Source organism: Phyllobates terribilis, unplaced genomic scaffold, assembly GCF_046119375.1.
Source record: "Phyllobates terribilis strain yellow unplaced genomic scaffold, ASM4611937v1 Scaffold_1__5_contigs__length_1240528914, whole genome shotgun sequence".
Taxonomy (NCBI): domain Eukaryota; kingdom Metazoa; phylum Chordata; class Amphibia; order Anura; family Dendrobatidae; genus Phyllobates; species Phyllobates terribilis.
In genome coordinates this window covers 247,251,672-247,395,850 of record NW_027362761.1, presented here as the reverse complement: position 1 = coordinate 247,395,850, position 144,179 = coordinate 247,251,672, and the positions used below count along the sequence as shown (strand labels likewise).

The 144,179-nt window shown below is 44.9% G+C and overlaps 3 protein-coding genes across 6 annotated transcripts; 1 reads left to right on the top strand and 2 right to left on the bottom strand.

The window, feature by feature from the left end:
- Positions 1-46,861: 46,861 nt before the first annotated feature.
- On the bottom strand, positions 46,862-65,111 carry RAB2B (RAB2B, member RAS oncogene family). The gene is made up of 8 exons (XM_073671133.1): positions 64,921-65,111; positions 55,225-55,296; positions 54,757-54,824; positions 53,331-53,413; positions 52,894-52,986; positions 50,147-50,258; positions 49,992-50,060; positions 46,862-49,902 (listed from the first exon to the last, which is right to left on the bottom strand). The coding sequence occupies exons 1-8, from the start codon at positions 64,964-64,966 to the stop codon at positions 49,801-49,803; spliced, it is 645 nt and encodes a 214-aa protein (XP_073527234.1). The 5' UTR covers positions 64,967-65,111; the 3' UTR covers positions 46,862-49,800.
- Positions 65,112-65,175: 64 nt separating this feature from the next.
- Positions 65,176-91,775, top strand: TOX4 (TOX high mobility group box family member 4). Of its 3 annotated transcripts, XM_073671130.1 has the most exons (10): positions 65,180-65,328; positions 73,414-73,604; positions 81,942-82,010; positions 83,442-83,684; positions 83,818-84,078; positions 84,638-84,865; positions 84,981-85,061; positions 86,108-86,809; positions 91,340-91,506; positions 91,638-91,775. In XM_073671130.1, the coding sequence occupies exons 2-10, from the start codon at positions 73,437-73,439 to the stop codon at positions 91,696-91,698; spliced, it is 1,980 nt and encodes a 659-aa protein (XP_073527231.1). In that variant the 5' UTR covers positions 65,180-65,328; positions 73,414-73,436; the 3' UTR covers positions 91,699-91,775. The 3 variants fall into 3 exon arrangements, with proteins under 3 accessions (XP_073527232.1, XP_073527231.1, XP_073527233.1); XM_073671131.1 differs by lacking the exon at positions 73,414-73,604 and having other exon boundaries at positions 65,176-65,328; XM_073671132.1 differs by lacking the exons at positions 73,414-73,604; positions 81,942-82,010 and having other exon boundaries at positions 65,245-65,328.
- A 9,301-nt stretch (positions 91,776-101,076) lies between these two features.
- Positions 101,077-123,008, bottom strand: METTL3 (methyltransferase 3, N6-adenosine-methyltransferase complex catalytic subunit). Of its 2 annotated transcripts, none has more exons than XM_073671128.1 (11): positions 122,774-123,008; positions 122,495-122,700; positions 120,472-120,855; positions 120,215-120,390; positions 119,631-119,847; positions 118,278-118,465; positions 117,493-117,531; positions 116,181-116,289; positions 116,024-116,089; positions 113,468-113,580; positions 101,077-101,395 (listed from the first exon to the last, which is right to left on the bottom strand). In XM_073671128.1, the coding sequence occupies exons 1-11, from the start codon at positions 122,877-122,879 to the stop codon at positions 101,092-101,094; spliced, it is 1,908 nt and encodes a 635-aa protein (XP_073527229.1). In that variant the 5' UTR covers positions 122,880-123,008; the 3' UTR covers positions 101,077-101,091. The 2 variants fall into 2 exon arrangements, with proteins under 2 accessions (XP_073527229.1, XP_073527230.1); XM_073671129.1 differs by lacking the exon at positions 101,077-101,395 and adding an exon at positions 111,951-112,228 and having other exon boundaries at positions 122,774-123,007.
- Between the last annotated feature and the right edge of the window lie 21,171 nt (positions 123,009-144,179).

The window sequence follows — 144,179 nt, the reverse complement described above, 5'->3', positions numbered from 1 at the left end:
TCATAGTTTTGATGCCTTCAGTGTGAATGTACAATTTTCATAGTCATGAAAATACAGAAAAATCTTTAAATGAGAAGGTGTGTCCAAACTTTTGGTCTGTACTGTACATTGGGCTCTTTGCTCGGGTCGAGCACTCGAGCATTCCAATTTGCTCGACCCGAGCATCGAGCACCCGAGCATTTTAGTGCTCGACCATCACTAGTTAGCATCACTGCAGGATTTTTACTCTTCTCTCAAAGAGGAGAACATTCCAAACATGAGACAGCTCAAAAGATGTTCGTTCTCTTTGGATCTACCTACATATGTGAACAAACATTCTCAGTAATGAAGTTTAACAAATCTAAATACAGAGCCTCTCTCACTGATGATCACCTGTCAGCTGTCCTTCGTATATTCACCTCAGACATTCAACCGACTTCAGCGCACTTGTTCAAGCCCAAGGCAAACTTTCTCACTGAAGGTAGATCCAAAACCCAATCATGACATCACTAATTTTCTTTATAACATACTTTTAACAGTACTGAAAATGTGCCTGCTTTGCTGTATGGGTAACATATGTTTACTAGCTTCTAATACATTTAACATTAAAGCTTATTGTAAAATGTACTCTTAACAGTATAAACATTTAACCAAAACCTTATAATTTACCATTTTTTTTAAAAACAATGAAATTGTGAGGAGCAGGCCTTGTTCTAAAGACTATTGGACCAATGCATGTAGAACGCAATCCACGGCTCTAAGGGATGCAGACTTTTTTTTCCAGCACGGAGCACTGGTTACGCCGATCTTATTGTGTTTTAGTAGAGATTTGCTTGCTGTGTTTTACTAGAGATTTGTTTCCTGTGTTTTATTAGAGATTTGCTTGCTCATCTGTTCAGCCTCTGTAATCAATGTTTCCATTCAGTGACAGTAAGCAGAGAAAGACGTGTGGGCTCGATCTTATGCATACCTTAGGCCAGACACAAGATTGGAAATCAGGTAAAGCTATCATTCCATTACTCTCGTTAGTGTCTCAGGGGCCACAAGCCATTGCTCTCCCGGTCACTAGTCCTATTATGTGGATGCGGGTAGTAGACCCAGTGGAGCCGTCACCACAGAGGGTCTCACATGCAATCCCAGGTGATGGGGCTCGGCCTGATATAAATAGCTCCACCAATGTACAGATAGCTTTGAGGGGGTGGGGGTGTTTCCCGAGGGTCTGGCTCAATTCCAGTGGAGGCCTAGGGTATTTAGGACACTGACAAGAAAATGGAGGGGTTGTTGCTGGCTGGAGCTGAATACACGTCCTTTGGACATGGGATCCATTATGTGGAGTAGCATGGACTGTGACTGCAGACTATAATGGCGTGAGATACAAAAGCTGTCTGCCAACCCAAAGTTGGGAGACAGTGTGTATCACTTTGTACCGGGGCAGTGGAACTACTGATCCCGGGTTGGGAACCTGTGGACTGAGAGCATTGTATTGTATACCTGGAGTTGCTGTATGATCGTGGATGGAAGTAATTAAACTAATTGCATCGTTAACCTGCCTAGGTGATTATTACAACCCACAACCACAGATCTTCACATTAATATTGAACTGAATTAATTTCAGCCCCCACACTTGTTTTCACCTTCATGACCAGGCCACATTTTACAAATATGACCAGTGTCACTTTATGTGGTAATAACTCTGGAACGCTTCAACAGATCCCACTGATTCTGAGACAGTTTTTTTCGTGACATATTGTACTTCACGTTAATGGCAAAATTTGTTTGATATGACTTGCATTTATTTGAGAAAAAAATTGAAATTTGGCTAAAGTTTGGAAAATTTCACAGTTTTCAAGCTTAATTTTCACACAAAATAGTTAATAAATACAATTTACCACATGTCTACTTTACATCAGCACAATTTTTGAAACATCATTTTTTTTGTTAGCATGGTTAAAAGTTGATCAGCAATTTCTAATTTCTCCAACAAAATTTACAAAACCGTTTTTATTAGTGACCACATCACATTTGAAGTGACTTTGATGGGCCTATATGACAGAAAATACCCAAAATTGACACCATTCTAAAAATTTCACCCCTTAAAGTACACAAAACCACTTTGAAGAAGTTCAACCCTTCAGGTCCTTCACAGTAATTAATGGAATATGGAAGGAAAAAATTAACATTTAAAATTTTTCACAAAAATGTTACTTTAGTCCCAATTTTTTTTTTATTTTCACAAGGGTAACAAGAGAAAATGCACCCGAAAATTTGTTGTGCAATTTCTCCTGAGTACGCTGCTATCCCATATGTGGGGAAAACTACTGTTTAGGCGCGTGGCAGGGCTCAGAAGGGAAGGAGCACCGTTTGACTTTTTGAGCGCAAAAGGGCTGGAATCGAGAGCGGATGCCATGTCGCGTTTGGAGACCACTGATGTGCCTAAACAGGGGAAACTCCCCATAAGTGACCCCATTTTGGAAACTAGATCCCTCAAGGAATTTATCAAGATATGTGGTTAGCACCTTGAACCCACATGTGCTTCACAGAAATGTACAGTTATATGAAAAAGTTTGGGCACCCCTATTAATCTTAAGCTTAATGTTTAATAAAAATTGGTGTTTTTGCAATAGCTATTTCAGTTTGATATATGTAATAACTGTTGGACACAACGTTTCTGCCTTGAAATGAGGTTTATTGTACTAACAGAAAATGAGCAATCTGCATTCAAACAAAATTTGACAGGTGCATAAGTATGGGCACCTCACCAGAAAAGTGTCATTAATATTTAGTAGATCCTCCTTTTGCAAAAATAACAGCCTCTAGTCGCTTCCTGTAGCTTTTAATGAGTTCCTGGATCCTGGATGAAGGTATTTTTGACCATTCCTCTTTACAAAACAATTACAGTTCAGTTAAGTTTGATGGTCGCCGAGCATGGACAGCCCTCTTCAAATGATCCCACAGATGTTCAATTATATTCAGGTCTGGGGACTGGGATGGCCATTCCAGAACATTGTAATTGTTCCTCTGCATGAATGCCTGAGTAGATTTGGAGCGGTATTTTGGATCATTGTCTTGCTGAAAGATCCATCCCCTGCGTAACTTCAACTTTATCACTGATTCTTGAATATTATTGTCAAGAATCTGCTGATACTGAGTGGAATCCATGCGTCCCTCAACTTTAACAAGATTCCCGGTGCCGGCATTGGCCACACAGCCCCAAAGCATGATGGAACCTCCACCAAATTTTACTGTGTTTTTTTAGTGTTTTTCTTGGAATGCTGTGTTTTTTTGCCGCCATGCATAACGCCTTTTTGTATGACCAAACAACTCAATCTTGGTTTCATCAGTCCACAGGACCTTCTTCCAAAAAGAAATTGGCTTCTCCAAATGTGCTTTTGCATACCTCAGCCGACTCTGTTTGTGGCGTGCTTGCAGAAACGGCTTCTTTCGCATCACTCTCCCATACAGCTTCTCCTTGTACAAAGTGCGTTGTATAGTTGACCGATGCACAGTGACACCATCTGCAGCAAGTTGATGCTGCAGCTCTCTGGAGGTGGTCTGAGGATTGTCCTTGACTGATCTCACCATTCTTCTTCTCTGCCTTTCTGATGTTTTTCTTGGCCTGCCACTTCTGGCCTTAACAATAACTGTCCCTGTGTTCTTCCATTTCCTTACTATGTTCCTCACAGTGGAAACTGACAGGTTAAATCTCTGAGACAGCTTTTTGTATCCTTCCCCTGAACAACTATGTTGAATAATCTTTGTTTTCAGATCATTTGACAGTTGTTTTGAGGCGCCCATGATGCCACTCTTCAGAGGAGATTCAAACAGGAGAACAACTTGCAAGTGGCCACTATAAGTAGCTTTTCTCATGATTGCATACACCTGGCTATGAAGTTCAAAGCTCAATGAGGTTACAAAACCAAAAAAAGTGCTTTAGTAAGTCAGTAAAAAGTAGGTAGGTGTATTTAAAACAAGAAAATGATAAGGGTGCCCATACTTATGCACCTGTCAAATTTTGTTTGAATGCAGATTGCACATTTTCTGTTAGTACAATAAACCTCATTTCAAGGCAGAAACATTACTGTGTCCAACAGTTATTACATATATCAAACTGAAATAGCTGTTGCAAAAACACCAATTTTTATAAAACGTTAAGCTTAAGATTAATAGGGGTGCCCAAACTTTTTCATATAACTGTATAACGTTGAGCTATAAAAATAAAAAAATCACATTTCTCCCACAAAAATGTTCTTTTAGCCCCAATTTTTTTATTTTCACAAGGGTAACAGGAGAAAATGGTCCCCAAAATTAATTGTGCAATATCTCCTGAGTACACCGATACCCCATATGTGGCCATGTTCAAAAACGACTGTTGAGGCACAGTGCTAAGCTTAGAAGCACCATATTGGAGTTAAGATTTTGCTGGAATGGTTTGAGGGTGCCATATCACATTGGCAGAGCCCCTGACGTGCCAGAACAGCTGAATCCCCCCATAATTGACCTCATTTTACTAACTACACCCCTCAATGAAATCATATAGGGGTGCCGCGATCATATTGTGCCTTACACAATTTTATACGATTGGGCGGTGAAAAAAAGAATAATTACATTTTTACCTCTAAAATGGCGTTTTAGCCCCAAGTCATTAATTTCTCTAAGGGCTAACAGGGAAAAATGAAACCTCAGTTTGTTGTAAAAAAATTTCCAGAGTGCGCCAATACCCTACATGTAATCGGGAAATATTTTTCAGGCACAGTGCAAAGCTGAGAAGGGAAGGAGCGCCATATTATAGTGCAGATTTTACTGATATGGTTTGCGGGTGTCGTGACTCACTGGGAGAGCCCCTGAGGTGCCAGAACAGAAGAACCCCCCATAAGTGACCCCATTTTACAAACTACACCTCTCAATGAATTCATCTAGAAGTGCATTGATCATACTGACACTACTAGTGTGTCACAGAATTTTATAACATTGGACAGTGAAATAATTGCATGTTTACCACCAAAATTTTGCTTTAGTCACACATTTTACATTTTTCCATGGGCAAATGGGTAATAATGACACTTAAATTTGTCCCACAATTTCTGCTGAATGTAGAAATACCCCATATGTGGCTGTGCAGTACTGCTTAGCCATACGGCGAGACCCGGGAAGGACCCAGCACTATTTGCCTCCTGACAGTGCAGATTTTCCTAGAATAGTTTGCAGACTCCATATACAGAGCCCCTAAGTGCTAGATGAACAGAATCCCCCTCAAGTGACCCCATTTTGGAAATTATACCTCTTTGGGAATTTATGTACAGATGTAGTGACGATTTTGACTCCATGGGTGTTTTCCCAGAAACAAGCAGCAGTGGATGTTGCTGAGTGAAAATTGCAAACTGTAACATACCTGGCGGCGTCCTTGCATAGTGGTCCATCTCCCACTGTGCAGGAGCGCGCACTTGATCTCCTGTCCAGAATGTCTCTCTGGCTTCCCTCCATGCTGTCTTGTTTGTGTCTGTGTCTGTTTCTGCTGCTTAAGGGCGGCGCCCGATCACTTCCTGCCTTTTGTACCTGCTGTGGGTCACACCCCTTGTGCGTCCTCAGCCTATCGCTGTCTGTCTCTTGGTATATAGCTCAGCAGCTCCCTTCTATCCCTGCCTGAGCATAAGTGTTTTCCTTCAGTGTGTGCTTGCATTCTGAAGGTGCCAGGTCCCGTCTTTGTTTCCCTGTCCGCCTTTCCTGGAGGCTTGTTTCCAGGCCTGTCTGAACTAAGTCCTGTATGTTTCCTGCCTTGCGGTGTCAGCTCCCGTGTCTGAACTGTGTCCTGTATGTCTCCTGCTTTTCGGTATTAGTTCCCGTGTCTGAACTAAGTCCTGTATGTCTCCTGCCTGGCGGTGTCAGCTCCCGTGTCTGAACTGTGTCCTGTATGTCTCCTGCTTTACGGTATTAGTTCCCGTGTCTGAACTAAGTCCTGTATGTCTCCTGCCTTGCGGTGTCAGCTCCCGTGTCTGAACTGTGTCCTGTATCTTGTCTGTCCTGTCTGAACACGCTCCTTGCCTGTTCGTCCCGCCTCTCTGGGGGCAGTATTCCCAGACCCGCTCCTGTATCCCGCTGCAGTGTCGGTCTCCTCCGTACACTCAGTTCCAGTCTGAACTCTCTCCTATCCTTTACCTGTTTTGTCTATGTCCATTCCCTTCCTTTTCCTGCAGAGTCTGTACTCGTACCTAACTCCTGCTTGTTGTCTCTGTACTCCCGTTTGTGAGTTTTTGGTCCACTCGCTACTTCACTGCAAGTACCCTGTGGGTGTCTGGCTCTGTCTTTCCCTTCCTGTCTGTTCCGTGTGAACAGAGTCCTGTCCTGCCCTGCTTCTGCCCGCTGCTCCTGCAGTCCTGTCCTGCCCTGCTTCTGCCCGCTGCTCCGGCAGTCCTGTCCTGCCCTGCTTCTGCCCGCTGCTCCTGCAGTCCTGTCCTGCCCTGCTTCTGCCCGCTGCTCCGGCAGTCCTGTCCTGCCCTGCCTGTACCCTATCCTGCCTGTATTGTTCCTGAGTCCCAGTGTGTACTGGGCCCTATCCTGCCTGTATTGTTCCTGAGTCCCGGTGTGTACTGGGCTCTATCCCGCCTGTGTTCCTACCTGCTAGTGCCTCCCCGTCTGCACTCTAGCTGTGCTTGCCTTTACCCGCCTGCCTGCATACCCGCCTGCCTGCATACCCGCCTGCCTGCATACCCGCCTGCCTGCATACCAGTCTGTTCCTGTATTTCCCTGTGTGGGTCAACAGCCGTGTCCGGGGTCTGTCCTGGAGTAGCACCTGGTCCCTCTGCTCGGTTCCTCCTTGGTGCACTGGCGTCGTATGCCGTCGTGCCACCTTGGTCGGATCGGGTAGATACTTAGTTACGCCCCTCCAGGCATACACTCTCCGGCACGGTCCAGTGGAATCACTACCAATCACATGCACACGCCGCTCTAGCCCGGGCGTGTGCATAACAGCATGCACAGGCCATGGTTCCCGTTGAGCCCCACGGCCTTCGCTCTCTGAGAAGTTTCCAGCGAAGACTTGCATTAAAATAAATAAATAAATTTTTTTTCCCTTAGCTGAGTTCCAGGCGAATTACGCACCGTCCAGATGGATCTATCAGCTCTCGTTCCTGCGGATCCGCCACGTTACTATGGGGATCCAAGACAGTGTCGTGCATTTGTGGAGCAATGCATGCTACACTTTAAGGCCTACCCTCTTTATTTTCCTTCCGATTGGGCTAAAGTGGCCTTTATTATGTCTTACCTGGCGGGGGATGCCTTGGAATGGATCAACCCCCTATATGAGACACAGGATCCGATCCTCCGGGACCTAATGGCCTTCCTGGTGGCCTTTCTAATGGTCTTCGATGATCCTAACCCGGAGGCTCCTGCTGAAGCTTCACTTCCCAATATCCCGGAGCAGCCCCAATGGGTAATGTGTGTGGGTAGCGTAATAGTTCTCCAGCCCAATGAGACTACTGCCCACCCAGAATCCTCACAGGGTGACTACGCTTTCCGGAATACTTCTTCCAACCTCAAGAGGCAGTCCAGACGTGCTAGACTTAGAGGCAAGCAGTCACGCCTGGGTCTGTCCTCCCTGAGACCTCCTGAACCCTTCGGGGTGCTACCTGGTAACGAAAGGACAGAGACTCTCCTATACTCTGTACCTGATACCTCGCTCGCTTCGTCCAGTGAGTCCAACCTGGTGTACTCCGAAGCAGAGGTTACTCCCGAGTCTCTACACCCCTCCGACCAGGCGGAGGACCTCCAGTTGTGTTTAGAACCCTTCGGGGTGCCACCTGGTGGTGAATGGACAGAGACTTTCCTATACTCGGTACCCGATACCTCGCCTGCTTCCTCCAGTGAGTCCGACCTAGTGTTCTCCGAAGCAGAAGTTACTCCCGAGTCTCTACACCCCTCCGACCAGGCGGAGGACCTCCAGTTGTGTTTAGAACCCTTCGGGGTGCCACCTGGTGGTGAATGGACAGAGACTTTCCTATACTCGGTACCCGATACCTCGCCTGCTTCCTCCAGTGAGTCCGACCTAGTGTTCTCCGAAGCAGAAGTTACTCCCGAGTCTCTACACCCCTCCGACCAGGCGGAGGACCTCCAGTTGTGTTTAGAACCCTTCGGGGTGCCACCTGGTGGTGAATGGACAGAGACTTTCCTATTTCCTGTACCTGATACCTCGCCTGCTTCCTCCAGTGAGTCCGACCTAGTGTTCTCCGAAGCAGAAGTTACTCCCGAGTCTCTACACCCCTCCGACCAGGCGGAGGACCTCCAGTTGTGTTTAGAACCCTTCGGGGTGCCACCTGGTGGTGAATGGACAGAGACTTTCCTATTTCCTGTACCTGATACCTCGCCTGCTTCCTCCAGTGAGTCCGACCTAGTGTACTCTGAAGCAGATGTTTTCTCTGAGCCTCAGTACTCTTCTGACCCGGCGGAGGACCTCCAGTTGTTTCCTGAATCCTCCGGGGTACCACGAGATAACAAAGAGACAGTGACTTTTCCTCATTATGTACCTGATAACCCGTCTATTTCTTCCTGTGAGCTTGACAAGATGTACCTCGAAGCAGAGATTACCCTCAAGTCTCTGTCCCCCTCCAACCCAGTGAACGACTGGTCCTCGAATTCCCTGCGGAAGATTCTGGCAGGCCTGAAGAAGAGGGGGCGTAAGGGGGGAGGTACTGTAACATACCTGGCGGCGTCCTTGCATAGTGGTCCATCTCCCACTGTGCAGGAGCGCGCACTTGATCTCCTGTCCAGAATGTCTCTCTGGCTTCCCTCCATGCTGTCTTGTTTGTGTCTGTGTCTGTTTCTGCTGCTTAAGGGCGGCGCCCGATCACTTCCTGCCTTTTGTACCTGCTGTGGGTCACACCCCTTGTGCGTCCTCAGCCTATCGCTGTCTGTCTCTTGGTATATAGCTCAGCAGCTCCCTTCTATCCCTGCCTGAGCATAAGTGTTTTCCTTCAGTGTGTGCTTGCATTCTGAAGGTGCCAGGTCCCGTCTTTGTTTCCCTGTCCGCCTTTCCTGGAGGCTTGTTTCCAGGCCTGTCTGAACTAAGTCCTGTATGTTTCCTGCCTTGCGGTGTCAGCTCCCGTGTCTGAACTGTGTCCTGTATGTCTCCTGCTTTTCGGTATTAGTTCCCGTGTCTGAACTAAGTCCTGTATGTCTCCTGCCTGGCGGTGTCAGCTCCCGTGTCTGAACTGTGTCCTGTATGTCTCCTGCTTTACGGTATTAGTTCCCGTGTCTGAACTAAGTCCTGTATGTCTCCTGCCTTGCGGTGTCAGCTCCCGTGTCTGAACTGTGTCCTGTATCTTGTCTGTCCTGTCTGAACACGCTCCTTGCCTGTTCGTCCCGCCTCTCTGGGGGCAGTATTCCCAGACCCGCTCCTGTATCCCGCTGCAGTGTCGGTCTCCTCCGTACACTCAGTTCCAGTCTGAACTCTCTCCTATCCTTTACCTGTTTTGTCTATGTCCATTCCCTTCCTTTTCCTGCAGAGTCTGTACTCGTACCTAACTCCTGCTTGTTGTCTCTGTACTCCCGTTTGTGAGTTTTTGGTCCACTCGCTACTTCACTGCAAGTACCCTGTGGGTGTCTGGCTCTGTCTTTCCCTTCCTGTCTGTTCCGTGTGAACAGAGTCCTGTCCTGCCCTGCTTCTGCCCGCTGCTCCTGCAGTCCTGTCCTGCCCTGCTTCTGCCCGCTGCTCCGGCAGTCCTGTCCTGCCCTGCTTCTGCCCGCTGCTCCTGCAGTCCTGTCCTGCCCTGCTTCTGCCCGCTGCTCCGGCAGTCCTGTCCTGCCCTGCCTGTACCCTATCCTGCCTGTATTGTTCCTGAGTCCCAGTGTGTACTGGGCCCTATCCTGCCTGTATTGTTCCTGAGTCCCGGTGTGTACTGGGCTCTATCCCGCCTGTGTTCCTACCTGCTAGTGCCTCCCCGTCTGCACTCTAGCTGTGCTTGCCTTTACCCGCCTGCCTGCATACCCGCCTGCCTGCATACCCGCCTGCCTGCATACCCGCCTGCCTGCATACCAGTCTGTTCCTGTATTTCCCTGTGTGGGTCAACAGCCGTGTCCGGGGTCTGTCCTGGAGTAGCACCTGGTCCCTCTGCTCGGTTCCTCCTTGGTGCACTGGCGTCGTATGCCGTCGTGCCACCTTGGTCGGATCGGGTAGATACTTAGTTACGCCCCTCCAGGCATACACTCTCCGGCACGGTCCAGTGGAATCACTACCAATCACATGCACACGCCGCTCTAGCCCGGGCGTGTGCATAACACAAACTGCCATTGTAGTCACCAGTACATTATAGTGCCCATACATTATAGTGTCCAGTACATTATTCCCAGCTTGTGCTTCTGGTGACAAACAGCCGTAAATTAGTCGGGCTCTCATCGCTACAGAAATGGCAAACATGTGGACGCTAAATGTGGTTTAGGCACACTGGGGCTCAGAAGAGAGAGGGGCATTTGGATTTGGGAGCGCAGAAATTCCTAGATTTCTTTTGTGGGGCGAGAAGCCAGAGCGCTTTTCCAGAGCCTTTGTGCTACCAGAAACGTAGAAGCCCCCTATATTTCCGTTAACAGATGACAGACCTGAGTGGGGACTTGCTATGTTTGTGGATTGAATTGAAGCTTTTATTGGGAACATTTTACATAACATTATGGATCACATTTATCCTCTATGCTGAGCACTTACTTTGGGGTTTCCATCTAAGTCTCCGAGTGACGTGATTCAGATGAAACCCTCGAGGGATCCATTCACTATAGTGAGGCAGCAGAGTTACTCTGGACTCCATCTGGCCACTGTTCAGCGGTGTCCTTCTTTTCAGAGGTGCACAAAACTGTGGTTGACCGCACTTTTATGCACGCCTAAAAATATGAACACGGCTGGATCAAAAGGCTAGAGTCCACAGTGCTTACATCTTCCTCATCATAGGGAATCTTTTGCCGGGGGTTCCATCTGAATCATGTATTTCAGAGATTTACATGGAAACCTCGGTGTAAGCGGTCAGCACAGGATAAATGTGCACTGAGCCTTACTGCGATCTTTGGAAGGCAGAATGAACTAATCAACAGCAGGTGAAGAATTGGTTTTATTTATTTTTTATGCCATTCCTCATGCGGTATAAGTGATTAGATTACTTTATTCTTTGGGTCGGTGCGATTAGAGCGATACTAAATTTACAGTGGGTAAGGAAAGTATTCAGACTCCTTTAAATTTTTCACTCTTTGTTTCATTGCAGCCATTTGGTAAATTCTAAAAAGTTCATTTTTTTTTCTCATTAAAATACACTCTGCACCCCATCTTGACTGAAAAAAACAGAAATGTAGAAATTTTTGCAATTTTTTAAAAAAAAGAAAAACTGAAATATCACATGGTCATAAGTATTCAGATCCTTTGCTCAGCATTGAGTTGAAGCACTCTTTTGAGCTAGTACAGCCATGAGTCTTCTTGGGAATGATGCAACAAGTTTTTCACACCTGGATTTGGGTATCCTCTTGCAGATTCTCTCCAGTTCCATCAGGTTGGATAGTGAACGTTGGTGGACAGCCATTTTCCAGTCTCTCCAGAGATGCTCAATTGGGTTTAGGTCAGGGCTCTGGCTGGGCCAGTCAAGAATGGTCACAAAATTGTTCTGAAGCCACTCCTTTATTATTTTAGCTGTGTGCTTAGGGTCATTGTCTTGTTGGAAGGAGAACATTCGGCCAAGTCTGAGGTCCAGAGCACTCTGGAAAAGGTTTTCATCCAGGATATCTCTGTACTTGGCTGCATTCATGTTTCCTTCAATTGCAACCAGCCGTCCTGTTCCTGGAGCTGAAAAAAAACCCTATAGCATGATGCTGTCGCCACCATGTTTCACTGTTGGGATTGTATTGGGCAGGTGATGTGTAGTGCCTGGTTTTCTCCATACATACCGCTTAGAATTATCACCAAAAAGTTCTATCTTCGTCTCATCAGTCCAGAGAATCTTATTTTTCATAGTCTGGGAGTCCTTCATGTGTTTTTGAGCAAACTCTATGCGGGCTTTCATATGTCTTGCACTGAGGAGAGGCTTCCGTCTGGCCACTCTGCCATAAAGGCCTGGCTGGTGGAGAGCTGCAGTGATAGTTGACTTTGTGGAACTTTCTCCCATCTCCCTACTGCATCTCTGGAGCTCAGCCACAGTGATCTTGGGGTTCTTCTTTACCTCTTTCACCAAGGTTCTTCTCCCACGATTGCTCAGTTTGGCTGGATGGCAAGGTCTAGGAAAACTTCTTGTGGTCCCAAACTTCTTCCATTTAAGGATTATGGAGGCCACAGTGCTCTTGGGAACCTTGAGTAAAGCAGAAATTCTTTTGTAACCTTGGCCAGATCTGTGCCTTGCCACAATTCTGTCTCTGAGCTCCTTGGGCAGTTCCTTTGAGCTCATGATTCCCATTTGGTCTGACATGCACTGTGAGCTGTGAGGTCTTATATAGACAGGTGTGTGCCTTTCCAAATCAAGTCCTATCAGTTTAAGTAAACACAGCTGGACTCCAATGAAGGAGTAGAACTATCTCAAGGATGATCTCAAGGAAATGGATAGCATGTGACTTAAATATGAGTGTCTGAGCAAAGGGTCGGAATACTTATGACCATGTGATATTTCAGTTTTTCTTTTTTTTTAAATTTGCAAAAATTTATACATTTCTGTTTTTTTTTCAGTCAACATGGGGTGCAGAGTGTACTTTAATGAGAAAAAAAATTAACTTTTTAGAATTTACCAAATGACTGCAATGAAACAAAGAATGAAAAACTTAAAGGGGTCTGAATTCTTTCGGTACCCACTGTATATCTTTTTTTTTTATGTTTGGCTGCTGTCACACACTAAAAGACTCTTTTTATTGCAAAAACTCGCATCACTATATTTTGAGAGCTATAATTTTTCCATATTTCGGCTGACAGTCATGTAAGGGCTGTTTTTTTGCGGGTTGAGTTAACGTTTTTATTGGTGCTATTTTCAGGCAAAAAGTGTTTTGGTCGCTTTCTATTCCAATTTTTGGGAGGAAAAATGAACAAAAACCAACAATTCAGAAATTTTTTTTTTGGGTTATCTTTATGCCATTCCCCGTATGGTAAAATTTATAAGGAAGCTTTATTTTTCAGGTCAGTACAATTACAGCAATACCACATTTATATATTTTTTTCTATGTTTTGGCGCTTTTACACAATAAAAACTATTTCATAGAAAAAATAATTATTTTTGCATTGCTGTATTCAGAGCTGTAACTTTTATTTTTCCACTGATGGAGTTGTATTGCAGCTTCTTTTTTGGGGTACAAGGTTTTCAGTGATACTTTTACTTACATTCGTCTTTTTTTATCGCATTTTACTCCACTTGTTGTTCGGCAGGTAAGATGAAAAATATTGTTTTTTGTCCCGTTTTTTTTTTTAATTTATTACGGTGTTCACTGAAGGGGTTAACTAGTTTGACAGTTTTATGTGGCAGGTTGAACCGGATGCAGTGATACCAAATGTTTTTTTTTTTTACATAAATATACAAATTTATTGGTATATATAAATTGTGACAGAGTCACTGGTGTTATATACGAGGGGAGGTATGTGTCACTCCGGCTGCTATCCTGTGTGAACTGAAACCTACAAACTTTCTTCCAGAATGTTATATGCTGGGGGTTAACTCACTTAAAGGGTGTTTTTTTTTTGTGAATGGCAAAGAAGGTGGGAAGCCATTTATGCTACCTCCCCTCAGGGTGTGGCTGAGCAAGTTTAAATGCTCAGTCCTGTTTTTTTTTTCTGTTGTTGGTGAGTCTGGACAGTGAAGTCTCCAGGCTGTGAAGTCTCAGCTCAGGAGGAGCTGAAGTTTGCTGCAAAGTGGTGCAGGCGAACCTGTACACACATGGACTGTGTTATCCTTTGTCTATTTGTTTTACCTTTATGACAGCAAAGCTGAGTTTATTTATGCTGAAGTCTTCAGTGCTTTATGCTGTTAAAATAAACCTGCAGCCGAAACCGTTCCTGTGTCTATTTCCGACTGTAGCCGAGTGAGTCGTCTTGCCACAGTTGGTGTGAGAGTGTGAGCAAGATTCCAGGAACACGTGTGCCTACCACAAAGATCGGTGGATGTCCTGGGTAAAGGCCGCCAGCCAGCCAGAGATGTCCGGGAACATGGAGAAGCTCGTCAAGCACCTGCTTCAGAGCCAAGAAGGTTCTCAGGTAGTGCAGTTCATCCAAGATGGCACATCAGTGCGAGCTGTGGCAAGAAGGGTAGCTGTGTCTGTCAGCACAGTATCTAGAGCATGGAGAAGATACCAGGAGATGTGGAGGGAGCCATAGGAGGGCAACAACCCAGCAGCAGGACTGTTAGCTCCTCCTTTGTGCAAGGAGGAACAGGAGGAGCACTGCCAGAGCCCTGCAAAATGACCTCCAGCAGGCCACAAATGTGCATGTGTCTGCACAAACGGTTAGAAACCGACTCCATGAGGGTGGTATGAGGGCCCGAAGTCCACAGATGGGGTTGTGCTCACAGCCCAACACTGTGCAGGATGCTTGGCATTTTCCACAGAACACCAGGATTGGCAAAGTCGCCACTGGCGCCCTGTGCTCTTCACAGATGAAAGCAGGTTCACACTGAGCACATGTGACAGACGTGACAGAGTCTGGAGACACTATGGAGAGCGATCTGCTGCCTGCAACATCCTTCAGCATGACTGGTTTGGCAGTGGGTCAGTAATGGTATGGGGTGGCATTTCTTTGGAGGGCCGCACAGCCCACCATGTGCTCGCCAGAGGTAGCCTGACTGCCATTAGGTACTGAGATGAGATCCTCAGACCCCTTGTGAGGCCATATGCTGGTGCATTGGCTTTGGGTTCCTCCTAATGCAGGACAATGCCAGACCTCATGTGGCTAGAGTGTGTCAGCAGTTCCTGCAAGATGAAGGCATTGAAGCTATGGACTGGCCCGCCCGTTCCCCAGACCTGAATCCGATTGAGCACATCTGAGACATCATGTCCAGGAGTTGGCGGATGCTTTAGTCCAGGTCTGGGAGGAGATCCCACAGGAGACCATCCACAACCTCATCAGGAACATGCCCAGGCGTTGTAGGGAGGTCATACAGGCACGTGGAGGCCACACATAATACTGAGCCTCATTTTGACTTGTTTTAAGGACATTACATCAAAGTTGGATCAGCCTGTAGTGTGTTTTTCCACTTTAATTTTGGGGGTGATTCCAAATCCAGACCTCCATTGGTTAATAAATTTGATTTCCATTGATGATTTTTGTGTGATTTTGTTGTCAGCACATTCAACTTTGTTCAGAACAAAGTATTCAATGAGAATATTTCATTCATTCAGATCTACGATGTGTTATTTGAGTGTTCCCTTTATTTTTTTGAGCAGTGTATATATATATATATATATATATATATATATATATATATATATATATATATATATATATATACAGTACAGACCAAAAGTTTGGACACACCTTCTCATTTAAAGATTTTTCTGTATTTTCATGACTATGAACAACAGCAGCAGCAACAGCACTTGCAGAGCCAACAGAACATGCAGCAGCACCGGGAGCTTTTACACCAGCAACGAGACTAGTAGTTGCAGAGCCAGCAAGCACAGCAAGAGACCAATAAACTCCTCAATGGCAGATGGACCTCCTAGCAGGGGAGATCCGCAGCAGGGAAACCACCCTTCCCCCAAGTCCAGGTGATGTGTCATACGTCTGGAAGGCGGTAAGGCATGAGTTGCAAAAGATGACATGACCCCAGGGGATGATGTTGAGGCATTTCTTATTGTGTTCGAAAGGGTAGCAGAGCGGAAAAAACTGCCGCGGGAGCTGTGGGCAGAGGTACTGGTCCCCTATTTAACGGGTGAACCCCAAAAGGCCTACTATGACCTGGCCCTACATGATGCACGGGAGTATGCCAAATTAAAGACAGAGATACTGGCACGCTCAGAAGTGACTATGTCAGAGCACAAAGGGTCCACCACTGGGCGTATGCTGGTGACAAACCCCCTCACTCGCAGATGTTTGACTTGCTACATCCAGTCCAGAAATGGCTGCAGCCAGAGTCTTCCTCTTCTGCCCAGATGGCTGAATGTGTGGTGATGGACAGGTTCATCCATTCCCTACCCAGACTGGTGCAGACCTGGGTTGCCCGGGGCGACCCTTGGAACGCAGACCACCTGGTGGGCCTGGTAGAGAGGTACTAAGTGGTTGAAAAATCCCTTGGGAAATCGGACATAGTCAATTCCCCGTACTGGAGTACCCAAAGATGGGCGGGCTCACCACGGTAGGTGTTTAGAGTCACAAACGGGGGTTGTCCCAATCACACTGAGGGCCCTGCAAAGACTGCTGTGAGGGATGTGGTATGTTGGCGGTATCATAATCCTGGACACATAGCCGCCTGGTGCCATATGTCCCCTGAACCAATGGACTGCAGCCTAGGCCGGCCTTGTTTCTATTATGCCTATCCAGCTTATAGCGTGGATGGTCAACCTGGTGAGGGCCCACAGGCATGGGCTGTGTCCATTAATGGGGTGATGGTACTTGGACTATTGGACTCAGGGAGCCTGGTGACCCTGATCAGCGCCACCCTTCCCTACCAGCTGATCCCTGCCAAAACTGTGGCGTTCGCTGCATACATGGAGTCGCCAAGGACTACCCCGTGGCCAGAGTGTCAGTGGTAACAGACTGTGGTGCCCAATCCCACGAGGTTGGGTGGTCAAGGAACTGATACATCCCATCATATTGGGGCGCGATTTTCCTTTGTTCTGGGACTTGTGGGGGAAAGAAACCGGACTGAGTTGCGTGGACAAAATCCAGGTTCCTAGGGAAATACCCCCATCGACATCTGAAGGGGATGAGTTCCCATTGTGTGTCCTTGCCGGCGACGAGGATGAGACTGTGTTCGAGGAGGCCGACCTCTCTGAGTTAGAGTTAGAGTCTGCTCAAGTTTGGGACTTGACCTTTAAGGGGGCATGGGACAATGTTACTGTCTGTCATGGGGTTGCTCAAGAGCCGGGGGCAGACACCAGGTACTCACACTTTGCAGTTCAGGGGGAGTTATTGTATCGGGTGACCAAACCAAGGGGTGATGAGATAGTGGAGCAGCTGTTTGTTCCAGGGCCATACCGACGGAGGGTATTAGATATGACCCATTCACATGTTCTGGGGGGAAACCTGGGGGTCGAGAAGACTCAGGAGAGGATATTGAGGAGGTTTCATTGGCCAGGGTGTTACCGGGAAATCCTAAACTATTGTAGGTCCTGCCACACCTGCCAGATAACCTCCTCCTTTTATTCCCCTACCCATGATAGAAATCCCCTTTGAGAGGATTGCCATGGACCTAGTAGGGCCCTTAGTTAAATCGTCACGGGGCCACCAATACATGCTGGTGGTCATTAACTATGCGATTCGGTACCCGGAAGCGGTACCACTGAGGAACTGGTCGAGTAGGAGCATAGCCTGTAGTGCCGGCGTCCCTGCCCTCTGCTAGGCAGGGACGCTGCTCCCCTCACCGCTCTGCCCCGTGCCCGGCGTCCCTCTCCCGCTCTGCTGTCAGCGCGCGCTCCTTCCCGGCGTCCTCCTCCCGCTCTGCTCTCAGCGCGCGCTCCTTCCCGGCCCCTGTGCTTAGGGCGCGCGCGCGCTCCCCTCCTCTTAAAGGGGCCGCGCGCGCCGTCCTAAGGAGTCCCCGGCCAATGGCCGGAGGACTTCATCATATATAAGGCACCTCCTCCAAAATGGAGGTGCCCGAGCAATGTTGTTTGCACCTGTGTCTCACCTGTGCTTCAGCCCTCAGGTCCCGTTGCCAGTTACCTGCCAGTTACCTGTCAGATTCCTGCCTGATTACTTGCTACCTGTCTGCTAGTCTGAGGTCCGACGGTCTGCCTTACTACTCCTGTCAGTCTGTCTAAGGACCAGCCTGCCCGCTCACCTGGGAGCGCACCTCAGCTACCTGCCTGCTTGCCTGAGGTCCGACGGTCTGCCTTACAACTCCGGTCAGTCTGTCTATGGACCAGCTTGCCCGCTCACCTGGGAGCGCTTCTCCGTTACCTGCCTGCTTGCCAGCCCGGAGGCTCCGCTGTCACGTGCTGTGACCATCAGCTACTCCAGACTCTTGCCCGCTCACCTGGGAGCGCTTCTCCGCTACCTGCCTGCTTGCCTGCCCGGAGGCTCCGCTGTCACGTGCTGTGACCACCAGCTATTCCTGAGACTCTTGCCCGCTCACCTGGGAGCGCTTCTCCGTTACCTGCCTGCTTGCCTACCTGGAGGCTCCGCCGTCACGTGCTGTGACCACCTGCTATTCCAGAGACTCTCGCTTGCTCACCTGGGAGCACACATTCTCCATCTGCCTCGCGAGCCTACCTGGAGGTTCAGCCATCACAGGTCGTACCTACCCTTTATCCAGAGACTGCCCCGATCACTTGCCGTGTCCTCCTGCCCGTACACCCAGAGACTGTCCTGGTCACCTCCTGTGACTACCTGCCTGGTCGCCACCCGCTCCCTTACAAGGACCGCCCCCTTGTATTGTAGCCCAGAGGTTCCGCCTCCCAGACCCGTTACAGTTTGCTCGGGCCATGGAACCCGGTGGCACCCAAGCTCCCTCGCTCTCGGACCTCTGTCTTGAACTGTCCCGTCAGAGGTCCCAACAGGAGTCCATCCTGGGTCACCTGCGGAATGTCAATACTCGCCTGAACACTCTGTCTGATCCACCAACAACCTCCGCCAGTGCCATATCTTGCAATCCGGCAGCTCCGCTGCCCACTAACACCATGGTATCCTACCCCGGACCCCGGCTTTCTGCACCTCCTCGCTTCGGAGGCGACTCCGTCCAGGCTCGGGGCTTCTTAAATCAGTGCACCCTGCACTTTGAACTTTTGTCCCACCAGTTTAACTCCGACCGGGCCAAAATTGCCTTCATCATGTCCCATCTCACCGGGGATGCCCTGGCCTGGCTAAATCCTCTATGGGAGAGAGGAGACCCCCTGGTGTCCAACTTGCCTGCTTTTCTCACGGCTTTCCGGAAAGTCTTCGACGAACCCGGACGGAAGACCTCATCTGCATCATCGTTGCTACGCCTCCGTCAGGAGAGTCTCACCGTGGGCCAATATGCCATACGGTTCCGTACCCTTGCCTCGGAGCTGGCCTGGGATAACGACGCTCTGGTTTCCGTCTTCTGGGAGGGTCTGTCCGGCCGTATTAAAGATGAATTAGCCGGTCGGGACATTCCTACCACTCTCGATGACTTAATAACTCTTGCCACCCGGATTGACCTACGGTTCCAGGAGCGTGCCAGAGAGGTCACCCGTGAGAGGAGGTTACCACGTCTAGCTCCTACTTTTCAGAAACCCGTCACTCCTACTGTCTCTAACCAGGTACACCCTCCTGAGCCTATGCAGGTCGACCAGACCAAGATGGTCAAGACCCGTCAGGACTTACGCCGTGCCGAGAGGACCTGCTTCTACTGTGGCAGTAAGGAGCACCGGATCCGTGCCTGCCCGGAGAGGTCGGGAAACGCCTGTGTCTAGGTTCGCTCAGAGAGGTCCACCTAGACAAGAATAAATCCTCTCCATCCCTGCTGTTGTCAGTTTCAATCGTCTACGAGGAGAACCGTTATTTTGAACTAGCCCAACTGGACTCTGGAGCAGCCGGGAATCTTATTTCACAGTCCCTGGTAGAGAAATACCGCATCCCCACCAAACCTCTGGCTGTACCCTTGTCTGTGGCTGCCGTGGATGGGGGGCTCTTACCACGCCCCATCCAACTCATCACCGAATCCATTACTCTGCAGGTGGGAATGCTGCATTCTGAAAGTATCTCCTTTCATGTTCTGCCTGGACTCTCTCACGCCCTCTTGCTAGGTCTGCCTTGGCTCCAGAAACATGCACCCGTGCTTGACTGGCAAACCGGAGAAGTCCTTCGCTGGGGACAAGACTGTCATAAGACCTGCCTGGTTCCCGTCCATCCCGTCCGTCCCTCTCCTACCCCAGCTAATCTACCTGGACTTCCAATTCCTTATTGGTCTTATGCTGATGTCTTTAATAAAAAGGAGGCAGAGACATTACCCCCTCATAGACCATACGACTGTCCCATCGACCTGTTACCCGGTACTACTCCTCCCCGTGGGCGTATTTATCCTTTATCCGCTGCTGAGACCCGGTCGATGTCCGAATATATTGAGGAGAATCTGGCCAGGGGATTCATCCGGAAATCTACCTCCCCGGCGGGAGCAGGCTTCTTTTTCGTCAAAAAGAAGGACGGCTCTCTCCGTCCCTGTATAGACTATAGAGGCCTAAACCAGATCACGGTGAAGAATAAGTACCCCCTTCCGCTCATTCCAGAATTATTTGATCGTCTGAGGGGGGCTAGAATCTTCACCAAACTAGACCTCCGTGGGGCGTACAACCTGGTTCGTATCCGTCAAGGGGATGAATGGAAGACGGCATTCAACACCCGGGACGGCCACTATGAATACCTGGTAATGCCCTTTGGTCTCTGTAACGCTCCTGCCGTCTTTCAAGAGTTGGTCAATGACATCTTCCGGGACCTTCTCTACTCCTGCGTAGTGGTGTACCTGGACGACATCTTGGTCTTCTCTCCGGATCTCCAGACTCACCGGAGGGACGTTCGTCAGGTCCTGCTCAGGCTCAGGCAGAATCACCTCTTCGCTAAATACGAGAAGTGCCTCTTTGAGCAGACCTCGCTTCCGTTTTTGGGCTACATTATTTCTCAGACCGGCCTACGAATGGATCCAGAGAAACTGTCTGCCATCGAGAAATGGCCCCGACCGGAGGGGTTGAAGGCCATTCAGCGGTTCCTGGGCTTCGCCAACTACTGCCGCCTCTTCATACCACACTTCTCTTCCCGGACTGCCCCAATTTCCGCGCTCACCCGTAAGGGTATTAATCCCAAAGAGTGGCCGCCCGAAGCAGAAGAAGCCTTTCTTTCCTTAAAACAGGCCTTCTCTTCCGCCCCGGTGCTGCATCGCCCGGACGGCAACAAGCAGTTCTTCCTGGAAGTGGACGCCTCCTCCTCTGGAGCTGGAGCGGTACTTACTCAAAAATCTTCTTCCGGGAGGATGGTAACTTGCGGCTTCTTCTCTAAACTCTTCTCCTCCTCTGAGCGCAATTATTCCATAGGAGATCGAGAGTTATTGGCCATCAAACTGGCATTGGAGGAGTGGCGTTACCTGCTTAAGGGGGCTCTTCACCCGGTAATAATTTACACTGACCACAAGAACTTGGCTTACCTCCAGCATGCCCAGAGACTTAACCCGCGCCAAGCCCGGTGGTCCTTGTTTTTTGCTCGTTTTGATTTTGTCCTTCATTTTCGCCCGGCTGACAAAAACGTCAAGGCGGACGCCTTGTCTCGATCCTTTCTGGTATCTGATCTCGAGGAAGATCCGAAACACATCATCGATCCCGCCAGAGTAATGCAGGTGGCTCCCGTGAGTCTAAATCGTCTCCCTCCCGGAAAGACGTTCGTATCAGTACCTGATCGGGAGAAGATCCTTCACTGGGGTCACTCGTCTAAACTGGCTGGCCACGCTGGTCAGAAGAAGACCCTCCAGCTTATTTCCCGGCACTACTGGTGGCCTACCCTGCACAAGGATGTAATAGACTTTGTTTCTGCCTGTGTGTCCTGCGCCCGCAACAAGGTTCCGAGACATCTGCCAGCCGGTCGCCTCCTTCCGCTCCCAGTACCTGCTGCCCCCTGGCAGCATATTGCAATGGACTTCATAACTGACCTCCCACTCTCTGCCGGTTGTACGGTCATTTGGGTGGTCGCTGACCGCTTCTCCAAGATGGCTCATTTCGTTCCCCTGCCAGGCCTCCCGTCTGCACCCGAGCTAGCTAGAGACTTTATTCGTCACATCTTCCGTCTTCATGGCCTGCCCCTCCACATCGTGTCGGATCGTGGGGTACAGTTCACCTCACGCTTCTGGAGAGCCACTTGTAAACTACTAGACGTCACCCTGGACTTCTCTTCCGCTTACCACCCACAGTCCAATGGTCAAGTGGAGCGGATCAATCAGAACCTGACCAGTTACCTCCGGCACTTCGTTAATGCCCACCATTCTGACTGGGTGGATCTCCTACCATGGGCCGAGTTCTCTTACAATAATCACGAGAGCGAATCCTCCTCCAAATCCCCGTTTTTTGTAGTCTTTGGTCAGCATCCTCGGATTCCTTTTCCTGTCTCCACCTCGGTGGACAACCCGGCTGCGGAATCTCTCGTTAGCAAATTTTCCTCCATTTGGGAGAGTACCCGATCCGCACTCCTTCAGTCGTCCGAGCGGATGAAAAGACACGCTGACAAAAAACGCCTGGATCCTCCTCAATTTCGTCCAGGAGATAAGGTCTGGCTCTCATCTAAATATGTTCGACTCAAGATACCCTCTTACAAGTTAGGGCCTCGGTTCATCGGACCTCTGGAGGTCACCAGTCAGATCAACCCGGTGGCCTATAAATTGAAACTCCCGGCCAACTTACGGATCCCTAACTCCTTCCATGTATCTCTCCTCAAACCTGTGGTACTCTTTTTCCAAGTCTACAGGTACGCCTCCTGCTCCGGTTTCTGCTGAGGACGAGTTTGAGGTAGAGAACATTCTTGCCACCAAAAGGGTAAGAGGAAAGACCTTTTTTCTGGTAGATTGGAAGGGGTTTGGTCCTGAGGAGAGAACGTGGGAGCCCCGGGAGAACATCCATGCCCCTCTCATCCTAGCTAAATTTCTGTCTGGCCTAAAAAAGGGGGGGCCTAAAGGGGGGGGTACTGTAGTGCCGGCGTCCCTGCCCTCTGCTAGGCAGGGACGCTGCTCCCCTCACCGCTCTGCCCCGTGCCCGGCGTCCCTCTCCCGCTCTGCTGTCAGCGCGCGCTCCTTCCCGGCGTCCTCCTCCCGCTCTGCTCTCAGCGCGCGCTCCTTCCCGGCCCCTGTGCTTAGGGCGCGCGCGCGCTCCCCTCCTCTTAAAGGGGCCGCGCGCGCCGTCCTAAGGAGTCCCCGGCCAATGGCCGGAGGACTTCATCATATATAAGGCACCTCCTCCAAAATGGAGGTGCCCGAGCAATGTTGTTTGCACCTGTGTCTCACCTGTGCTTCAGCCCTCAGGTCCCGTTGCCAGTTACCTGCCAGTTACCTGTCAGATTCCTGCCTGATTACTTGCTACCTGTCTGCTAGTTTGAGGTCCGACGGTCTGCCTTACTACTCCTGTCAGTCTGTCTAAGGACCAGCCTGCCCGCTCACCTGGGAGTGCACCTCAGCTACCTGCCTGCTTGCCTGAGGTCCGACGGTCTGCCTTACAACTCCGGTCAGTCTGTCTATGGACCAGCTTGCCCGCTCACCTGGGAGCGCTTCTCCGTTACCTGCCTGCTTGCCAGCCCGGAGGCTCCGCTGTCACGTGCTGTGACCATCAGCTACTCCAGACTCTTGCCCGCTCACCTGGGAGCGCTTCTCCGCTACCTGCCTGCTTGCCTGCCCGGAGGCTCCGCTGTCACGTGCTGTGACCACCAGCTATTCCTGAGACTCTTGCCCGCTCACCTGGGAGCGCTTCTCCGTTACCTGCCTGCTTGCCTACCTGGAGGCTCCGCCGTCACGTGCTGTGACCACCTGCTATTCCAGAGACTCTCGCTTGCTCACCTGGGAGCACACATTCTCCATCTGCCTCGCGAGCCTACCTGGAGGTTCAGCCATCACAGGTCGTACCTACCCTTTATCCAGAGACTGCCCCGATCACTTGCCGTGTCCTCCTGCCCGTACACCCAGAGACTGTCCTGGTCACCTCCTGTGACTACCTGCCTGGTCGCCACCCGCTCCCTTACAAGGACCGCCCCCTTGTATTGTAGCCCAGAGGTTCCGCCTCCCAGACCCGTTACATAGCCCAGGAACTTGTCCATATATTTTCCAGTACCGGACTTCCGAAGGAGATACTAACGGACCAAAGAACCTCGTTCATGAGCAAGGTAATGAAGGAGCTATGTAAAGTCCTTCAGATTACCCAGCTATGAACCTCCGTTTACCATCCACAGACAGACGGCCTGGTAGAGCGCTTTAATAAAACCTTAAAAGCAATGCTCAAAAAGGTCTTAGAGAAGGATGTTTGTGACTGGGACTACCTGCTACCGTTCCTGCTCTTCTCGGTAAGAGAGGTCCCACAAGCCTCTATGGGTTTCTCCCCATTTGAGCCACTGTATGGACGACATCCTCGAGGGCTCCTGGATATTGCCAAGGAAACCTGAGAAGCCAAGGTTGCGACCCTCCAGAGCATCATAGAACATGTCGCCCAGATGCAGGAGAGAATGGCAAAAGTAATGCCTATCATGAAGGCGAATCTCCTCTAAGAGGCCCAGGCAAGGGTCTATAACCGATCAGCGAGGCTGAGGCAGCTCCAGCCTGGGGATCATGTTCTGGTGCTTATTCCCACCGTCGAGAGCAAGTTCCTGGCCAAGTGGCAAGGCCTGTATGAGGTGGTGGGGAAACTCAGTGAAATGAACTACAAAGTTCACCAGCCTGGCCGAAGAAAGCCGCACCAAGTGAACCATGTGAACTTGCTCAAGCCATGGCGAAATCGGGAAACATTGGGGGCTCCTTGTTTGGGAGCTAGTCCCAAAGCCAAAGTCGAGGATGTCACGATAGCAGAGACTCTATCGCCGGCACAGAAACAACAATGTAGAGAGCTGCTGCAACTGAACCATGACCTGTTCTCGGAGTTGCCGGGGCATACGCAGGTGATCGAGCATGACGTGCTGATGGAAGAGCATAATTGTAACAGGGCCGGGTGGTGGAACCTCTGTGCCTTGGAACAAGGAGGGACCCCGAGGGGCAGGTGTTAGTCTGGGGACGACCTTGTAATTGAGCAGGTGGCTCCCACGGGTCGGATAGCGGGGACTGACCGGTGTAGCAGGTGGACACAACAGGAGGGTAGCAGTCTCTGGGTGAGGAGGCGGATGGTCACGGCAAGTGACGGCAGAACGGGTAAGAGTCTCTTGGCAGGCAGGCAGGTGGTCACGGCAAGTGACGGCAGAGCAGGTAAGAGTCTCTTGGCTGGCAGGCAGGTGGTCACGGCAAGTGACAGCAGAGCCTCCAGGTAGGCTAGCAGGCGGGTAGCAGGTGAGCGCTCCCAGGTGAGCGGGCTAGCAAGTACGGCAGGTAACAGGCAGGTAACTGGCAGGTGCTTCCTGGTCCGTAGGTGGACTTGCCCATAGACAGACTGGTGGATGCTTGAGACCGAATGTCGGGCTGAAGAGCAGACAAGCAGGCAGACTGGACTGATAGTCAGGCTGGCAACGGGACCTGAGGGCTGAAGCAGAGGTGAGTATGCTTTGCAACAACTTTGCTCGGGCACCTCCATTTTGGAGGAGGTGCCTTATATATGGGAGGTCCTCCGGCTATTGGCCGGGGACTCCTTAGAATGGCGCGCGCGGTCCCTTTAAGAGAGGGGGAGCGCGCGCCCTAAGCACAGTGCCTGGGAAGGAGCGCCCGCCGGCAGCAGCGAGGGAAGGAGCGCTGGAGGACGCCGCGCCCGGAACAGGAAGGTGAGAGGGACGGCGTCTCTGCCTAGCAGGGGGCAGAGACGCCGATGCTACAATAATAGAGTAAACCTTAAACCCTATAGGATTCCTGAAGCCCGCCATGAGGTAATCTCAGCTGAGTTGAAGAGGATGCTGGACCTCGGGGTGATAGAGGAATCAAAGAGCGGATGGTCGAGTCCCATCGTTCTCATGCCGAAGCACGACAGGGAGTGGAGATTTTGTAACGTCTACCGCAAGCTATATGAGGTATCCAAATGGGACGCATACCTGATGCCCCGCGTCGATGAACTCATCGAGATGCTTGGACCTGTGAGGTATATTACCACCCTCGACTTGACGAAGGGCTACTGGCAGATCCGCATGTCCCAGAGGGCAAAAGGAAAAAACAGCTTTCTCAACAGCTGATGGGTGCTTCCAGTACAACCGAATGCCTTTCAGACTGCAGGGGGCCCCAGCCACCTTCCAGAGGGCCATGGATCGGATCCTTGGCCCACATAAGAAGTATGCTGCAAGCCTACCTTGATGACATTGTCGTCTTTAGCCCAGACTGGGCTAGTCATCTGCCAAAGATACAGGCAATTCTGGATGCTCTGAGGACGGCAGGATTTACTATAAATCCGAAAAAATGTGCTATTGGAAAGGAGGAGGCCAAGTACTTAGGCTATATCATCAGGAGAGGTGAAATTAAGCCACAGGTCAATAAAATCGAGACAATTCAGAACTGGCCTTAACCGCTCTCCAAGAAGCAGGTGAGAGCGTTTCTTGGAATCGTGGGATATTACCAACAGTTTATCCCAAATTTTGCCATGATTGCCTCAACACTGATGGACCTTCTAAAAGGAACCAAATCAACGATAGTGAAATGGTCAGTTGAAACTGAGATGGCATTCCAGCAGTTGAAGCTGGCGCTGTGTAAGCAGCCGGTCCTGGTCGCACCAGACTTTACTAAAGAATTTGTGCTCCAGACAGATGCCTCAAAAGTTGATCTAGGAGTTGTGCTGTCGCAGGAGATGAATGGGGAAGAGCATTCCATCCGGTATATGAGCCGGAAGCTCTCGTCCTGCGAGAAAAATTATGCCATTGTGGAGAAAGAATGCTTAGCAATAAAATGGGCCATAGACACGCTAAAATATTACCTACCTGGCCGAAAGTTTAAATTGGTGTCAGGTAACTAGGTGGTTCTTAGGTCTCCAAGACTTTAATTTTCACGTGGAGCATAGACCCGGGAAGTTACACGCTAATGCTGATGCCCTCTCCAGAATTCCCTGCTTGATGTCTGAAGGTGCCCAAACTCCCGGCTTTGGGCAGAGGTGGGGAATATGTGACAGAGTCACTAGTGTTATATACGTGTCACTCCGGCTGCTAGCCTGTGTGAACTGAAACCTACAAACTTTCTGCTAGAATGTTATATGCTGGGGGTTAACTCACTTAAAGGGTGTATTTTTTTGGGAATGGCAAAGAGGGAGGGAAGCCATTCACGCTACCTCCCCTCAGGGTGTGGCTGAGCAAGTTTAAATGCTCAGTCCTGTTTTTTTTTCTGTTGTTGGCAAGTCTGGAGAGTGAAATCTCCAGGCTGTGGAGTCTCAGCTCAGGAGGAGCTGAAGTTTGCTGCAAAGTGGTGCAGGCGAACCTGTACACACATGGACTGTGTTATCCTTTGTATTTTTTGTTTTACCTTTATGCCAGCAGGGCTGAGTTTATTTTTGCTGAAGTCTGCAGTGCTTTATGCTGTTAAAATAAACCTGCAGTTGAAACCGTTTCTGTGTCTACTTCCGATTGCAGCCGAGTGAGTCGTCTTGCCACAAAATACAGTACAGACCAAAAGTTTGGACACACCTTCTCATTTAAAGATTTTTATGTATTTTCTTGACTATGGAAATTGTACATTCACACTGAAGGCATCAAAACTATGAATTAACACATGTGGAATTACATACTTAACAAAAAAGTGTGAAACAACTGAAAATATGTCTTATATTCTAGGCTCTTCAAAGTAGCCACCTTTTGCTTTGATGACTGCTTTGCACACTCTTGGCATTCTCTTGATGAGCTTCAAGAGGTAGTCACCGGAAATGGTCTTCCAACAATCTTGAAGGAGTTCCCAGAGATGCTTAGCACTTGTTGGCCCTTTTGCCTTCACTCTGCGGTCCAGCTCACCCCAAACCATCTCGATTGGGTTCAGGTCTGGTGACTGTGGAGGTCAGGTCATCTGGCATAGCACCCCATCACTCTCCTTCTTGGTCAAATAGCCCTTACACAGCCAGGAGGTGTGTTTGGGGTCATTGTCCTGTTGAAAAATAAATGATGGTCCAACTAAACGCAAACCGGATGGAATAGCATGCCGCTGCAAGATGGTGTGGTAGCCATGCTGGTTCAGTATACCTTCAATTTTGAATAAATCCCCAACAGTCTCACCATGCTTCACGGTGGGAACCAGGCATGTAGAGTCCATCCGTTCACCTTTTCTGCATCGCAAACCAAAGATCTCAAATTTGGACAAATCAGACAAAAGCACAGATTTCCACTGGTCTAATGTCCATTCCTTGTGTTCTTTAGCCCAAACAAGTCTCTTCTGCTTGTTGCCTGTCCTTAGCAGTGGTTTCCTAGCAGCTATTTTACCATGAAGGCCTGCTGCACAAAGTCTCCTCTTAACAGTTGTTGAAGAGATGTGTCTGCTGCTAGAACACTGTGTGGCATTGACCTGGTCTCTAATCTGAGCTGCTGTTAACCTACGATTTCTGAGGCTGGTGACTCGGATAAACTTATCCTCAGAAGCAGTGGTGACTCTTGTTCTTCCTTTCCTGGGGCGGTCCTCATGTGAGCCAGTTTCTTTGTAGCGCTTGATGGTTTTTGCAACTGCACTTGGGGACGCTTTCAAAGTTTTCCCAATTTTTCGGACTGACTGACCTTCATTTCTTAAAGTAATGATGGCCACTCATTTTTCTTTACTTAGCTGCTTTTTTCTTGCCATAATACAAATTCTAACAGTCTATTCAGTAGGGCTATCTGCTGTGTGTCCACCAGACTTCTGCACAACACAACTGATGGTCCCAACCCCATTTATGAGGCAAGAAATCCCACTTATTAAACCTGACAGGGCACAGGGTGACAGTGTAGGAAGCCATAGTGTGTGTGGTACTAGTCCCCACTGGCTTGTCTCTCTAGTCTTGTATTCCTGTTTTTAAAGAAACAGAAGATGGGTAGTAATCTGTTCAATAAGGGGCAGATTGAACATGGTAGAGTTGCTGTATAGACAGGGGCTGGCAAACTTTGGTCTGGGGGGCAAACACGCAACACTGGCCCATTCTTAGTTTATTTACAAGTGACATTAAGGCCTGGGCTACACTAACTTTTCTGTAGCACTAGTGATTGATTTTAACTATTAAGAGGCAGCTGCAGTGCACCCAATTCCATACAACTCAATGTATTGTTTTGGACTGCAGCTGTAGCTACCTAGTTAAAATCAATCAGTAGTGCTACAAAAAGTCGCCATGTAGCTGAGGCTTTAATGACAGTGACAGGTGATGCTGTTGAACGCTCGTGTGGAGCTGAAACGTTCATACAGGTTCTGAATAAAAGAATCAAGATTCCACATGCAACACATGGAGTGGAGTGCCGATGACTATTTGGATTTTCTAATATGACTGTTCAAACCAAGCACATGCGCTCATGCACCCTTGGCATTGCCAAACAGTTCAGTGCACCTTCTTACCTGCTTGTTTTTCGTCCATCTTTTCTGGCCCTATTAAAGGGAACCTGTCAGGCCCCCCATGCCCTCCAACCTAGCAGCATTCACTTTTTTATGAGTAAATTCTCTGCCTAACCAGCCCTGCATAATGTTTTTTTTGGTAAAAATTAGGTTTAAAAAAATCATTTATATTGTCCCCGTTTGCTATGCTAATTAGGACTTTGTGACTAGTTGATGGGGCGTTAGTTCCCCAGACTAGTCAACCCTCTTTCAATGTTATCACGCCCCAGTGGGAGTGATAACATAATTTGCAGGAGCTATCCTCATTGCCAGCTCATGGAAATCTCGCGCATGCGTGCTGCACATTTCAGCAGCGTCACTGCGTCTCTGAAGCCAGATGTACGCTTTCCGGATTCAGAGGCGCGAACTGCGCATGACCGGAAGCCGTCTTCTGAATTTCCGGTCATGCGCAGTATGACTCTGAAGCGGGGAAGCGTACACCTGGCTTCAGAGACGCAGTGACGCTGCTGAAATGTGCAGCATGCGTGCGGGAGATTTGCAGGAGCTGGTGATAATGCCTGATCCTGCAAATTATGTTATCACTCCCACAGGGGCGTGATAACATGGAAACATGGCCCTTAGAAAAAGCCGGTATACCGGCGAAACGCACGTCAGGGACTTTACTCTGGTTTAATGGGAATGTTAGGAAGGAATATAAAAAAGCCCCAAGACAGTATAGGCAGTCACGGTGTGTCTGACTAAGTAAAACCGCTAGAGTGTTATAGAGATTAGACATGCGAAATGCATGCTCAATTGGGTTGAGATCAGGTGACTGACTTGGCCATTCAAGAATATTCCACTTCTTTGCTTTAATAAACTCCTGGGTTGCTTCGGCTTTATGTTTTGGGTCATTGTCCATCTGTAGTATGAAACGACGACCAATCAGTTTGGCTGCATTTGGCTGGATCTGAGCACACAGTATGGCTCTGAATACATCAGAATTCATTCGGCTGCTTCTGTCCTGTGTCACATCATCAATAAACACTAGTGACCCAGTGCCACTGGCAGCCATGCATGCCCAAGCCATCACACTGCCTCCGCCGTGTTTCACAGATGATGTGGTATGCTTTGGATCATGAGCTGTACCACGCCTTCGCCATACTTTTCTCTTTCCATCATTCTGGTAGAGGTTAAACTTGGTTTCATCTGTCCAAAGAATGTTCTTCCAGAACTGCGCTGGCTTTTTTAGATGTTTTTTTAGCAAAGTCCAATCTAGCCTTTTTATTCTTGATGCTTATGAGTGGCTTACACCGTGCAGTGAACCCTCTTGTATTTACTTTCATGCAGTCTTCTCTTTATGGTAGATTTGGATATTGATACGCCTACCTCCTGGAGAGTGTTGTTCACTTGGTTGGCTGTTGTGAAGGGGTTTCTCTTCACCATGGAGATGATTCTGCGATCATCCACCACTGTTATCTTCCGTGGGCGCCCAGGTCTTTTTGCATTGATGAGTTCACCAGTGCTTTCTTTCTTTCTCAAGATGTACCAAATAGAGTTGAGCGAGCATGCTCGACACTGCTCGGTACTCGCCCGAGCATCTCACTACTCGGGATGTTCGGCGAGCACCGAGCATTTCCGGGTTACTCAGGCAGGAGCTCTGGTCTCCGCCCTGCATGTTTGGCGCTTTTTACAGAGCCAATGTACATGCAGGGATTGCCAGCCAGTCACTGTAATGCCGCAGCCATGTTGTTTGTGGGCATTACAGTGATTGGCTGGCCGCACAGCGTCACCTCGAGTATTTACAACCGGGTGCCGCCATCTTGGACACAGTCGCTCCGGATCAGGCAGTGTAGGGAGAGTGCTGCTGAGCTAGGGAGAGATTTATACTGCGAAATAGGTAGTGTAGGGTCTCTAAAGCCTGCAAAATCAAACAAACAGTCCTTCTCAGGATTAATATCCATCCCAGATATCAGGCAGGCAGGCAGGCTGTATAGGAGACGCAGTGGTTATACCAACAAACACTGCATTACAGACCTGTGTGCTCCTGCTGGTCAAATTGCTAGACTTATCCCCAGGTCTCAGGGACCAGGAAAAATCCTTTTCTTTTCATCTAAATCCTGTTTTGTTTTTTCCTCAGTCAGACTGTACAAATACACGTCTTATTAAACTTTTGGTATTCCTCCCCACCCAAAAAAAAAAAAATTGAGTGTGTCTGTGAGTGTTCAGACACAAATATATCTGTTTAAAAGATTCTGGTGTAAGCCAGATAACTAGAACTGTGTTTTTCCTCTTCCACGGTTCAAATCTGGGTGTTATCAACCTGCTTGCCTTTTTTCCATAAAAAAAACAGTTTGAGTGTGTCGCTGACTGTTCAGACACAAATATATCTATTTTAACAAGTCTGGTATACACCAGGAAATTATAACTGTGGTTTTGCAGTTCCACGGTTCAAATCTCTGTATTATCCACTTTTTTGTCCTTTTTCCATAAAAAAAAACATTTTCAGTGTCTCGCTGACTGTTCAGACACCAATATATCTGTTTAAAAGATTCTGGTGTAGGCCAGAGAAATATAACTGTGGTTTTCCTCTTCCACGGTTCAAATCTGGGTGTTATCAACCTGCTTGCCTTTTTTTCAATAAAAAAAACAGTTTGAGTGTGTCGCTGACTGTTCAGACACAAATATATCTGTTCAAAAGATTCTGGTGTAGGCCAGAGAAATAGAACTGTGGTTTTCTTCTTCCACGGTTCTATTCTCCTTTTTATTACCCTTTTGCCATTGATAGTGCGAGTGTAAGCTATTTTACTTCATTTACAATGGGCAAGGTGCGTGGCAAGGGACGTGGAACTGGACGTTCTGGTGATGGTGCGTGCAGAGGACAGGGCAGTGGCCAAGGTGAAAATGTGCCACAACCAACAGCCACATCTTCTCGCTCCCAGTTCCTGACCTAATCACTAGGGAAGCACACAACAGCACCACTATTGCGAACTGATCAGTGTGAACAGGTTATTAATTGGATAGCAGATAATACTTCCAGTCACCTGGGCACCACCACCTCCGGTCTGTCTTCCACACGGTGAAGTGTTAGTAGCCGTGAGTCTCGACTGCATACTCCTCCTCACCCTGATGCTCCTTCTTCTCACCATGCCGAGTGTCGTCAGACAGCAACTGATCCCACAGTTGGACACTCTGAAGAGCTGTTCAATGGTCCATTTCCATATTTGGGCCCCTCACCTGCTCCGCTTGAAGTGGTGGAAGAGGAGATCCCATGTAGCGATGGCCAAATATTTGAACAGCCACGGCCACAGAAAGGCGACGCTGGCAATTTGTCACAAGAGGTGGACGATGACGAGACACAATTGCCACGAAGTGAGGAGGAGGACCGTGGTGCGGAAGTGGAAGAGGAGGAGGTGGTGGGTGATCTAGTAACTGACCCAACGTGGCAGGAAGACACGAAGAGCGAGGCCAGCAGCACACAGGGGGAGGGAGGCAGAGTAACCCAACAGGTAGGAAGAAGCAGTGTGGTGGCCGCAGACAGAAGGCGGGCAACCGTTCCCCGTAACACCAACACGAGGGACGTTGCCAGTACAACTGGTAGGTCTTCCAGAGTCTGGAATTTTTTTAAAGACTCTGCTGATAACCCCAAAAAGGCCATTTGTACCACCTGCCAGGCCAGCATCAGCAGGGGTGACAAAACTACCAGCCTGACCACCACCAGCATGATCAGGCACATGTCAGCAAAGCACCCGACTTTATGGGGCGAACCCCAGGGTCCACGACCAGTGTCAACGGGTGTCACCACTGCTTCTTCCGCTGTTGTGCGTGTAAGAGAACCCCCTGTTGTGCGTTCAAGGCAATCCCCTGTCCATACTGCATGCAAAGATGCCCCCTCCTTTCAGTCTTCACTTGTTATGGCAGTTTCTCAAGAAACAGCATCAGCGTCCACGTCCCACCGCAGCGTTCAATTGCTCATATCCCAGACCTTTGAGCGAAAGCGCAAATTCGCAGCCAACGCCCCACAGGCCACAGTCCTAAATTTGTACATTTCACGACTGCTTGTGTTGGAAATGCTGCCTTTTAGGCTGGTGGAGACGGAATCCTTCCGCAACCTTATGGCGGTGGCCGTCCCTCGGTACTTGGTCCCCAGCCGACACTATTTTGCCCGGTGTGCCATCCCCACACTACACAAGCACGTGTTCCAAAACATCTGCCGTGCCCTCAACAACGCAGTTACTGGGAGAGTCCACCTGACAACGGACACGTGGACAAGTGCTTGTGGCCAGGGACGGTACATCTCCCTAACGGCACACTGGGTAAACATAGTGGAAGCCAGGACCCAGTCGGACCTTGGAACGGAACACATCCTCCCCACACCGAGGATTGCGGGCCCTATGTCAGTCAGAGTTGCCCCCACAGTGTACAGCTCCTGCGCATCATCCTCCTCCTCCTCCTCATGTTCAGTCTCCATCTCAGATATCACCACATCAGTTACAAGCTGGAAGCACTGCAGTACTGCCTCAGGCAAGCGGCAACAGGCTGTGCTGAAACTCATAAGCTTAGGTGATAAACCTCACACTGCTTGTGAGATGTGGACAGCTGTGAAAGAGCAGGCAGATCTGTGGCTGAGACCGCTGAACCTACATCCAGGCATGGTCATGTGTGACAATGGCCGTAACCTGGTGGCGGCTCGGAGGCGAGGCGAGATCACACACGTACCATGCCTGGCTCATGTGCTTAACCTCGTGATTCAGCGGTTTCTTAAATCGTACCCCGAGTTGCCAGATCTGCTCGTCAAAGTACGATGCCTATCAGCTCCTTTTTTGGAAGTCGGCTACAGCTTCCGCCGCCCTTGCTATGTTGCAGCAGCGTTTGCAGCTTCCGGCACACCGACTGGTGTGTGATGTCCCCACATGTTGGAACTCTACCCTCCACATGTTGCAAAGGATTTGTGAGCAGAAGAGAGCAGTTGTGGAGTACCAGCTGCAACAAGGCCGTCGATATTCAGGTCAGACTCCACACATAAGACCTCAGGAGTGGACCTGGATGTCTGACATATGTACCATCCTGACAAACTTTGAGGAGTCCACCAAGATGGTGAGTGGCGATGACGCCGTCATTAGCCTCAGCATCCCACTTGTCTGTCTTTTGCAACGCTCTCTGCAGAGAATTAAAGAGGAGGAATTGCAGCCAGAGTATGATGAGATGGATCAAGAAGCCGTAGTGGGCGATTACACACAGCCCAGCCTCATCTCATCCCAACGTGCATTGGGGGACAATGAGGGAGAGGAGGAGGAGGAGGAGGAAGAACAGGAGCTGGTATCATGCGATGTAGATGGTAGTACCTGTACAACTGTCATACCGTCGGTTCAGCGTGGGTGGCCTGAGGACAGGGGGGAGGAGTAGGAAGAGGAGGAGGAGGAGGAGAGCATGGTCAGTCGTCATCTTGGTGAGGACACGGAAGTCTTGCCCGTTACAAGTCTGGCACGCATGGCTGACTTTATGTTACGCTGCCTTAACCGTGACCCTCGCGTTGTCAAAATGTTGAGTGACAGTCATTACTGGTTGGTGACACTTTTAGACCCCCGCTACAAGGAGAACTTTAACTCTCTTATTCCTGAGGTGGAGAGGTCTACAAAAATGGGGCAGTACCAGAAGGCCCTTGCTGCAGAACTGTTAAAAAAATTCCCATCTGAACACGCTAGCGGCAGAGGTCACAGTTCGTTGCCCAACCAAGGCGTACAGGCGAGAGACACGCAACTCCAATCCAGCAGGGGCAGGGGAACACTGTCAACGATCTGGGACAGTTTTCTGAGACCCGCCCAGCTTACAGGCCCTGAGGCGCGGGGTATTCTCACAAGGAGTGGAAAGTTTCAAAAGATGGTGAGGGAGTACCTTGCCTACCGTACCAGCATCCTCCGTGATTCCTCTGTGCCTTTTAATTATTGGGCATCCAAGCTGGACACTTGGAATGAACTCGCTCTGTACGCCTTGGAGGTCCTGGCCTGCCCTGCCGCTAGCATGTTATTGGAGCGTGTTTTTAGTGCCGCTGGGGGAATTATAACTGACAATGAGGGAGAGGAGGAGGAGGAGGAGGAAGAACAGGAGCTGGTATCATGCGATGTAGATGGTAGTACCTGTACAACTGTCATACCGTCGGTTCAGCGTGGGTGGCCTGAGGACAGGGGGGAGGAGTAGGAAGAGGAGGAGGAGGAGGAGAGCATGGTCAGTCGTCATCTTGGTGAGGACACGGAAGTCTTGCCCGTTACAAGTCTGGCACGCATGGCTGACTTTATGTTACGCTGCCTTAACCGTGACCCTCGCGTTGTCAAAATGTTGAGTGACAGTCATTACTGGTTGGTGACACTTTTAGACCCCCGCTACAAGGAGAACTTTAACTCTCTTATTCCTGAGGTGGAGAGGTCTACAAAAATGGGGCAGTACCAGAAGGCCCTTGCTGCAGAACTGTTAAAAAAATTCCCATCTGAACACGCTAGCGGCAGAGGTCACAGTTCGTTGCCCAACCAAGGCGTACAGGCGAGAGACACGCAACTCCAATCCAGCAGGGGCAGGGGAACACTGTCAACGATCTGGGACAGTTTTCTGAGACCCGCCCAGCTTACAGGCCCTGAGGCGCGGGGTATTCTCACAAGGAGTGGAAAGTTTCAAAAGATGGTGAGGGAGTACCTTGCCTACCGTACCAGCATCCTCCGTGATTCCTCTGTGCCTTTTAATTATTGGGCATCCAAGCTGGACACTTGGAATGAACTCGCTCTGTACGCCTTGGAGGTCCTGGCCTGCCCTGCCGCTAGCATGTTATTGGAGCGTGTTTTTAGTGCCGCTGGGGGAATTATAACTGATAAGCGCACTCGCCTGTCAACTGACAATGCTGACAAGCTGACCCTTATCAAAATGAACAAGGGCTGGATTGGGCCAGACTTCTCATCACCACCAAATGACAGCAGAGTAACATAAAGTCAGATCCAATGTGTTGTTTCGGGAGGTGTATTCCCATGCACCACTTCACACCCACACATGGGTATACGCTTCCTCATTTCGGCTGTTTTTTTCTCTTCTCCTTATCCTCAGCCTCCACCACCACTATACCACCAGGGTGAACGTGGTCCGTGTTGCCAGCATTGCAAGTTCCTCCGTCCTAATTTTTGGCAGCTTTAGCTTGGAAGGCATAGGCAAAGACTATGGGAGACCCACTCCCCCATAATGGGAATAATGTTTTTAATATGCTGTACTGCATGGCTCTTGTACGGGGCGTGGCAAGTTCCTCCGTCCTAATTTTTGGCAGCTTTTGCTTGGAAGGCATAGGCAAAGACTATGGGAGACCCACTCCCCAATAATGGAAATAATGTTTTTAATATGCTGTACTGCATGGCTCTTGTAAGGGGCATTAAAATCGTCTTGTTAAGCTACTGTGACCTCCACGTCTCTTCCACGTGGCATTGATATTGTCTTTTTATTCCACTGCGACTTCCACCACTCTTCCAAGGGGCATTAAAACCATCTTGTTAAGCTACTGTGACCTCTACGTCTCTTCCACGGGGCATTGATATTGTCTTTTTATTCCACTGCGACCTCCACCACTCTTCCAAGGGGCATTAAAACTGTCTTGTTAAGCTACTGTGACCTCCACGTCTCTTCCACGGGGCATTGATAATGTCTTTTTATTCCACTGCGACCTTCACCACTCTTCCAAGGGGCATTAAAATCGTCTTTTTAAGCTATTGTGACCTCCACGTCTCTTCCACGGGGCATTGATATTGTCTTTTTATTCCACTGCGACCTCCACCACTCTTCCAAGGGGCATTAAAACCGTCTTGTTAAGCTACTGTGACCTCCACATCTCTTCCACGGGGCATTGATATTGTCTTTTTATTCCACTGCGACCTCCACCACTCCTCCAAGGGGCATTGATATTGTCTTTTTATTCCACTGCGACCCCCACCACTCTTCCAAGGGGCATTGATATTGTCTTTTTATTCCACTGCGACCTCCACCACTATTCCAAGGGGCATTAAAACTGTCTTGTTAAGCTACTGTGACCTCCACGTCTCTTCCACGGGGCATTGATATTGTCTTTTTATTCCACTGCGACCTCTACCATTCTTCCAAGGGGCATTGATATTGTCTTTTTATTCCACTGCGACCTCCACCACTCTTCCAAGGGGCATTGATATTGTCTTTTTATTCTACTGCGACCTCCACCACTCTTCCAAGGGGCATTAAAACCGTCTTGTTAAGCTACTGTGACCTCCACGTCTCTTCCACGGGGCATTGATATTGTCTTTTTATTCCACTGCGACCTCGGCCACTCTTCCAAGGGACATTAAACTGGTCTTGTTAAGCTACTGTGACCTCCACGTCTCTTCCATGGGGCATTGATATTGTCTTTTTATTCCACTGCGACCTCCACCAGTCTTCCAAGGGGCATTAAAACGGTCTTGTTAAGCTACTGTGACCTCCATGTCTCTTCCAAGGGGCATTAAAACAGTCTTGTTAAACCACTCTAATCTCCACAGCTCTTCCAAGGGGCATTGAAATGTTGTTTTTAATTACCTCTAACCTCCACGACTCTTCCAACGGGCATTGCATTTCCTCCTAATTTTAGTCAGCTTTTGCTTTTCAATGCATAGGCGAACACTAAGGGAGACCCACTCCCCAATAATGTGTAGAAGGTTTTTAGTACGCTGTAATCCACGTCTGTTTCAAGGGGCATTGCAGTTCCTCATAATTTTTGGAAAGCCTTCCATTCACTGCTTAGGCCAACAGTGTACAGGAGACCCAGTTGCTATAAATGGAAAAAACAGTTTAGTTAAGGCCCTCTGACCTCCATGTCACTTCCAAGGGGCATTGGAGTGCTTCGAAATTTTTGGTAGGCATTGCTCTCACTGTATGCCCTATAACTGTGTAGCCGAACCACTCTTTTTGGTACAGAAACATATCCTACAAAACATGTGTGGTTGACTGGCCTGATATTGATGTGAATGGTCCCTGTTCCTCCTGCTCTTTCTCCTTTGCCACCACCTCATCCATCATTCATCACCTGAAGCTTTGTTTTAGCGGGAGTCATAGAACTGGGATAGTAGCAGGAAAACATCCAGCAAACCTCGGAGGAGGTAGGATATGTGCCAAAACGCTGACCACCTCAGGCCTAGCCGCTACTACATACATGCGCTTGCATTCCAAGGAACAGAAAGCTAAGGAGATGGATGGCCTCATGATCATGAATAATTTACTCGTTGTGTGGGAGGCCGACCACTGCTGCTGTCTACCTTCTGAACTTTGTGTTCAAGCATGATTAACCCAGGACCCGCAATCCTCTATGTCTGGAGGACGTGTTGCATCCCAGTGTCCAACTGTGTCCCGGTTTTGGTATGCGCGCTTGTGTGTAAGGTGCACCGGGACAAATAGGGGCGGCTGGGGACCGTTTATGGATACCCGGCCGCCCCCAGGCGGCTGGGGACCGAGTGTGGACACCCGGCCGCCGGGCGGCTGGGGACTGAGAATGGATACCAGGCCGCCGACGCAGCCATGACATGGTGGCTGGCGTCTGCCTCCACAAGCCTAAAAGGCCTCATTTCAAGTGCAAGCAAGCTAGCAGTATGGCATTGCAGCCTGGTGGTGGGTGGGTGGGTGGCAGCCTGCACACTTACGCTTGCATTCCAAGAAAGCAAAGCAGATGCTAACTTCTATCATCATCATCATGCTTCCTCACCTTGGCACTCTCAACTCCCCTGCTGGAGAAGCCAGGGCCCACTGGAGGAGTCTGGTTGTCTGGCGGGCTAGGCCAATGCAGCCCTAAAGCAGGCCACGCTAAGAAAAGTGTGGGGAAGGTTACTGGGACAAATAGGGGTGGCTGGGGACTGAGTATGGACACCCGGCCACCCCCTGGCGGCTGGGGACCAAGCGTGGACACCCGCCTCCACATGCCTAAAAGGCCCAATTTCAAGTGCAAGCAAGCAAGCAGTATGGTATTGCAGCCTGGGTGGTAGGCTGCATACTTGCGCTTGCATTGCAAGGAATGGGGAGGTACAATTGAACACTGCCCTGGGACCAGGACTTACACGGGGATAGTTGCAAGTTTGCATCTTCTGATGCGGCAAGGATCACTTCTGATGGGCACACTTTTAGGCAGTGACCTGGGTGTCAGAGATGCTTCCAGGGGTCTTCCCCATGCTGTTCCCATGTCTTTTCAGCACTGTATGCATGTGTCTGATGATGTGTCACACAGCACATGGCCAGATAAGATTGTAAAATGTTAAAATGACATTTCCCGGTGAATGCATTTGTCACGGTTGAAAACAATACAAAAGTGCAAAAACGCATAAAAAATGCTACTTGTGAACATAGCCCAAGGTGTGGAGGAGTATTTTTGTTTTTGCTTGTTTATTTTACCTTATACACAAGTCTTTACCCTGGAAAGGATGTTCCTTAACATATTTCACAGGAAAACAGTTTCAGTTTCGTTTTTGAACGTTTTATTGTGAGCCCGTAAAAGTGGCTTAATACCTCTGACCACGTTGTTGACAGCAGTGACCTGGGGGTCAGAAATGCTTCCTGTGGCGATCCCCATGCTGTCCCCATGTCATTTGAACTCTGTCACTATCGTTTTGAGCACTTTTTAGGCTTTCTACAGACTGCCGGGGGTGCCGTCGCAAAAATGCTCGGGTCTCCCATAGACTAATATTGGGCTCGTTGCTCGGGTCGAGCATTTTAGTGCTCGCTGAACACTAGTACCAAACTGTAGATTTTGCCACTGTTAATATTGTAGCAATTTCTCGGATGGGTTTTTTCTGTTTTTGCAGCTTAAGAATGGCTTGTTTCACCTGCATGGAGAGCTCCTTTGACCGCTTGTTTACTTCACAGCAAAACCTTCCAAATGCAAGCACCACACCTCAAATCAACTCCAGGCCTTTTATCTGCTTAATTGAGAATGACATAAGGAAGGGATTGCCCACACCTGTCCATGAAATAGCCTTGGAGTCAATTGTCCAATTACTTTTGGTCCCTTTAAAAACAGGGTGGCACATGTTAAGGAGCTGTAACTCCTAAACCCTTCATCCAATTTTAATGTGGATACCCTCAAATGAAAGCTGAAAGTCTGAACTTCAACTGCATCTGAATTGTTTTGTTTAAAATTCATTGTGGTAATGTCTAGAACCAAAATTAGAAAAATGTTGTCTCTGTCCAAATATATATGGACCTAACTGTATAGCAGTGGAATTACACTGCATGGTCCGGCATGCTAATATCGAGCACCCCAATTGCAATAATTATACACTTGGCTGGGGTGAACAGAAATCTTTACAACATAGATCGTCTGACGCTCAGTGGCTAGGAGACTTTCTCCTTTATCTCTACCAGCGGTGATTAGATGTGCCGGCCGGCAGGCTGACATAGGATATACGCAGTAGTGAATTACACTGCATAAATCTGTCACGATAACACTGAGCACTCCATTTGCATACACACATGTACCGGGGGTGAGGATAGAAATCTAACTACAGGATAATCTATTTGAAAGTCAAGTCGCAGAGACTATTCACCATGACTATTAATGCACATATCTGTCAAAGGGGCAATGTATAATATACAGCTATAGCCTAATGATTTAAGGGACGGGGCTACAGCATTCCAAATAAATCTAACATACCATTTAACCAGATTCACTAGTGGGTACCGTCCATACTAGGATGGTTACCCTTTATGCATCTGCGGATGCATGAGTAATTTTACTCTTCCAATATTTTTAAATAATCTAATAAAGCATATGAATTTTAATGATCATATATTCACATTCTTTGTCTTTTCCCCCTCCCCCATTTTGATATGATTTAATTGTTGGTGCACATCTGTGGATACAAGTCTGATGAGATTTGACTACACTCTTAACATGGAAAGAGGGCTGACTAGTCTGGGGAACTAACGCCACATCGACTAGTCAAAGCCCTCATTAGCATAGGGAAAGCTGAGGTTATAAATGCTTTTTTTTTTTTAAACCTAATTTTTACCGAAAAAGGTTATACAGGGCTGGTTAGGCAGAGAATTTACTCATACAAAAGTGAATGCTACTGGGTTGGAGGCATGGGGGCCTGACAGGTTCCCTTTAAGACAGGGTTGTCAATCAAAGAGGAGGGTGGAGGGAAAACAAGCAGGTGGGAAGGTGTATTTAAATGTTTAGCCCTCCTGTGAAGCATAGAGCACCTGTACTCGGCTTGAACAGTCCTTCTGTGCTGACAGAGTCCCTTTAAAAGTGCCAATATTTTGGAAAACTTTCAGGGACACTTTTTTAGTATGAGAGAGTGTTGCAGTTGGTCACATTTTTTGCCTACTTCAGTAACTTCAATACGAGGTTTGACTCTAGACTCATGGGGGTCACAGTTAGAGCTGCCTCCATATCTACGCTACTTTCTTAGATCTCATTCACACATCCATGTTTAAACATGTACGTGAAAAAATCGTACCAGTGTCATCAGTGTTTGGTCCATGTGTCCGTTTTCACCATCGATGATAAATAAATTAAAAAGCTTCTTCTATCCTTTGCAATATTAAAAATGGACGGCACATGGATTGTACATGGATGACATCCATGAGCTGTATTTGTTTTTCATGGACCCATAGACTTGTATTGTCACTTTTCATCTGTGATATCTAAGAATAATGGACATGTCTCTGTAAGCTTTGCACAGACACATGGTCTGTGAAACATTACAGACATACAGACAAGTGAACAGCCACATAGACTACAATGGATTAAAAAAATAATAATAATGGGCACGTGTTGTAGCTGTGAAAAACACGGACAGAACATGGATATCTGAATGAGGTCTAAACACTGATACTCCAGTTCATCACATACACCCCCTGTGCCCAATGTCTATACAACTAAAGGAGCTGTCTGGTCAAAACACAGTGTTGACCTATTCATGGGATAAGTCATCACTATTAGATGGTTTGGGGTCAGGTACCGCTGCCAATCAGCTATTTGCGGCAAGATGTAAACACTTTGAATAGAGCTGCAAAGTGCGGGTGCTGCTGTGTAGCAGGCGCTGCCGGGTACTGTAGAACGGCTGCAGCTGGAATAGGAGCTGGTCTGCAGTAACGCCTGCTATACATGGAAAATTGTAGTTCCATTCAATCACATTCAATTATTATAGCTGGCCCAAATAACAGCAGATCGGTGGTGGGGAGAGGGAAACTGGATGTTGGACGCCAACAATCAAATTGATGACTTAATCCATGGATAGGTTATCAGTCAAGTGTTGACTGGACAACCCCTTTAAATTATGCAATTTCTCACACAAAACAAAACACACTTTAGCAAACTTTCACTCCGCTAAATCCATGGTAGTTTTGCTTTTCGGACTATTATATGGTCTGGAAGCGATGGGACAAGAATTACTGGCCACATGTTCTGCCTTTGAGTGAGAGGTGATGGATTAATGGCTTCCTCCCTCTCAGTGTGAACACAGCTCTTGTCTGGGCACTGCAGTGTTAATGATCTGCTGCCAGACTCAGTAGGGGACAGAAACAATGGTCTCCCTACAGCAGCAGGTCAGTGGGGAGAAGATCTGTCCTCTTTCCTACTGCTAGTGAGAGCTAGTAATGGACACACAGGCATTGGGACAGCTCTCCAGCAGTAAAAGACGTCATAACCTGAATCAGCCTATCAGCACTGAGGAGCAGTGTCCTGCCTGTGCGGCCATTACTCGCACTCACTAAAAAAGCAGTGGATATCGAAGCACTTACATTGTGCTCACCTCGATTTACTCCGCCAGCCCCAGGCACTGCGCTGCTGAAGTGATCTCCTCAGGAGCTTGTCAGTTAGACACAGCGCAATTACATCTCCCACAGCTCTTCAGCAGGAGGAGGAAGGTCAGTGTGAGGTGAATAGCATCTGCAGCACAGTGATGCAGCCAGCCGTGACACCAGTACACACTTAAAGGCAAAGTGCCAGCCAGCTGCATTCTCTGAAGCAGCAAATGGCGCAGCGGCCCTTAACAACTTCTTTGGTGACAGGCCTGGGGGGCATGTGCCCCCCTGCCACCCAGGCCAGTCCGCCCCTGTGTATAGAGTATACAAACCATAGTGAGTGTGGTATGGGTCCCCACTGGTTTGTCTCTCTAGTCCTGTATTCCTGTTTTTAAAGACACAAAGAAAAAAGAAATTTGTGCAGAAAAGGCATAGGTTTTGTTCAGTGTTTGGTTGTCCACCGCGTGGCAGATTTGATGAAGATTTCTGGAAGTGTATTGTAGGAACAGCAAAGTTGTTTAAATGATGCTGGGTTTACTAGACCAGGCTGAGATATGGTGCAAAAACACTAAATCTGTAACTAGATGCGAGTTGGAGGAAGAAAAACATGGTGTTAAGTTTTAGTATGCTAAAGTATGTAACAAAGATGGCATTCATTCCTCTGCCACTCCCAGTTTGACTCCACCCCAGTACATTGTCCATAAAGGATGGACATGTTGTGTATGTAGGAATCAGAATCCAGATTGGGTGGAAACCGGTTGTGTATGTGGTAGCCCGTTGGCAGATAGGAACCATTAAACCTCCTACTCCTAAAACAGGATTGCAACCTTTTTGCCCACAATCCATTTGCATAGTAAGCCCCCCCCCCCCCACCCCACCTTGGCCAGTGCTCCAAGTGCTACGCCCCCATAAGTCTCGGTCAGGCCCCCAATGAATATTATGCCATTTCTTAGAGAAAATTAGTAAGGCTTTCTCCTGTTAGTAGAAAAATAACACTGTGTGCAGAATTATTAGGCAAATGAGTATTTTGATCACATGATACTTTTTATACATGTTGTCCTACTCCAAGCTGCATAGGCTTCAGAGCCAACTACCAATTAAGTAAATCTGGTGATGTGCATCTCTGTAATGAGGAGGGGTGTTGACTAATGAAATCAATACCATATATAAAGGTGTGCTTAATTATTAGGCAACTTCCTTACCTTTGGCAAAATAGGTCAGAAGAGAGATTTGACGGGCTCTGAAAAGCCCAAAATTGTGAGATGTCTTGCAGAGGGATGCAGCAGTCTTGAAATTTCCAAAGTTTTGAAGCATGATGACCGAACAATCAAGCGTTTCATGGCAAATAGCCAACAGGGTCGCAAGAAGCATGTTGGCCAAAAAAGGCGCAAAATAACTGCCCATGAATTGAGGAAAATCAAGCGTGAAGCTGCCAAGATGCCATTTGCCACCAGTTTTGCCATATTTCAGAGCTGCGACGTTACTGGAGTATCAAAAAGCACAAGATGTGCGATACTCAGGGACGTGGCCAAGCTAAGGAAGGCTGAAAAACAACCACCTTTGAACAAGAAACATAAGATAAAACATCAAGAATGGGCCAAGAAATACCTTAAGACTGATTTTTCCAAGGTTTTATGGACTGATGAAATGAGAGTGACTCTTGATGGGCCAGAGGCTGGATCAGTAAAGGGCAGAGAGCTCCACTCCGACTCAGACGCCAGCAAGGTGGAGGTGGGGTACTGGTATGGGCTGGTATCATCAAAGATGAACTTGTGGGACCTTTTTGGGTTGAGGATGGAGTGAAGCTCAACTCCCAGACCTACTGCCAGTTTCTGGAAGACAACTTCTTCAAGCAGTGGTACAGGAAGAAGTCGGTATCGTTCAAGAAAAACATGATTTTCATGCAGGACAATGCTCCATCATATGCATCCAACTACTCCACAGCGTGGCTGGCCAGTAAAGGTCTAAAAAGAAAAAATAATGACATGGCCCCCTTGTTCACCTGATCTGAACCCCATAGAGAACCTGTGGTCCATCATAAAATGTGAGATCTGCAGGCAGAAAAAACAGTACACCTCTCAGAACAGTGTCTGGGAGGCTGTGGTGGCTGCTGCACGCAATGTTGGTCGAACACAGATCAAGCAACTGACAGAATCTATGGATGGAAGGCTGTTGAGTGTCATCATAAAGAAAGGTGGCTATATTCATCACTAATTTTTTTTTGTTTTTGCATGTCAGAAATGTTTATTTCTAAATTTTGTGCACGGATATTGGTTTACCTGGTGAAAATAAACAAATATAATCCCATCTCACCTGTTTTTATTAAGTTGCCTAATAATTCTGCACAGTAATAGTTACCTGCACAAACAGATATCTTCCTAAGATAGCGAAGTCTAAAAAAAACCCCACTCCAACTTCCAAAAATATTAAGCTTGGATATTTGAGTCTTTTGGGTTGACTGAGAACATAGTTGTTGATAAATAATAAAAATAATCCTCTAAAATACAACTTGCCTAATAATTCTGCACACAGTGTATTATATCTGGCAAAGATGGCAGGACTTGGTATATGAGAACACATGTAAAGTTCACAACCGTTTACTGTGCCTCTGTTGAAGGTTTAAAGCCAGTGATTAAAGAGCCACCAATAGGGTCCCACCTAGAGTACCCTAGCTGTTAGACAAAGTAGCCAAGGGTGTGAAAGGAACAAATGCCCTTCATAAGGCAAAAACCCTGTCCAGAGCCCCTCTTATGTACGAACAAGTCCAGGCAAGGACAAAGAAATTTCACATGTTATAATCGTGAAAAGCCTGGACACACAGAAATTATACCACAGCACGAGCAAGCGACAATGACAAGATCAGCATTCAGGACCCCGGCGCTTGGGAACATCACTAGCTGTACACCGATTCCTAGGTGCTGGCACATGTCACACTGATGGTCATAGTGTGAGTACGGTGTGGTACATTTTGTGGACCATGCAGCCTGTAAAAAGAAAGGGACATGTCAGCGTGTGGAGCACACGGTCCGTGGAAACACGCTGACATGTGCACAGACCCATAGATTTGAATGGGTCTGCGTGTGTCAGTGTCTCCAGTCTGACGTGTGAAAGAGCCCTTATACTGAGCGATAGCAGCGTGGCTAGAGGGGCAAATAGACTTGTCTAGTACAAAGTGTTTTCAATAAATGATTTAGTCCTCAGGGGGCATATGGGGCCAGGCCACAGAAACCTGCTGACTACTGCCAGTTGCTGTGCCACAACTGTGCGTACAACCTGGCAGTGCGATAAGCAGGACTGTGGAGTAAGAGTCAGTATAAAATGAACAGACCCTGAAAATATATACGGTAATAAATTGGGTTCAGCAGTTCAATACAGGATGTGCTGTAAATGGTCATAAGAATTTGGGAAAGTTATGAAATGTCCTATAAATGTCTGTTCTGTTCCTGATCTAAGGATCTCTGCTGTTAGTTGAGATGAATCTGTGCTGCACTTTATGTACACGCTCAGTAGTGAGGCCGGGCTGTGGAGTCGGAGTTGGTGGTTTGGCTTACCGACTCCACAGCCCTGGTGATAAGTACCAATGCCTGTTTCCACAGCCCGGCTGCAAAAGTAAAAGAACAGCTCTAGTAATGATATCTGTAATAAATCTTGTTTGAAGATGTGAAAAAAATTAAGCATAAACATTGACTAAATTAGGTCCCCGCTTCTAAAATTGGTATTTAATAATGGAGGAAGAATAAATGAGACGTGGGAGAAAAAGGGTTTCTGTTCCTGCAGATGTGTGAATGCAGCGTTAGTCTCAGGCAATTGCCAGGTTTGCCCATCCCCTGATGCCATCATACCTCCAGTTCTATAATACACAGGTCACATCCACGCATATTCAGTGTTCAAGTTTTAAAACAGAAACGTTTCCAAAAGTTTTAACATGGGAAAAAGTTTATTAACACATTCATCGGCCACCAGAAAACAAATACATAAAGCGCTGTATACTTTATGGCATCCTCTGGTACCTACCTACAGGCATTAAAGTGCAAAAACAGAAATTAAAATTCCGTACATTAAAAAAAAACAAAACAAAACCCTGCAGAGACAGAAAAATATAATACAAATCAAATTTTTCTTTTTTTTGCAAAAAAACAAGTTCCAGGTTGTATATACATAGATACAAGTAATCAATAAATAAGACAGACAGGTAAAGGCAATCTGAATTATCATGCAATGTTTATCTAGGAAATTGCTACCTTTTCCTCCAAGGAGTTTTTCCACCAACATTTAAATCGATAGGATATGTCTTTAGGATGAGCGAGTCGCCAACACAAAAGATCTGTGGGGTTCTCATTTAGTTTATAGGTCATTCTTAGGTCTCTGGAGAAAAGCCAAGGAATGGACAATGAGAGAAGAGTGGGAAAAAGGGATGCAGCCCATTTTTTGGAATCGGTGAGGGCACTGACCCATCAATAATACATTTGTGACAAATCCTATCTAGGTGCAAAGAATGGAAAAACCCCTTTAAGCCGTGGTCCATACGTGGTGGATTTTTCGGCAGCAAATCCTATGTAAAATATGAACGTGTACTATACAGATTTTGCAGCAGACTCACAATAGTTTCACCTCTGCTACATTAAGGCTGGCGCTACGTGGAGAGGTGTCACCAGCAATTCTCACACAAGTCGCGCGACCAAAAACATGTCTGCAACTAGCAGTCACACGACTATTTGAGAGCGGTAATTCTACTGGGAAAAAACAAAAAAAGGGGTTCGGTAAAACACCATAAGAAGTCATTACAGGAGAGGCCGCAATGCGACATGTGTCGCCGTTTAGCCCTTGCCTAAAAGGCATGACGTGTGAGGTGAAAAGCCACATCAGAAATGGATTAGCGGCAGGTAAGTTTGTGCGTGGACAAACCCAAAGCACACGGATGAGATCTGTTACCTCACCTGCAATAAATCGGCAGGTAAAGCACAATCTACCACGTCCCGTGAGGACCTACCTTAAAGTGAATTCAAGTAATGCTGGCCCCAAATGTGACAACTTGCTCCCAATCTCCTCAGTGTTCAGATATCATTAGTCACCAAGACACTGGTTGTCAAAAGGGGCAAATGCTGCAAAATATACACAGCGATGGGAATCCTACAAGAGCTTTTCTGCCCAATTATACATTTTCACCGGAAGAACTTAATACTTTTATTCCAAGCGTTATTCATGAATGGCCAAGAAATTGGGAATCCCATAACTGTTATATTGCGGTAGAGTTAGAAAAAAAAAAAACCTTTTAGTAACACGGACATAACTCTAAAAAATTATGGTATGTTCAAGTTTACGTCTATGGCCACCTTCATATGTTGCCATAAAAAAGTGGACAGTTTTTAAGGGGATTATCCAACTCCTTTACCATTCACAATGCTAGAAAAAAGGAGAAGCAATATTTACTTAGCTAATCCTCTGCAGATTCTGTGCCAAGGTTTCCCTGGTCTCCATTAGCAATGAGCGAGCGTGTTCTGTTAACCCTTCCGGCGAGCATGCTCGGGTGCTCGCCGAGTATTTGCAGCATGCTCGAATGTTATGTTTGAGTCACTGTGTGTGCATGATTTGCGACTGTTAGACATTCCTCACATGTATTAAAGCTGTCAAACAGTCGCAGATCATGCACACACAGTGACTCAAGCATAACATTCGAGCATGAAAAAGATACTTAGAAAACACCCGATCATGCTCGTAAATCTCGAGTAACGAGCATGCTCGCTCATCATTAGTCTATCACCCAGCTGCGGCACAGCAGTGCCCACGTATAAGATGGTATTCTCCTCAGCAAAATGTTCGCACATTCCATTCTACCCCAAATTCCCATTAAAAGTATTATGTGATCTTTCCAAAATGGACACAAATAGGTAGAAAAGATGAATATGGCTTGCATCTATTGTTTATGATCATTGTGATGACCACAGTGCTGCTGGAGTGCTGTCCAGCATCTTCCAACCATGAAGTGAGGTGGGTAAAAGCCTGCTGTGACTGGCTGCAGCGGTCCGGTTTTAGCACACAGCCCGGTAAACAGACCAGCGGGGGAACCAGGGAAAAGACAGCATGGAAGAAGAAGTGGCTTGGTTAGGAGAGTATTACTCCTCTTGCTATTTTAGACCATTGTAAGTAGTTTGTCAAAATCTCATAGGTTGAACAACCCCTTAAACTATGTCAGCGCACACAAATTGCACCTGATCTTCCCTTATAATAAAGGTTATTCCACAGAGCAATGCACGTTTTGGATAATCATCAGGCAATGAAAGTTGTACCTACAGAATACGTACTACAGGTGCCACAAGATGGCTGCACATTCTTGCCATGGAAGGCCATCAAGTGTCAAACGGACACAAGTCAGGTACCCTGTTGACATGTCGCGGCTCACCCATGAGAACGCCACTATTGTAATGGCAATGCTTTCATTTCACTAGAACATTAGCAGGAACGAGGCTCCCGCTAGCCTTCCTGTATAAAGCCCACCGCGTGCCTGTGTACCCTGCACCAAACAGGTAGGCATTGGCTCGGCATTCCCTTTCCCAGTGGAATGTGCACAGCTTTGTTTTCTTTTCCTTCATTTAAGTGGATTGTAACATAATATATTAATACTGCCAAGTTTTTCTAGAAAGGAATATTTGTAGTTGCTACACAGAGCAGAATGAAATGACAATAGGGCTTAAGAGAATTATACCTCTCTCATGTGCATTAAAATAGGCTGAGAGGCCATTTTTTTTTTCTTTAAATAGGAAGAGAAAGACAAAACACTAAAATAGGAAAGAGGAGCACAGACAGGGCGAGTCAGAAATTGGACCCCTTCATCTCCAGATTTGACCCTTTGTCCTTAGCAGCATCCGGAGGGACCTCTCCCTTCTGCCTGGTTTTGTCGTGCGCCCCCTAGTGGCTCAGTTAGCGATTGCTGAGGGCCAACCTTGATTCCATTAGCCTTTAGAGAAAAAGGATAAAAGATGTAGAACATTATAAAATAAGCTGACAAGCACAATTATTCGTTTTTTTTTAAAAACTTTTATTTACCTCGTTGTTTACGTCAAAGAGCCCAAGTTGAATTTTCTTGTAGATTTCTTTGGCGGTACCAATAAAGGCCTTGGGGAAAAACATGCAAAAAAAGAAAAAAATTAGAATAGAACAAGGAATTGAATCTTGGTGAGCTACTTTTTGTGAACGGTTACCTCTTCTACATTGGCTGCAGTTTTAGCAGAGGTTTCCATGAATATCAGGCCGTGTTCACGGGCAAAAGCTTCTCCTTCCTCCCTTGAAACATCTCTGCGGCTTTCCAAATCACTAAGGAGATAGAAGGATGAATACGTTGGTATACTAAGTACAGAGGACTATTGCAGTCTTATACAACCAGAAGCTTTAGTAAATTGCTAGTTTATTAAAGGGTTACAGAACTGTACATTATCTAATGAAATATCTGATGTGTTAATGCACAAAAAGCTCCAGACTGCAGTTAAAGGGAATGTGTCACCCCCCTGGGCGATATCAGACCTCTACTATGGCCATACAGGGTATAGAAAAGTAAATCTATACATACCTGCATGGCCCATAGCAGAGGTCTGATTGCTTTTCTCTGCAATTTAATCAATTTTTTTTTCCACAGGCTTGGCGTCCGGGGGATGCCAAGCAATCCCCGCCTATCTGCTTAATTATCATATCCCCCCTCCCCTGCACGTCACCAGGCCCTGTGCTCACTGACTTCCCGGGCATGCACAAAGCGCCACTCACCGAGCGCGCTATGCTTCCTCCCGGCCCCATCTGACTGTGCTCAGCGCCGCAGGTTTCTATTGCGCAGTCGCTGGGAAGTGAGTAATAACCAACGCTTCAATGGATCCCAGTGATTCTGAGATTGTTTTCTCCTGACATATTGTACGTCAAGATAGTGGTAACAATTGCTCGATATAAATGCAAATCCTATGTGAAAAAAACTGAAATTTGGTGACGTTCTCTGCTCTACCATTTTTATTTACAATCGTCTTTTTGATAGAGTTTTATTCCACTTTTTGCTCAGCAATATAATAAAGCATAATTTCTTGCCTCGTTTTTTTACAGCGTTCACTAAACGGGGTTAACTAGTGGGACGGTTGTATATGTTGGGTTGTTCCGGACAGCGATACAAAATGTGTACTTTTATTGTTTATTTTTTTCATATAAAGATTTATGGGTGCAATATATATTTTTTGTGATTAATTTTGTGGTTTTTTTTTTTTGTTTTTGTTTTTAAACTTAGTCCCACTATGAGACTTTCACTTTCGCAGTTAGAAAGGTATAGTGGTGCAGGAGCATTGCTATGCCTTACAACCTGTCAGCCCTGCAGACACAAGTTAGATCACGTGCAGCGCACAATCTAACTAACTTCCTAGTGCCTGGTGTCCTGGATATAGTCATTAGGGCACCATGGCAACGATCGGGCCCCTGCGATGATAGGGGCGCAGATCCAATCACGTGCACAGAGCCTCTGTGCGCTCAGAATTGCCATGACGTATCCATACGTCCAAGGTCTTTAAGTACCAGGAGACCTGGACACATGGATACGTCTAAGGTCATAAAGGGGTTAAATTTGTTTCCATATGAAAAGGTTAATTGTTCTATTTGATAAAGGAAAATCTTCTTTAATTGTAGACGTTATATTAATAATTATCAAGGTTGGCTGCGACTTTCTCCAAGCTTTTAAATTATGGCAGTCTGTATTTGTCTTCAAAGCAGGGATGTCAAACTCAATCTGTCAGCAGCATGATGTAGGGACATATATAGCTGGAATCGGGGTCTATCACTTATTAGTTTACTGGGTTCAGCAGTTATGATAGAGTCTGTTTTCTCTGCTGCAGATCTAGCAGAGCTGAGTTGTTGAGCCTTGTATTACCCACCCACACCGCAGTTTTCTGTGTACATTGTATAGTGACAGGGCTAATCAGTGCTGGAAGTGTGGTTGGACTAGGAGGCACCGGGCCTGTTGTCCTCCTGTGATTATCTTCTGCTGATAAAATATTGATTATATTGAAACAGCAAAACACAGCCTAGTAAGTGATACATCCTTGGAATTAGGGTTTTTGCTCCTACATTATGGTCTCGGGTTACATAGCAGGAACTTGGTGACAGATTACTTTAAAGGAGGGAACGGCATACTATATGTATAAATCATTTCACCAAAATCTGTCAGTCACATGAGATTTGTGATGAAGATATACGACATGTACCAAGTTTCAACTTCATGGAATATCATGATTTGGACACTGGGTTGAGTAAAAAAAAATTAAGATCTAAAGGCTCTGTAATCCCAAGACATGAAAATTATGAAGTAATGTCCATTGTGGCCTGAAGAAGAGAACAACATTTCAATCGAATAGCTTCGTTCAGAGATTTCCCTCAACTGAATAAATTATACCTATGGCCAGTCTTACACACCAGTAAAACACGTACTGTGTTCGCATGGCAACACTTGGCCTAGTTCAGGAGACTTGACAGGCCAATATATACCAATGGGGGAAGTTCAAAAAATTTCTGACACAAAAAAAATTAAAAGTTATTCCCTATATGTATGGACCCCCCCACGATCCTGAGATGGGGGCTTTGGAACCTTCGGAACAAGGCTCCTCCTCCGCTCCATTCATTGTCTATGGGACTGCCGAGTGTACAGCACTCCAGATGTACCATGGACAAAGAACGGAACAAAGGCTGTGCATGCATACCTCCGCTCTTTTCATGGCTTTAAAGCCCCAATCTCTGGAACGCCGAGGGTCCCAGCAGGTAGACCCTAAAATCACTAAGGATCTGATAGGCTGAAATACCCATGTAGAAAACGGCTCTCCTCAGCTCCATATTCACACATTCTATTCTGCCCAACAATTTCCATGAACAGATTTACTGTCTTATCCTCCCATAGCGCACGCACAGGATAAGAGAAAAACAAGGTCTGCACCTTTTGTTTCCGATCAGTATGATGACCATGTTGCTGCTGGAGTGCTGTCGAGCATCTTCCAACCATGAAGTGAGGTGGATAAAGGTCTCCCGTCTGAATATTAAAGAAAATTGGTGACAATTATACATGGAATATTGTTAAAGAAGCTAGAGATCTAAATCAATACCATAGGATTGGCAATAAATGTATGATTAGTGGGGGTCTGACCGCTGGGACTACCAGAGAAGAAGAGAACTTTGGTCTAAAGTGACTAAAACAGGGCGTAGGACAACCGCTGCTTCACTCACCTTCTATGGGATTGACGGAGCTAGACCATATAAAAGGAAAGGAACATCAGTAGTGGCAGCAGGTGATTTTATATATTCTGAGGTATTAATAAGCAAGAAAGACAATTATAGCACCAGATTATTGAAGGCAGGACAAGTGGTTGCACTCACCTAGTGATATCGTACACAAGCAGTGCCCCTGCAGCGCCTCGGTAATAAGACCGTGTTATAGAGCGGAAACTCTCCTGTCCTGCCTGAGATCGGGAACAAGCAAAACAAACTGTAAAATATGGGTCCGACAGAACCGCATGGGAGAAGAAGACAAGAGTGACAACTGGGTGCACAGATAAAATACATTCTGCCGTTCTCAATCCACGGCATGGGTGGGTTATCACCGATCTAGCAGTTTTATGTATGGCTTATATACAGGTGCATCTCACAAAATTAGAATATCATCAAAAAGTTAATTTATTTCAGTTCTTCAATACAAAAAGTGAAACTCATATTATATAGAGTCATTACAAGCAGAGTGATCTATTTCAAGTGTTTATTTCTGTTAATGTTGATAATTATGGCTTACAGCCAATGAAAACACAAAAGTCATTATCTCAGTAAATTAGAATACTTTATAACAGCTTGAAAAATGATTTTAAAATCCGAAATGTATATTCAGTAAATGCACTCAATACTTGGTCGGGCTCCTTTTGCATCAATTACTGCATCAATGCGGCGTGGCATGGAGGCGATCAGCCTGTGGCACTGCTGAGGTGTTATGGAAGCCCAGGTTGCTTTCATAGCGGCCTTCAGCTCATCTGCATTGTTGGGTCTGGTGTCTCTCATCTTCCTCTTGACAATACCCCATAGATTCTCTATGGGGTTAAGGTCAGGCGAGTTTGCTGGCCAATCAAGCACAGTGATACTGTTGTTTTTAAACCAGGTATTGGTACTTTTGGCAGTGTGGACAGGTGCCAAGTCCTGCTGGAGAATGAAATTTCCATCTCCATAAAGCTTGTCGGCAGAGGGAAGCATGAAGTGCTCTAACATTTCCTGGTAGACGGCTGCGCTGACTTTGGTCTTGATAAAACACAGTGGACCTACACCAGCAGATGACATGGCTCCCCAAACCATCACTGATTGTGGAAACTTCACACTAGACCTCAAGCAGCTTGGATTGTGGCCTCTCCACTCTTCCTCCAGAAGCTGGGACCTTGTGGAGTGTGTCAATGACTGCCTTCTGGACATCTGTCGAGTCAGCAGTCTTCTCCATGATCGTGGAGACTACTGAAACAGACTAAAGGACCTTTTTAAATGCTTAAGAAGCCTTTGCAGGTGTTTTTTGTTAATTATTCTAATTTTCTGAATGAATGACTTTTGGGTTTTCATTGGCTGTAAGCCATAATCATCAACATTAACAGAAATAAACACTTGAAATAGATCACTCTGTTTGTAATGACTATATATAATATATGAGTTTCACTTTTTGTATTGAAGAACTGAAATAAATGTATTTTTTGATGATATTCTAATTTTGTGAGATGCACATGTACTAGAACCATGGCATGCACAACTAGAGATAGATATTAAAATCTGGCCTCACCGTGTCCCATATCTGCAGTTTGATGGGCTTTCCATCAATATTAATCATTCGGGCACCAAACTCAACGCCTAGGAAAAGAAAAAGAATATGTTAGCAAAGTGTGTGTTCAAGACTGAAAAGGTCACGTGGGCTGGCAAGTCAACCTTGTCATATATGGTCATGGACTATGAACACACCCGAGTTCTAGGGACTATGGGGGTCCTCGAGATCAGACTTCATGAACTTATTCATTCGATATGCTGTAAACTTCTCCGATTGGAAAACTCATTTCTCACAAAGAATGCAAGTGCCCGATATAAAAGTATCAGACCCATGTGGAATAGGGGTTAACGTAAAGCCATGGTATGCAGCAATACTGCATATGTGAACGTCATAGGAGCAGATCAGACAAGACTGAAGTCTGCCACAATTAGCACATACACATCAGTGAGATATATAGAAAGGCAGATATGAAAAGAGACGTTTCACCTATTGTCAAATCATGGACCGGCTGAAATCTCTTATCCGTAAACTGCAGCAGTAGACAGGATTTTCCTACTCCTGCAAAAAACAACAAAAAAATCATCAGTTATTGGTAACACTTAGAAAAACCTAGCAACAGACTCAGTTTTTCTATTTAATCTAAGAGAACCAAGATGTAGGGGCAGGGACCCTGATTCCGGCAGTGTGGGACTTACTGGGCTGCATGCTGTCATTTTGATACAATCAATTTCTCTGCTGCAGGTCTAGCAGTGCTCAGAATGCTGAGCCCTTTATAACCCCACCCACACCATTGATAGGCCACTTTCTGTGCACACTGTACATTAATAGAAAGCAGCTGATCAGTGCTGGGGGCGTGGCTGGACTAAGAGGCACGAGACACCTAGTCCTGTAGGGATAATCTCCTGCTGATAAAACACACTTTATTGAAACCGCAACATCCAGCTCAGTGAATGACACATCGCTGGGATCAGGCTCTCAGCCCCTACATCTTGCTGCTCTCAGACTACACAGCAAAACCTGCTGACACATTCCTCTTAAGATAAAGGCTCAGACAAGATTGTTAAGTACAATATTTTTATTCAATCATTAGGATTTTGCCTATAAAAACTAATACGCGTTACATGTTGAATGTCCAGTGTGCTATGTCAGGCACTAAAGCTAATCAATGGAGGTAATTATTTTATTATTTATTAAAGGGGACATACTGACTCCAGTAAAAATTTTGCTATGCATTTTTTGTTAAAATATGGTCCATACAATCAGATAAGAGGATCTGTATTCAACGGCTGTACCCCCAGGACCAGGGGTGGAAGTTAAAATCTCAAAACCGTAAACGTAATGTTGGCGGCAGCAAAACCAACGCGTTTCAAGCAATGCTGCTACAAGTTATGGCCAAGACCAGACAGACATGACTTACTGGTGAGCTGATGGCCGCACATGCACGGAGAATTTGAACCCTTAATGTGGTCATACACCTTACAATCAGATCAGCACAGCTTTGTATCAGACCATCGGATCTGCTCAGCCTAGCATGCGTTAAATTGGGAGAGGGGAGTAAAGCGCTGCAAGATATGTCCGTCAGGGGCTCTTTTGCCATGGGAATAAAAGGAAGGAGCATGCCAAAATCTGCTATGCCAGACTTTTCCTTCCCCTGACACAGGGTAGATAGTCTAGGGTCATGCGACCGATTTCTCTCACATCCCAGAGAATTGGTCAGATTATGGTGAAAAAAAAAAAGAAAAAAGTTTCTCCATCTTTTTCATGCAGTCCGTCCGTGAAAAGTGAACTGCACTCTGATTTTTTTTCAATGGACCTATAGATATAAATGGCTGAGTGCGTTCTGATTATCGGAGGCAAATCGTGCACGCTGCTAATATTTTTCCTCGGACCACTTAATCAGAGGAAAAATAACAAAAACAAAATCAGACATGTGCATGGCCTCATTGAATAACGTGGGGACCCAGCGCCATCAGTCAAAACGATTTTTACAGTCGTGTGCACAAGCCCTTGGTTTATAAACTGCAATCATGAGCGAGATCTTTAGTATTCACTTTACGGAAAAGTTAATATACCGTCTGTTTTGTAGAGGTACAAACTAGACAGTTTCTCCAATAAGTAAGGAGTGGGAGCAATCAGAGAAAAGGTATAATAGAAACAAGTCACCAATTCTGCATTTACAGTGCTGGCCAAAAGTATTGGCACCCCTGCAATTCTGTCAGATAATACTCGGTTTCTTCCTGAAAATGATTGCAATCACAAATTCTTTGGTATTATCTTAATTTAATTTGTCTTCTATGGAAAAAAAAAAACACAAAAAGAATTGTCCTAAAGCCAAATTGGATATAATTCCACACCAAACCTAAAAAAGGGGGTGGACAAAAGTATTGGCACTGTTTGAAAAATCATGTGATGCTTCTCTAATTCGTGTAATTAACAGCACCTGTAACTTACCTGTGGCACCTAACAGGTGTTGGCAATAACTAAATCACACTTGCAGCCAGTTAACATGGATTAAAGTTGACTCAACCTCTGTCCTGTGTCCTTGTGTGTACCACATTGAGCATGGAGAAAAGAAAGAAGACCAAAGAACTGTCTGAGGACTTGAGAAACCAAATTGTGAGGAAGCATGAGCAATCTCAAGGCTACAAGTCCATCTCCAAAGACCTGAATGTTCCTGTGTCTTCCGTGCGCAGTGTCATCAAGAAGTTTAAAGCCCATGGCACTGTGGCTAACCTCCCTAGATGTGGACGGAAAAGAAAAATTGATGAGAGATTTCAACGCAAGATTGTGCGGATGGTGGATAAAGAACCTCGACTAACATCCAAACAAGTTCAAGCTGCCCTGCAGTCCGAGTGTACAACAGTGTCAAGCCGTACTATCCGTCGACGTCTGAATGAAAAGGGACTGTATGGTAGGATACCCAGGAAGACCCCACTTCTTACCCCGAGACATAAAAAAGCCAGGCTGGAGTTAGCCAAAACTTACCTGAGAAAGCCTAAAACGTTTTGGAAGAATGTTCTCTGATCAGATGAGACAAAAGTAGAGCTTTTTGGCAAAAAGCATCAACAGAGTGTACAGGGAAAAAAAAGGAGGCATTCAAAGAAAAGAACACGGTCCCTACAGTCAAACATGGCAGAGGTTCCCTGATGTTTTGGGGTTGCTTTGCTGCCTCTGGCACTGGACTGCTTGACCGTGTGCATGGCATTATGAAGTCTGAAGACTACCAACAAATTTTGCAGCATAATGTAGGGCCCAGTGTGAGAAAGCTGGGTCTCCCTCAGAGGTCATGGGTCTTCCAGCAGGACAATGACCCAAAACACACTTCCAAAAGCACTATAAAATGGTTTGAGAGAAAGAACTGGAGACTTCTAAGGTGGCCAGCAATGAGTCCAGACCTGAATCCCATAGAACACCTGTGGAGAGATCTCAAAATGGCAGTTTGGAGAAGGCACCCTTCAAATATCAGGAACCTGGAGCAGTTCGCCAAAGAAGAATGGTCTACAATTCCAGCAGAGCATTGTAAGAAACTCATTGATGGTTACCGGAAGCGGTTGTTCGCAGTTATTTTGGCTAAAGGTTGTGCAACCAAGTATTAGGCTGAGGGTGCCAATACTTTTGTCCGGCCCTTTTTTGGAGTTGTGTGAAATGATCAATGATTTGATTTTTGCTTCATTCTCTTTTGTGTTTTTTCCTTGCAAGCAAATTAAATGAAGAGAATAATACCAAAGAATTTGTGATTGCAATCATTTTCAGGAAGAAACTGAGTATTATCTGAAAGAATTGCAGGGGTGCCAATACTTTTGGCCACCACTATCACCCACTCCTGGTTTCAGCTCCCACTTCTGAGAAAAAAAATACTGACCGAATACTAACCAAATACTGATAGTATTTGTGTTTTTTCCTTGCAAGCAAATTAAATGAAGAGAATAATACCAAAGAATTTGTGATTGCAATCATTTTCAGGAAGAAACTGAGTATTATCTGAAAGAATTGCAGGGGTGCCAATACTTTTGGCCACCACTATCACCCACTCCTGTTTTCAGCTCCCACTTCTGAGAAAAAAAATACTGACCGAATACTAACCAAATACTGATAGTAGGGCCATGGCCTTAGCATGGAGAACAGAAATAGGAGCAGAGAACTGCCTGAGGACTTGAGAACCAGCATTGTTGAACACTATTAAGGAACTCAAGGTTATAAGTCCATCTCCAGAGATCTTGATGTTCCTTTGTCCACGGTGAGCAACATAGTCATGAAGTTTACAACCCATGGCACTGTAGCTAATCTCCCCAGACGTGGACGGCAGAGAAAAGCTCATTTAAAGGTTGCAACGCAGGATAGTCCGGATGGTGGCTAAGCAGCCCCAATCAAGTTACAAATAAATTCAAGCTATTCTCCAGGCTCAGGGAGCATCAGTGTCAGTGTGAAGTATCTGTAGACATTTGAATGAAAAGCTATGGCAGGAGACCCAGGAAGACCCCACTGCTAACACAGACATAAAAAGCTAGACTGCAGTTTTCCAAAATGTACATGACTAAGCCAAAATCCTTTTGGGAAAGAGTCTTGTGGACAGATGAGACCAAGATAGAGATTTTTAGTTAAAGCATATCATTCTACTGTTTAAACGAAAAAGGAAAAAGGCCTACAAAGAAAAGAACACAGTACCTACAGTCAAATATGGTGGCGGTTCAAAGATGTTTCGGGGTTGCTTTGTTGCCTCTGGCACTGCGTGCAAGGCATCATGAAACCTGAAGATTACTAAAGGATTTTGGGTCCAGTGTCAAAAAGCTGGGTTTGCGTCCTAGGTCATGAGTCTTCGAACAGGACAATGACCCCAAACATGCCGCAAGAAGCACCCAAAAATGGATGGAAACAAAGCACTGGAGAGTTCTGAAGTGGCCAGCAATGAGTCAGGATCTAAGGGTATGTGCCCAAAATCAGGAACCACTGCGGGTTTGAATCTGCAGCGTCAAACCCGCTGCGTCATCCAGATGTTACAGCATAGTGGATGGGATTTCTAGAAATCCCATGTCCACTATGCGTCTCTGTGCACCTGCGGAAACTGACATGTGGCGCATTTTTCAGGACCGCAGCATGTCAGACTAACAATGAGGAAAAAGTAGAGAAAATCCCAGCACTCACATGTGTTCAATCAATTCATTTATTCCACATGTAGGGAAACTACACAAGACGTTTCAGCCCCTTACAGGCTTTTTTCAATTGCCTGTAAGGGGCTGAAACGTCTTGTTGTATTTTTCCTACATGTGGAATAAATGAATTGATTGAACACATGCGAGTGCCGGGATTTTCTCTACTTTGTCTGCAACTTCTCCACGTGCACCACTATTACTAACAAGGTTTACAGAGTGCCGACTATTTTGTACCTACATTAACAATGAGGAAAGTCTGCATGTGAAAAACAAAAAAAAAATTTGGGCCGCTAATTTGCATAATGAAGGCAGAAGCCGCGTGGCCACATACCCCTAAATCCCATTGAACACCTGTGGAGAGATCTTAAAATTGCTGTTGTGAGAAGGCGCCTTCATGAGAGACCTGGAGCAGTTTGCAAAAGAAGAGTGGTCCAAAATTCCAGTCGAGAGGTCTAAGAAGCGATGGTTATAGGAAGCGATTGATTGTAGTTATTTATTCCTAAGGGTGTGCAACCAAATAGTAAGTTGAGGGTGCCAACAATTTTGTCAGGCCCATTTTTGGAGTTTAGTGGGAAATTATGTCCAATTTGCCTTTTTTCCCCTCAGATTTTTGTATTGTTCTAATACACACAAAGGAAATAACTATGTGTATAACAACATGTGTAACTGCAGTCATTTTCTGGGAGAAATCCTTCACTTTCTGGAACAATTTCAAGGGTGCCACCACTTTCGGCCATGACTGTATATGGATACGGCATTATTCATGACAGTAAGATTGCTGCATTGATTTGGGAAAGTTGTGGCAGTGTTTTGCATCAGTATTTGTTATGCAAAGTGAGGAATGGAATCCACACATCGAAAACTAAGGAAGGATTTGTCGTCTGTTGCACCTTGATCTGGTACCAGCTTACAAACCCTGAAACAAAAGCCAAGTACTGCAATCCGGCAGCGTGCAGCCAAGCACCCCACCCCTCCTAGAAGAATGTAGAGGAAGACGAGGATGGCGGGGAGGAATGTGAAACATCAGTGGGGCTGGATGTTGGTATCACGTGGCAGGCAGCCAGGGCAGATAAGGAAGCAGTAATGTTTATACCAGATATATCATCCGGCCAGGGCAATGCCACCGAGTGGCTGTAACACACGGGGCTCTGTGGCAGAGGTGGCACACAGTCTGCCTGCAGTCACTGGAAGATTTCATTTCTAACAATTTCTCAAAGTGCAAAAAAGGAAATCTACCACAAGCTGCCAACGTACGATTCAGGTGCCAAGAACAACAAGGACTGGTACCAGTACTGGAGTCCTTCCAGAGAAAGGTGAGGGGCCAGGTAAGACCAAGGCGACGCCACTAACTCCTCATTAGAATAGTGATGTCCGCAGACCCCAGTACACACTGACACACTGCTACCAAGCTTCTGGGCAGTCTAGCCCTGGAGTAATGCACCCTATACAATAACCGGGGTTTAAAGGTCTAAAATAGACTGTTCTTAAAGGGTTAAACTGGAACATAGATGTAAAGACAGATCTGTGCTTAGCGGGGCGCCACCTAAGGGGTTAACACCACGTTGATTGTTGGGCCGTTAACTGAAGTGTATGCGTGGCCTTTTCAACCTCTTGGTTCCTCTTTTCCTCATATACCGTTTTAACCATTTCTGCTCAATTTTCATTTTTGAAGATAGATATTGCTGTGAAAACTCTATTCCCGGGAGTACTTAAAGGGGCGCACCGAGAGCAGAAAATAAGTAGATGTTACTGTGAATAAGTTCCTAAATTCTTTGAATTAATAAATTACATTCCATTTGTGCAGGGAGGTGATCACTGTAGTATAATATGGCCACCGCCGTGTTATACTGACAGAGACCTGTCTAGAATGTTAGGAGCTGACAGCTGTGAGCATGTGCAGTAGGGGTCCTCTGCTGTGCCCTTCAGGTAGTGGCAGTAAGTGTATAGGTCATCTGGAGGACACCGTGGAGGAGCGTCCTGCTGCACAAGCTCAAGGCTGCCCGCTCCTAACATTCTAGACAGGTTTCTATCGGTGTAACAAGATGGCGGTCACTTCAATGGACTGTGGTGATCAACTCGCTAGACAAAAACTGGGTTCAGAAATAACTTATTTTTTAATTTATTTATAATTATTATTTATTTTCTCCCTTTCTTTATTCCTTCTATTCCCATGTAACCCTGTAAATGCAGATCTGTTACCAAATTTCACAATACAGCTTGTATAGAGGAGTATTAAATAATACCAGATGACACTGATGTACTTCTTGTGAAAAGCGATGTCAGAATGGCTGTATAAGCCTTCTCTTAAGGCCACATTAAGTATTTTACATCAGTATTTCTAAGCCAAAACCAGGAGTGGGTGATAAATACAGAAGTGGCGACGTGTTTCTATTATACTTTTCCTCTGATTGGTCCTCTGGTTTTGGCTTACAAATACTAATGTAAAATACTGACCAAATACTGACTGTGTGAACATGGCCTGAGAAGAGCATTGGATAGAAAGCTGATGAGCCCAAGTGTGTTTAGTCCCTCCGCCAGTCTGACAACTGCAGCTTGTACTGAGCCGCGTGAGATGTCAGCAGCAGGGAGGAGGGACACTGAGGAGCTGCCAATCAGCCAAGAGGTAAAAGTTCATAAACGATTATACAGCCATTCTGATATGAAATTTCAGAAGTAAACTAAACAGCATCATTATCAGGTCTAATGTCTATGCAATGACCTGTGCAGTTAACACTGAAATCTGGTGACAGATTGTTTTTTCTCATTGGATTTAACAAACCACAAATTTCAATAAGGGAAAATACAATATGCTAGTCTCAGTAATGATTTACTGGTAACCTGGGGAAAACAAGCTCATTTAGATATGCATATAATTGATCCTGCCTACGTACATATATCCAGTTCTGACGAAAGGTAAATTAATCCTTAAAGGGGTTGTCCAGATTAATCGAATCAGGATCCAAATTAAAATAAAAACAGTGTATACTCACCTTGTGCAGCGGGGCCGCTCCATCACTGTCAGCGTCGCTGGTCCAGGTGGTTTTGTTACATTGCTGCCACATGACATGTCACCTGCAGCCAATAAGTGACTGCTTGTCAGCTGCAGCTTTACCATGTCACCAGAGGCACAGCACCGGACAACAACGTAATGTCCCCACCGGGAACTGCAGTGCTGACATTGCTGAAGTGGCGCTGCTATAGCAGGGGAGTACACACTGTTTATTTTAACTCAGGTCCTGAATTGATTACTCCTGGCCTGGCCGGTAGTGGATAACCCCTTTAATGAATACGTACTAACAATTTGTCTCAATAAAAGAAACACGTGATAGAATAATGATTAACAGTCTGCTGAACTATGCACCACTTCTGTAGGATTTCTGCCTGAGAACTAGTATAGATAGCACAGGCCAATACTGAGCCGAGCTGCTAAGATAAGGAGCCCGAGCTGGAGACTGCACCATTGCCCAGCGGAGCAGTGCGGAGGAGGTAAGACCAGGCCTCGCTCCTTTTACATTGGGCAATATGACAGCAGACAAGACAAGATGCAGACATGCCCTGCGAGGAGGAAAGGATTAGGGTACAGAAATATACTCTGTGCCAGAAAACTGGTGTAGACCTGGTGCAAGTGTCAACCTGCTGCTGCCAGCGACAACAATGGCAGTACTTATAGGAGACATGTGATCCAATGCATGAGCTCTAGATGTGGCGCAAAGATGGGTCACAATCATTAGGAGGAGGAACCTGGCACATCTTACTGCGGTGAACCCTGCAGAAATACTGGTATACAGAGCGCCCCCTCAGGAGACGTCGGCATAACTTCCGGGCTCAAAATTAACTCTTTTTAAAACTTAATGGTGATCTGAGGAGTGTCAGCTCCCATCCACTTCTACAAGACCTACAAATAAATACTTATAGGGGCCGTCTGGCCTTGGGGGTAAAAGTCTGCAGGCAATGTACTGGATGTGACTGCAGACGTGGGAATCCTCACACTGCGCTGTAAGGCTGTGTGCACACCTTGTACATTTGGTGCAGATTTAAGAGCAAAGTGAATGAGAATCCTGAAGTGTCGTGCACACGCTGCTTATTTGTGACTTGCAGATTCGGTGCAGAACATAATCGGCAGCATGTCAATTCTCTCTGCATTTTTCACCCACTGAATAAGTTTGAGGCTGCGTCTTCCTCCTGAGAGATGCAGAAATTTCTGCACACAGAATACTCAGTGTGCACACACCCTAAGGATTCTCCGATACCGGGAGTGTGGCTGCAAGTATTCGATGTGCATACACGTGGTCATGTGCCGACTAGACGTGCGCAGCCTCGCTTAATGCAAGTGTATTGTAGGCTGGACAAGTCTAGAGGGAATGTGGCCAGAAGTATGCAGATCGCAGTCACATGACCGCCCGCACCCAGCAAATCCTCAGTGTGCGGTGCATGTGCTGCGAGGAGTCACACGTCTGCAGCCACACAGCAACCTCCCCTCTGGGGACGGACAACCCCATTAATCTGAGCGCTGGGCCATACGGTGTACTCACTGATGATGGAAGCAGACACAGCTTTACCTCTGGAGCGTCAGAGAAGCGCTCACAAGCTGCACAGCAAAGAGCTTGTAAGCTCAGGAGACCAAGCACTAATGAAATTGTTGTGTCATAGGACCGCTGCAGCCAATGATTGGCAGCAGCTCGTCCACATCCATCAGAGTAGGAGGATACAGTACAGGCGCTCCGATCCCTATAGACACAATGAGTGGGGGCTGTCAGGAGTAAAGCCCGAATACATGACGTGGCCGCATGCCCCGAGCTCAGTGGCCCCCACCAGACACCTGATTTAATGGAGGAGGAGGTCATTTAGGAAAGCTGACCCCTCTACCCAGACCTATCCGCTCAGGAGCCTGGGAAAGCTGGGTGACGCCAGGACAGTACGAGGGCTTCTATGGCCGCCCCTCCGCTCACTGACCACCAGCAGCGGTGATAGGGCAGATTACAGAAGGGCCAGTGCCCCCCACACTGCGCCGTGCACCGCCGCCATCACGCACCTGTGTCCCCGATAATGATGTATTTGAACAGATAGGCGTATGACATGACTGCAGCCCGGAGACACGGAGAGGACGAGACGCTCTACCCGCTGAATGCCTGCCTATGCTGCAGGTGGGGACGTTCTAGCCACTATTCAGATTCTATGGTTCCCGGAAGTGTCCTCCTATATGTCAGCAGAGAGCGGGGGGGGTGGAGACACAGCGCACTCCGGCCACGCCCCCCGCTCTGACGCTGCCCGGACGCTGTACTGGTCTTGGCACGTTCTCGTACAGTTGGTACTCTAGCTCCTCCTGAGAGCGCAGGATAACGTCCCGTAACTCCCCGGAAGCAGATGTGCCGCCATCTTGGTGGAGGCGGAGAAGTGTAGTTATAAAATAGAAGGGGAACCCGCGGCCCTGACGATGGAGGTGAGGCGTCCTGTTATCATACGAGAGGCTGGTGGAGGGGGTGTGAGGAGAGCGGACTCTGGGGCACGGCCTTGGCTTCTGGGCGGATTGTACATGTGGGTCTGGTGGTGACAGCGCTGCACTGTGTATTGTACACTGCCATACAGGAGACCAGGGCTCCATGGTAACCGCAGCACTATGGAGGCTTCTGGGCGGATTGTACATGTGGGTCTGGTGGTGACAGCGGTGCACTCAGTGTATTGTACACTGCCATACAGGAGACCAGGGCTCCATGGTAACCGCAGCACTATGGAGGCTTCTGGGCGGATTGTACATGTGGGTCTGGTGGTGACAGCGGTGCACTCAGTGTATTGTACACTGCCATACAGGAGACCAGGGCTCCATGGTAACCGCAGCACTATGGAGGCTTCTGGGTGGATTGTACATGTAGGTCTGGTGGTGACAGCGGTGCACTCAGTGTATTGTACACCGCCATACAGGAGACCAGGGCTCCATGGTAACCGCAGCACTATGGAGGCTTCTGGGTGGATTGTACATGTAGGTCTGGTGGTGACAGCGGTGCACTCAGTGTATTGTACACCGCCATACAGGAGACCAGGGCTCCATGGTAACCGCAGCACTATGGAGGCTTCTGGGCGGATTGTACATGTGGGTCTGGTGGTGACAGCGGTGCACTCAGTGTATTGTACACTGCCATACAGGAGACCAGGGCTCCATGGTAACCGCAGCACTATGGAGGCTTCTGGGTGGATTGTACATGTAGGTCTGGTGGTGACAGCGGTGCACTCAGTGTATTGTACACCGCCATACAGGAGACCAGGGCTCCATGGTAACTGCAGCACTATGGAGGCTTCTGGGCGGATTGTACATGTAGGTCTGGTGGTGACAGCGCTGCACTGTGTATTGTACACCGCCATATAGGAGACCAGGGCTCCATGGTAACTGCAGCACTATGGAGGCTTCTGGGCGGATTGTACATGTAGGTCTGGTGGTGACAGCGCTGCACTGTGTATTGTACACTGCCATACAGGAGACCAGGGCTCCATGGTAACCGCAGCACTATGAAGGCTTCTGGGCGGATTGTACATGTAGGTCTGGTGGTGACAGCGCTGCACTGTGTATTGTACACCGCCATATTGGAGACCAGGGCTCCATGGTAACTGCAGCACTATGGAGGCTTCTGGGCGGATTGTACATGTGGGTCTGGTGGTGGTGACAGCGGTGCACTGTGTATTGTACACTGCCATACAGGAGACCAGGGCTCCATGGTAACTGCAGCACTATGAAGGCTTCTGGGCGGATTGTACATGTGGGTCTGGTGGTGACAGCGGTGCACTCAGTGTATTGTACACCGCCATATAGGAGACCAGGGCTCCATGGTAACTGCAGCGCTATGGAGGCTTCTGGGCGGATTGTACATGTAGGTCTGGTGGTGACAGCGCTGCACTGTGTATTGTACACCGCCATACAGGAGACCAGGGCTCCATGGTAACCGCAGCACTATGAAGGCTTCTGGGCGGATTGTACATGTAGGTCTGGTGGTGACAGCGCTGCACTGTGTATTGTACACCGCCATATAGGAGACCAGGGCTCCATGGTAACTGCAGCACTATGGAGGCTTCTGGGCGGATTGTACATGTGGGTCTGGTGGTGACAGCGGTGCACTCAGTGTATTGTACACCGCCATACAGGAGACCAGGGCTCCATGGTAACCGCAGCACTATGGAGGCTTCTGAGCGGATTGTACATGTGGGTCTGGTGGTGGTGACAGCGGTGCACTCAGTGTATTGTACACCGCCATACAGGAGACCAGGGCTCCATGGTAACCGCAGCACTATGAAGGCTTCTGGGCGGATTGTACATGTAGGTCTGGTGGTGACAGCGCTGCACTGTGTATTGTACACTGCCATACAGGAGACCAGGGCTCCATGGTAACCGCAGCACTATGGAGGCTTCTGGGTGGATTGTACATGTGGGTCTGGTGGTGACAGCGCTGCACTGTGTATTGTACACTGCCATACAGGAGACCAGGGCTCCATGGTAACCGCAGCACTATGGAGGCTTCTGGGCGGATTGTACATGTGGGTCTGGTGGTGGTGACAGCGCTGCACTGTGTATTGTACACTGCCATACAGGAGACCAGGGCTCCATGGTAACCGCAGCACTATGGAGGCTTCTGGGTGGATTGTACATGTGGGTCTGGTGGTGACAGCGGTGCACTCAGTGTATTGTACACCGCCATACAGGAGACCAGGGCTCCATGGTAACTGCAGCACTATGGAGGCTTCTGGGCGGATTGTACATGTGGGTCTGGTGGGGACAGCGCTGCACTGTGTATTGTACACTGCCATACAGGAGACCAGGGCTCCATGGTAACTGCAGCACTATGGAGGCTTCTGGGCGGATTGTACATGTAGGTCTGGTGGTGACAGCGGTGCACTCAGTGTATTGTACACTGCCATACAGGAGACCAGGGCTCCATGGTAACTGCAGCACTATGGAGGCTTCTGGGCGGATTGTACATGTGGGTCTGGTGGTGACAGCGGTGCACTCAGTGTATTGTACACCGCCATATAGGAGACCAGGGCTCCATGGTAACTGCAGCACTATGGAGGCTTCTGGGCGGATTGTACATGTAGGTCTGGTGGTGACAGCGGTGCACTCAGTGTATTGTACACTGCCATATAGGAGACCAGGGCTCCATGGTAACCGCAGCACTATGGAGGCTTCTGGGCGGATTGTACATGTGGGTCTGGTGGGGACAGCGCTGCACTGTGTATTGTACACTGCCATACAGGAGACCAGGGCTCCATGGTAACTGCAGCACTATGGAGGCTTCTGGGCGGATTGTACATGTAGGTCTGGTGGTGACAGCGGTGCACTCAGTGTATTGTACACTGCCATACAGGAGACCAGGGCTCCATGGTAACTGCAGCACTATGGAGGCTTCTGGGCGGATTGTACATGTGGGTCTGGTGGTGACAGCGGTGCACTCAGTGTATTGTACACCGCCATATAGGAGACCAGGGCTCCATGGTAACTGCAGCACTATGGAGGCTTCTGGGCGGATTGTACATGTAGGTCTGGTGGTGACAGCGGTGCACTCAGTGTATTGTACACTGCCATATAGGAGACCAGGGCTCCATGGTAACCGCAGCACTATGGAGGCTTCTGGGCGGATTGTACATGTGGGTCTGGTGGTGACAGCGGTGCACTCAGTGTATTGTACACCGCCATACAGGAGACCAGGGCTCCATGGTAACCGCAGCACTATGGAGGCTTCTGGGCGGATTGTACATGTGGGTCTGGTGGTGGTGACAGCGGTGCACTCAGTGTATTGTACACCGCCATACAGGAGACCAGGGCTCCATGGTAACTGCAGCACTATGAAGGCTTCTGGGCGGATTGTACATGTGGGTCTGGTGGTGACAGCGGTGCACTCAGTGTATTGTACACCGCCATACAGGAGACCAGGGCTCCATGGTAACTGCAGCACTATGAAGGCTTCTGGGCGGATTGTACATGTGGGTCTGGTGGTGACAGCGGTGCACTCAGTGTATTGTACACCGCCATACAGGAGACCAGGGCTCCATGGTAACCGCAGCACTATGGAGGCTTCTGGGTGGATTGTACATGTGGGTCTGGTGGTGACAGCGGTGCACTCAGTGTATTGTACACCGCCATACAGGAGACCAGGGCTCCATGGTAACCGCAGCACTATGAAGGCTTCTGGGCGGATTGTACATGTAGGTCTGGTGGTGACAGCGCTGCACTGTGTATTGTACACTGCCATACAGGAGACCAGGGCTCCATGGTAACCGCAGCACTATGGAGGCTTCTGGGCGGATTGTACATGTGGGTCTGGTGGTGGTGACAGCGCTGCACTGTGTATTGTACACTGCCATACAGGAGACCAGGGCTCCATGGTAACCGCAGCACTATGGAGGCTTCTGGGTGGATTGTACATGTGGGTCTGGTGGTGACAGCGGTGCACTCAGTGTATTGTACACCGCCATACAGGAGACCAGGGCTCCATGGTAACTGCAGCACTATGGAGGCTTCTGGGTGGATTGTACATGGTGGACGACTTGTGTCCTGTGTATGTACGGCGACCATTGAGGAGGAGGCTTGTAGTCATGACCGGTTCACAGATATGGAGGCTTCTGGGTGGACTGTACATGGTGGACGACTTGTGTCCTGTGTATGTACGGCGACCATTGAGGAGGAGGCTTGTAGTCAGTGACCGGTGCTCTGATATGGAGGCTTCTGGGCGGATTGTACATGGTGGATGACTTGTGTCTTGTGTATGTACCGAGACCATAGAGGAGGAGGCTTGTAGTCAGTGACCAGTGCTCTGATATGGAGGCTTCTGGGCGGATTGTACATGGTGGACGACTTGTGTCCTGTGTATGTACGGCGACCATTGAGGAGGAGGCTTGTAGTCATGACCGGTGCACAGATATGGAGGCTTCTGGGTGGATTGTACATGGTGGATGACTTGTCCTGTGTATGTACGGCGACCATAGAGGAGGCTTGTAGTCAGTGACCAGGCAGCTGCACTTACACAGAGGCTTCTGTGTCGTGGTGACACTTTGTTTCCCAGTTCTGTCCTCCGTTATTCTGCCTTTCCCACTTCTCTGAATCTCGTCAGACCTCACTGAAGCTTTTATTTCTATTACAACCCTGTTATTCCTGAAGAATAAGACTAATCCACCGTTGAGCGTTTGAGACCCGCCCTCCCTCATTCTGGCAGTCTCAGTGCCCCCTCAGTCTGTGCGGTATACCAGGTGTAATCTCACCCTGAGGGGGCATATGTGACTGCTGCCCAGTTCATTGGGTGCCATAGGAAGCGGCATTTGTGGATTTTGACACCATTGACAAGTCCCTTAAGGATGAATTTGTGTCTGATGGAGTTGTCACATGTTTTCGGTGCAGATTTGACCTGTATCTTCTATGATGGCTTACAATACTATACATGTGGAAGATGCAAGTTTACAAAGCCTTATATAATGGGTGTTGGTTTTGTTATGGGGTTATGAGGGAATATCGGTTGTCCCTACAAAGTAGTTGAGGTTTTGCAGACTGTCCTATTCATGAGAACGAGGCTGTCAGAAAGCATTCTCATTTGTGAAACGCCTTTTCAACCACAGAGTTTCTGTGTGTGAACATACTCTTGGGCTGGCCATAAACGGCACATTGCTGCCAGCTAAACGGCCATCTTTTGACCCCCCCCCCCATACACATGCACGCTCTGGTCAGCGGAGTGAGCAGGTGGATTATTTGAGTAATCGCTACCAGACATCTCATCCCGAAGTGTATCTTCCCCAGATCACAGCAGCTGTCCGGCAGTTGTAATACATAATGTCCGATCCCCTTACCTCCCCATACCCAGCAGATGTGTGGCCGAAATATATCCATTTTGTATTCAGTCTTCATGAATTGGAGGGAAAAAAACCTACTCCTGGAATTTCCCTTTTAGTAATGCACCATAAGCTTTTATCATGCTGTAAGTTCGGCTCAGTAGGAATGTGTATGATTCATGGGTCCCATAATGAGGACTCAATGATGAGGGTACAATACAGCCGCATCTCTAGGTCAGACAGGTATATATTCCAGCACACTTGTGCGCCTGTCGTGTGGATGTTATTCCCTGACTGTCTTATAGGACTGCTTTGTGGATCTATCTCCTGGTGGTCGTCCACATCTAGAAGCGTAGTTCACTTTCGGTGCTGTCCCAACCTTATCCAAGGTGATTTCATGACACTGGTGTCTCCGCATTTATTTAGTGGCCATAAAAAGTTGTAGTATTTGAATAACCTCTTCCCATACTTGGTATAATGGGGCTGTCTGTAGGGTTTCTGGTCATAGTAGTCGTATGTTGCTTATTGATGAGTAGAATTACCATGTGTTCTTTTATCCTGGTCAGAACGCTGAACACTGGATGATCCCTGTAGAAGCACATGGAATCTTTTACCAGTCATTAAATTGAGCTCTGCCATAAAGATGTAATAAGGCATAACTGAGGTGTAGTCCCATTATGATGAGGCACCAACTCAAAGGCACGTAGAAGCTGTGCCGCTGATGCCAGGTTCTGCTCCAGAATGCTTCTGCTGCTTAATACTATTATGGAAAAAACTTGCCGTTGACCGCTATCCAGACCTAGTAATGGCGTAAAATTATCAGAGGAGTATCACTCGCCTGTCCTGCACTTACTTTCCAACACTTCCCCAGTGCCCTGCCAGTCTATTGGTAGAGCTGGAACCTGGGAAGGATTGTCTGGGGGTTAGGAGTTGAAAAGCTTCAACCAATTTACTAGAGGAGAAACTGCACCTGATGGTTTGGTGTCCAATTTTGTATTAAAAAACCTGTGAATGAAGTAGGAGGCACACTGAGGAAAAGAATGGCCGCTTAGATTTGTAAGGGTGATATAGCACAACTCTGTAGGAATAAAAGCTGACCATGCAAACTACATATTACACTGCTTCTTTAACTGGGCACAGTGTAATATTCGAGGGGTTTCCACTACAATGATATTCATAACCTAGCCTTAGGAGAGGTTGTCAATATGAGAATAGAGGGGGTCTGATATCCAGCACTCTCAACAACCAGCTGTTATCGCTGCCATCAGCAGCTGGAAATAGACAATGTACCGAACTGAACCCGATGCTCCGTACGCTGTGTAGTAGCCGCTGCCACATGCTGAAGGTCATCTCTTATTGATCTTATATTGATGACCTAGTCAATCATTCTAAAAGTAGTGGGCAATCTCTTTAATAACAGTCTGTCATGGCACCAAGTGACAAGAATGATACGGTGTCTGGAAATAAGTGCCGTTTTCCAAGTTTAGACAGTCGATTTGATACCTCGTTCACAGTATCCTACCTGTCTAAAGGGCTCAATTACACTAGCAGACTAGCGGCCATAATTGTTGCCTACAGATAAGCCAATCAGCTTTTCTTTAATGGCCTATTTGGACAGGACGACCTTGTTTCTAATGTATACAGAAGAATTGCTGATCGACCGTTTAGTGCACATAGACTGCTATTGTTCTCGACAGCATGTCCTGTCTACACAGGGTGATGTGTTGCCAAGGATGATTATTTTTATGACCGCTTTAAAATCATTTTGCCCTATGAACAAGTCTTTTTTGCTTGCTTTTTCCACTCCCAATTATTGGTAGACTATCATTCCTAGGAACACATGATTTCAGTAATTGTGCAGTGTAAATGACCCATAATAAAGTTATCTATCCTTTGTGAAGGTTATCATTGTCAGATTGGTCATAGTTCCAACAGATCACCACATCTTCCCTGGTTTTCTCCTGGCTGCAAGACCACAGCTAGGAGGAGGTGAATGGAGTCGAGGATATGCCCTACCTCTCCATTTAACTCCATTTGGACACCAACGATGGCCGAGTGCTGTCTATCGTTGTGGGCGTTAATGGAGTGATGGTGGCTGCGTGACGCTGTTTAACACCACCTGGTAACTGTCTTGCAGCCAGAGAGGAGGGGGGTCACATATCCCCATACTAAAGATTGGTTGGGGTCCAATGGATGGAATGGATGGGTCATATGGGTTACAAAATGTGGCTACACTATGATGGACGGACAGGTTGAACATGCAGGGGAAATGTTTGTGTGGGGGTACCTTTTGATTGGGGTGTCAGCGCCCAGACCACTGGATCATGCTTTGGTGTCTGTGCCGCAGTAGCCATGACCTCGGTGCTGTGATGCCTCAGGTGTCTGCACAGTGGGCACCAAAGACTGAGCATAAAAACACTTCATCTTCATTGTTCTGCCAAGTGGGTTCAGTTGTGGGAGTTGTCATGTGATGTAATGGAGAACCTCTCGATGGCCCCATGGCATGTCTTGTGGTAAGCGGGTAGCGCAATCCTGGGGCTGTAGCCGGCACTGTTCTACACATGTAAAAGCCACAGAAGTGCTGATGCTTGTGGTTGTGAATGGCGGTAGCCATAGTCGTAATGAGGCGAGAGCCGGCCGGCTTGTTCTAGTTTAGGAACTGTTCTTTTATGTGTTGGTATCATACAGTGTTCGTACCTGGAGTTAACCCCATATGTTTCTGCAGACTGTGGGATTGCTAGTCAATTAATGGACCCCCACTTCTTTATACGCTTGGATGGTGATAATGCTGATGGGAGTGCTGCGTTTCCTGGCCAGCATTTACTCCTATCAGGGGAGGACGATCCATCCTCTCTGCTGGACTCCTCAGCTCTGGTGTCCGCCCAGCGTATGTTTGGCATGTATGGGCAAAGCAAGGTGAGCACTGGGGACATGGGTGTAACAATAATTATCGTGAACAATTCTCTGCGCTAATAAACTGCAATCGATCTAATAAGTCAATAGGCGCTTGTTTGACAGCCCCCACTACATGGGCTGATATGCACTGCATGTAGTTTCAGGCACATGTAAATAATCAAATTAGCTCTTGATTGCGATCACTGCCATGTTTCTAGGAGACAAGCATGTTTTCCGCACTAACGCAATCCTTTTATTCCCATTTTTAATTTTGGAAACCCCACAAAACACAAAGAAACCGTGCAGACCAGCAGTTTATCTTGCACAGTGTACAGTGGGTACAGAAAATATTCAAACCCCTTAAATTTTTTCACTCTTTGTTTCATTGCAGCCATTTGGTAAATTCTAAAAGTTCATTTTTATTCTCATTAAAGTATACTCTGCACCCCATCTTGACTGAAAAAAACAAAAAAAAACAAATGTAGAAAGTTTTGCAAATTTATTAATGAAGAGAAACTGAAATATCACATGGTCATAAGTATTCAAGCCCTTTGCTCCGTATTGAGTAGAAGCCCCCTTTTCAGCTAGTACAGCCATGAGTCTTCTTGGGAATGATGCAACACGTTTTTCACACCTGGATTTGGGGATCCTCTGCCATTCTTCCTTGCAGATCTTCTCCAGTTCCATCAGGTTGGATGGTGAACGCTGGTGGAGAGCCATTTTCAGGTCTCTCCAGAGATGCTAAATTGGGTTTAGGTCAGGGCTCTGGCAGGGTCAGTCAAGAATGGTCACAGAGTTGTTCTGAAGCCACTCCTTTGTTACTTTAGCTGTGTGCTTAGAGTCCTTGTTTTGTTGGAAGATGAACCTTTGGCCAAGTCTGAGGTCCAGATCACTCTGGAAGAGATTTTCACCCAGGATATCTCTGTACTTGGCCGCATTCATGTTTCCTTCAATTGCAACCAGTCGTCCGGTCCCTGCAGCTGAAAAACACCCCCATAGCATGATACTGCCACCACCATGTTTCACTGTTGGGATTGTTTTGTGCAGGTAATGAGCAGTGCCTGGTTTTCTCCATACATACCGCTTAGAATTATCACCAAAAAGTTCTATCTTCGTCTCATCAGACCAGAGAATCTTATTTCTCATAGTCTGGGAGTCTTTCATGTGTTTTTGAGCAAACTCTATGCGGCTTTTCATATGTCTTGCACTGAGGAGAGGCTTCCGTAGGGCCACTCTGACATAAAGGCCTGACTGGTGGAGGGCTGCAGTGATAGTTGACTTTGTGGAACTTTCTCCCATCTCCCTGCTGCATCTCTGGAGCTCAGCCACAATGATCTTGGGATTCTTCTTTACGTCTCTCACCAAGGCTCTTCTCCCACGATTGCTCAGTTTGGCTGGATGGCCAGGTCTAGGAAGACTTTTGGTGGTCCAAAACTTCTTCCATTTAAGGATTATGGAGGCCGCTGTGATCTTAGGAGCCATGATTACTTCAGAAATTCTTTTGTAACCTTGGCCAAATCAGTGCCTTGCCACAATTCTGTCTCTGAGCTCCTTGGGCAGTTCCTTTTGAGCTCATGATTCTCATTTGGGCTGACATGCACTGTGAGCTGTGAGATCTTATATAGACAGGTGTGTGCCTTTCCAAATCAAGTCCTATCAGTTTAAGTAAACACAGCTGGACTCCAATGAAGGAGTAGAACAATCTCAAGGAGGATCACAAGGAAATGGACAGCATGTGACTTAAATATGAGTGTCTGAGCAAAGGGTCTGAATACTTATGACTATGTGATATTTCAGTTTTTCTTTTTTAATAAACTTGCAAAAACTTCTACATTCCTGTTTTTTTTCAGTTGAGATGGGGTGCAGAGTGTACTTTAATGAGGAAAAAAATGAACTTTTTAGAATTTACCAAATGGATGTAATGAAACAAAGAGTGAAAAATTTAAAGGGGTCTGAATACTTTCCGTACCCACGGTATGTGCACACGTTGCATTTTTGCTGCTTTTTTTGCCAGTGAAAAACACAGCATTTTACAGTACCAGCAAAACAAAAAAAAAATTGAATGAGGTTCCTGAAATCCCATGCACATACACGCTTCTTATTTTTCCTTGCAGATTTGAATCCGTTTCGTATCTGCAGCATGTCTATTTATAAATTCGGAGGAAGCGGAGTTATGCTGGTATGAAAGCACATTTTTATTCACAGATAAAATTTAATTACAATTGCAAAAACATACATATAAAGGGTGACATGACAGCTGGACAAGTGGGTGTCTGCTTTAACCTGCCACAATCCCACAACTTTATATGTGTAAGTAGCAAAGTGCAGTGCAGGTGAGACGTCCCATAAAACAGAGTAAATGCCATAAGGAATCAAGAGATTACAAAGCTCGGCATAAAAAAGAAAGGGTTGATTTTACCAAGGTGGTGTGGGCAGGTGACGGCTGACAAAGATGGCCGAGCAAGGAAACCCGACGCGCATTTCATGACTTGTATTTCCACTTTCTCAAGGGGCGATGTTGATCTGGTGCTGAGAAGGACCTTTTGTATCCCTAGCAACGGTCACGTGTACCGTCACGTGACAGCCGGCGTTATTTCCGGAAAGGGCGTGTGTATACCCTAAAGCGCCTAAAGACGTGGCTGAGTTGAGGCTCCTGGGCATGCGCAGAAAGCGTCGAGACAGCCAGGCACGTACATGGCAACAGCCGACTGGGGCGCAGGCGCACTGCACTCCTGGGAAGTGTATTGCACGGTTCAATGGGACGGACTGACAAATCACGGTATTGTCACAGAGGGCAACAATATTCAATACAATAACATGTAAACAATATGTATCATCCAATAGGTACTCTATAGTGGTCTATTCTTCCATTATCCTGGAGCTGACATAGGAAGAACTGTGTAGCCTGAATTTCCAAGTGGTCATCCTGAGCAGCAAACGCCTAAATGGAAAAGGGGAATAAAGCAAGAACAAATGAATAATTAAAACCATAAACACAATTAAAAAGCCACCAATGATGGCAGGGGGACAGGTTCATATGTAACGGCTCAAAAGGAACTAGAGGAAGAGGGAGAAGCTCAAGGACTCATTGAGACCGTGTGGGGTCATAGTGTTCAGAGTCACTATTCACTTGGTCTTGATTTGGGTCAGGATCTTTTTGACATTATTCCCCTGGATTCCCATGTGTACCACGTCGATCACACGGATCCTAAGGGACCTGGGATCGCTATTATGAACAGTTATGTCGAGTGCTAGTTTTAAGTTCCCCTAGTCCTTCTCATCACCGGATCAACATCGCCCTTTGAGAAAGCAGTAATACATGTGATGAAACGTGCGTCGGGGTTCCTTGCTTGGACATCTTTGTCAGCTGTCACCTGCCCACACCCCCTTGGTAAGATTAACCCTTTCTTTTTTATGCCTAGATTTGAAATCTCTTGATTCCTTATGGTATAACTAGCCGTTCCATCACAGGCATTTACGCTGATTTATGGGACGTCTCACCTGCACTGCACTTTGCTACATACAAATATCAAGTTGTGGGGTTGTGGCAGGTTAAAGCTGACACCCACTTGTCCAGCTGTCATGTCACCCTTTATATGTATGTTTTTGCACTTGTAATTGAATTTTATCTGTGAGTAAAAGTGTGCTTTTATACCAGTATAACTCTGCTTCCTCCGAATTTATAAAGGACTAACAGGAGTTGGTATATTATCCGGTGTATTGGCCTATTGTGTATTCGGCATGTCTATTTCAGCATTTTCCCGCTCTTTTCATCCAATCTAATAAATGGGTGGGAGATGCATGGAAATACGTGTGTATTTTAGGCAGCATTTTTTTCCCTTCACCCATGACAGCACACCTGAGAGAGGATACCCGCCGACCAAGGACAGGAAACCTTCTGAAATGAAAGGGCGTTACCTCTCCCCCCGCTTCAGTTGATTTCATGTCCTTGATGGGAATCCTTGTTGAAGAAAACGGTGGAAGAAGTATGGACTTATCCAGGCCTGTCCTGGTGCTGGAAGAATGGGCTGTGGGCCTGTGGCGCAGGCCTTCAGGTGCTAGATGCGCTGTTAACAGGTTCCCCGGGGACCTGCTGCACGTGCGGGCGGTGGAGAGGTCTCTGGCTTCTTCAAACCGCCGCGCCGCCCTCACCCTGCTGCACACATGACCGCTCCAGAGCGGTGAGCTCAGCGGTCGCGCGCCTCTGATGTAACGGTGTGGTGTACGAAGAGTAGGGCGTGCCTGGGTGACGTCGGGGGTGCCGCTGGGTAACAAGATGGCGGAGCCCTTTCCGGGGTTCGTGGGGCAGAACCGGAAGGAGACTGCAGGGGATCTGGAGGTGGTGCTGACCCCACCCACCTCCCTGTATAAAGGAGATCTATGGGGTCAAAACACTGCTCACACAGTCTGGTCACCATGTCTGATCAAGACAGAGCAGCTTCTGCCGCAGTAACGACCACCACCATCTGCCCGCCGGTCAAGAGGTAGTTGCTCGAGTGGTAAGAGCAGCAGCCGTCCCAGCCAGAGGAGCAAAGCTTCTTGAGACTCCGCGGTCTCCAGAAGGGATGCGTCGCGTATCCCGAAACAGACATCAAATCCGGTATCCTCAGTGGACAGCGGGGGTGAGTGATCTTTGTGAATGTCACCATATTTTTTTGCTAATCAGAGCATTGAGAGGACCTCCTTAGAAAAGTTATACACATAACCAACACCACATCACACAACAACCCAACTATAGTGCACACCCAGCACGATTAAGGTCCAGGTATCAGCCTTGGGGGCATTATATAACCGCAACCTTGCTGCCAACAAGGTTCATTAAATTCTGTGGTAGATCCAGGCCGGTCACAATACCCATGGTTCCCCCATGGGACCTGATACTTGGGGCATTAACCATGGAACCTTTTGAGCCGGCTCAGAAGCTGTCAGCAAAATACCTTACACTCAAAACCATTGTTTTGGTAGCTTTAACATTAGTCCGTAGAGTAAGCGATTTACAGGCCCTGTCTATAAATCCTCCATATACACAAATATTTGAGGATGGAGTAGTGTTAAAACCTGATCCAGCATATATCCCTAAGGTAGCCCTCAAATTTCATAGGAGTCAAGGAATTGTTCTGCCCTCCTTTTGTAACAACCCAAAGACCCCAGGGGAACAAAAGTTTCATAACCTCTATGTTGGAAGGGCTCTTTTGCAGTACATACATGTAACTAGCCAGTGGAGACTAGGCCAATCCTTGTTTGTAGCATTCCGGGGAAATAGGAAGGGTTACGGGGTAACAAAAGGGACCATAGCTAGCTAGATGGATTAGGGAGGCCATTTGTTTAGCCTATTCTGCTTGTGGCACTCCAATCCCTGATGACATCAAGGCTCACTCCACCAGAGCCATGGCTACCTCCTGGGCAGAGAAGGCAGAGGTATCAATAGATCAAATCTGTAAGGCTGCTACCTGGTCTTCACCATCTTTAAACACAATCAGCTGGATCTATCCTACATGACTGACTTAACCTTTTGATAGAAGGGTGCTGCAAGCTGTGGCCCCTCCCTAAGGTGTTTCAAATTCTTCAGAAGTCTCTAAGGTGTGCTGTCATGGGTGAAGGGAAGACACCAATGTTACTTACCGGTCGCTGTTTTTTCCAGAACCTATGGCAGCACCTGTATATTCACTCCCCTTTTTTTCTCTCACCATATGGGTGTGCACTATAGTTGGGTTGTTGTGCAATGTGGTGCTTGATTATGTGTATAACTTTTCTAAGGAGGTCCTCTCAATACTCTGTAACCAACTGAAGTGGGGAGAGGTCCCGCCCTTTTATTTCAGAAGGTTTCCCGTCCTTGGTGGGTGGATTCTCTCTCAGGTGTGCTGTCATGGGTTCTGGAAAAAAACGTCTGCCGGTAAGTAACCTTGGTGTTTTCTGCTAACACATCAGTATTTGCAGCAGATTTTTCTGCTGAAAATACTGAACGTGTGCACATTCCTTTACTAGTCGTATTGCCTTGCAGTTCTTAAATCTTTTGATGGTATATGATTAAGATTTGACCTCTGGGACCCAAGTGACCCTAAGAATGAAGGGACAAGGCACCAGTTTAGAGCTTTCCCTGCAGGGAGGCTGATGGGAATACCCCTTAAAAGCCAAATTATTTATAGGCTGAATATTGAAACGGCTAATAAAGACAGTTCACATAAAAGAAGCAACATAGTATATGAGAATTACTGGTCTGGAACTGAGGATGTGGTTTTTTTTTTTTTTTTGTGTGCGTGAAACATTGATGGCCTACACGGTGTTTCATCGATGGAGGTCCATGACGATTGCTAGTCAGCAAAAGAAAGGGGAAACGTCACTCTCTGAAGTCTTCATTGTTAGCATAGTGACACGAATGAACAAAACAAGATGGCCCCGTCATTTTGCTGGCTGCCTGGTTTAGGACCCATGCTGATCAAACCCGCGTGTCCTAAGGATAGACGCTAAAGTGTTCTTCTGGAACCACTTTAATGGGTTTTTATTGTGTGAAAAATTGTACAGTATATCTATGGTATGTATACACTCCTCCATAATGTAATTGTAACACCAAAAAGGCAAAGTCGTGGAATTATGGAAATCACAGGATCGATAGACGTGTTTAAAGGGAACCTGTCACTTGATTTGTGCTGCCCAATCCACAGCCAGCATGAATTAGAGCCTGGCTGCAGGATTACAATCGGGTATATCATTTTCTGAAATGCTTCAGCGTTTCAGAGAGAACCTAGTTTGACGTGCCATCCGGGAACTAGAAGAAGAGCTGTGACTAGTCCGGCCCTGGCTGCCTTCTCACCACACTGCTCTAGGTGATACCGTAGACACATGGGAGAGACCTGTCTATCAACGAGCGTGGTGCAGAGAGAAGCCAGCCAGGGCTGCACTGGACTAGTCTGGTCTATGGTTCCTGGCTGGATCTTCAAACTGTTTTCTCTGGAATACCTTAGCATTTCAGAAAAAAAACATACCTGGCTGCAATTGTACTGCCAGGATCTGATTTGTGCAGCTGAAATCAAGTGACAGGTTCCCTTTTAATGATAAGCAAATCATGAAGAAATGGAAACAGAATTTCCAAAATCTCTTGCTCTATTTAGTATGAGTGCCAGGCCATTTTTTCACACCATTACACCAGGCTGCATGTTATTTATCCTACTGTAAGTGGCCTGCATGGCCTAACATGCTACCATGGCCTGCAGCATCTCCAGACTTGTTTACCATTGAGCACATATGGGATGTCATCAATTACAAAGGGAGCTGCCATCAGAGGATCTTGATGATTTGTGTACCCAAGTGTATTTAGCTTAACAGAACCTTCCTCAGACAACCATTATTACCCTCATTGATATCATGACCTCCTGACAAGTAATGCAAGTGCATGTATTTCTGCGCATGATGTCTTACTCCATACTGAATTACTTGACTTGGTTTGATTTTTTTTTTTTTTTTCTTCCATCCTTTGCATATTGACATGTCTATTGATCCTAAGATCTCCAGAATTCCTTGACTGGTGTTACTATAAATATCTATCTTTAGATACAATTGCTGAGAATTGCTGAGGGGGATTACCTATTGGCCCTGTCAGCCGGATAGTAGCAACAGCCCCAATGATGAAACCGTTATCACATGGGAACAGTATGGGTTCTAGTTAAGGTGGCCTTATACTTTAGATGCGAGTTAGATGACCTTGCTGGTTTTGTTGGTACCCACTATCTAAGTGTAGCAGGTTACATTGGATTTTCGCGTGTCTGAGCCTTGGTTGCAGTGGGAGAAAGCTTACATGTGCTTAGGGAAGTCTTGAAGAAAATACCCAGAATGAGATAAGCATTAGATGGGTGAATGTGATTTAAAGGGAACCTGTCATCAGATTGTAACGCCCCCCAAACTAACGTCAACTATGTAGTGGCTGTAATGTAGGATAAGTCCACACCTTTTTTTTTTTAGAAATCCTTGTTTTCTATTTCTGAGTAATCCATTGTGCTGTAAATGCTGCAGGGTTGGCATGCCACTCAGTTTACTGGCCTACTGCAGTTTTTGGTCCATTTCTCTGCCTGCCTCCTGTTAGTAACCAACAGGTCACTTGTGTTCCCCCACCTTGGATCTGATGCAGACTCCATCATTACCTGCGCTAGATCTTGGGCAAGGCAGATGAGTGACCTGTCTGTTACTAACAAGAGACAGGCAGTGGCAGGAAACACTGTGCCAACCCCACTGCACTTATGCCTCATTTGCATAAACATTTGCAATTGGGGTTGGAATACTTTTTTCCCGTATCTGCCTGATCTTGCAGTCGTACCAATCTTAGTCTGTTCTCTCCTTGCTTCCACATGAATTTCCACTCTGTAGTTTCCTGGGGGGAATGACAGTTACCTGACCATCACAGGATCCGGGCACCCCTTCCTGACTGGGACAGAGGTGAGCACATAAAGCAGAATGTTATGCTTATCTTTTAGTACTCACTATTTGGGGATGTTCACACATGGCAGATTTTGTTATAGAAATTTTTGTGACTGAAACTCTGTGCCATATATCTGAATGGGGCTGTTTTACATGAATGGGACAGTTGTTGTACTTTTTGCAAAAAAAAAACCACCCAGCTAATCTGCAACTTGTGAACCTACTCATTTGGAAAATAAATTGAAACTGCAGCAGATTTCCTGTGTATTCACTTTTGGAAATTCTGCTGCTTTTTTTAGTGCCAGCATAGTGCATGTGATTTTTAGTAAATCTCTGCCGTGTAAATTAACAAGAGCTGCGGGTTTGAGAACTATGTTCACACATCATGATTTTTATTTTTTTTTTTTGTCAATTTTCTGCAGCAAAACCTGATCTTCAAGGGCATTTTGTTCAGGATTTTTCTTGCAGTTTTGGTTCTTTTTTGTTGTGTTTTTTCACTGTCCTCCTTTCTCTTTTTATGCATGTACATAAAGTTCTGTGAAAAAACAACCCCATTCTATTTTGGCATCAAAAATGTTGATACAAATTTTGATGTGTTTTTTTTCACTACCCATTATTTCCTATGGCTGAAAAAATGCTGAAAGAAGTGACATGCTCTATTTTCCAAAAAAACATGCAAGGCACAAAATACTGAACAAATGAAACATGATGTGTGAACAGAGAATTCTGGTTTCTCATAGACTTTTCTGGTACTGCAAAAGGCAGATGAAAATTTGCAGAAAAAACTGCATCAAAAAACGCTGAAAAAAAACACGATGTGTCAACATAGTGTATTTTCCTGCTGGCTTTTAGGCTGTCAGAAGATTACCTGGCGTGCAGAGATCAGTGCTGCCCTGCAAGTAACTTGTGGGGGCGGTGTTGGTCTCTACATGCCGGGTATTCTTACAACGTGCACTGACAGTGCGCTCTCCTACTGGCTCATTACTTCTGATGAGACAGTGAGAGAGCGCACTGTCACTGTTCATATTACATTGACAAGAATCTAGTGAGCATTCATTGGAATTGACAACCGACGCTTGCTCAGTAGAGCAGGGACTATCTCAGTCCCTGAAACAGAGGTCTCTGACTCGTTTTAGGGTGGGGGCAGAGGCCACAGCAGTGCCTTTGCCCCTTGATGAAGCTTTGAGTATTCCAGCATGCACAGGGATTCTCAAACAAATGAAGCATCATCAAAAAAGTAGTATATATTTAAAAAAAAAAAAAAAGTGTAGTGAAGGAATTGTAGGGACTTTTCAATAAATATTAGAAAATAGATTAGATTATGGCATTAAATAACAGGCATTTAGGATGAAAATGACCTTGTGTTTGTGACCATTCCTTTCATTAAGAATCCTGCTTTAATTGCTGTATTTGTGTATTGATGCAAATGTGTCCAATTCTTTTTTACAGACCTTTCATACGCCCAGCCTCGGGGATGAGGAGTTTGAGATTCCCCCGATCTCTCTAGATTCTGACCCTTCTCTGGCAGTCTCTGATGTGGTGGGACACTTTGATGACCTTGGGGATCCTACAGGAGTCCAAGATGCAGGTTTTGCTACACAGTATGGAGTGCAGACACTAGATATGCCAGTGGAGATGAGTCATGAGGTTATGGAGCAAACAGAAAGACTGCTTGGAACTGGATTAACCATGGTAAAGGATTTTTTTTCTCTGTTTTTTTACACTTTTATAAAAAAAAAAAAAACAACTTAAGAATATGAAAATGCTTTGTTTTGCCATGTTGTCTGTATACTGTTGTAATGATCCTTGTTGATAATTAATACAGGATTTGGATCACCCTATTGTCACTGCATACAATGCCAATCCCCCAGTCACCATAGACGTTTCAATGACTGACATATCATCTGGGCTTCTGGCTCATAGTCAGCTGACTACTATTGACCAGTCAGAGCTGAGCTCCCAGCTGGGCTTGAGTCTTGGCGGTGGCACCATTTTACCTCCAGTTCAGTCTCCTGAGGATCATCTTTCCCCTGCCCCTTCTCCAACAAGTTCTCTGCATGATGAGGACATGGAAGACTTCAGAAGGGTGAGTTTGTGACACAATTGCACATTGTTGGGAAGATCTGGATGGTGCAGTACTAGAAGAAACAAATTGGGGGTGAGGGTTATGATGGCGCTCACCTGTAAGGGTTCAGTAAAGACAACACCTGTAGAAGCCTCATATGCTGTGGCTGGAGGAGAGTATTGTCCAGATAGCAGTTGGCAAAGCGGAGATTATTGCGATGTGCACTCACAGAAAGGATGAGATTCGGAGAAAATAAGTAAGGATTTTTTATGCACACCAACATGTTTTGACTTTTTACTGCGAGAAAGGCTCTGTCTGGCACCAAAATGCGTTGGTGTTGCAAGAAAACCTTTCTTATACTTTTCGGATCCTTTCCATGAGCGCCGTCCACACATCGTGATAATCTCAGCTTTGCCAAAGTGCACCTTAACAGAACCGTTCCTTGAGATGTCAGTATTTCAGTAGTAATTCACTTAGAATTTTAGGCAACATGTTTTGTAGTTTCATATAACTTTTTGACATATTTCTATTCATGTAAGTGCAATTTTTCACATGGTGGTGTTTGCTGATTCATCTACAGATAACTGCCCCTAAGAGTATTGTCGTCGAACAAGCGAAAAAACAGAAAGCTTCGAAGAAAAGGAAGAAAAAAAATCCCAATGAGCCTCAAAAACCACTCTCTGCATATGCCCTGTTCTTCCGTGACACACAAGCGGCCATCAAAGGACAAAACCCCAATGCCACATTTGGAGAGGTATCTAAAATTGTGGCTTCTATGTGGGACAGTCTTGGCGAAGAGCAGAAGCAGGTAACTGACTGTGAAGAGATTGTTGTATTGAGTCCAAGTCCATCTTTAGATTTCATTGCTGGCTTTAGAATTTGATCAGATAAATCTTTTTTTCTAAATATCCATTTCATCTCAGGTTTACAAAAGGAAAACAGAAGCTGCAAAAAAGGAATATCTGAAGGCTTTGGCATTGTACAAGGAAAACCAGATGTCACAGGTAGTCATTCTGAAATGTATTTTTACACTGGTTATTGGTGTTATTTTCTCACTTTGTGGCCCCTCAGGCTGTAAATTAGCAGTATGCTTTTAAGCAGATGAATGAATGGTCTCCAGTGCTTCCACCACCAAATGCTTCAGATCAAGGTTGTAGGTTCGGTGGCTGAGACTTGTGACTCAGCAGTCCTCCTTCCTTCACAATGAATTCTTGAATTGCTGAACTTTGAACTGGACCACCTTAAAAAAACACTGCAGCATTTTTGTACATATAATGATATCTCACTAACAATATCCTAGCTATGTAATATGTTTAGTTCCTGTGCAGTCATATATTTTAACCCCTTCATTATGGGCACCTGTGATGCTGTGTGTAGATTGGTCCGTCTCGCGTTGACAAAATCCTGTGTTCCATAGGATTTTATCACCATGGCTTGTAGAAATCTGTGTCCGGGGAGGCTTATAATCATCATCATTGAAGGCTTGAGACTGCTCCCCTGACTCCTGCTTGTGATAATGTTTCTCTCTTTTAGCAAGCAGGAGGCAAGGAAATGAGCTGATGCTGAATCACACAGGATAAACTAAAGAATCTAAAGTGCGAGTTAGTTTTAATGCTAAAGGACATGAGCTCTGTCACTTGCCACCATTATGTAGTTAACCGTGTAGCAAGTGCAGTGGGATGAGACTGGTTTTAGAGAAGCCATATGAAGAAGGAAGAATGAGCCAGGATGGTGAACGGCGTATAATTGGGACATTAACAATTACATATAAACAAATGCCTCTGTTATTCCTTAGTAATAAAGTATGTTTAGACAAATGCCCCTGAAATGTATTCTACAATACATGACACCCATTTTTTTTCTTTTGGGTCTGCTCTTGATAACGACTCATTATTTACTTATATCCATTCTTCAGACAGTATGGGAATCAAACAGCAGTATGGAAAAAAAAGTGCTGCTGTATTTTTGTAACCACCTCAGACCGACTTGTCAGTATATGCTCTGTGATTTATTACGGTGTCTTTCATGCTGTTCTATTTTATTTACACAGGTTGTTGAGTCATTGGATTTAGACCCCCCTGCTGTCCCGGCTGTACTTACAGAATCGCCAGTTTCATCTCCCTCTGTTGTGACGACATCAAGTGTTCCACAGTGTGTTTCTTCACCACCTACACCTACTATTACTCAGGCACCAACTCCACCCCCTGCCCCTACTCCGCCACCTCCATCAACTCCCCCTCAGCCCAGCATTGCTAAAATAATCATTTCAAAGCAAATGCTGCAAGGAGGACAGATTCCCACCTCTATTGCAATGTCTCAAGGCATGGTGACGGTAATCCCAGCCACTGTGGTGACTTCCAGAGGCCTTCCTCTCCATCAGTTACAGCCTAGCCCCCAGGCACGAATTACACGTTCTGTACTTCAGGCAGCAATGCAGTTACCCCCTCGCTTACAGCCGCCACCGTTGCAACAGATGCAGCAGCCCCCTCGTCTGCAGCAGATGGCCCCTGCACAGCAACCATCCATCACTATTCTTCAGTCACCACCACCTCTGCAGCCTATGCAGAAAGTGCGGCTAAGTTTACATCAGCCGCCTCCATTACAGATCAAGATTATACCACCTCCTCTACAACCTCAACCACAGACTGTTCAAGTCCAAGCAAAAGCCATCCCAATTATCAATGTACCCACCTCCCCTGAGGTCTCGGTCTCACCTGAGCACTTGGAAGTGTTAACAGAAGTGGTTCAAGAAGTGAGTTTGAATTATTTCATGTTTATGGGGAAGTCAGTGGAGATGGATGGACTGCTGCCTCCTTTCTGTGAAAAGTGGGGACACGTGAAGGGAGGCTGTCATCCCAAACTGACAGTGTAATCTAAGCATTGTAGAAGATATAGCCCCTATAAAAATTGCACCTTTGGTCTCTAACTGCTGCCTCCATTCTGCGGAAATTGGAGCTTAACACCTTGATGACCTATGACATACATTTTAGTCTCGGGTCGCTAAAGGCTGTATTTAAATTGTGCCAGTGCACTCGTGTATCGACCCCTCGCTTCTTGATGGCAGGGAGCTGCTGGGTGACCATGGCACCAGGAGGCCTGCTGAATGTCCCCATACCTGCCATGTGGGTCCTCCTGTTTAACCCCTTTACAGCCTGTGCCGTAATTGTACGCACAAGGCTGTAACCCCTGGTTCAGTGAGGGCTCTGGCGCTGAGCCCGCACTGAACCGGGCACATGTCAGCTGATTATTACAGCTGACATGTGCCCGCAACAGCCACGGGTGGAATCGCGATCCACGCGCGGCTGTTAACATGTTAAATGACGCTGTCAATCTCTCACAGCGGCATTTAACAGCGCCGTGCCGGAAGCGCGTCACTCACCACGCCCATCGGTGACCCCGTCATTTGATCGCGGGTCACTGATGGGTGGGCATGACAACCCTGGGTCTGCAGCAGACCCCAGTGGTTGTCATGTACTGATCGATATGAGCGCCACCTAGTGGTCGGCGCTTATAGCAAAGGAGCATTTCTACTACATAGAGGTGATCTGCTGATCACCTCTATGTAGCAGACGATCAGACAAGTGCTGCTTCTAGTCTCCTATGGAGACTATTGAAGCAAGCAGGAAGTGAAAAAAAAAATGTTTTTAAAAATATTAAAAAATATAAAAGTTTAAATCACCCCCCTTTTGCCCCATTCAAAATAAAATAATAATAAAAAAACACATACACATATTTGGTATCGCTGCGTTCAGAATCGCCCGATCTGTCAATATAAAAAAAGAATTAATCCGATCGGTAAACGGTGTAACGAGAAAAAAATTCTAAACGCCAGAATTACGTTTTTTGGTCGCCGCAACATTGCAATAAAATGCAATAACTGCATCGGATCTACCTCCAAAATGGTATCAATAAAAACTTCAGCTCGGCACGCAAAAAATAAGCCCTCACACACTCAGATCCCGAAAAATGGAGACGCTACGGGTCTTGGAAAATGGCGCCATATTGCTTTTTTTTTTCTTAGCAAACTTTGGAATTTTTTTTCACCACTTAAATAAAAAAAGAACCTATACATGCTTGGTGTCTACGAACTCAAAATGACCTGGAGAATAATAATGGCAGGTCAGTTTTAGCATTCAGTGAACATGGGGGAAAAAAAAACCCAAACATCTGTGGTATTGCACTTTTTTGCAATTTCACCGCACTTGGAATTTTTTTCCCATACATGATATGGTAAAACCAGTAATGTCGTTCAAAAGTACAACTCGTCCTGCAAAAAATAAGCCCTCACACGGCCATATTGACCAAAAAATAAAACCGCTATGGCTCTGGGAACAAGGGGAGCAAAAAAAGAAGATGCAAAAAAACGGAAAATCCCAGGGTTGCGAAGGGGTTAAGCTCTGCCGCTCGCTGGGCTTCATAGAACTGCAATACTGAAGTAATGCTGTACTATTGAATGATTAGTGTCACTAAAAAAATATTTAAAAATATGGGGGAAAAAAAGCATATTTGGTATCATTGTATTGAAAAAGTCCAGTCTATCAAAAGTATTTAAACCGTACATTAAACGGCAAAGAGAGGAAAAAAAAATGATGCACTAGAATTGCTGTGTGTGTTAAAAAAAAAAAAAAAAAATACAATAAAAGGCAACAAAAAGTCATGTACTCCAATAAATGGTGTAATTCAAAAGTACGGCCCTGAGTCATCAATTCCTGTGAGTAGGACAGTGCACTCAGCTTCTTGGCTACACTAAGGGTTCACCGAGCACCCTAATTGGCATGCTTGATGACCTTTCAATTTCTGCAAAACGATTAGAACACTAAAGGTGTCCTTTGCAAGGCTTTGTGCTTGGTTTATATTGTCAGTTTGGGCTGAAACTCAGTTGCAAGGGGTATTCCCATCTTCATGATCCTATCCAACATGTAGTAGGTGTAATAATAATATAATATTAGCAAATGCCTACAATCAGAAATGTAGTATAGTTTTTCTGATTTGCTATGTCGCTTACCCAATGTAGGGTGTTGCAGTAGCTTGGGTATCTTGATTATGACCGCTAACTAACTCGCTATATGAGTGGTCATAGCCATGGATTCCTGAGCTGTTTCAATGGCCTAAATGGGGTAAGCGACATGGCGAATCAGAAGAACTAGACTACATTTCTAATTGGAGGTATTGACTAATACTATTACATCCACTACATATTGAGACAGGATCTTGGCGATGGGAATAACCTCTTTAAAGGTGTTGTCTGTGACTTTTCAAAGTAACTGATTAGCTTTGAAGTGAGGGCAGAGAATGGTATAAAAATAGAGAGAAGGAAGAAAAAGAAATGAAAACTTTACCTGTTCAGTCAGTTGTTTGTCTCATTGCTTTGGTGCTGCAGCGATGGTCTCATGTTGATCATTCATGTGACCACTGCAACTAATCAGTAGATTACAATTACTATTGGCATGACCATGGAGGAGATGATGGATAGATATATTTATAGTATTTTTTTTTTCCCCCCTCATTTCCTGCCCGTGCCCAAATGAAAAAAAAACTTTAAGCAATTTAATCCTTTCAAGTAAAATAGTTATATGAAAAAGTTTGGGCACCCCTATTAATCTTAAGCTTAATGTTTTATAAAAATTGGTGTTTTTGCAACAGCTATTTCAGTTTGATATATGTAATAACTGTTGGACACAGTAATGTTTCTGCCTTGAAATGAGGTTTATTGTACGAACAGAAAATGTGCAATCTGCATTCAAACAAAATTTGACAGGTGCATAAGTATGGGCACCTCACCAGAAAAGTGACATTAATATTTAGTAGATCCTCCTTTTGCAAAAATAACAGCCTCTAATTGCTTCCTGTAGCTTTTAATGAGTTCCTGGATGAAGGTATTTTTGACCATTCCTCTTTACAAAACAATTCCAGTTCAGTTAAGTTTGATGGTCGCCGAGCATGGACAGCCCTCTTCAAATGATCCCACAGATGTTCAATGATATTCAGGTCTGGGGACTGGGATGGCCATTCCAGAACATTGTAATTGTTCCTCTGCATGAATGCCTGAGTAGATTTGGAGCGGTGTTTTGGATCATTGTCTTGCTGAAAGATCCATCCCCTGCGTAACTTCAACTTTATCACGGATTCTTGAACATTATTGTCAAGAATCTGCTGATACTGAGTGGATTCCATGCGTCCCTCAACTTTAACAAGATTCCCGGTGCCGGCATTGGCCACACAGCCCCAAAGCATGATGGAACCTCCACCAAATTTTACTGTGGATAGCTAGTGTTTTTCTTGGAATGCTGTGTTTTTTTGCCGCCATGCATAACGCCTTTTTGTATGACCAAACAACTCAATCTTGGTTTCATCAGTCCACAGGACCTTCTTCCAAAAAGAATTTGGCTTCTCCAAATGTGCTTTTGCATACCTCAGCCGACTGTTTGTGGTGTGCTTTCAGAAACGGCTTCTTTCGCATCACTCTCCCATACAGCTTCTCCTTGTGCAAAGTGCGTTGTATAGTTGACCGATGCACAGTGACACCATCTGCAGCAAGTTGATGCTGCAGCTCTCTGGAGGTGGTCTGAGGATTGTCCTTGACTGATCTCACCATTCTTCTTCTCTGCCTTTCTGATGTTTTTCTTGGCCTGCCACTTCTGGCCTTGACAAGAACTGTCCCTGTGTTCTTCCATTTCCTTACTATGTTCCTCACAGTGGAAACTGACAGGTTAAATCTCTGAGACAGCTTTTTGTATCCTTCCCCTGAACAACTATGTTGAATAATCTTTGTTTTCAGATCATTTGACAGTTGTTTTGAGGCGCCCATGATGCCACTCTTCAGAGGAGATTCAAACAGGAGAACAACTTGCAAGTGGCCACTATAAGTAGCTTTTCTCATGATTGCATACACCTGGCTATGAAGTTCAAAGCTCAATGAGGTTACAAAACCAAAAAAAGTGCTTTAGTAAGTCCGTAAAAAGTAGGTAGGAGTATTTAAAACAAGAAAATAAGGGTGCCCATACTTATGCACCTGTCAAATTTTGTTTGAATGCAGATTGCACATTTTCTGTTAGTACAATAAACCTCATTTCAAGGCAGAAACATTACTGTGTCCAACAGTTATTACATATATCAAACTGAAATAGCTGTTGCAAAAACACCAATTTTAAGAAAACATTAAGCTTAAGATTAATAGGGGTGCCCAAACTTTTTCATATAACTGTATATACAGTATATATTAATATTAATGTGTAATTTTTGGATGTGTAATAATGTCTGTTTGGATGATTGCTTTCTCTAGGAATCTCCCCCTTCACAGATGGATGTTCAGCTAGTGAGTGGGTCTCCCCTACACAGCCCGTCGCCCCAGCCACAATGCCTGCGCTCTGGGTGTGAGAATACCCCTGTAGAGAGTAAGGATTGGGATAATGAGTACTGCAGCAATGAGTGTGTGGTGAAGCATTGTAGGTGAGTCCTGTACACATGTCATTGGATTTCCAAAAATCTATATTACGCCCCTGGGATATATTAATTTTAGTAATCTGTATTTACACACCATTGAGATGCATAAATCTATATATTTTTTTCTGTCTTTATAGGGACACATTTACAACTTGGGTTGCAGCACGAAATCAAGGGACACTTGCTTCTGTGAAATAACACTGGTTATCCTTTGTTCTAAACTCTCAACTAATGCCAATATGTATAGGAAGAAATAAAAACAAACAAAAAATGTTTTTTTATTGATGGACTGTTCTGTGTATGATCTGAGCAAAGCAAGGACTGGATGGTGCAGAGTAAATTTTGCCTACTCCTGTGCCGTAGGACATAGTGGGTAACTGTTCTTTGTCTAATTCTCTTTTCCGCCATGAACATGTAACCGGATGTAGGAGGGCAGCACTGTTGTCATGAAGTCTGAAAACAATTGACATGCTTCCTCAGAGCCAGAATCATGTATACCACCAATCTGTAGTGTTCTCTATCATTTCTCAGCCACTCAGATGTGCGGGAGCCTTTATGGGTGCAGTCTCATTAGACCAAACAGTTCACCATTTTGTGGAGCCATCTGTATTAAATGTTTTTCCAGATATTTTGAAGGTGTGGTATTTTTATCCTCATAAGTAGCCTATTTCACAGGAGGCCTAGTGAACGTCTTATACAGGTAGAGAAGATAGACTTACTCTGGAGAACTAAGAGATTCCTTATTGTTTTGGAGTTAGAAAGTCACGTTGTCTAATTTGGGACTGCATCATATTCTCCTGTAATGTATCCACTTATTCTGTACCAGGGCTTTTTATGATCACTTGCACATTCATTGCTTTGGAGTGTTTCTAGTTCTGTGCGTTAAAGGAAGCTTCTTAGTCCAAGATGCATTATTTGCCTGCAGATATAGTGGTAATCTCCATTAAACCATGTCTGTCAGGCTTATTGGAGCAGAAGCTACAGGGAGAAAATGAATTTTGATTCTCCCTGCAGCCATTTACGTCCAGTCATGGGGACAGTGCAGAGCTGTTATGATCACTGCTGACTAGACAATGACTATGCTGTAATCACTGCCCTGCACACTTGGTAACCTGTTCTGTACATATTCTTCAGAGCAGGCTGTCAATCAATGTGCTGGGGTATGATCACTGTACTGAGCAGTGTCTGTTACATCCCCCTGCAACACCCCCAATGACTGGAAGCAAGCGGCTGCAGGGAGAATATAACTTAATTTTTTTCTTATAGCAACTGCTCCAGTAAACCTGCTAGAGATGATTTAAATGCTGTTTACCTGCAGATTACTTGCATATGGCATTTCTGGAGGAGGCGATGGCTACCTTTTAAGTATAGTGGGTTACACTATCATATTTGCATTTGGTTCTTTTTATCTCTGTGGCAGAGCTCATTATTCTGGATAGTTTGAGGGGCAGTTAATAAATCCTTTTCAGCAGGAATGGCCATAATAAGAACATGATTTGTCTGTGTTATGGTAGGACATGTCCCCAAAAAACAAATGCTTTGTCACATTTTCAATAATAATTAATAAGGCCACAGTGGTGGCAACCTGGGCAAGAACGCAGACAATCCTAGCATCTAGGGTATGGAAGGAATAGGTTCCGAATGCTGGTGCTAATGTTGGCTACAGTAGTTTTTGTATGGTATGCCTTCTCCGTTCACAGTGGGATGTATTAATGAAATCTGGTAACCACAAGGTATCACCTTGAAAAAGAATGACAATAACATTTAATGAAATTTAGAACAAATTATACACTAAACATTTTTCGTTACCCTTTATATACACCAGCCCTATGTATGGCACCTTATGCAATCATTTTAATTGACCTTTAAAAAAGAAAAAAAAAATAGTATTTGTCTATCTTTTATACAGATCTGTGTCTACTGTATATTTTATAGGGGAACTTTTACAAGAGTTTGTGCTTGTAGCTTCAGACTTGATGTATTGCTGGTAATGCAGAGAGATGTAGGCAGAATTGGTAAAATAGCTTTACTGTCCTATTAAGTAACTTTCTACATGCTTTCAATTAAACAAAACAAAAATAGTTGTAAAGGTGTGCATAACTTATAGATGGCAGTGAGAAGAACTCTGAGCCTAATATTGAACTTTGATGTTTATTAAGTTTAGAAAAACTGTTTATTTTCCCTCCCTCATTTCTAAGCCTTCTTGGAGTTAAGGAACCAGTGCTATAGCTGAGGACTGGTGTAGCTGCCTCCATCCAATCCAACTCTGCCTAGTTTCTACTTTCTTACACAGTGCTTGTAGAACAAGGGCACATCGTTGGGAATTTTAGGAACCTGCCCTGTTGAGTGTTTTGCACTTTTGATTTACAATACATGTAAACATGACGTATTGCAATGACAAAGTTCTATGTCCGGACAACAATAAATTATTTTGGGAAACTGCTTTTATTTATTTCTGTATGGACACACAATCTCCGTCTATAAATGGTGTTAAAAGCCTTCAGCTGAAGAACAAGAGGACTACATGACCGTAAAGGAATTTCCTTAAAATGACAGATGTAACCAACAGCCAAGCTCCTGCAGCAACAACATCTACACTGTGTAAGCGCCTAAAATGCTGCTGTAAATGGTGACTGCCGCCATTAGATGATTCACTGAAGGTGGTTTTATTTTCTAATCCCATCGCCACTTCCCCTGACATGATTGTGGGATAATGATTGTTGTCATGTCTGCCAACTACTATCTATAGCTACAGTGTATGTATGCATGTACACTGCTCAAAAAATAAAGGGAACACTCAAATAACACATCCTAGATCTGAATGAATGAAATATTCTCATTGAATACTTTGTTCTGTACAAAGTTGAATGTGAGGACAACAAAATCACACAAAAATCATCAATGGAAATCAAATTTATTAACCAATGGAGGCCTGGATTTGGAGTCACCCCCAAAATTAAAGTGGAAAAACACACTACAGGCTGATCCAACTTTGATGTAATGTCCTTAAAACAAGTCACAATGAGGCTCAGTATTGTGTGTGGCCTGCACGTGCCTGTATGACCTCCCTACAACACCTGGGCATGCTCCTGATGAGGTTGCAAATGGTCTCCTGTGGGATCTCCTCCCAGACCTGGACTAAAGCATCCGCCAACTCCTGGACAGTCTGTGGTGCAACGTGATGTTGGTGGATGGAGCGAGACATGATGTCCCAGATATGCTCAATCGGATTCAGGTCTGGGGAACGGGTGGACCAGGCCATAGCTTCAATGCCTTCATCTTGAAGGAACTGCTGACACACTCCAGCCACATGAGGTCTGGCATTGTCCTACATTAGAAGGAACCCAGGGCCAACGCACCAGCATATGGTCTCACAAGGGGTCTGAGGATCTCATCTCGGTACCTAATGGCAGTCAGGCTACCTCTGGCGAGCACATGTAGGGCTGTGCGGCCTTCCAAAGAAATGCCACCCCACACCATTACTGACCTACTGCCAAACCGGTCATGCTGAAGGATGTTGCAAGCAGCAGATCACTCTCCACGGCGTCTCCAGACTTTGTCATGTGTGCTCAGTGGGAACCTGCTTTCATCTGCGAAGAGCACAGGGCGCCAGTGGCGACTTTGCCAATCCTGGTGTTCTGTGGCAAATGCCAAGCTTCCTGCACGGTGTTGGGCTGGGAGCACAACCCCTATCTGTGGACGTCGGGCCCTCATACCAACCTCATGGAGTCTGTTTCTAACCGTTTGTGCAGACACATGCACATTTGTGGCCTGCTGGAGGTCATTTTGCAGGGCTCTGGCAGTGTTCCTCCTTGCACAAAGGAGGAGGTAATGGTCCTGCTGCTGGGTTATTGCCCTCCTACGGCTCCCTCCACATCTCCTGGTATCTGCTCAATGCTCTGAACACTGTGCTGACAGACACAGCTACCCTTATTGCCACAGCTCACACTGATGTGCCATCCTGGATGAACTGCACTACCTGAGCAACTTGTGTGGGTTGTACTGTAGACACCGCCTCATGCTACTGTACCTCTAGGGGTGAGAGCAATGGCAAAATGAAAAAGTGACCAAAACAACACCCAAAAAGGATGAGAGCAGAGAAATGGTCTGTGGTCACCACCTATAGAACCACTCCTTTATAGGGGGTGTCTTGCTAATTGCCGATCATTTCTACCAGTTGTCTGTTCCATTTCCACAACAGCAGGAGAAATTGATTCACAATCAGTGTTGCTTCATAACTGGACAGGTAGATTTCACAGAAGTGTTATTGACTTGGAGTTACATTGTGGTGTTTAAGTGTTCCCTTTATTTTTTTGAGCAGTGTATTATATATATATAAAAAAAGTACACATTGACCGTGTTTGGTTCTGAAATTACCCAAGCTACAAAACTGTCATTATCTAACCTGTACAGAGAATGACATTAATAAATATATATACATCTCAATAGTACCACTATGTCAGAAGTGGGAAGTGTTCAGGGACACTTGTTCCCCAGCCTGGGAGCTGCCTTCGAGCTCCCCCCAATCCAAGGTCCCAGGATGTCAAGGACCCTTTCCTTTTTCCGACTCGCCTTAGGTTTAGAGCCTGTCTTATCTGTTCTAGCCGTGGCTTACATACAGGGTGGAGCGCTAAATTAGACAGTCTGGTGCTTTGGTCTGAACTTGTTCTGTTCTTTCTACCACAGTTCCTCACCCGACGGGGGTACACTCCCAGATTATCCAGAATCTTCCTATCACTCCATGGACTGTTCGCCCTTCCTGGTCTTCGGTCCACACCTTCGTCCACACCACGGTATCTCCACTCGGCCTCAGCAATGCCAATCTGCTTTGGAAGGTCCCTCGTGCAGCAGTGGACCGATCTTACGTTTGGAGTACTTGTCTCTTCCCACCCTAGGGACTGCTTTCTCGGAGCCTTCATTGGGGGACACAGCATCACCCTTATTTGTGCCATTGTTAGTTCATCTTCGGGTAATCTTTTATACCTCCTTTCCTACTGCTTTCTCAGAAACTGGTTAGTTCTCTTCCAATGTGGGTGTAGGCTGCTGGGGAGGAGTTAGCCTTTTTTTCTGCCTAGTGTCAGCCTCCTAGTATCAGCAGCATACACCCATGGTTTCCTGTGTCCCCCAATGAAGGTTCCAAGAAAAGGATTTTACAGTGAATACCAAAAATCCTCTTATATAACATATATATTTATCTTACTCACTTACATTGCGCCATTAATTCCACAGCTCTTTACAGACCATATCAGCACTGTCCCCATTGGGGCTCACAATCTAAATTCCCTATCAATATGTCTTTGGAGTGTGGAAGGAAACCGGAGAACCCGGAGGAAACCCTCGCAAACAGGTGGAGAACATACAAACTCCTTGCAGATTTTGTCCTTGGTGGGATTTGAACCCAGGACTCCAGCACTGCAAGACTGCTGTGCTAACCACTGAGCCACCGTGCTGCCCACATTTAGTGAATGATGTAACATCTACTACGTATATATGCATATGTTATATACATGATTGTAAACAGAATAAAAATTGCCTCAAAATAATCCCACATATATCACAATATATCTTTATCTTAGCAAAATAAATAGGATGCTTGTGCATACATCCTCAAAATGCCCAATGATGGTAGCAATTATGAAAGCATAGAATGCTTGTGCATAAATTCTGTAACTCAATATGACAATAACGATTGTTAAAATATAATAGAGGCGAATAAGGTAGAAAAATAAAGTGCTAGTGCATAAATCCTCCAAATTCCAATAATAATACTAATCTTAGAGTGTTAAATGGGGGAAAAAAAAATCACAGAATTAAAAAGGGAGATCAGGACATATTAAGCAACCTTACTTTGCAATGGTGCAGACACGTATGTGCTGAGCCCCAACGCGCGTTTCACCCTGTTTCCTAAGAGGGTGTGTGTGTGAGGGAAAAGTAAGAGGTTTAACCTTTCTATAGAGTCCCAAGACAAATCATATACCACGATGTATGGCCCGTGTGATAGATGTAATTTTAGTGAAATGCTTACATCACTTGCGGTCACATTGGTGACCTACAGCACAAGTAGGGTCTCTATGAAAATTAGTGCAGAGTAAAGTGGGTCTCTCCAATCTGTCTAATCTTGTAGGATCCTGGGACTCCACCTTATGCCAAAGGTCATATACCCTAGTTGGAGTCCCTTTTCCCTTTTTTAGGCAGCAATTTTTCATTTTAGTGACCTAGTAAAAGTTACGTTTTAATATAAACTCTCACGTTTTGCTGCACTGTCCTTGACATTGTGATAACTCTGAAATTTGTGGTGTCATCTACTGGCTAAATATGAGAGCGAGTAGCAGAGAAGACACTGTTTATGGGGTGTATGTCTCCGGCAGCACAAGCTGGGCGAAATGGGGCTGATTTATCAGTGCTGTCTAATTTTTACACAAGCCCTTAACTGCCCAAGAATTTATTTTGCACTTTAATTCCTTGCCTCCCCTTGTTACAAGTGGCAAAACTTTTTTGTTTTTCAACATGGCAGTATGAGGGCTTGGTTTTTGCGGGACGAGTTGTAGTTTTGAATGACCCCATTGATTTTACCATATAATTTACTGAAACATGGGGAGGGGGGGATTTTAAATTTGTGTTGAAATTGCTTAAAATAAAGTTAATTCTGCCTTTATGACATTTATTGTGTGGTAAAATTGACCCGGCTCTACAAGTTTCCAGGCTAATACAATTACAGCAATAACAAACTTGTCCATTGTTTTCTTATTTTAATGGTGAAAAAGATTCTAACACCCATAACTTTCTGTATATTTCCATCCATGGAGTGGAGAGAGGGCTTGTTTTTTTTACGTACGGAGTTGACTGTTTTATGTATACCATTTTGGGGTAAATATGTTTCAATTACATTTATTTTTTATGTGGGGGGAGTGGAGTGCAGCAACTGAAAAGCAGCCATTCTGGCATAAAAAATAAAAAATTAAAAAAAAAAAAACAACTTTTTAATAAGGAAAAAGGAGGCGATTTTAATCTTTACGTTTATTTAAAACGATCTTCTTTTAAGACAACTTTAAGATATGACTAGAGTACTGCAGTATATAAAGAAATAGTGATTCTCTTATGAATCTCAGCCTGTGGCTGAACTTCATTAGATGACCAAGATGGCAGGAATGGGGGTCTTCAGCAGGCCCTGGCTGCCATGGTATAGCCCTTTGGTGGCCTACAATTGCATCCCCAGCTGATCGAAGCTGATGTATGCATGCATTGGCAGTGATGTAGTTTCAATACTGCTTTGAAAGATTGATAGCTGCAATTAAATGGTTAAACTACTGCAATTGAAGGAAGCACTGCATGCTGTAGTTAAAGGCAGATGCCTGCTCTGTAATACAGCTGGCAGCTGTGAAGTCACAGCCTCAATTAGTTGGACTTTTAACTGGTGCAACTGTGATAAAGAAAAAGACTGGAGGCCAGCACCAGAACCCCCTTCCTTTTTAATCCTGCTGTTTGGAAAAAAAAAAAATAATCTGCAGCTTTACAAACGTTTTTTTTTATTATGAGGATCGGCAAATCGTGGTTAGGTGAATTTGTTCATGGATAGATGTTATTATTATGAGTATTGTTTTGTTTTTTTATGTTAACTTTTTTTTTTTTTTTGTATCATAATGATTGTTACATATGTACTGTTCGGGTCAATATGACCCGATAAGTGTTTTATACAGATCTCCCGCTATTTTCAGTCACCTAAACGATTTATAGCATCATTGTAGATTATTTATTGCATCTACTATTGGTAGACGATTTCTCCAGTTCCTGCAGATCCATGCGCTCGATACATTTGCAAGTTACTGCCGATAGATGGGCTTTGAGTACAGGTCTGTTTCACTGTAGTATAAAAGCTCTTATTGTTAGTTTTTTCCTGCAGTTTTATCATTATTGTTGTTCTTTTATATAGTGCAAATTTATTTTTTACAGCACTGATTTTACTCCGTGAAAGTTGTGAGTGTCCATTATTTCGAAAGTTGGATAAAAATGTGGAGAAGACGTCCATTGAGTGAAGCTGAATTGTAAAAGTAATGTTCAGCTTTAGGCCAATATAATTCTGGTCAATATAAATATTGCCACAGCACAGAATATTAAAATATAACCTTTAATAAATACTTTATTGATTTTTAAAGTGCTGAGTGCCTGTGTAATGAAACAAAAAAAACAAAACACAACAACATAAACGTAAAGAGTGTTATGGTAAATGCTCCTAAGGTATCTATTTGAGTTTGACAATACCTATAGTTCACTATCCAAGTGCTAGGTATCAACCTCTTTTAGCATTCCCAAGATATATTGGTATACCAAGCATTTACCAAGGAGACAGCATACAAAGGAAATCTCACATACATATCACAGAATATCTGGTCTATAAGATCCCTATAATTCCTCATCAATTACTTCAATGTGTAATGTATGTAATCCTTGAGCCGCTCTAAACAAACAGATGACGAGCCTCTTATTACCAGCCAGGCTTAATTCCTCATACTGGCTACTGGATAAATGTCACCTGGAGCCTTTTATCCTCCTTTTTTGTTTAGGTGAAAAAGATCCAAGGCACCTCCTGACGTGTTTCAGCCATTCATCAGGGGCATATGGTTCCAAGAAATGTTGATCCAGCATTAGACCTTCATCTCCCCGTGCTAATGCCTCCAGCCACTGTCAGCGTGTACACTTACGTTTCTTTTTATACACATGCTGCGCTAGTCGGATTCGTGGCGCACACAATGACGCACTTCCGGTCCCAGAATGTCGTCGTGTGCGCCCTCCTGGTTGTCATGTTCATTTACTTTACTGGAGATATGAAATTACCCCAAAACAAACATTTAATTCTGATGAGCACGATGCAGCATGACAATGCAGTAAGTAGAGATGACAAAAAGTCGCAGATGATATTGGATTATAATTCCACCAATGGGGCAGTTGATGCACTAGATCAACTAAGTGCCAGGTCCACAAGCAGACACAAAACCAATCGGTGGCCAATGGTTTTATTTTATACTATTGTTGATGTGTCTGCCTACAATGCATTTGTTTTATGGCATGAAATAAACCCCGACCAGAACGCAAACAAACTGCATAAAGACTCAGGAAAGTCACTTGTTATGCCATCTATATTAGGAAGAAAAGTAAAACTCCAAAGTGAAGGAGCAGCAGCCATAGTAAACCGTATCCAGAAGCAAAACAACGTGAACCCACGGCCTCCACCAGCACCGGAAAAAGGCTAGAAAGGAAAAGATGCAGCATTTGTCCATCTTCGTGTGATGAAACATTACATGTTCTAGTTGTAGTAAATATCTATGTAAAGCACAAGTGAGTTATTTCTGTGCAGAATGTAAGAATGCCTGAATATAGCAGTAAGGGAACCTGTACAACCTTTTTCTAAAGAAAATAAACAAGTTTTGATTTTCATTTGTTTTTGACCAACCATGTTCACATACAGCTAAATAATGCAACTGGTATTCAAATAATACGCTTAGAGTAGCTAAATGTCAAAATTAACAGACCTTAATAGTACCAGTGTATAGCTAATATGAACAGAACAACAGGGTTAAAGTAATGCATAAGGAATTAATGGCAGCTGTATGTGAATGACTGAAAAGGAAGAGAGCTGGAAGAAGAGAAAAAATAACTCCCATGGAGAGTGCCCAAAGGGGGATAAAAAAGAGGGACAACCAGGAGGGAGCTTCTAGGGAAGGATAAGAAAAGGAGGTAAAGTGAGGGTGGAATGGCAATTATACTCCCTCTTCCAATATCTTCGGATGCCTGCTCTGTCAGCTCTTTGGTTACCTCTTCTGATTGAGGGGTCACCAGCACTCCCCTGCGGTAGCCGCCTTGGTAGATGGTGATTGGTGAAAATGCACAGGTGTCCTCCCTGTGTTGAAGGAAAAAGGAAATAGGCTAAAAAGAAATAAAAAATTGCAGAAAGACCTAATGCAGGTCATGTCAGCCTCCTATGACACTAGACTAAAACGGAGTAGCCTGGTGTCCGAGGAGCCCAACGGACGGAGCCATCACTTACTTTTATGTTTTGTTAAGCCTCCTGATGGCAGGGCATGTACCCATGGACCTATGTCACCTTACTGCCATTAATGTGAAATCTCTGATCCCAGATATTGGCTGTAGTTTGCAAGCACTACTGATGTCTCAGGCACAATTTCTGTGTCAATCCACCTTAGCACTGATGCCGGTGTGGGGCGTGATAACACTGTACAGGCAAGCATCACGGTTAGTAAATGGCGGTCATTCAAAATACAAAGGAAGGCTGGAATCACATATGCAGTCTTTGTGGCAGTTATTTGAGACAGCCAGGAGCAGAGGCCAACAAGGAAAAAATACAAAGAAAAAGTGATCCAAGGATGGAACCAGCAACCGGGTGATTGATGCCCAATGTTCATTGATGTTCATGAGCAGTGAAGGAGAGTCTGTCTGGTTCAATTCAACAGAGGACCTACTGTGGCACACATTGCCGGTGTTGACCGGATTCACAGCCAGAGACACTGGCAATAGGCACATTATAACTGAACCATGGAGCAATGTAAGACAGTGGTCTGGTGTGATAATTCACGGATAGAATTACTTAATCATCTCCCTCAAAGACAAACTCCGCATATACCGTATTTTTCGGACTATAAGACGCATCGGACCATAAGACGCACATAGGTTTTACAGGAGGAAAAAAAAAATTTAAGCAAAAAATGTGTTCATGATGCACTTTTAAGGGGGAGGGGGTCCTCTGATGACACCGGTATAGGGGTAATATCCACCTATCCTGGTATATATGCCCCCCCTTCCTTTTATACGTGGTCCCCATCCCCATCCTGGTATGCCTGGCATCCCTCCATTCTGGCATGCATGGCACCCCTCATTCCTATCCTGGTATGCATGGCACCCCTCTTCCCTATCCTGGTATGCATGGCACTCCTCACCCCTATCCTGGTATGCATGGCACCCCTAATCCCTATCCTGGTATGCATGGCACCCCTCATCCCTGTCCTGGTATGCATGGCACAGCAATCCCCATCCTGGTATGCATGGCACAGCAATCCCCATCCTGGTATGTATGGCACCCCTCATCCCTGTCCTGGTATGCATGGCACCCCTCATCCCTGTCCTGGTATTCATGGCACCCCTCATCCCTATCCTGGTATGCATGGCACCCCTCATCCCTATCCTGGTATGCATGGCACCCCTCATCCCTATCCTGGTATGTATGGCACCCCTAATCCCTGTCCTGGTATGCATGGCACAGCAATCCCCATTCTGGTATGCATGGCACCCCTCATCCCTGTCCTGGTATGCATGGCCCCCTCATCCCTGTCCTGGTATGCATGGCACCCCTCATCCCTATCCTGGTATGCATGGCACCCCTCATCCTTATCCTGGTATGTATGGCCCCTCATCCTAATCCTGGTATGTATAGCCCCCTCACCTTTATCCTGTTATGTATGCCCCCCTCAGCGTTACCCTGGTATGTATGGTCCCTTCATCCTTACCCTGGTATGTATGGCCCCCTCATCCTTACCCTGGTATATATGGCCCCCTCATCCTTACCCTGGTATGTATGGCCCCCTCATCCTAGTATGCATGGTCCCCCTAATCCCCATCAGGCTGCACATAAAAAAAAAAATAAACACTCCTACTCACCTTTCTTCTCTCTTCCGGCGCAGCGTCCTGTCTGCCCGCACTGATCTCTCCATGTGAGCTGCGCATGATGTCACTGCCATGCGCAGCTCACATGGAGAGATCAGCTGCCGGAAGTCACTGCTCCCCACGCCGGGACTGTCTGCGTGGGGAGCAGTGACTTCATGCTGCTTAATCGCCGGCACACAGTGTAGCCGTGCTGCGGCTCCTGCTGCTGCCGGGTTATCGTGTGTGCCCGCTTATTAAAGGGCATGAATATTCACCCCTCTCCACTCCCACGGGCGTGGAGAGAGGTTGAATATTCATGCCCTTTAACAGCGGACACAGGCGATTCGGGCAGCAGCAGGAGCTGCGCTGCTGATACACTGTGTGCTGCTATTAAGGAGCATGAATATTCAGTGCTCCCCACGCCCCGTGGGGGTGGATAGCAGTGAATATTCATTTCCTCTAGCAGCGGGGACAGTGTAAGCTGCAGCGGGCGTCTGCTGCCTCCTGTGCCCCGCTCCTCCACCGCTACAGCTCCCCCCCACGCCCCACATATATATACACCCCCCCCCCCCCAACATTCAGACTATTAGACGCACCCCCCATTTTCCTCCAAAATTTTGGAGAAAAAAGTGCGTATTATAGTCCGAAAAATAGGGTAATAGTATGTAGTACAGCTTTCAATACAGACTAAGATATTCTAATACTGTTCATCATGAGAATTGCACGTACACGTCAGCTTCTACCTCCTCTGTGTAATATCCCTCCATCGACTTTCTTACTTTGCAGATTTGGTTAGTATCGTGAAGCCAGAACTAGGACTGGATCCTAAACAACAGGGAAACATACAAAGTTCTAATGCTTCTGTTTTTCATCCAGTCATGGATTTGACTTTCATACCCATAAAAAATATTTCAAAGGGGTTTTCCCACAAATACTTTTTTTCCCCACTGTAGGAAGTTATTGTATTTGATATGCTGCCGATTTTGCAAGATTTCCCACTTACAAAGAATGGAGAGGTGTGTAATTTTTATCATAGGTACACTTCAACTGTGAGAGACAGAATCTAAAAATAAAAAAAAAACAGAAAATCACATTGTATCATTATTACATAATTAATTTGCATTTTATTGCATGAAACAAGTTTTCCATACAATAGAAAAACAGAACTTAATATTTGGTACCGAAATCTTTGTTTACAATTACAGAGGTAAGACGTTTCCTGTAGTTCTTGACCAGGTTTGCTCACACTGCCGCAGGGATATTGACCCACTCCTCCATACAGATCTTCTCCAGATCTTTCAGGTTTCGGGGCTGTCACTGGGCAACATTGAGTTTCAGCTCCCTTCAAACATTTTCTATTGGGTTCAGGTCTGGAGACTGGCTAGGTCACTCCAGGACCTTGAAATGCTTCTTATGGAGCCACTCCTTAGTTGCCCTGTCTGTGTATTTCTGGTCATCGTTATGCTGGAAAACCAAGCCACAACCCATCTTCAATGATCTTACTGAGGGAAGGAGGTTGTTGGGCAAAATCTTGCCATACATGACCCCATCCATCCTCCCTTCAATACGGTGCAGTCGTTCTGTCCCTTTTGCAGAAAAGCACCCCCAAAGTATGATGTTTCCCTCACCATGTTACATGTGTTCTTGGGGTTGTACTCATCCTTCTTCTTCCTCCAAACATGGCGAGTGGAGTCGATACCAAAAAGTTCTATTTTAGTTTCATCTGACTACATGACCTTCTCCCATACCTCCTCTGGATCATCCAGATGGTCATTTGGCGAACCTCAAACGGGCCTGGACATGTGCTGGTGTGACCAGGGGGACCTTGCATGCCCTGCAGGATTTTAATCCATAATGATGTAGGGTGTTATTTACGGTAATGTTTGAGACTGTGGGCCCAGCTCTCTTCAGGTCATTAACCAGATCCTCCCATGTAGTTCTGGGCTGATTTCTGACCGTTCTCAGAATCATCCTTAGATCTTGTATTGAGCCCCAGACTGAGGAAGATTGACAGTCATCTTGTGTTTCTTCTATTTTCTCATTGTGCCAACAGTTGTTGCCTTCTCACCAAGCTGCTCGCCTATTGTCCTGTAGCCCATCCCAGCCTTGTGCAGGTCTACAAGTTTGTCCCTGGTGTCCTTAGACAGCTCTTTGGTCTTGGCCATGGTGGAGAGGGTGGAGTGTGATTGATTGTGTGGACAGGTGTCTTTTATACAGGTAATGAGTGCAGAGTAGGAGGGCTTCTTAAAGAAAAACTAACAGGTCTGTGAAAGCCAATTCTTGCTGGTTAGTAGGTGATCAAATACTTATTTCATGCAATAAAATGCAATTTAACAATTTAAAAATCATACAATGTGATTTTCTGGTTTTCATTTTTAGATTGTCTCTTACAGTTGAAGTGTGCCTACGATAAAAATTACAGACCTCTCCATTCTTTGTAGGTGGGAAAACTTGAAAATCAGCAGTGTATCAAATACTTATTTTCCCCACTGTATATAATAATATATGTCACAATTTTAAATTTTCTAATTGGGAGTCTTGAAAAAAACATGTATAGATCCCAGCAGTTTTCGGATATACAGCGGGTGAAATAAGTACTGAACACGTCACCAACTTTCGAAGTAAATATATTTCTAAAGGTGCTATTGACATGAAATTCTCACCAGACGTCGGTAACAACCCATCCAATCCACACAGGCAAAGAAATCAAACCAAAGATGTCCATAAATTAAGTTATGTACAATAACAAATGACACAGAGAAAAAGTATTGAACATGCTTACTGAAATTTAATTAATACTTCGTACAAAAGCCTTTGTTGGTGATGACAGCTTCAAGACGCCTCCTGTATGGAGAAACTAGTCGCATGCATTGCTCAGGTGTGATTGCGACCCATTCTTCCACACAAACACTCTTCACATCCTGAAGGGTCTGTGGGCTCCGTCAGCTCCTTCTATGAACTCTGAGCTTTAATTCCTTCCATAGATTTTCTATTGGATTTAGGTGATTGGGTCATTCTATCAGCTTTATTTTCTCTCTTTGAAACCAATTGACAGTTTCCTTCGCTGTGTGTTTGGGATCATTGTCTTGTGAAATGTCCACTCTCATTTCAGCTTCATCATCCTGGTAGATGGCAGCAGATTTTTATCAAGAATGTCTCTGTACATTTGTCCATTCATCCTTCCTTCAATTATATGAAGTTTGCCAGTGCCGTATGCTGAAAAACAGCCCCACACCATAATGTTCCCACCTCCAAACTTCACTGTTGGTATGGTGTTTTTGGGGTGATAAGCAGGGCCCTTAGGCGTCCAAACATGGTGTGTATTACGGCATCCAAATAGTTCAATTTTGGTCTCATCTGACCAGACTATATTCTCCCAGTATTTCACAGGCTTGAATAAATGTTCAAACTAAATTTAATAAACCATGATTTTTATTCATATATAAACACACAAAATATATTAAGAACCAATAAAAAAACAAGCGGGATTTATGAGACAATAAAAGAACATTAAGCTGGATGAATATGAACACTCCATGGAAAGGGTCCAGCTCAGTTATATGCTCATACACATATTCAAATGTGTATACAGTGTCAGAAAATATTCATAAATTATACATCTTCCATATGATTATATCAGATATCAGGTAAAATAATCACTCCTGTGATAATGATTCCCATTGGTAAATTTAGGTCTAACCCCTACAAATGTTTATAATCAGCATCAGTGTGCAAATCATATTAGGGAAATCAATTTGCCACAGAAGAAACCCGGATATCATCCATGATGGCGGAGTTCATGATGTTGCATAAGGCATATGGTGCCTAGGGTATAATACACCAATATCTATATTGATAATACTAAATACCAGGAATAATGAAAACAAAGTGCTTAGTGCTGTGCAAACCAGCCTTCATAACTCAAGACCCGGTAAAAGGCATTCAAAAACCCATCATGTGGACCAACAGTGGCAGTGTCTCATCCAGTAACCCTTGACGCACAATTTGCATCAAGTTGCTTCTTCAGAAGTAACCCCTTCTGACTTGAGTTATGAAGGCAGCTATATGACATATACATACACTAGATGTACTGTATTCGCATTAAGCATTTTATCTCTGCTTCATTAGTTATATAGGTGCTGTTCTTACAATTGTTACTTTTTAGGCTATGCATTATGGATGTATATCATTACCTATATACACTGCTCAAAAAAATAAAGGGAACACTTAAACAACACAATGTAACTCCAAGCCTATAACACTTCTGTGAAATCTACCTGTCCAGTTATGAAGCAACACTGATTGTGAATCAATTTCTCCTGCTGTTGTGAAAATGGAACAGACAACTGGTAGAAATGATTGGCAATTAGCAAGATACCCCCTATAAAAGGTGTGGTTCTGCAGGTGGTGACCACAGACCATTTCTCTGTTCTCATCCTTTTTGCCTGTTGTTTTGGTAACTTTTTCATTTTGCCATTGCTCTCACCCCTAGAGGTACAGTAGCATGAGGCCGTGTCTACAGTACAACCCACAGAAGTTGCTCAGGTAGTGCAGTTCATCCTGGATGGCACATCAATGCGAGCTGTGGCAAGAAGGGTAGCTGTGTCTGTCAGCACAGTGTCCAGAGCATTGAGCAGATACCAGGAGATGTGGAGGGAGCCGTAGGAGGGCAATAACCCAGCAGCAGGACCGTTACCTCCTCCTTTGTGCAAGGAGGAACAGGAGGAGCACTGCCAGAGCCCTGCAAAATGACCTCCAGCAGGCCACAAATGTGCATGTGTCTGGACAAACGGTTAGAAACCGACTCTATGAGGGTGGTATGAGGGCCCGATGTCCACAGATGGGGGTTGTGCTCACAGTCCAACACCATGCAGGACGCTTGTCATTTGCCACAGAACACCAGGATTGGCAAAGTCGCCACTGGCGCCCTGTGCTCTTCACAGATGAAAGCAGGTTCACACTGAGCACGTGACAGACGTGACCGAGTCTGGAGACGCTGTGGAGAGTGATCTGCTGCCTGCAACATCCTTCAGCATGACCGGTTTAGCAGTGGGTCAGTAATGGTGTGGGGTGGCATTTCTTTGGAGGGCCACACAGCCCTCCATGTGCTCACCAGAGGTAGCCTGACTGCCATTAGGTACCGAGAGGAGATCCTTAGACCCCTTGTGAGACCATATGCTGGTGCGGTTGGCCCTGGGTTCCTCCTAATGCAGGACAATGCCAGACCTCATGTGGCTGGAGTGTGTCAGCAGTTCCTGCAAGATGAAAGCATTGAAGCTATGGACTGGCCCGCCCGTTCCCCAGACCTGAATCCGATTGAGCACATCTGGGACATCATGTCTCACTCCATCCACCAACGTCACATTGCACCACAGACTGTCCAGGACTTGGCGGATGCTTTAGTCCAGGTCTGGGAGGAGATCCCACAGGAGACCATTTGCAACCTCATCAGGAGCATGCCCAGGCATTGTAGGGAGGTCACAAAGGTACGTGGAGGCCACACACAATACTGAGCCTCATTTTGACTTGTTTTAAGGACATTACATCAAAGTTGGATCAGCCTGTAGTGTGTTTTTCCACTTTAATTTTGGGGGTGACTCCAAATCCAGGCCTCCATTGGTTAATAAATTTGATTTCCATTGATGATTTTCGTGTGATTTTGTTGTCAGCACATTCAACTTTGTACAGAACAAAGTATTCAATGAGAATATTTCATTCATTCACATCTAGGATGTGTTATTTGAGTGTTCGCTTTCTTTTTTTGAGCAGTGTAGTTGGTTTGCACAGCACTAAGCATTTTGTTCTCCTTATTCCAAGTATTTAGTATTATCAACATAGATATTGGTGTATTATACCCTAGGCACCATATGCCTTAAGCAACGTCATGAACTCCACCATCATGGATGATATCCGGATTTCTTCAGTGGCAAATTGATTTCCCTATATGATCTGCACAGTGATGTTGATTATAAACACTTGTAGGTGTTAGACCTAATATTACCAATGGGAATCATTATCACAGGAGTGATTCTGTTACCGGATTTCTGATATAATCATATGGAAGATGTATAATTTAAGAATATTTTCTGATACTATATACATCATTGAATATGTGTATGATCATATAACTGAGCTGAACTTTTACCATGGAGTGTTCATTTGCATCCAGTTTACTGTTCTTTTATTGTCTGTCACAAACCCAGCTTGTTTTTTTTTTTTTTTTTTTTTAATTGGTTCTTAATATATGTTGTGTGTTTATATATGAATAAAATCAGTTTGTTTATTAAATTTGTTTGGAGGTCTTTCTCTTTTTGGATTACTACTAGTGTTGAGTGAGTATGTTCTGTTCAGAGTACGCTCGGGCCGAGCTCCGAGTATTTATAGCTGCTCGGTGATATGCTTGAATCGCTCCCGTGTGCATGATTTGCAACTGTTTGACAGCTTTATTACATGTGAGGAATGTGTAAGAAATAGACATTCCTCCCATGTAATATCACCGAGCAGCTATAAATACTCGGAGCTCGGCCCGAGCATACTCGGCGAAAGGGTTAATAGAACATATTCGCTCAACACTAATTACTATATATGTGACCTACCACATGTGTCTGGCCCTTTAGGCTCTATTGTCTAAATGTTGTTGAGCAAACTTTAAACGGGCTTGAACATGCTTTTTGCTCAATAATGGAGTCTTGCATAATGTGCATGCATACAGGCCATGGTGATTGAGTGCATTATTTATGGTTTTCTTTGAAACACTTGTACCTGCTGATTCCTTTCTGTAGCCCTCCACAGGTGGTCCTTGGCTCTTCTGATAATTCTTTTCATGCCCCTGTCTGAAATCTTGGGGGGAGCACCTGGTAGTGGTCGGTTTATGGTGAAATGATGTTCTTTACACTTCCGGATTATCGCACCAACAGTGCTCACTGGAACCTTCAGTAGTTTAGAAATTCTTCTGTAACCAATGGCATCAGTATGTTTTGCAACAATAAGGTTGAGACGGTCTTGAGACAGCTCACTGGTTTTACCCATCATGAGAGGTTACTTGTGTAGCGCCTTGACAATGAGACACCTTTTTATATGCCATTAATAGAACCAGCTGATATGTTTCACTAAGTGGCAACATTGCTTTCTAATTACTGATAGATTTCAGCTGGTGTCATGACTTTACATGGCTTTTTGCACCTCTCTTTCTTCATGTGTTCAATTCTTTTTCCCTGTGTCATTTTTCATTATGTCACATAATTTATGAACATTTATGGTTTGATTTCTTTCCCTGTGTGGATTGGATGGGTTGTTACCTACATCTGGTGAGACTTTCGTGTCAATAGCACCTTTTAGAAATAGATTTACTTAGAAAAGTTGTGACGTGTTCAATTCTTATTTCACCTGCTGTATGCGGTGTTACAAACCTTGTTCTGAGTAGTCCATCTCTGTCAGACCATAACAGCTATCACGCATGGAATCCTTCTGACCAGAGGATACAATCAAGGCCGGCTGTCTTTTCACATAAACGCACATACTTTGGTTATGTGCACTCCAAGATTTATGACAGCATCCTGATAGGCTGTGGAGTGCATAGGCTCTGTGCCAGAAACATACACGATCTTTCTTATGAACAATGCAGCCATTGCTCCCACCACCGTGGCTGCATTATTTACGAACCAAAAAGGGAGCATCGGTTCTGGCAGTAACACTAGCCATGTGCTCCACAGGCTGTCAACACTGGCTGTAGTATCCATATGTTCAAAAAGGAGCATCAGTGGTGCAGTAATGCGGTGTATGTGGTCCCCGACTATGTAAATGAAGCTGCTACAGGGATCCCAGGCATCAAGACTAATGTTCAACATCCTACTAGGACATGTCAGCTCTCCTGCCACCTTAGGGAGCGCATAGATAGTGTTATTGATGGCATGGATCCTCCATTGTGCGTGTATAATAGTGTATAATTCAGCCATGGTTTCTAATACTGTGAGGTACGTGACTATACATTACCTGCAATAAACTCCAGTACAGGTAATGTATAGTGTATACACACTCCCCATTGTGTCAGGAATCATAGTAACAATCAGTACTCTCCCCAGATTGTCAGAAGCGCTGGCTGCATTGTCCATAAAATCAAAAGGGAGCATCAGTGCCGGCAAGAACACTGTCTAACCCTCCTCGCCGGGGTGTCGGAAGGGCCGACAACAGAGATCCCAATAAGATGTTTAACGGCATTCTATTGTTAGCTCTCCGGCCCTATTGGGTAGTTCATAGACAGTTACTGCCAGCACCAATGCTTTTCGATATTGTGGACAATTTATCCAGATCCCCTGACAATCTAGGCAGCCCATACTCCATGTTACTGCTGGCTCTGGGTTTCTTTGCAGTCACTGTTTGTGAGGTTACGGAAAGTCTTGGGATAACACCAAAGAGTAGGCAACTCTGGGAAAGTAAGGAAGAACAGGAAGTCCAGTGATGCTGGGCAGTTGACCCACCCAGACATTTGCTCCAAGTGGCAGGAATCTTCTGCTTTGTGAGACTACATCAGTAATCAGCGTTTTTACAGGACAGCACAGACAATGCTTTGTAGTGCATATGGCTCCCATGTAGACTGTTTTTGTTTAGTCATTTTTATGGGACAAACCCTTTAACTAAACATGCAGAACATTTTTCTTTAAAAAATATATTCCAAAATGAAGCATCTTTGCACAAACTATTGACTGGTGGAAAACATGAAATGGGAGGTTTCATAGTAGTGTAAAACAATGATTTGTGGTGGTTGGGAGAGATTAAAATAAATGTCTCAGCAGCCTGTGGGAGCTTGACTTCAGCGATTTCTGGTTTATTTTGCCAATGCATTCCTGAAGTGGAATGACATAAAAGCGCTATTTACACTGAACCACATATCAGACGAGATGCCGATAACCGTATAAAAAATAAACAGCTCTCATCCTTTGTTCTCTCCCAGGACAGCGGAGGCATTCACATATTCTTTGGTTTTGAAATCACGCCGTCTGGATATTGTTGCTTAAATCGAGCTACTACATCTGGATCTAACAAATGGATCCCGTCCAGCTGATTCCCTAAAGTGATCCTAAAGAAGAGAAAGTATTAAAACACAGGAATGAGACGCTGCACTGAAAGTAGTGAAGCTTTTCTATGTAATTGTTGCATGCTCACACACTTCACAAGACAAATGCTTCAAAAGGCAAGGAAACAGCTCTCCAGGCTGGATTCATACACCGTTTTGCTCTTATTAAAGTTTTACAAGCCTTTTTCCTGTGATTGAATAGAAATAGATCATGTTCTATTCATCAAAATGAGAAACGATCAAAACTGGTGCAAGGGTAACAGAGTTGTAGCCCATAGCAGGCGTTCAGATTCTAAATACATTTTCTAAGGCCATTGGGAAAATAAAAGCAGCAATCTGGAGCTGGGGGTACAGTGTGAAGAAAATTAGCTGAGACTACATTCTACATCCCCATGATGAAGCAACACTAAAACAGCGAAACGCGCGTAGGGGGTCTTGGTCGGGGGTCCTCTTGTGTGGCAGTCTCCTGCACTTTCCATCACTTACTTAATTGGGTAAGCTAGGACCTTTGTATGCATTTCTGTTTCAACAACAGGTGTGTTTAATGAATGTGCTCCCTTATGGTTGCACCCTTTTGTACTTAATACACACTGTTTGATAGAGTGATTTTATATGCACCAGCATTGCCCTTTTTCACTGATGACGGTCTGTGAACATCTATGTATTTCATATACAGACATCAGGTCTGATTGATGTATTGGTCCAAGTGTATGGTTCTGTGCAGCACTGCACACACATTTTTTATGTATCAGTGTCTGTTCTATGTCTTACAGTTTTGTACACCTTTTAATAGATTTGAATAAAATTTGGATTTTAGTCAACCAAACGCCGTATGTTTTCTCCTAAATTCATTTCATTCTATTGTGTAAAGACCACAAAAAGGGCAGTTTCAGAAAAACATGTGACCATGAATTACACCTGAACAAAGGTCCAATAAAGGCCTGAGCTGCTAGCTACACAAGAGTAAGGCTGCGTCTATAATATGCCCATTAAACGCTAGCCATAGACTGTGAATGTGTAAAACTGGCCTGAGTATGGACCATGATGGACGGACTGGCTTCAGGTTTCCTGAGCCAAACTCAACAAATAGTATATACAGTATCTATAAAAGACATATAATGTGCCGCAGCACTCGGGCTAGGTGATCCGCAGCCATTCTACATCGGGCTCTGTAATTAGACTGTGAAAGCCATAGTGACGCCTTATTGATTAACAAGTAGTTAAAGCAACTAAAACACTAACCAATTTGGTTGCACATTATGTGGACGTCCAAACAGCTCAATCTTCCGAGTGCCAGGAGAAAGACGTTCAATCATTCCATATATCTCATCAGGTTTGTGACTAGTAGAACGGACCTAGATGAAGGACCACACAGTTACAAGTACAAGCTTACATTGGGTAAAAAAATGAATTCTATTATCACATCATTTAGAAGTAGAGAACAAGAACGGCTTTATCATGTGCTGTGCGACCATGTATTACAGTTTCCCCATCAACCAAGGAAACCTTAATAGATATTACTTTTTCCTCTCCACAACGCAGCCCAATCATAAGACCGCTTTAAAAAAAATATATAAAAATACGTAAAGGATAAGGTGGTCAAAACAGCCATTTTCAGCATGATCTCACATGGTCACGCTGAGAACTCCTCATTCCTGTCGCTTCCTTTCATTGCAAAACTGGGAGAGGATGAGAGCTGCAGTGTCAGAGCAGTGACGATCCTCGGGGAAGCTGTGTTTGTCACATACAAATGCTCCGGAACTATTACAGGTATCGGAGAATAAGGAGATTGATAGTATGTCCCAATACCTGAAGTAGGTCCAAAGCGTTGTATGCGACAAACACGGTGTCCCCTGATGATCCTCACTGCTCCAGGCACTCCCACGCTGCAGCTCTCCTCTCCTGGTGTGTAATGACAGAAAGCATTGTGTGAGGCACAGCAAGTCTCACCAGATCTCGCGGACAATGCCCATATTGACATTCTCTGCTGGCTTTTGCATTTTTTCTCCTGTAGGACACGGCTTTTTTTTTTTTTAAGATGTTCACCTCTAAAAGGCTGCCCAAACAAAACGCCTCCTTAGTTTAAAAGGAAATTTGCATATTGGGCACCCTAAACATCAAAGGCCCATATCTTTGCAACCCAATGGAGTAAAAAAAAAAAAAGTTTTAATTGGGCTCTGTAGCCCATTTTTAGCGATATATACAGTTTAACCCCTTTATAGCCTAGGGCATATTAGTACAACCTTGGCCACCAACCCCGGTTCAGCACGGGCCCCGGCACTGAGCCCGCACTGAACCGGGCACATGTCAGCTGATTCTTACCCGCAGGTGTTAACCAGTTAAACGCCGCTGTCAATCTCTGACAGCAGCATTTAACAGCGCCGCGCCGGAAGCACGGCCTTATCTCCGCCCATCAGTGACCCAGTCACGTGATCGCGGGTCACTGATGGGTGGGCATGGCAACCCGGGGTCTGCAACAGACCCCTGTGGTTGTCATGTCTCGCTAGATATGAGCGCCACCTAGTGGTCGGCGCTCATAGCACAGGAGCATTTCTCCTGCTTGTCGCCTGTATGCAGTAGAAACGATCAGGAAACTGCAGTTTCTAGTCTCCTATGGAGACTATTGAAGCATGCAGAAAGTGTAAAAAAATGGTTTTAAAAATATATATATATAAAAAAAAAATACAAAATGTTAAAATCACCCCTGTTTCGCCCCATTCAAAATAAAAAAAAATTCCCACATACACATATTTGGTATCGCCATGTTCAGAATAGCCCAATCTATCAATATAAAAAAAGAATAAGAATTAATCCGATCGGTAAACACCGTAACGAGAAAAAAATTCTAAACTGCAGAATTACGTTTTTTTGGTCATCGCAACATTGCAATAGAATGCAAAACATCAGATCTACCCCAAAATGGTATCAATAAAAACGTCAGCTCGGCAAGCAAAAAATAAGCCCTCACCCAGCCTCAGACCACGAAAAATGGAGACACTAAGGGTCTCGGAAAATGCCGTCATTTTTTTTTTTTTTTAAAGCAAAACTTTGTGGATTTTTTTTCCACCACTTAAATAAAAAATAACCTATACATGTTTAGTGTCTACGAACTTGTAATGACCTGGAGAATAATAATAGCAGGTCAGTTTTAGCATTCAGTGAACGTGGTAAAAAAAACCCTCAAAAAATAACTCTAGAATTGCACTTTTTTTGCAATTTCGCCGCACTTGGAATTTTTTTCCCGGTTTTCCAGTACACGGTATGGTAAAACCAGTGATGGCGTTTAAAAGTACAACTCATCCTGCAAAAAATAAGCCCTCACATGGCCATATTGACCGAAAAATAAAAAGGCTATGGCTCTGGGAAGATGGGGAGCAAAAAATGAAAACCCAAAAACCCAAGGTCACGAAGGGGTTAAAATAAAAAAAATGTCATGAAAGGTTTTTTTTTTTTTTTTTAAAAGGGGTTGTCCAATCTTCTGATGAAAGTCTGCAGGCACTATGTGATTGCACACTTCTGAAGCAGCTTACGCTGTCAAGATTCTCCAATGTTGCCAATGAGAATTGCAATTATATACTGACTAGACGTGTTTGGCCTCATTTAATACTAGTCAGCAAGGACAGACAAGTATATTCGGACGTATGCCATTCGCTTGAGGTCACGTAACCGCCCACTCTAGTCAGCAAAATCTGAGAATCCTGAAAGGAGTGCAGTGCACTGCAGACTTTCATCAAAAGCCCAGACAACCCCTTTAAGCAATCTTTTCCTGCACAGGATAGAATATCATGACCATCTCACCTCTGCCACGATGACATCACAATCTAGACCCCGGTTAAATCCTTGAGGGCTTCCTTTGACACCCACCTACAAAATAAACAATTTGCATTTATCAAGAAAGTGGCACACTTGAGACAAAAAAAAAATATATATATTTAACAATGACAACTATCATTACCAGACAGTGCTCCTTGCCATGATTAAGCCAATGACCAGTGCGTCCAGTTCGAATAATTCGCTGTAACTGGTTGGTCTTCACCCAAATTATTTCATCCACTCGCTCATATCTGTATATATGTAATACAAGAGAGAGATGAGCCGAAAATTCCCCAGAAAATGACAAATATTGCATAAAGTTGACATAACGTGTACACCGCCAGTAAATGTAATGAAGTCGGTCATAGGAATAAGCAGACAACAGTTTAAAGGGGGTTCTCCACTACTAAGACGACCCTTCTTGATCTAAATGTTTGGCCCCGATCAATTAAAAAAGCTTATACTTCTCTCCCGTGCTGTTCCAGCAGTGTCAGCACTCGCTGTCCCCGGGGCTCCCGTGCGTTTGTTGTGACATGTGAGCCTGGAGCCCAATCAGCGCTGGAGTCACTATCCACAAAAGCGGGGGGCAGTGATGCCAGCGCTGATTAACAACCGCACGGCAGCCCCGGGGAGAGCGAGTGCAGACACCGCGGGAATGGCGCCAGCACAGGAGGTGAGTATAAGCTTTTTTTTTTTTATCAGGGCCAAGTGTGGGGTATGACAAACAGTAGTCCAAGTAGTGGACAAGTTCTTTAATGCTGCTAATATCTTATAGACCCAGTAATATGTAAAGTGCAGCAGAATTAGGAGCGCCTGCTGAATTACACAGCATTGCGCTCAGTGTCTCCAGCCTCCGTGTGGCATGCCAGATGATCATCCTCATTCTATAGGTCTGCACTATGTGCAGCAATGTGATTATCACATCCAAGTTGCTAAGATTATAGTAGCTGCTAATATCATTGCAGCACAGATATAACAGAGCTCCAATAAAGTGATTAGGGAAAGGTCATAAGATTTGAACCCATTACCCAAAATTTTTAATAATTCAGTCTGAATATTCAGTATTAGCTGCATGCAGAGTAGAAGAGTATATAATGCTTTCATTATTGTTTCTGCCTCATAATTACCCTACGAATACTCCAGATCTATGACTATACAGTGAGGCGTTCATGGCACAACTTTGTCGGTAAATCAATATCTTAAAAGGGGACGCCAGTCATTTTTCCCTATAGCAATCAGACAGATAACACACTCCAAATTGTTCGTCAGAAACAACTTTATATGACCATTAATTCCAACTATATTATATTTTAACATCATTTAATAAAACGTAATCAGTTCACATTCTATTTCCAAATCTTGCTCTACCCTTCCCCCCATATGTAATTCACCAAATCAATACACATCAACCATGATTTAATAAAAAAAACAACAAAAAAAAAAACATTACTCACCCCCACAACTTTAAGCATTCCCGACCAAGTTCCATTGCCCTAGAATCAGAAATATTATTTAAGAAAATCTATACCCAGCCATAACACAAGGGTCTCAGCAGATTTTCAGATCTGTCTTGAAACAAATTACAGGTGAATTCCAATAGTTTGTGAATGACAGCATTGACAGCTCGTCTGCAGCAGTTTTCATGCATGAAACCCACTGTTTGGTTAGGCAGATACCAGTCACTCCTATAGATTGAATTAGTGGTTATTCTGCCTTTATCATTTTCAAGAAACTTCCTTCCTCCTGACTAGAGCAGAGTAAAATCAGGACTGCATAGCAGCTACATAAATAAGGTCCTCACCACTTTTTTTAGTTTTAAAAATGGGCCCATGGTAATCTGAAAATACATAAATACATGTACAGATCTACCGGACCCTGCAGTTTCTCAGCACCGCTGCCCATGTCCTCCGCACAGCTCCTTGTTTCCTTTTTCCAGTGGGCAATGTCACATGATCCTTGCAGTCAAAGAAGAAGCAAGAAGGCTAGGAGCCTAGTTTTTAAATAATAATAAAAAAAACGGCGGACAACCCCTTTAACATGGAACTATTTAGTTGTACCAAGATGGTGTGGGGAGAACCATGAAGTGGGTGGCCCAGGATCCAATCATGTAGTCCTATTAATGTATACAGTATATTATCAAGGCAATAGTGAATATACATGTTCCTGTACAAACTACTTATGAAGACGTCTTCACCCCTGTTACCACCATTACATCATCATCATCTAGTCTGCTGTTTACCTGCCCGTGACCCAGAGGAAAAGAAAGCCATCGTCCTGCAGTACTGGGATCTGGAGTTTCCTCATCTCATCATCAGTCAACGTTCCATATGGCAACTCCATGTGAATATCCCATGGTGGATCAGCCATTACAACGGAGAACTTTCCTAAAATGCTCATGTCCAAGTATCGGATGTCACACCGGATCCACTAATTCATAGGAGATAAAAGAATACAGTGTAACCTAAGTACATACCACATTAAACATGTTAGCCCACGGCTCTAATAACTGCATACATCAGACTTGGGCAAAGTGCGACCCGCAGGTCACATCCCGTCTCTGCCTGTTCCAGTCCAGCCCGCGGACCGAGACAGCCGATGGGCTGGAAAACAGTGGCCGACGGGACTGAGGAGTATGTAGGGTTCTTTTTTTTCTCATGTGTATCGGATGTTTGGCTAGGCATGGAGAGGCCGTGGGGAATCAATTTCAGCCTATTGGTTCGGCCCTCCACAATAGTCAAGGTTTCTCATGTGGCCCCTTGAAAAAATTAATTGCCCACCCCTGACATACATCATTGTGTGAACTTTGTGAAAGGATGGAATTTCTCTACATGGCAATTGTTTCCCTGATGATTCAACTTTGATGTAGTCTGTGGTCATAAATCAGTGAAGAAGAGCTCAGAAAAAAAAAACAGATAAAAGTTTCAGCCTACTACCTGGCAAACCATCACAGTGTGCTGACTGAGGGATTCTCAATTAACTCATTCTGCAGCCAGCGATAGAAACCACAATCAACATAGAGGCTATATAAGGCAAACCGTGCAATTTTTTTTTAAAGAAACATAAAACTTATCTTCTCGATTGATTACATGCTCTTAAGAAAAAAAAAAAAAGTTCTCGAACTATGTAGAGGAATCTCATCCTTTACAAAGTTCACACAGTAAATCACTTCAAGAATAAGCAGCAATAATGTGTACTTGTATTAGCTTCACCAATAAAAAAAAAAAAAAATGTCCAAAAATTGTGTATCCTGTAAATTTCACTGTGTACCCTCTGTTCAGATACTATTTATACATAGGCAGATTTACTTACAGTAAACCAATTATATGCAACAGTGCCACCATGATGCTGGAGAATATGCCAGCCATATGTACAAAACTGGGCACAAAAGGTTAAGAGCGTTGAGGTCATATTTATAGCTAGAAGTAAAAGCCACCCAACTGTAAAGTGAAGGATGAATTTTATTTTTCACCCTCAATGTTACAATCAGGTTTTCTAATACAAATTCAACAAAGTTTTGAAGACTATATTTGACTGTTTGTACCTTTTCAGTTGGCTCCCTACGGCCTACAAAGTTTGGATGCACAGATCTTACCTGTGAAGGGAACAGACGTCCTACACTTGCGTCTCCCACACCTTTTGCTAGCGGCATTTCTTGGCTTGCAGTAGACTCGGATCCGGCTGTGATTCCTGACGGCTCTACATACGCATCGATCTCATAGTGCACATATTTACAAGTGTCCATGTGAAAACATGTATTGAGAAAGGAGCAGTCGCCAAGAGATTCATCCGTGTGTATGTTTATGATACGCCTGTAAAAAGAAAAAATAAGTGATTCAAAAGGATAAATCCGTACAGTCATAATAAATGTATCATACATAAACAGGCAAAACCTGACAAGGCAATCGCTTATCTGTACCATCTATCTTACACACTCCATGGTTGATTTGTGAGTCTTTCGAAGTCTAATGGAAAGAAGTTGTTCTGTAAAATATAATTCCTTGATATCTAACCTTCCCACCCCACAACTGACCCTCGAGGTGTAGCCAGCAATAGTCCCTGACCAACAGATAAGAAAGAAAAAGAAGCAAACTGGCTAATATATATATAAGTAAACTGTGGATCTGTGCCACACTACTCCTTCTAGAAGACATGAACAGCATTACTAAAATCTGTCACCTGAAGTGTAGCTTCTTACAAGGAGCGTCAGCCCCAGATGCTTTCTTACACTCTTCTTTAGTCCCATAGTCACAAAACTCCTGGACTTGAGCCCTGCCTCGAGAGCGGAACTTTTCCACAATAGACTGCTCCTTTGCCGTGCTGGTGTGCAGAAGTTCAAGGATCTCCTGGCTTACCTAAAATATCACCATATGAATAGTAGCAAATGTCGCACAATTAGTGGCCATTTTATGAGTTTATGTGAAAACATCAGTCACCTTCTTGCTCTGCTGCTCTTTGGTGGACTGCTGACTTAACAAGCTCTCTATTTCCAGGTCCACATGAGAGGTGTGTTTTCTTGCCTTCTTCTGTGGCTCTGATACTTTCTTCTCCTTTGAAGTACCTGCAGTAGAAGTGGATGGCGAGGAAGCTGACAAATCACTTTCTTGAATCCTTCTCTTTTTCGTTCCTGGTGCAACGGTTGGGGCTTTTCTTTCTGCAACAGCTCCCATCATAGCTGAGAGCTTGGAGTGGTCAGCAAAAGTCACTAAAGTGGGTCGGTCATCATCTTCTTGCTCACCACCTTTCACTTCAATCAGCTCTTGAGCAGCAAATTTTTGTAAAAGGCTTTCAACAGCCTGCCTTGAAACCGAGAAGTCTGGCTACATTGTAAAAAAAGAGAAATAAGTCACAATTATTCTTTAGAAAGTCAAATGAATAGATTTTATACAAGCTGTGTTGAAGGGGGTAATCTGGTTCCGCTCACTTCCACATCGAGAGGTGAGCAGAGCAGGTGACCTCCCGTCTACCGATACCTGCCGTTTGCAGCAGAGCAGGTGACCTCCCGTCTACCGATACCTGCCGTTTGCAGCAGAGCAGGTGACCTCCCGTCTACCGATACCTGCCGTTTGCAGCAGAGCAGGTGACCTCCCGTCTACCGATACCTGCCGTTTGCAGCAGAGCAGGTGACCTCCCGTCTACCGATACCTGCCATTTGCAGCAGAGCAGGTGACCTCACGTCTACCGATACCTGCCGTTTGCAGCAGAGCAGCTGCAGCACAGATTTTCCAGTGGCGAATCTGCAGAGTAATACTGTCCCAGCAATGAAGATTAGACTTAAAGAGGTAGGGCATCAATGTTCAATCGGCAGGGGTCTGGCACCCCCACCGATCAGCTATTCACAGAATAGGGGGTAGTGGTTGCCTGCAGGAAGTACTCAACTACGTCTACGTGTAGTGGCCAGAGGTTGTTACTGCACATAAGCCTCCTATTCAAATCAATAGAAGGTGGATGAGTAGTACCTGGCGGCGGCCGCCACTACAAGTAGACGGAGCATTTCCGCAAGTGAGTACTTCTTGCCGGTGGCTGCTGCCTCTGATAACAACTGATCGGCTGTTTTTTTTTTTTTTTTTTTTTTTATTAATGGTGTAGTGTATTTTTTTTTCTTTCATTTCTTAGTTCAATTTCAATGGAAGAAGAGGTGATTTAGACTGTTATATTTTTAAAAACTTTTTTTCACTCTTTAAAGGTATTTGTTAGTCCCCTCAGGGATTTGAACCTCTGCTCGCTTGTACAGTATGCAGCAATACCAAAATACTACTGTATATAACAAAAAACAGTCTCTTATGAATGCCATAGACAGGCTGCCTTTCACAGAAGTACTATCATGACTGGCACGGGGGTTACAGCTCACTGCTGGCTGTTACAGCATCCCATAGGTGATCACACTATTGGAACAGTACATCCCTGGGAAGTGTGCTGTAAATTCCTCTGTCACAGATGGACAGAGGCATTTAATAAGTTTACAGCTGTTAGAGGGAGAAGTCTTCTGCAGGCAAAGATGCAGGCACAGTAACAAAGTCAGGGAGCTGTCAGAAGTTGACAAGCGGTTTTCCCAAGCATAATATAGAGGATAACTTGCTGATCGCTGAGGGTCCCACCTCTGCAATCCCAAGAATGAGGCTATATAGAGCCCTGCCTAAAATGGAGCATGGGTGCTCAGCTTCTGCTCCAGTCATTGTCTATGGGGTTGATGTAAAAAGCAGAGTTCAGCGCTCGGCTATTTCTGGCAGTCTGTTTGGAAGTGAAAATCTCTACTCTATTCAAGATGGGGCTCTATTGAGTTTAGTTCTTCTGCAGATCCCCTATCCTAGCTAGTGGATAACTTGCGACTTTGGGATGTTGTAATGAGATGATCATCTCATTACAACAGACCAACAACAGTATAGGAATTGTCTGATGAAGATACACTTAGCATAGAGGGGCCGATGACAGCAGCATGGCGGCGGTAGGAGCCCTCACCGTGGTAATGGCCTGCTGGATGGACGCGGAGTCTGCAGGCAGCACCAGAGCCAGGTCAGACAGGTGGTGCAGGAGCTTCCTCTCCAGCTCGGGGTCGGGGGTCACTTCTGAGGACGCCGCTCCCTTTGGCGGCTGTGAGACCCCTGCTGGTACCGGGCTGTCACTGCGGAGGGAAGGAGCCAGTGCGGCCTCCGGGTTCTGCGGATCTGAGGAGAAACAGGAGACATGAATGGCTATCCCGCCAGAAGCCGGACCGTGCACAGCGCGGAGCCCCCTCACCGAGCGCCAGCTGAGAGCTGACATCCTTCCTCCTGCGCTGCAGCCTCTCCCGCAGATAGTCCAGCTGCTTCTTGTGGGCCTGTATGGAGCTCCATGTATCCGACATTGTGCAGCCCCCGGGGGCGCAGCGCCTCCCTCCGGACACTACTAGCCGGTTACTGCACGGGACTACTGGACAAACCGGATGTTGACAACGCGCGCCGGAAGTGAGCGATACAAACTTACTAGCGCGTCAGTCTTAGCCAATAAAGGGAAGCATCAGAAGTAGCCAATGACAGCGCGTCTCTTAGTAGCGACTTGTCATGCGATCGATGAGAAGAGGCCTCGGATTGGTCACGGGGTCTCTATAGGAAGGGACGTAGACTATTATTATTATTGTTGTGAGTTGTTCCTACTGTGGGTTGTGGTGGAGGTTGGGGGTAGTAGTGAGTGAGGAGACGCTGCTCTTCTCCGCTTTATTCCTCTGGTTTAGTGTCTGCCTTATGAAAGCAGTTTCCACATTGGCCAGTAGATGTCAGTAAAGGTTGTACTCCGTCATTGCTAGTGTCGGTGCCATATCATGCCCGTGTGACTATTTGGTGAGGTTTTGCTGTTTTTCTAGATTACTTACATATTTACTATGTGTTTCTAATGCGTTCTTGACGCTGTGACTTTTGGTATACTCATCCTATCCTTAGGATAACTGGATATCAGAAAGGCGCAGGTCCACCACGGGCTCCCACTGATGAGCTACTATGGACTCCTGATGTCAGCACCGCACAGAGCTGAGCAGCACATAGCTGTATCATGTGTAGCCATCACTGCCGAGAGCTGCAGATCAGCTCCTATTCAAAAGACCGGGGTCTGGTCTGCTCTACCTGGTGGTACAGCGCCGTGCTAAAGTAATCTGTCAGAAGGTTTTTGCTATTTAATCTGACAGCTGCACAATGTAAGGCAAGTGTGCCTGACTCCAGGGATGTGTCACTTACTAGGCTGTGTGCTGTTCTTTCAATACAGTGTTTCATCAGCAGGAGATTAGATTCTCACTAGACAGCAAGGTCCTAACGTGCAAGAGAGTCAAGGTAATCTGTGTAACCCTGCCCCCACCACTGATTGGCAGTTTGCTGACAATGTACAGTGACTTGCGAAAGTTGGCATTTTTCATGTTTTGCTTCCTCACAACCTGGAATTTCACTGTTTTTTTTATGGTTTGCATCAGTTCATGTAAAGAACATTTCTACAACTGTGAACATTTGTTTTTCTTTTTATTGTCAAGCAATCAACAGATAGGACAAAATAACTGAAAGCTTCAGTGTGCATAACTATTCACCCCCCCCCATAGAGTCAGTACTTCATAGAGCCTCCTTACTGCTGCAAGTCTCTTTGGATATGTGTCCATGAGCTTTCCACATCTGGCCACTGGGATTTTTGCCCATTCCTCGAGGCAAAACTGCTCCAGCTCCTTCAAGTTAGATGGTTTCTTCTGGTGAACAGCAATCTTCAAGTCTGACCACAGATTCTCAATTGGATTAAGGTCTGGGCTTTGACTAGGCCACTCCAAAACATTTACACGTTTCCCCTTAAACCACTCGAGTGTTGCTTTAGCAGTATACTTAGGGTCATTGTCTTGTTGTAAGGTGAACCTCCATCCCAGTCTCAAATCACTGACAGTCTGAAACAGGTTTTCCTCAAGAATATCCCTGTATTTGGCACCATCCATTTTCCCCTCAACTTAGACCATTTTCCCTCTCCCTGCTGCTGAAAAACCTCCCACAGCATGATGCTGCCACCACGTTTCACTGTGGGGATGGTGTTCTGGGGGTGATGAACTGTGTTGGTTTGGTGCCAGAAATAGCGTTTAACTTAGTGGCTAAAATGTTCAATTTTGGTCTCATCTGACCACAGCACATTCCTCCATACATTTGGGGAGTCTCCTACATGTCTGTTGGAAAACTCAAAACAAGCCTTACAATTTCTATGTGTAAAGGCTTTTTTCTGTCCACTTTTCATAAAGGCCACCTCTATGGAGTGTATGGCTTATTTAGGTCATATGGACAGATACTCCAGTCTCTGCTTGGGAACTAATAAGCTCCTTCAGGGTTATCTTTGGTCTCTGTGCTGCCTCTCTCATTGAAGCCCTCCTTGCCTAGGGTGAGAGTTTTGGTGAGCGGCCATTTCTTGGCAGGTTTATTGTGGTATCATGTTCTTTCTATTTCATGATAATGGATTTTATGTTGCTATGGAGGATCATCAGAGATTGGGATATTTCTTTTTAAAACCCAACCCTGGCTTGTACTTCTCAACAACTTTACCCCTGACTTGTTTGGAGATCTTCTCGGTCTTCATGGTGTGGTTTGGTTAGTGGTGCCTCTTTCTTAATGGTGTTGCAGCCTCTGTGGCCTTTCTGAAAAGGTGTGTATATACTGACAGACCATGTGATACTTAGATTGCACACAGATGGACTTAATTTCACTAAGCATGTGACTTATGAAGGTAATTGCTTGCACTAGAATTTTTTAGGGACTTCATAGCAAAAAGGGGTGAATACGTATGCACATGTCAATTTTTAGTTATTCGATCCCATAAATTTAATTTAAGCCTATATTTTTCTCTCTTCAGTTCACCAACTTAGATTATTCAGTGCTGATGCATCACACACAAATCAGATTACAAAAATAACACAGATTATAATGTAACAAAATAAGTAAAAAGCCAGGGGGTGGGGGTGTGTGTGTGAATACTTTTGCAAGCCACTGAACAGTGTACACAGGAAGCTACCAAAGGGTTGTGGGTGGGTTATACGCAGCTCAGCATTCTGACCTCTGCTACATATACAACAAATAAAACAGGGATTCTATTAAAACTACACCAAGCAGTGCAGTAAATGATACATCCCTGGAATCAGGATCTCTGTGTTATGCGCTTTGCAGAGGGACCCAGCAAGACAGGCACCAAACTAGCAAAGGCGCAGCCACAGACGCACTTGGCACAAGCTGCCCAGCTAGGCGAGCCCTTGTCCACTGTCACCGGACAGCTGGCATCTGGTGACACGGCTGGTACCTAGTCAAGAACCAGGTGAGTACCTCTGCAAGAACCCAAGGAAGTGTAACCAGAAGAGAAAATGAGATACCCCCTGAAAAGATAGCAAAAATAATGCTAGCACCACTACAGCACATAGGAACTGCAATAAACAACAGAGTGCAGAGCAGGGAGCACAATTAAATAGCCCTCCTAATGATCAAGTGTTGAATACCTTCCAATCATCCCCAGACAGCCACTCCCTGCTAGTTTGAACAGCAGAAAGTACAACATCCCACCACTTCACAGTGCCAGACACAGCAGTGTCCCGCGCCACCTCGCAAACAGAGAAAGCGAGAGACACTCCATTCCCACTCATCCCACAACACCAGAACGTGATGTTCCATAAGATTGGGACAGTCTCCGTGCACGCATAGTAGCTCCACCTCCAGGGTCATAACAATGGCGGCGCCTGCGACCATAGTAGCGTAGCACCGGACCTGCTCCATTCCCAGGTGGGAGCACAGAACCACGATTTTTAACACTCTGCCCCCACATCATGGTGCTCTCAGATTACACAGCAAAAACGTGCTGATAGATTCCCTTTAATGCTTACATCAGGCATCAACCGGAGCTAAAGGCCCCGTCACACTAAGCGACGCTACAGCGATCCCGACAACGATACGACCTGGCAGGGATCGTTGCTGCGTCGCTATGTGGTCGCTGGTGAGATGTCAAACAGTCAGATCTTCCCAACTACGCAGAAACTATGCGGCGACCTATAACGATCTGTATAACGATGCACGCCTATGTGTTTCTGTGTCTGAGTCGTCAACAAGGTCGTTGGTAAGGTGTCAAACACACCGATGCATGCTACCCAGCGGGACCTCAACGATCAAAGAAATGTCCAGACCATTCCGACACGACCAGCGATCTCACAGTAGGGGCCTGGTCGCTGCTAAGTGTCAAACGTAGCGAGATCGCTACTGATGTTGCTGTTGCGTCACAAAACTTGTGACTCAGCAGCGATCTCGCTAGCGATCTCGCTTAGTGTGACGGGGCCTTAATAGCAGCTGACTGACAGACATTCACTAATCTGATATTGATGACATCAGAAGGATAGGTCATCAATTTTCTATGCCACAAGCCCTCTAATGTAATATCAAATATCACTCTGCCTTTTGTGATCAATAACATTTAGACCTATATATAGTAAAGTTAATTTTTTGCAGGAATGGAATGGTTCATCTATACTTTATTACACTAACATTTTTTTGTCCCAATAGTGAACTTTTCAATTTATTTCTTTATTATAACTTATTGGAATACCTATATATCCCAATGCTCATCAACCCAAGAACACCATGCCCACAGTGAAACATAGTAGTGGCAGCATCATGCTGAGGGAATGTTTTTCAGCAGCAGGGACAGGGAAAATGGTCTGAGTGAAGGGGAAGATGGATGGTGCGAAATGCAGGGATATTCTTGAACAAAACCTGTTTCAGTCTGTCAGTGATTTGAGACTGTAAAGAAATACAAGAGCGCAATAGGGTCTTATCCACATTAAAGGGTTGGTATTTATAAGTAGAACCGCTCACCTTGTGTGATTGTGTGAGACACAACACTTATAGATCCTGTATACCAGATGCAGCAGCTTCTAAAAAAACCTTAATGCAATTGAGAATCTGTGGTCAGACTTGAAGATTCCTGTTCAACTGAGGAAATCATCTAACTCGAAGGAGCTGGAGCAGTTTTGCCTTGAGGAATGGGCAAAAATTTCAGTGGCAAGATGTGGAAAGCTCATAGAGACTTATCCACAGATTCCCAATTGGATTAAGGTCTGGGATCTGACTAGGCCAATCTAAAACATTTACATATTTCCCCTTAAACCACTCTTGTGTCCCACAGCATGATGCTGCCACCACCATATTTCACTGTGGGGATGGTGTTCTTGGGGTGATGAACTGTGTTGGTTTGGCGCCAGAGATAGCATTGACACTGGTAGTCAAAAATTTCAATTTTGGTCTCATCTGACCAAAGCACATTCCTCCATACATTTGGGAAGTCTCCCACATATCTTTTGGCAAACTCAAAACAAGCCTTACAATTTTTGTGTGTAATTAAAGTTTTTTTTCTGCCCACTTTTCCATAAAGGCCACCTGTATGGAGTGTATGGCTTATTGTGGTCGTATGGACAGATACTCCAGTCTCTGCTTGGGAACTCTTCAGGGTTACCTTTGGTCTCTGTGCTGCCTCTCTGATTAATGCCCTCCTTGCCTGGGTTGAGAGTTTTGGTGGGTGGCCCTCTCTTGGCAGGTTTGTTGTGGCACATTTATGAACAACTCAAAAGTGGTGGCACATTAAGCTATTACATCCAGATCTCATTGCCACATGAACTGCATAGAAGTATTTACATTTTTACACCTCAAATAGTCTGTAAGGACACTGACTATTGTACTGCTCTCAGATTGAGAGAGCAGCATTCCTCCCTACAGCAGAGCAGTCCGCAGTACACCTACAAGTTTTGGGAGGAAAAGCTAGCAGTCAGCCCAGTGCCAACTGTTCAGTGCACCTCTTAATAATGTAGGGAATGCTGAATAATGTTCTGCACCTCTCAAAAATACTGAGGTGAATAAGGCCTAGAAATTTTACTCTTTAAACAATTACAAGTCAATTTCAATTCCATATAAAGCTACTTAGCAGGAATACACATCTATCAACAGAGAGGACGTTATATGTCTATCTTATCTATGAGTAAGGTGTTTGATATTGGAGATAGTTGTTACAGTGTTCTCCCAGAATAGCATTGTGCAGTCCTAGCACACTGAATTGCTTAGGATGGTATGCTGTCAATTTGCCGATCTCCAGCAACTAGTCCATTACAAACACATTTTTCAGTTGTCCTCTCACAGTGCTATCAGCACTGCTGTATTGCCCCTGTCCACACACTGGCTGCCTGTGAGATGGAATCTGACCGCACTGTGAGAAGAAAACTGCATATGTGTTTGTTACGTTTGTAATGAGATAAGACTCAACTCTACTGTACTGTGTTGGTTATAATTAGGCATAGCTCTGCAGCAAAACTGCCAGCACTGAGAGGACAATTGCAAATGTGTTTGTAATGAGACAAAGTTTACTTCTGCTTTACTGTGTTAGCTCTGCTGTACTGTGTTAGTTCTAATCTCACAGCATAGCTGTGTGTGATTATGAGAGTGTGAGTCATTACTTGTCTCACACTGGTAACTCTTCCTTTCATTTACAATAATCTATGGAGGCAGATTCTCATGCAGATCAGTGTCCGGCCCATAGCCTGGAACAGCTCATTTACATATACATAAATGTTGATGCCTTTGGAGTAAGACATCGGATCGCAAGTATTAAGGTATCATTTTATTCAGCTTCCTATGACCTACATGTCCATATAGACGGCTTAGGAGCGTTGATCCTATTACCAGATTCCCTTTAAGGGAGACACTGGCATAAATGACTCAACTTATAATAAAAGAAGGCAGTAGACTCTACAGAATTAGTATTTTCATTTTTTTGCTTGAAATGCATAGTTTTATTATTGTATGAAGTAATTCAACATATTTTTTAAACACTGGAGTGTCATGGCCCTTCACTGTTTTGATCTGCCAGTATTTCAGAGGTTAAACCCTCATTGATCAAATTAGTCCTTGTATTACCAGAGATCAAAAAGTAAAAATCCACCACTGCAGGGTTCATAGAAACAGAAGCTTATTGAAACACACTAAAACCACAGAAAATAGCTTCTGAAGCATAGACTTTCACTGTTTCCATTGGCCCCCATACACCTTACAGAGGCCAAAAGTTTGTTCCTTTGCGATCTCTCTGGCCGGTGTGCATCTGCTTACCATATAACTGTATGGGAAATTGCAAAGAACCATTGGAAAACATATACAGTATGGGTAGTATACATTTTTGCTTTTCTAATGAATCCCTATGGTTACCAGTGCCTAGGCTTCTATCCTGACTATGGACACTGTCGGCGCATACCTCCTGAGTGTAAGCGCCTGACAATGGCCAGAAATGAATGTATCCTCAGCCTTAGTTATCCTGTGACATGGACTGAAAAAGTGGTGATCAGTGATTTCCTTTTCTTGACCACATGCTATCACTAATATGCACAATTTTTTATAATTATATATACAATTATATAAAATAGTTCCCTTTTTTTTTCAAAAAATTTTCAGAATTTACAAAACAAGATTACTATATAGAAAAAAATTGTATCAGAAAACAAACAGTTGTGCTGATGGATATGTGGTCTTGTCATTGGTTGAAAACACTTTGGGTCAAAAAGTGAAAGGTCAAAGAATTTTAAAGAAAGTAATAGACAATGTGGACTCTTATTGAGGGTAGGAGTCAGGAAAAGTATAGTTTGTATTAGAATTATTGGGGTATAGGTCAGTCAAAGAGAGAAAAGCTTGACAACTAATGTGACAGATAAAGACAGCAAGTCAATGATTACAAAGAGCCACCGTACAATAGGGATGCTTTACATTCCACAAGTTGCTTTGCTCTTTTATAAAGTAAAAATATAGTTTGGGATATTTTATTAGATTTTCTTTTCATGCCAAAGACAACAGTAGACTATTTCTTTGTTCCCCAATACACAGCATAAGTACTCTTTTTATCATTGCACTTAAATATTTTTATTTTCTTTGATATGTTTTCTAATGTTACTTTTTTCATTTAAATATTTTTTTCTGAATTTGTGCACTATTTATCATACACTACTCTTAATTTTCTAAATTAAATTCTAATTGTTGAATAATTTTTCAATGATGGCATGCAGGATACTAAGAGAATTATTCTAATGATAGGGTTTGAAAAATAATTATAATACTTAAAGTGGGCATCTGAAAATATGGTAATAATACAGGGTGATTCTCTCACTACTTTACCCCCCAAAATTTGCTGTAACTTCTAAAAGAGAGAATCTATCGTACTGAAATTTGGACTGTACATACTTTGGTTCATGAGAAACTGTTGCCTTAATTTTTATTTCATAAACCAATAGTGCATGTGAAAATAAGCAACTTTGTAATATATCTCATCAGAGAAATCTGCTTCTTTCTTTGCCTGGACTGATCTTTCATTTTCAAAATTCTTAATTCACAGGGGGCATTACCCCGAAATACAGAGCCTTTCACCTAGCCAAATCAGATGTCATACTTTGCACTGAAGAGGGGCATTACCCCAAAACACCAAATTGAGATTCTGATTTGGCTATTATCCTAAGTCATATTGCAAGGCTTTTTAAAGGGTCGACAGTGACTTATAGGATTTCTGCTTCCAACAGGTTGTGCTGTAGTGTTCTAGTCCTCTTCCTCTCTGAAGAGGCAATTTGTATATTTAACCCCTTAAGCCCCGCGGGTGGTTTGCACGTTAATGACCGGGCCAATTTTTACAATTCTGACCACTGTCAATTTATGAGGTAATTACTCTGGAACGCTTCAACGGATCCCCCTGATTCTGAGATTGTTTTTTCGTGACATATTGTACTTCATGATTGTGGAAAAATTTCTTCTATATCACTTGCGTTTATTTGTGAAAAAAACGGAAATTTGGCGAAAATTTTGCGATTTTCAAAATTTGAATTTTTAAGCCCTTAAATCAGAGAGATATGTCACACAAAAGAGTTAATAAATAACATTTCCCACATGTCTACTTTACATCAGCACAATTTTGGAACCAAAATTTTTTTTTGTTAGGGAGCTATAAGGGTTAAAAGTTGACCAGCGATTTCTCATTTTTCCAACAAAATTTATAAAACCATTTTTTTAGGGACCACATCACATTTGAAGTCACTTTGAGAGGTCTTTATGACAGAAAATACCCAAAAGTGACACCATTCTAAAAACTGCACCCCTCAAGGTGCTCAAAACCACATTCAAGAACTTTATTAACCCTTCAGGTGCTTCACAGGAATTTTTTGAATGTGGAAGAAAAAAATGAACATTTAACTTTTTTCACAAAAATGTTACTTTAGACCCAATTTTTTTTATTTTCACAGGGGTAACAAGAAAAAATGGACCCCAAAATTTGTTGTGCAATTTCCCCTGGGCACGCAGATACCCAATATTTGGGGAAGAAACACTGTTTGGGCGCATGGCAGGGCTCGGAAGGGAAGGAGCGCCATTTGACTTTTTGATTGTAAAATTTGCTTGAATAATTAGCGGACACCATGTTCTGTTTGGAGAGCCCCTGTGTGCCCAAACTTTGGAGCTCCCCCACAAGTGACCCCATTTTGGAAACTAGACCCCCCAAGGCACCTTTCTAGATGCATAGTGAGCACTTGGAACCCCCAGGTGCTTCACAAATTGATTCGTAAAAATGAAAAAGTGAAAAAAAAAAACACTTTTTCATTTTTACGAATCAATTTGTGAAGCACCTAGGGGTTCCAAGTGCTCACTATGCATCTAGATAGGTGCCTTGGGTGGTCTAGTTTCCAAAATGGGGTCACTTGTGCGGGAGCTCCAATGTTTAGGCACACAGGGACTCTCTAAATGCAGCATGGTATCCGCTAACAAATTGAATGGAAAATCGGCTCAAATTGTTAGCGGACACCACATTGCGTTTGGAGAGCCCCTCTGTGCCCAAACTTTGGAGCTCCCCCACAAGTGACCCCATTTTGGAAACTAGACCCCCCAAGGCACCTTTCTAGATGCATAGTGAGCACTTGGAACCCCCAGGTGCTTCACAAATTGATTCGTAAAAATGAAAAAGTGAAAAAAAAAAACACTTTTTCATTTTTACGAATCAATTTGTGAAGCACCTAGGGGTTCCAAGTGCTCACTATGCATCTAGATAGGTGCCTTGGGGGGTCTAGTTTCCAAAATGGGGTCACTTGTGGGGGAGCTCCAATGTTTGGGCACACAGGGACTCTCTAAATGCAACATGGTATCCGCTAACAAATTGAATGGAAAATCGGCTCAAATTGTTAGCGGACACCACATTGCGTTTGGAGAGCCCCTCTGTGCCCAAACTTTGGAGCTCCCCCACAAGTGACCCCATTTTGGAAACTAGACCCCCCAAGTCACCTTTCTAGATGCATAGTGAGCACTTGGAACCCCCAGGTGCTTCACAAATTGATTCGTAAAAATGAAAAAGTGAAAAAAAAAACACTTTTTCATTTTTACGAATCAATTTGTGAAGCACCTAGGGGTTCCAAGTGCTCACTATGCATCTAGATAGGTGCCTTGGGGGGTCTAGTTTCCAAAATGGGGTCACTTGTGCGGGAGCTCCAATGTTTGGGCACACAGGGACTCTCTAAATGCAACATGGTATCCGCTAACAAATTGAATGGAAAATCGGCTCAAATTGTTAGCGGACACCACATTGCGTTTGGAGAGCCCCTCTGTGCCCAAACTTTGGAGCTCCCCCACAAGTGACCCCATTTTGGAAACTAGACCCCCTAAGGCACCTTTCTAGATGCATAGTGAGCACTTGGAACCCCCAGGTGCTTCACAAATTGATTCGTAATAATGAAAAAGTGAAAAAAAAAACACTTTTTCATTTTTATGAATCAATTTGTGAAGCACCTGGGGTTCCAAGTGCTCACTATGCATCTAGATAGGTGCCTTGGGGGGTCTAGTTTCCAAAATGGGGTCACTTGTGGGGGAGCTCCAATGTTTGGGCACACAGGGACTCTCCAAATGCAACATGATATCCGCTAACAATTTGAGCCGACAATTTGTTAGCGGATATCATGTTGCATTTGGAGAGTCCCTGTGTGCCCAAACATTGGAGCTCCCCCACAAGTGACCCCATTTTGGAAACTAGACCCCCCAAGGCACCTTTCTAGATGCATAGTGAGCACTTGGAACCCCAGGTGCTTCACAAATTGATTCATAAAAATGAAAAAGTGTTTTTTTTTTCACTTTTTCATTTTTACGAATCAATTTGTGAAGCACCTGGGGGTTCCAAGTGCTTACTATGCATCTAGATAGGTGCCTTGGGGGGTCTAGTTCCCAAAATGGGGTCACTTGTGGGGGAGCTCCAATGTTTGGGCACACAGGGGCTCTCCAAACGCAACATGGCGTCCGCTAACAATTTGAGCCGATTTTCCATTCAATTTGTTAGCGGACACCATGTCGCGTTTGGAGAGCCCGTGATGTGCCTAAACAGTGGAGCTCCCCCACAAGTGTCCCCATTTTGGAAACTATACCCCTCAAGGATTTTATTAAGGTGTATAGTGAATATTTTGAACCCAGAGGTACGGCACAGAATTTGTTTACATTAGGTCATCATATTGAATAAGTTGTCATTATTCTTGAGCGCAAGTGCTCGCTACTTGAGTTTGCATCGGGTACTCAGGTATGCACCATGTACAGCGTGTGCTTGAGTGACATGCTCGAGTCCCTGCTCCGCATGTTTCACGGTTATTAGGCACCCAAAAAAAAACATGCGGGGATCGCTCGTGCATGGCAGGCAATCCCCGTAAAGTTTTTTGGCCGCGAAGCATATGGGGCAGAGACTCGAGCATGTCACTCAAATACCCACGATACTCAATGCATACCAGAGCACCCGATGCAAACTCAAGTAGCGAGCACTTGCTCTCAACACTAGTCACCATATCGTCATCTTTTTTTCTTACTTTTGAAAAAAATCCCAACCCCAGCCCTAGCCCTAGCACAACCCTAGCCCCAGCACAACCCTAGCCCCAGCACAACCCTAGCCCCAGCACAACCCTAGCCCCAAACCCAGCCCTAACCCTAGCCCAATCCTAACCCAAGAGTTTATTTTTGACGCCGTTCCTTGTGCGGTATAAGTGATTAGACGACTTTATTCTTCGGGTCGGTGTGATTACAGCAATGCCAGAATCATATGGGGTTTTTATGACTGACAGCTGTCACACACTAAAAGACGCATTTTTTGTAAAATCTAGTTTTTGCATCGCCATATTTTGAGAGCTATAATTTTTCCAGATTTTGGCAGACAGTCATGTGACGGCTCGTTTTTTGCAGGATGACTTGACGTTGTTATTGGTGCCATTTTCAGGCACGTGACATTTTTTGATCGCTTTCTATTCCGATTTTTGGGAGGCAGAATAAACAAAAACCAACAATTCAGGAATTGTTTTTTTTTGTTTTTTTTTATTCTGTTCCGCGTGTGGTAAAATTGATGAGGTAGCTTTATTCTTCGGGTCAGTACGTTTACAGCGGTACCACATTTGTATAATTTTTCTATGTTTTGGCGCTTATACACAATAAAAGCTATTTTATAGAAAAAAATATTTTTTAGCATCGCTTTATTCTGAGAGCTGAAACTTTTTTATTTTTCGGCTGATGGAGCTGTATGGCGGCTTGTTTTTTGTGGGACGAGATGACGTTTTCAGAGGTATCATTTTTATTTATATGCGTCTTTTTGATCGCGTGTTATTCCACTTTTTGTTTGGCGGTATGGTGATAAAGCATTGTTTTTTGCTGCGTTTTTTTTTTTTTTTTTTTACCGTGTTCACTGAAGGGGTTAACTAGTGGGACAGTTTTATAGGTCAGGCTGTTCCGGACGCGGCAATACCAAATATGTGTACTTTTATTGTTTTTTTTTTATAATAATATTTATTGATGGGTACATTATATTTTTATTTTTGGTGTATTATTTTTTTTATTTTTTTTATAATATTTTTGCACATTTTTTTTTTTTTCCACTTTCAGACAGTTTGTACACCTTATTACTTTGTCCCACTCTGGGACTTTCACTTTTTTTTTTCTGATCGCCTGCATGGCATAGGAATGGAGCACCATCCCTATGCCATGCAGGCTGTCAGAAGTGCACAGTGTTAAGATTGCTTGGAGATGCACTGCGCATGTCCAAGCAATCTTCCTGCTCTCTGGTGACCCGGATGTTGTCATGACGACATCGGGTCCTCATGGCAACACCCGGGAAGCCGCTGCAGTCTGCGCTGGAAGCCGGAAGAGGAGGTGAGTATCGCCGATCACCTCCCCTTGCCCCCGCAATGCCGCGATCGATTTCGATCGACTTCGATCGCAGCATAGCGGGGGTTAATGTGCTGGGAGCGGTGCAGGACCGCTCCCTGCACATAGTACCGGGTGTCAGCTGTGACAATCAGCTGACACCCGGCGGCGATCGCGCCCGCACAGCCTGTGTGCGCGCGCGATCGCCATGACGTACTAATACGGGTCTGGCTCTTAAGTCCCAGGGCACAGACGCGTATTAGTACGTCAAATGTTATTAAGGGGTTAATTCACAGGTAAAATTTGACTTGGTGATGTCAGATTTTTAAACTACTGAGATAGCAGATGGCAGTTACCATGGGCGTAGCGACCGTGGTCGCAGAAGTCCAGAACACGACTGGGGCCGTGCGGGTGAGGGGCCCGTCGACGCCAGCGCAAACTCAACTGGATGTGCGTCCTGTGACACACATTCAACTAAAGTGTATTGTAGCGCGACAATGCACTCTGTGGGTCCGTGCGCGACAATACACACTGTGGGTCCATGCGTGACAATACACGCTGTGGGTCCGTGCCTGACAATACACGCTGTGGGTCCGTGCCTGACAATACACGCTGTGGGTCAATCAGAGGCCAGCAGCTGACGTCGGCGTGCACGTGACTGTGAGTGTGTGGCAGTGACATCATGCGCTCCCGTCGCATTCATGCTGAAATCAGCTGCTGGCTTCAGAAGAGGACGCCGTGTGTCGGAGGAGCGGAGGAAAGGTGCGTATAATTGTTTATATTTTTCTATGCATTAAAGAACAGCGGCAGAATGAGGGACATATACCAGGATGGGGATATATACCAGGATGGAGCACAGGATAAAGGACATATATAACAGGATGGGGGATATACAGGGTGGTCCAAAAGTAGGTGGCCAGAAAATAATAATATTTATTTTTATTTATATATAAAATTATATTTACTAACACAATAACATTGACAATTAAATTTTATTCTGAACAATAATACAAAAGCCCTTAAATTTTATCAACGCAGGTGCTCAAACTGTTTTCCATTACAATTTGCACAGCTTTGAAGTCTGCCTCTTAAACTTCGCCAAACTTTTTTGCACAAGTCTCTTTGGGTATTAATTTCTTGAAATGCATCTCTTATGTAATTTTTCAAATCACTGACACTTTTTGGTTTTTGACTATAAACTTTGAGTACTCCCCAAAAGAAAAAATACATTGGGGTCAAGTCTGGTGAATGTGCCGGCCAATCAATGGGCCTCTTCGGCCAATCCATTTATTAGGAAATGTTTCATCAAGATACTCGTGGACTACTCTTGAATAATGTGGAGGGGCCCCATCTTGTTGGAAATAAAGGTAATTTGAATTAGGCTGTTGCTGTAACTGGGGAACAACTTGATTCATTAGAATTTCGAGATACTTATCTCCTGTGACTGTTTCATCAAAAAATATTGGTCCTAAAACACCAAAACTTGAAAAACCACCCCAAACATTGACACCAGGCTCATTTAGTTGTTGCTCTAATGTTAAATGCATGTTCTCATTATACCAGTAAATACAATTATGTCTGTTTATATGGCCGGATAATTTGAAAGAAGCTTCATCACTCCACATAATGTTATCTAAAATTACTGGATTTTCTTCAATTTCGTTAAGCATAATCTCACTAAATTGCAGCCGCCGGTCTGGATCATCCTCCAATAAACCATGAATTAGACGTGGACAATAAGCTTTCCACCCAATAGATTTCAGGATTCTCATGATAGAAGCTCGTGAAATTCCCAATTCCACAGAGGCTCTTCTGGGGACTTTTTTGGACTCTGAACAAATGTTTCAACAACAAGTGGTTTATTATCTTCTGTACAGACTGTTTTGGGTCGACCAGTTTTTGGAGCATTAAGGATTGAGCCAGTGGCATTGAATTTGTCAGGAATGCAGTAAATGGTTTGTCTCTTTGGGGCTTGAGTACCAAATGTTTCAACCCAATTTGCTCTAACAGTTTCAGCATTTTGAGATTTCCAATACTCTGTTAAAATCCATTTTCTTTGATCTGTATTTAAATTATTTTCCATTATGTGTTATCTGAATTATCTGAAAAGAAAACAGATTTGGGGGAGATCTATCTGTGAAAACTAGATCTGTGAAACTGGCTCAGTTGCCCTTAGCAACCAATCAGATACCACCTTTCATTTTCCAAAGAGTCTGTGTGGAATGAAAAGTAGAATCTGATAGGTTGATAAGGGAAACTGATCCAGTTTCACTTTACACCATGTTTGATAAATCTCCCCCTTCATAATCTTATTACACTTTCTGTCCACCTACTTTTGGACCACCCTGTATATATGAGGATGGGGTCAGGTTGAGGGACATATATACCAGGATGGAGAACACACATACAGTACAGACCAAAAGTTTGGACACACCTTCTCATTTAAAGATTTTTCTGTATTTTCATGACTATGAAAATTGTACAGCCCAAGAGTGGCATATCCAGTGGTAGCGTAGCGTAGTTTCCCATCATACAAAGGTGACCTTGTCGTGGTTGATGGGCACACATAAATTGGCCAAATTATGCGCAAAAAACCTTCATTTTTCAAAGTAACATTAGTCTATATACAATATTTCTTATATATTCATGTATGGAGTGCCGAAGTTCTTTTTGCAATTGAGATTACTTTTTTCTTCAGAGCACCCGAATAGACCAGTGAGCGACCCCTCTCTTTTTTCTATTAATCATTTTTGGGATCCCGCTCCTGGAACATTGCAGCAGGTACGTGTTCACACTATTAGAAGTTTGACAGCCTTTTTTCTGACCATGTGTCCCTCCCATTCAGTCACAGGTGGTTTTAACTAGCTCTACCAGCCCATACATTGTAGGTTAAAAGCCTAAGCAGAGACATATTGTTCATACAGGCTTACAGCCCAAGAGTGGCATATCCAGTGGTAGCGTAGCGTAGTTTCCCATCATACGAAGGTGACCTTGTCATGGTTGATGGGCACACATAAATTGGCCAAATTATGCACAAAAAACCTTCATTTTTCAAAGTGACATTAGTCTATATACAATATTTCTTATATATTCATGTATGGAGTGCCGAAGTTCTTTTTGCAATTGAGATTACTTTTTTATTCAGAGCACCTGAATAGACCAGTGAGCGACCCCTCTCTTTTTTCTATGAAAATTGTACATTCACACTGAAGGCATCAAAACTATGAATTAACACATGTGGAATTATATACTTAACAAAAAAGTGTGAAACAACTGAAAATATGTCTTATATTCTAGGTTCTTCAAAGTAGCCACCTTTTGCTTTGATGACTGCTTTGCACACTCTTGGCATTCTCTTGATGAGCTTCAAGAGGTAGTCACCGGAAATGGTCTTCCAACAATCTTGAAGGAGTTCCCAGAGATGCTTAGCACTTGTTGGCCCTTTTGCCTTCACTCTGCGGTCCAGCTCACCCCAAACCATCTCGATTGGGTTCAGGTCTGGTGACTGTGGAGGCCAGGTCATCTGGCATAGCACTCCATCACTGTCCTTCTTGGTCAAATAGCCCTTACACAGCCTGGAGGTGTGTTTGGGGTCATTGTCCTGTTGAAAAATAAATGATTGTCCAACTAAACGCAAACCGGATGGAATAGCATGCCGCTGCAAGATGCTGTGGTAGCCATGCTGATTCAGTATGCCTTCAATTTTGAATAAATCCCCAACAGTGTCACCAGCAAAGCACCCCCACACCATCACACCTCCTCCTCTATGCTTCCCGGTGGGAACCATGCATGTAGAGTCCATCCGTTCACCTTTTCTGCGTTGCACAAAGACATGGTGGTTGGAACCAAAGATCTCAAATTTGGACTCATCAGACCAAAGCACAGATTTCCACTGGTCTAATGTCCATTCCTTGTGTTCTTTAGCCCAAACAAGTCTATTCTGCTTGTTGCCTGTCCTTAGCAGTGGTTTCGTAGGAGCTATTTTACCATGAAGGCCTGCTGCACAAAGTCTCCTCTTAACAGTTGTTGAAGAGATGTGTCTGCTGCTAGAACTCTGTGTGGCATTGACCTGGTCTCTAATCTGAGCTACTGTTAACCTGCGATTTCTGAGGCTGGTGACTTATCCTCAGAAGCAGAGGTGACTCTTGGTCTTCCTTTCCTGGGGCGGTCCTCATGTGAGCCAGTTTCTTTGTAGCGCTTGATGGTTTTTGCAACTGCACCTGGGGACACTTTCAAAGTTTGCCCAATTTTTCGGACTGACTGACCTTCATTTCTTAAAGTAATGATTGCCACTCGTTTTTCTTTACTTAGCTGCTTTTTTCTTGCCATGATACAAATTCTAACAGTCTATTCAGTAGGACTATCAGCTGTGTGTCCACCAGACTTTTGCACAACACAACTGATGGTCCCAACCCCATTTATAAGGCAAGAAATCCCACTTATTAAACCTGACAGGGCACACCTGTGAAGTGAAAACCATTTCCGGTGACTACCTCTTGAAGCTCAACAAGAGAATGCCAAGAGTGTGCAAAGCAGTCATCAAAGCAAAAGGTGGCTACTTTGAAGAACCTAGAATATAAGACATATTTTCAGTTGTTTCACACTTTTTTGTTAAGTATATAATTCCACATGTGTTAATTCATAGTTCTGATGCCTTCAGTGTGAATGTACAATTTTCATAGTCATGAAAATACAGAAAAATCTTTAAATGAGAAGATGTGTCCAAACGTTTATATATATATATACCAGGATGGGGAGAATGATCCAAATATTGCACGAGGGCCCATTGGACTCTAGTTATGCCACTGGTAGTTACTACTGATAAGATTTTATGTAGGGGGAGCTAGAAGAAGAGCTCCTCTTTCTTCCTCTTCCCTCTACATAAAATCTTATCAGTAGTAACTGTCATCTCCTATCTCAGTAATGTAAAAGTCTGACTTCACCAAGACAGATTTTACCTGTGAATTACGCATTTTGAAACTGAAGGGTCAGTCCAGGATGGTAAAGAAGCAGATTTCTCTGATAAAATATATTACAAAGTTGCTTGTTTTCTTTCATGTGCGCTATTGATTTATGGAATGTAATTTAAACAACTGTTACTCTTTAACACCACCTGCAGTGGTGCACACAAAATAAATTACATGGAAATAACAGACATTTAGTGTTATTGTAATGCTCCATAAGAACAATAAGGTAACTCAGCACAGAAGGTTATATGACCCAGTCAGGAAACAAAGTGTGGAACAGATAACTTTATTAGACATGGGATGGTACACTTGAACACAAATGCCCAGTAGCGTAGCCTAGGCATTATTATGTAAGAGGCACAGTGATGACCATTATTATGTGGGGCACTGAGAGGAGCGCTGTTATTGTGCCAAACAGCAGGTGCAGTAACAGGGACACAAACATATGGCAACAGTGGCTCAGTATTGAGGTATCAGTAGGATGAGCCGGTTGTGCAGGTTGGGAATAGATGGGGACAGTACTGTAAATGTCAGAAGTCAAATGTGTCTGTGCTGTAATCTCTGCAGACGAGTCGTGGCTGGAAGAAGTTGCCATGTTGGTCTGGGCTATCAGAAAGAACGGACGTCATAAGTAAGTCATCTATAACTGTACTGTGATCACCTGTATGTTCTGCAGGACTGGTATCTACCACTATATGTCACCATACTGTGATAATATCAGTGTACCACCATTGTTGTAATCAGGTTACTGTTTAGGGGCTCACTCAGATGTTTTATTCCCCCCTTCCCCTCAGCTGAACCCCTAGCTACGACTATGCCCAGTGAGTAGATCACAGTTTCTAGTGCCTTGGTATAGCACTTACAGTTGAAACCAGAAGTTTACATACACTATATAAAAAGACAGATATGCATGTTTTTCTCAATATCTGACATGAAATCAGAATAAACCTTTCCTGTTTTAGGTCAATTAGGATTACCATAATTTTTAATATTTGCCAAATGCCAGAATAATGAGACAGAGAATGTTTTAAGGCATTTCTATTACTTATTGCAAAGTCAAAAGTTTACATTCACTAAGATTACTATGCCTTTAAACAATTCTGGGCTGCCCATATGATGATGTCATGTGTTTGGAAGCTTCTGTTTTTTTGGCAACATCTGAGTTAATTAGAGACACACCTGTGGATGTATTTTAATGCACACCTGAAACACACTGCTTCTTTGTGTAGCATCATGTGAAAGTCTAAAGAAATCAGCCAAGATATCAGGAAGAGAATTGTGGACTTGCACAAGTCTGGCTCATCCTTGGGTACAATTTCAAGATATCTGAAAGTGCCTCGTTCATCTGTACAAACAATTATACACAAGTACAAACAAGATGGGAATGTCCAGCCATCATACCGCTCAGGAAGGAGACAAGTTCTGTGTCCCAGAGATGAACGTGCTTTCTTCCGACGTGCATATCAACCCAAGGGTAAAAGACCTTGTGAAGATGATGGCGGAAGCTGGTAAGATTGTGTCAATATCCACAGTGAAACAAGTACTGAAAGGCCACTCTGCCAGGAAGAAGCCATTACTCCAAAAGAAACATAAAAAAACAGATTAATGTTTGCAAATGCACACAGTAACAAAGACCTTAATTTTTGGAGACATGTACTGTGGTATGATGAAACTAAAATGTAACTTTTTGGGCATAATGACCATTGCTACGTTTGGAGGAAAAAGCTTACGTCTGGAGGGAGAAGCTTGGAAGTCTAAAAACACCATCCCAACTGTGAAACTCAGGGGTAGCAGCATCATGTGGTGGGGTTGTTTTGCTGCTGGAGGGACTGGTGCACATCACAAAATAGATGGCATCATGAGAAAAGAAGATTATGTGGCAATGCTGAAGCAACATCTGAAGACATCAGTCAGGAAATTAAAGCTTGGGAGGAAATGTGTCTTCCAAATGGACAATGACCTGAAGCATACTGCCAAAATGGTAACAAAGTGGCTTAAGGATAACAAAGTCAATGTCTTGGAGTGTCCATCACAAAACCATGATATCAATCCTATTGTAAATTTATGGGCAAAGCTGAAAAGGCAGGTGCAAGCAAGGCGACCTACAAGCTTGGATCAGTTACACCAGTTTTGTCAGGAGGAATGGACCCAAATTCCATCCAACTATTCTGAGAAGCTTGTGGAAGGATATCCCAAACGTTTGACCCAAGTCATTCAGTTTAAGGGCAGTGGTACCGAATACTAATGAAATGTATGTAAACTTTTGATTTTGCTGTAAGTATTAAAAATGCCTTAAAACATTCTCTCTCATTATTCTGGCATTTGGCAAATATGAAAAATTATGGTAATCCTAATTGACCTAAAAGGGGAAAGGTTTATTCTGATTTCATGTCAGATATTGAGAAAAACATGCATATGTGTATTTTTATATCGTGTATGTAACTTCTGGTTTCAACTGTATGTATATATAGGCAGTCATACGGTATACATTTACAGTACTGTGCAAAAGTTTTAGGCCGCACTGTAAAGCAATTACACATTAGTAATATTGGAATTAGGTGTAATTTGATTTGCTGTCAAGTATATTTTATCATATTACACCTATTACAATTATTACGAATGGGTAATTGCTTCAGCTCTATTGTACTCAGTATCTTACAGCTTCTTTTTCAGTCAGGCACTTTATTTCAAACAGGTGACCTCCTTTCCTTCGGTTCACAATGCTCTTTTTTCCATTCCCACGGAATTCCTTTGGAGAGGTTTACACAAAATTTGCATTCATTTCTTGGTCATCTAAGACTGTTATATTGTTTGAGTCCCCAAGGATTTTCTTTCTTTACATGTTTTTCCTACTTTGCTTTGTCTCTCAGTTTCTACTTCACTAATTCCCCTGCACCCGCTGTCTGCTAATGTCCAACTCTTCTCTATTAATCTCAGATTGCTCATGGACAAAGGAATCTGGGGAATAGAAAGCACTGGATCTGGTGTCCTGGCTATGAGAACAGAGACTGATGGTATCTTATTTTGTGTAGCTTTGATATATTAGTATAACCAAAGTTGTGTACTCTACCACTGTAAATGTCTTGCCATAAGACAATGTTACCAGTGATAACAATAGTTGGATATACTGTACTTCTATACGTTTTTTTCGGGACTGCATTCCTTCTTTATTTTTGGTTAAATACTTCTATAAGTGTCAAGTATGAAAACTAATAAGTAATTTAAAGGAGCTGTCCAGTACTTTTTAGTACGGCCCAAATGTCCCCCAATGTATTTACCCTCTTCAGATAAGGGTTTTTGTAAATACCTCTCTTTGTCCTTCTTGCCTGTGAGTGGCGCTATCACTGGCTGCTCACAGGCATCACGTGACCCCCGGCTGCAGCCTCCTCTGATGTCACGTCAAGTGAGGTGTGATATCAGTGACGCGGTCCCCGCAGTGGACGCTGGCTGTGGGCGGGTTAACCCCGCGTGTCACACCTAGCATCCACTGCGTGCTTT

Bases quoted from the DNA above. Each gene is read 5' to 3' on its own strand.
- METTL3 (XM_073671128.1), bottom strand. From the start codon at position 122,879: ATGTCGGATACATGGAGCTCCATACAGGCCCACAAGAAGCAGCTGGAC. The intron at 119,848-120,214 runs GTGACAGATTTT...TTCTTTTTACAG, and splicing joins TGTAAGAAGCTACACTTCAG to GCGTATCATAAACATACACA. The intron at 118,466-119,630 runs GTAAGATCTGTG...CCTATGAATTAG, and splicing joins GACGTCTGTTCCCTTCACAG to TGGATCCGGTGTGACATCCG.
- RAB2B (XM_073671133.1), bottom strand. From the start codon at position 64,966: ATGTCATACGCCTATCTGTTCAAATACATCATTATCGGGGACACAG. The intron at 55,297-64,920 runs GTGCGTGATGGC...TGTTTTTTGCAG, and splicing joins CATCATTATCGGGGACACAG to GAGTAGGAAAATCCTGTCTA. The intron at 50,259-52,893 runs GTGCAGACCTTG...CTATCTCCTTAG, and splicing joins ATACTGATCGGAAACAAAAG to TGATTTGGAAAGCCGCAGAG.
- TOX4 (XM_073671130.1), top strand. From the start codon at position 73,437: ATGGACCCCCACTTCTTTATACGCTTGGATGGTGATAATGCTGATGGG. The intron at 84,866-84,980 runs GTAACTGACTGT...ATTTCATCTCAG, and splicing joins TTGGCGAAGAGCAGAAGCAG to GTTTACAAAAGGAAAACAGA. The intron at 85,062-86,107 runs GTAGTCATTCTG...TTATTTACACAG, and splicing joins AGGAAAACCAGATGTCACAG to GTTGTTGAGTCATTGGATTT.